The sequence below is a fragment of the Haliotis asinina genome, chromosome 15 (assembly GCF_037392515.1).
Source record: "Haliotis asinina isolate JCU_RB_2024 chromosome 15, JCU_Hal_asi_v2, whole genome shotgun sequence".
Taxonomy (NCBI): domain Eukaryota; kingdom Metazoa; phylum Mollusca; class Gastropoda; order Lepetellida; family Haliotidae; genus Haliotis; species Haliotis asinina.
In genome coordinates, this window is record NC_090294.1 from 24,939,777 (window position 1) to 25,083,955 (window position 144,179).

General features: G+C 39.7%; 3 protein-coding genes across 3 annotated transcripts; 1 reads left to right on the forward strand and 2 right to left on the reverse strand.

Moving 5' to 3' along the window:
- The first annotated feature begins 4,999 nt into the window (after positions 1-4,999).
- Positions 5,000-5,821, forward strand: LOC137265975 (uncharacterized). The gene has a single exon (XM_067801462.1). It carries the CDS (start codon positions 5,000-5,002, stop codon positions 5,819-5,821), a length of 822 nt encoding a protein of 273 aa, XP_067657563.1.
- Positions 5,822-9,164: 3,343 nt separating this feature from the next.
- On the reverse strand, positions 9,165-22,801 carry LOC137265648 (DDRGK domain-containing protein 1-like). The gene is made up of 8 exons (XM_067801081.1): positions 22,646-22,801; positions 20,579-20,704; positions 19,022-19,146; positions 17,881-17,982; positions 16,926-17,048; positions 16,673-16,711; positions 15,103-15,159; positions 9,165-11,745 (listed from the first exon to the last, which is right to left on the reverse strand). The coding sequence occupies exons 1-8, from the start codon at positions 22,740-22,742 to the stop codon at positions 11,509-11,511; spliced, it is 906 nt and encodes a 301-aa protein (XP_067657182.1). The 5' UTR covers positions 22,743-22,801; the 3' UTR covers positions 9,165-11,508.
- Positions 22,802-25,833: 3,032 nt separating this feature from the next.
- LOC137265966 (TWiK family of potassium channels protein 18-like) lies at positions 25,834-103,025 on the reverse strand. The gene is made up of 3 exons (XM_067801454.1): positions 102,718-103,025; positions 41,337-41,837; positions 25,834-31,948 (listed from the first exon to the last, which is right to left on the reverse strand). Exons 1-3 carry the CDS (start codon positions 102,806-102,808, stop codon positions 31,098-31,100), a joined length of 1,443 nt encoding a protein of 480 aa, XP_067657555.1. The 5' UTR covers positions 102,809-103,025; the 3' UTR covers positions 25,834-31,097.
- Positions 103,026-144,179: the final 41,154 nt, after the last annotated feature.

Genomic DNA, 144,179 nt, shown 5'->3' on the forward strand with positions numbered 1-144,179 from the left:
ATTTGAAAACTGTCAGCAGTTGGGACGGTATGTGTGCGACATGTTCCAACTCATACATCTGCATTGCCTCGTCTACCACCGAGTCAATACAACCCTTTCTCCATAGACACTGAGAGTGGACCACGCCACGGGAAATGTGACATGAATAACGGTACTCTCAAGGCGGTTCAACTGTAGAGCGGTTATTACGGCAGGATTGCGATATGGGATTTATACCATATAGACCATTACTACTATGCCATACCTAGGGAGAGTCGCCACTGTTAGAATGAATTCCGCCTTGTCACGGTGTCAGGTTAGTGTGGCGTTGATCAGGGTGGTGAAAACGTGAGAATGCGAGATCGCGAGGAACGCATTAGAGTCAGTGAGTGAGTTTAGTTTTACGCCGCTATTAAAAATGTTTATCACAGCGTGAAAATAAGATGTGGGTGAAAAAACACCTTGGACGTTTGACACCTTGTTGAAACCCAGGAACACAAGGATGGTGTTGTCAAAACAAGAATTATCATCAGCGCGAAATCGGGAGTCAAATAAGACGATAGGACACAGCTAATCAAGGGACCTAAATCAAACAAATATACACCACTGCTTTATCTTTCAGTTATTCACACCTTTTGTGAAGTACATGTCATCATCGAGTAATACTTTCTTTCTTGTTCAGGGGTGGTGGGATAGTCAAGTGGTTAAAGCGGTCGATCGTCATCCCGAAAACCCTGCGTTCGATTCGCCTGATGCCCGTTTCTGTCATTCCCCGTCATAATATTGGTGGGATATTGCTAAAAGCGGTGTAAAACTAACTCACTCACTCATTTTCATGTTTTCTGATTTTCATACGGGTATCATAGACCGTAAGTTTGCATTGTTTCTATGCTTATTTTCAGCACCAAAATATTTCAGTAAGTGTGTGTATTCTGTTGTTCAAATCCAGTTCTCAAGCGTCTGATTTCTTTTGCATGACCTGGTCGATAACAACTTTAAAGTACGGGGAGATCGAATCTACAGAGAAGTATGCAAAGCTGATTGTTTCAAGGTTACTCTCAGCAGTCTGATCCCTCGTAAGTATGCATGAATATGTTGTTCAAATGTTGTCTGGATACCTGTTGCATACAGTGTCACTGAGAAGTAGTTAATACTGCGTTTGAGCTGTCTATTCTCACTGAATTGAATGACGACTGAACCATACTAATTCATACCTTGCCTTACTTACGTTCCTGGTCTATATTCCAAGAAAATGAAGCCGAAATAAAAAGACATGTATTCAGATTTGCCTTGATATATGATTCTTATAAATGCTGGAGTAGGTGTCATATTTGAGCGCATCATATTATGTGTTGATGTATAAAGTGTATTTCCGATTTTGTTTGTTTGTTGTTCAACATCATTTTCAGCAATATTTCGGTTATATGGCGGCGGTGTGTAAATAATCGAGTCTGGGCAGTCAACCCAGTGATCAACAGCATGAGCACCGATCCAGCCGTTGTGATACGATTGCATGTGCCAACCAAGTCAGCGAACCTGACCACCCGATCCCGTTAGTCGTCCTAAACGACAAGCATGAGCAGCCGAAGACCAGTTCTAATCTGGGTCTTCGTGGGTACTTTCTGATTAAAAAGAAGAAACAAAACAATTTTAAAAAACCCACTACCCCCCAAAAAAACCCCCCAAAACAAACAAAACACAAACAAAAACAACAACAAACAAAAACAAACAAACAAACAAACAAACAAAAACAAAACAAAAATAAAAGAACCACCAAATGTTAGATGTATTGAGATCGATGAGAGCACAGAAAGTTCACTGTTGATCTTACCATTCTTACTGAGTTACGTCCACCTAGGGATCGTCTCCCTTTAACAAACAGATATAAAGCATTAAAAAATAAGTTATCTTTATTGGAAAATGGAATTTTCGAAATTACATGTAAGACAGGTTCGGGGTAACACGAGAAAACCAGTCGTTCTGGATAGATTTAATTAAAATAAAAGTCAAATCAATCTATCTTTATCACTCACTCCCGAAATATGAATAGTTTATCTACCGCCCGCAATAACCCGTTATTAGGACGTATGAGATAGACGTCTTAGCGTTGAATGAAAACCAAGTCTTATAAAGCCCTCATAACTAGGGCCTCAGCCTTATTGAAAGTGCCAACTCGAGTGGGTGAGACTGTACAGAAGACACCATTAGAAGACATTAGGGCGTTGTTGTGGATACCCGCATTATCCCGAGTATATCGTTACCCCCTTATCAAGATCGGGGGAGGGGGTCACCGAGAACACCCGGACTTTACCTGGATACTCAGGTGTGAGAGAAAGACCTTAATTACTGCCATGAGGCCTAGAATAAGGAACTTTCCATTGAGGTCGAGTGTACCTGTGTTGTGATGAATACACAGTAACAGTGTTGACGCCTGACTCGGGTTGAAGGTGAGTACTACGTAACCTGCCCATCAAGTACTTACCACAGGCCTAATACCCGCTACAGTATGATAATAATGATCATGACTAGTAAATCTGTAAACTACGGTTATACCAAACCCGCTATAACAACAGACATAACGAACAGTTTCTTGAGTCCCCGTAACGGTCCATCTTATAGTGGATACCAAACTACGGTTATGGCTAAGTAAATTGGGTCAATTTGAGTTCGTTATAACCATAGTTGACTGTTTATCTTAAGTGATAGTTACTTCGATTACTAATCAATCTATTTGTTTCACTGATCAAGTATGCCTTTTTCATCAACTAATGACTTAGTATTGGATATTGATTAACTTGATTTTATAGACTTCAGTGTCCGTCCCGCTCATAACGGTCTCCCTACCTACAGCACTAAATGCACGATGCTATTTAGAATTTGGTCAAGTGTTACATATGCTACCGTAGTCAGTAAAAGATCAGATTCTAGTCATATGTTGGAGGATATTTTGGAAGACGAGTTCCCTCCGGAATTTGAACCCATATTCTCACCTAACTTGTGGAAGGTGTCTGAGTGGGTTAGATTGTTGACTTTCTGTGCTTGCCTTATTCTAAGAATCAGTTGATCGACATAATTAGAAAATGGGTAAATAAGAGGTGGTAAACTCTTGAACACTAGATTGTATGTCACTGAGTATGGCTTGACGCCGATTTGGCAACACTCTAGCGATGTCACCAGGAATGGGCTTCACACATTGTACCCACGTGGGGAATCGAACCTTGATCTTCTGCTTTAACCACTATGTTACCCACCACCAAATCTATCAGTACTACTACTAATTACAATGACTGAAGGCGTTAAACGTTTTAGCATAGAAGGTGTTATAGCCCTGATAGGTTAGCTTCAGCCAAGACGTGTTATCAGTATAAATTTCATAATGTTCACCTTCAATTTCCAATAGCTATCAAAGATTTGGGAACGCTGACAGCATTACAACTAACACTGAGGCTATTAAGAAAAGCCCTTCACTAAATACTCAAGCTGAAGCAGTTACGGCTTTTCTGTGGGCCAGGGATCTAGTTCACCGTTAGCTGTAACCCCGTCATACTGAACCCATGCAGTGCAGGGTATTCAGGGTATATAGAAGTCGATATTGGCTGTCAATAAACGCCCGAACACTGCTGGATACCATTGTTGTGCACAGAGACAAGGAAATAAAATCTACACGTATTTGGGGATTGCATTCCTCTTTCATTGTCGCCCAGTCTTGTGGAGCAGAACCACTGAATAGCTGGTCTCTCCATTTGATTGATAGGTTTGAGGGACAATGACTATAGTCTGTTAGACACTATCGAAGATTAAAGTTACTGAATGTGATCTTAAACAATTTCAAAAGATATCCGTGGAAGACATTACATGATGATATCACACTGAGAGGGAACGGTCTTTATTAATGCATTGTAATAATGTGATGAGGTTAAGATGATTCGATCCAACTGATCGCATTTATGAACCACCAGCTCCTAAAACTGCCACTGTCCCTAATATTGTATAGGTGGTGGTGGTGGTGTGTGTGTATGTGCGTGTTTGTGTGTGTGCGTGCGTGCTTGCGTGCGTGCGTGCGTGCGAATATGTGGGGTGGATTACGTTAATGAGTTCAGGTGCTAGGTCTTGTCGACTGATTAGACCATGTGTAGCATACGTTTTGGATCATTCCGTATTACACGATAAGATTGGTTAAACGCTCATGAATACACGAGAACAGTTCTATGTCCATGGTTCGGTTTATACTGACGATGTGATGTTAAAGTTTTACCAACACACCTGTTTATATAGAAAAAGGTCATTAATATATTGTTGTACTGCAACAGTGAGTGAGTGAGTTAGGTTTTACCCCGCGAGGGAAACCAGAAATTGGTTTCACGCAATCCCTCTACGTGGGGAATCGAATCCGGGCCTTAAGTGTGACGAGCGAACGCTTTACCAACTAGGCTACCCCATCCCACTGTACTTCAGTAGACGGTAAACCATGTGATATTATGACCATAAGGAGCCTCTAACAATGAGCCTTTTGATGTGGCAAGAAAACAATTATTTGTGAACGTGGTGAAACATATGGGACCGGAGTTGCTCGGTAACCAATCTGAATCGATAATCTGGATGATTACGGTATCAATCACTAGCTTGTGAGGCATTGATTTTTAACAGACCGGCGTCATGTAGCTTGAACATGCTTGAGCATTCCAGGTTGACAAAAACACAGAATGCAATGTTTGGATTACTCTCAGGGGGTCTATAAAATCAAATAACATTTATTGTTGTTTTCATCCTGTTGCGTTTATTTCCAGGTACTCGCAAGACTCACAGCGGATCAAGTATTTCCTTTGTGGATGGTGTGTAACATAGCAGAATGTTTTGGGTTAAAATGAAACGTTTTCGATAATATCTTCGACAGAAATACGTGAAACTTGAATTCCTTGAATGTGACAAGGATTTTCAATTGCGACATACGAACTGAGTTACAAGTTATTGCGTAAACGATCCACAAAATACACATTCCACTTCCGGTTCCGGTTTGGCGATGGCGGATCCGGTTGTTAGTTCCCGGTTTGGACAACGCCCGATCTTAGAGGTTCCCGCTCTGGAAGTGTTCAACACAAACAAAATGGTAGGATCGTTACAAGACGACAACCCACGATCTCATCCGACGTTTGGGCGAACCGGGTACACGGCTCCGCAGCCCGACTACAGCCGTTACAACCACATACCCCCGTACCCGTACCCGAACATACCAAGCGGACATGCACCACCTATACCGTCTTACTACGGGATTAACCATCATGCACCGCGACATGTTCAAACGGTTCCGGCTTACAGCCAGTACCCGGATACCCGGTTTTACACGTATGGACCATACGGGGAAGTCAGGGGAGGGTCGGTTCAACCCACGTACTATAATCCCTACCCTGGGGTGCAAAGCCCGTACTATGTACCCCCGCCGCCACCTCCACCACCCGTACCCCCACCGCCAATGGCTCATCACGTGACAGACGAGAGTTTTTTCATGGAAGGCGTGTTGGAGTTTGGACGTCTTGTGACAGTCCATCTGAAAAGATCTTCAAGGGATTTCACAGGGTTGCCGGATTTCATGAAACGTGAGTTGAAAGCAACGTACGGGAAGTATCCCACAACTGACATTCGGATTACATCGGATAAAGGCGAGTACCACATCTACGCCAAGCCACGGGGGTATGCCGATGACGCTGACTACCCTCGAGCGTTCCGGACCCCGTCTAAATTCGAGCAGGAAGCGCACACCCGTAGCTATCGACCCCGGGATGTAGAGAGATGGTATGACTGGGATCCCCAGAACAGGCGGGATGATGATGATCATTTCGACTGAAGCAAAACTGAGAACTTCATCAATTTGCAGGTGTCTCCAGATATGGGTGTTTGGGTATCATGGTGTAGTTGGCTGGCGCATATGGAGCTTCTGTTACCATGGAAGCGGTGGGGAACCTTGTGATCAAAGCGTCCGCTCGTCACACCAAGCCCCGAGTTTGATTGCCCACATGAGTGCAATGTGTGAACCCCGTTTCTGGTGTTCCCGCCGTGATATTTCTGGAGTATTGCTAAATGCGGCGTAAAACTACGCTCACTCTCCCCTACAGTTGGTGTGTTTAGCAATGGCAGAGTTCCTCTGATCGTATCGTAAACTTTTGATAAAGGGGAATTACCTCCATGATTAATCTGATGCAGAAGAATATTTCTGACTTCGTTGACTCAGATACAAACATTCCAGACATTCTTGGCACACGTGAATCTGAACATGGATTAATGAGTAGGCATTTATTGGACATTATTGGTATTTACACAAGAGCATAAAAATATAGTAAGAAAGGTTTGGGATATGTTGGTGGTTAAAAGTTTCTTCGTCACGTCGAAGACGCAATTCCTGGGTTCCACTCCCATCTTGGACTGTCTCCAGGTAATACTAATGTCTGGCGTTTCCAGGACTCATATTCCTGGCATATTGCTAAAGTTGTCGCAGAACCACATTATCTCACCAAACATATAATTCCCAGAAACAGGCGAGGACGAGAGCCTGTTTGGTGAGATAATGTGGTTCTGCGACAACTTTATATATATATATATATTCCTTTACATTGTTGTGAATAATATTATAACTGTTTAGACGCAAACATTCTTTGGCTTGTATTATTGTATAACCTCATGGATTTTCACATATGCACACCAGGTTGTATGCTCTGTGTCAATTAAGTTTAAAAACTTCAGCATTATGAAACGAGTATAACATTGATGATGCTCTTTTACCTTAATATGGCACCTCAGACACTCCACTGTAGAAATGCTCTTAGTTTTGGTCTGAAGACCACATTAAGCAGCTTCTGTCCACGTGATCGTCATAATAGAATTTAGGTATATAAATGAGAGGATCTGACCAAAGACGCGTGATTGTTATATTCATGTATTAAATTTCCGTCCACTGCGTTTAAGTATTGTTTTGTTATTGATGTGTTTGCTAAGAATAAATGAGTGAGTATTTAGAATAACATGATAATCTTCGAGGAACCTTGGATGTCGTGAAATGCCACAGGATGGATCGGGTGGTCAGTTTCAGAGACGTCACTGAGTGAGTGAGAGAATGTGGGGACGATATTCGATAATATTCAGGCTGTTGCTGTTATGACGGGTCTCTCTCAAACACACTCTTACTCGCGAGCTCCCTGTAAAACACACACACACACACACACACACACACACACACACACACACACACACGGGCTCTCTCTTTCTACCATACACTCTCTCAGACACCTTCTCTAAAACGCACGCACGCGCGAGCGCACACTCACCCACTCGGTCACAAAAAGGTACTGCAGTTACTATAAAAGTTCCTTTTTCAACATTTTTAGTACAATTACCGTCGTTGTTAATAAAGGAGGGTAACTCATCATAGCAGTGTGTACGGACTAGAGTTGACTAAACCGGACAGCTTTATAATCCGGACAAATGAATCGGTCCCAAGTCAGTCCATAATAGGCAGATTCCACTGTAGTCTAAAATACATATCACCGAAAATACGTGTTCCTGTAAATATTTTATTATTGACTTGTGCTGTGTCCTTCACGATGACCTCATTTTCGGGTTACTTTGGAGGGATAACCCGTTGACTGAGTCTGTGGTTGACAACAGGAACAACATTCAGAATCACAATCTGTGGTATTATGACATACATGGCACTCACAGACCGTGATCACTGATGATTGGCTTGGGCGTGTTAAAAACAAGACCTGGCACAATCGACAGTCAAATGTTGAAAATCAAGAATGTTCACGGAGTTTGGGTGGTGTTGTAGTGGTATCGATCTGTAGCGTAACGTCAGCATGACAATGAACAAGTCCTGATTTGAGTATTTGGTTTGATTGGCAACACATGCAATAAACCAGTCCTAAGATTAATTCCTTTCTCCGCATAATCGACACATTCATATTTCTCCTCCGTTCGAGCGTTTCTTTCTCTAACTCATGTCCGACTAGTCTGCAAAAAATATGTGATAAAACGACGAACTCTACTTGAAGGTGAGTCAGACACGAGGTCTACGAGTGGTGTGATTTGTTTCTAATACTATAAGTTCATGCAAGGTCATGGCGTGGAGATGATCGGGTTTACTTTCACTGGAACATATTGCAGCGCACTTGTAGGCATTAGATTGTCATGATCTTACTATTAAAATGTCAGTGACAGACTAGGAGGTTTTGTTCAGTGGAAAGGGTTTAAAATATTTTTTTATACAAACTTAGAACATGTAAAACATAGGAAGGTTACGGGAGGAAGTCTTTCCCCAGATATGTTTAGTGGATTAATACCCACCACCAAGTTCTAAACACGACTGACGTCTTTCAGGTTCTTGGTAATTCAACCGGCGACATGCCTGAATGAGTCCAGTACTGCTTCTATTCAGTCGTGGTTGATTGGGCATGTTCAGGTTTTTGTCGACGGAAAATCTTTCGCATGATCAGTACTCTTACAAAGCAATCACTGACGTGGACTTACAACCACCATTTTCCTTAATCGGTTGCTTTATTAAACATGAAATTGGTTTCTTCATTAAACATGAAATATTGCTAAAGGGAGAATGGTGCTCTTGGTATTCTCCGACCGATAGGATTCTCATTTGAAAAAATCAAAAGTGTCGTTTAGTCTTTGTTGTTGGATGTCAAAAAATATAATTATTGATAATGAATACCATGTCCTTTTAGTTAGTTACCTCAAATGGAGCAAGACAAAAAAAAAATAAAATAAAAAATATATAAAAAATCCCACCCATCTCTGCATTTTGTCAGCCTTCGAAATTAAGGTCGGTCCTTAGGTTCCAGGCCGACGGAAAACTCGGACCCACAGCTTTTGTTTTCTGCCGGTCCTTATGTCTGACGGCTTTTTCATCCACAACTAAGAATATTATTTTCATACCAAAACAACGGGCCTACACTTTCTGATCAGGACCCACATTTTTCATCGCTCTGGGTCCTTAGGGCCTGCAGCTTTTCAGAGTTAAGGGCAAACACTGTCTTCAATAAATGTTGATATATTTGATATAAAAAAAACAACAGACACACACAAAAAAACCACACACACACATCCCCCCAAAAAAACAAAACAAAAAAACCCAAACAAAACACACACACACCCACCCAAAACAACAAAAAAAACCCAACAAAACAAAAAATCTCTGCCAGTTTAATGTAATACATTTACACATCTCTGTCTGTGTCTGTGTGGTGAGTGTGTGGTGGGAGTGATACTTATGATACTTAAAGGTGCAGTGATTATTGTAGGGAGAAGGGTTAATACCAGGGGCAGGTGGGTAAAATTTGAACCTGGGTACCCATCGGAATACCATCTAAATTCTGGACTCCAACCCACTATGGTGATGTAACTAATAGATAAAACAATGTAATGTGTTATTCTTTTATGATTAAAAGCTTGTATTTGAATATTTAGCCAGTATTTACAGTCAGCTGTTTTCACTATAAAACAAGATTAAAATACTGAAAATCTCAAAATTTTTGGCTCCTAGGTGAAGAATATATTGTCATTTCTTACACACTTGATGTCAGAAATTAACATACTGGGTACCGAGGAAGGTAGGGTAATAGAGTGTGGGGTACCCGGGTAGAAACTTCGGACCCGTCCCTGCCCTGATATGTATGTAAACACAGGTCCCTGATACAGAGTATACGCAATCTGTAATAGAAAAACATACAACTATTTATATATTATGTAATTTTATCCTTTGTATTTCGACAATAACATGATAGTTTCATCTGATTCAATACATCTGCAAGCAGTATAAGTTCAATTTTCAAGGAAATGCTCACAAATATCCCAAACACCCTTGTTTTCCTGTTATCTCAGTGTTTCATTATTCTGAGTTTTGTCAATAAAAATAACCTCAATTACCATCTGTGAACATAGTGAAATCAAAAACAAAGAAATTTCATTTTTAGGAAACCAGTCAAGTCGTTATCAGCGATGCATAACAAATGACAAGGCATTCATTATTTCAGAAATGAGATAAAACCTCTATGGTTGACTTAATTTTCATTTCATTTTGTCACAATGGTGGTATCATCCTGAAATACACTGTTCTAAAACTGTTCAAAATAAAGAGGTAAGAAAATAAGTTAAACATACTTTATTACTCGCTTGTTGAAGATACTGCAGTGTAATATTTTTACGGCAATATTACACTAGTGTAATACCGCTTGACGTATGACGTCAAAATGGTTCAAAGTTGTGACGTCACAATGCTAATGTTGCCGTCCCAATTTTACTAGACCTTGCTTGGCTCACGGAAAGCTGAGAGTCCTCACACTATAGGCAATTTCGCCACAGTTTCTTCCAATTTATGTTGGTGAGTAATAAACAGAATACTAAACTTGCCTCAGTGAAATACCATTTCTATTGAACTCATTAAAGATTTAGTTTCAAACTCGCTTTTGCTCGTTTGATACCAAATCATTAACTCGTTCAATAAAAATGGTATTACATAGAAAGTTGTTTAGTATCCTCTATTTAGTATCATGCCCTCCACCTTATGAACTACACCACCATTCTGAAATGGGACGAACATGCATGTCAAACTTTCAAACATCACATACAAGCATATAGGGTTGGCACTCACACTGCTTAAATCAACAGCAATGGTTCTAGGGAGGAATCTGCTTATATAGGTTTACAGGTTAAGCTGTGGGCATGCTAAATTCACATTAAGATAGACATAAACAAACTCAGATTAAGTTTTTCCAGTCTCCCCATTTCCGATGCTTATGACAAACATTAGAAACAAAATATTTACAAAACAAAAGCATCCATGAAACAGGGCTCCAATCCACAAAGCTTTCGTAGCGCTACGACATTCGTAGGCCTATGATAAGGTATAGGGCTATGACAGGTCATAATGTTATGAATGCTTTGTGGATCCGCACCCTAATCATCTAAACTATACATGTTCGTCAACAATCTTCCTATATAAGACATGAAGTGAACAAAATTAATCATTTACAGAATAGTCAATTACTTATTTAAATGATAACGACCAAAATGTTATACAAATTCTTTCATCCACAAAAATTTGCAACCTCTAAATGCTGTGAGGGACCATATCTCCCATTGAACATCCTACACAAGATCTGGTTGAGAACTGATCTTCAATAACCCATGTTTGAGCCGACTAACAGGATCTGGTGGTCAGGCTAGTAGCAGACTTGCATGACAACATGTCATTGTATCCTTATTGCGTAGATTGATGTTCATGCTGTCGATCACTGGAATGTCTGGTTTGTTTGACTCCATTGTTTACAGACTGCTGCCATATAGCTGGGACACTGCTGAGGGCGGCGTTGAACAATAAACAGAAAACCTCATTATGTCACACATCTCAGTACACATGGTCATGTCATACACTTTCATATGCTCAATGTCATACAGAAAATGCTCTGTCACATGTCATACACTCTGTCATCTTCCACATCATCCTCAATCACTCCTCTTCCTCTTCACTCATCATCCCGACACCTCTGACACCAGTTGTTTATGTATTTCTGCATTCTCGGGGTTAAGGTTGATGAGACGGTTACTGGACTCAGCCAGGTCAGAGATAGAGACGCGGCCATGTTGTCGGATGTATTTGGCCACATCCTCCAGCTCGTCCATGGTGATGTAGATAAACTTGCCCCGGTCGTCCACCACGCCGGTCAGCTGACCCTCGGCCTGGAGGTCCTGGACTCGCTGTATCACATCCTGGGGGGAAAAGACACATTGAGTAAGTGTATGGGTATGAATTTGAGCTTGCTTTCAGCAATATTCCAGCAATATCATGGCTGAGGGCACTAGAAATGAGATTCACACATTGTATCCATGTGGGGAATCAAACCCAGGTCTTTGGCACGACATGTGAATGCTAGCTGTAAGTCTAATTACTAAGCTACCCCACTGCCTCAAACACATTGAGATATGGAAGAACCCATACAGATACAGGTTGAAAAATACAATTAGTTACAGGTGTACCTGTGTAATATGTGCATGTTAATTTGAAAAGGCAGGCATGGGCCCAGGTAAATATGGGACAAATTAGGGGAAACTCATGTTCGTTCTTTAATACCTTATCAAACACTCCATTATCAACAAAGACCCATCTTGGAGTCCATGTTTTGGGCATACAACAACATATAGTTGGACAAAAATGAGTCAGTGGGTCTTGTTTTACCCCACTTTTAGCAATATTCCAGCAATATCACAGCGGGGGACAGCAGAAAATGGGCCTGACATATTGCACCCACGTGGGGAATCGAACCCATGTCTTCGGCGTGACGAACGAATACTTTAACCACTAGGCTACCCCACCGCCCCAGTTGGACAAAAAGGCTTCACTTTGTTAAAAGTAGGAATTATTACAGATTCAAATGTAACATTACATTCATTGCCATGACAAAATACTAATAATTAAAGGTTCTTTATCGTTATTGGTCTGTATAAGACATCAGTCATAATTATAATCATGATAATAACATATATATACTTGATGAGGTAGGCATGTCAAGGATAGCAGAAAAAATGGTCAGAACCGACAGGTACTTTGAGTTATGCATAATATTACAGATGTCAGCTTTCGACTCATTTGGCTTTAACTGTATGCCCAAGTGGCCAAGTCCGTAATCTTATTTATTCTTTTTTGCATTCATTATTGCAGGGCTCAAGTTAGGACATGTTAACCTACTTGCACCAGGTGCACCCTTAGATAAAAACCTTGTTGCACCAGCCAAATTCCAGTTGTACTCTTACTACTTCAATATGTAATGAAAGAGATATGCCACTGATTTAAGATGTTTCATTCTGAAGTTTGCCCACTTAAAAGTTTACCTGCACTTGGTGCACATTAGAGTAATAAGTGCTAGGTTGGAATTTTCAATACTGGGTTGCACCTGTGCAAGTAACAAAGCACTTAATCAAGCCCTGTAATGTCTCAAAATCATTACAGGAAGCAAAGAAACACTTTGAATAGCCATTCCCCTTACACACTTTTAACCTTGTATTCATCAAGAAATCCAAGTTTCAGAATTCATCTTTTCAGTTTCACTCAACCGTCATCCATAATGTGTTGAAAACTATCTGTACATATGAATATTGATCCAGGCTGATCCATTTCAATGTCTGATCACCAGGTATATTCAGTCACCTTGCACCATGTGCACAACAAGCATAGCAGCGGATGAATTCTAACCTGAATCACCAACAGAGTACATAAGTACGTCCCTAACAGTACATGACAATGTCTGTTACTTAGCTTATGTTATTGCATATTGCATTCATCTTGTCATTGATCAAATGATCAATTATAATACAAGATCAATTCCCTGATAATCAATCACCTGGGAGTGTACCTTGCTGGCTCTGTGTAATATACAAGCTGGTAGCTTCTGTTATCTCTTGTTTGATTTAGTTATTAAAGATAGACACCCTTCTATGCTGGGATTTAGACTTACTGTTACACTGATGGCATCGTGCATTGCGATTTTGGATAAAGAAGAAAAGAGTTATTAGCTCTATGGTGTGGGTCATGTCAAGTAAATGTACAGAAGTTGTGATAAGTGCCCGTGTGTCCATTTGTTTCTTGTTTGACACTATACTAATAAACAATACAGCTGTATAAAGGTGGTGTGTAAATAATAGAGCCTAGAACAGGCAGAGAGAAATCATCAGCACCTATCTGATATGATGACATGTCAACCAAGTCAGTAGGTGTGTGAGTTTACTTTTATGCCGCACTCAGATTTATTCCACTAATGGCAGCGACCTGTAAATAACTGACTAGACAATTGACAATCCAGGGATCAACAGCATGAGCATCAATCTGTGCATTTGGGAACTGATGATGTGTCAACCAAGTCAGCAAAGCCTGAACACCTGAACCCATTAGTTGCCTTTTATGACAATCGTGGATTACGGATGATCAATTCTAACCCAGAACTTCACAGGTTCAACAAATCAGTAAGCCTGACACTATTGGGATGTTCAAGATTAATTTATACCCAGATCATCATAGGTTTGCATGTTGTGGAACTAAGCCATTGTCTCTGTTACATTTAGATGATTCCTACATGAAATTTGCATATCAAAGAGGCCAGACATTCTTATTTTTGTATAGTTAGGCCAGACCAATTTATTTCTTGTTTTATGGATTTTTGTCCTCTGATAACCTAAAGGCAGGCAGAAAAAAAAAATAATAATAAAATTTCCATAGTGATATTCCTTCTAAATACTCAAAGTATTGTTTACTTTGGGCAATTTATGAAGTGAATATCGGTCAAAACAACCTCAAAAGCATTTCCTTGTGAGTTTACATTTTTAACCAATAAAAATCTTAGGAAAATATCAGTGGGAAAATTATTTTTTATTTTTTATTTTATTCTTGAAAAACATATGGCATGTAGATCTGTAAAACAAGAAATTCAATTGGTCTGGCCTTAATAGATTACAAAAATGAAATCTTTGACAGGCTGGACATGATTAACTATTAATAAATGCCTTGAAAAGCTTGTTTCTAATTTTCTTACAATTTTAAATTTGATTGTAAAGTGACTTAAAAAGAAAATAAATATATTAGATCCCAGATGAAAGCTATATTTGTCACCACTGGTCAATGACAATGTTACGGTTACAGTAATATTCAAAAGATTGGACAAAAAAAACCTTGTTTGGCCAAATTTTTATAATGATTCTGGAGATGAAAGATTAATAAGGCTTAACAGCTCACCTGAAAGCACAATCATTTTAACTTGATAAAATATACTCTTGTTGAATCTAGTCCTGTGCAACACCCATTCATTGGTGTGTCAGTCTGCATTATTAAACATACCAGTGTTAAACTACTAGCTCTGCATGTTAGGAGCTATTTCACTTTAACATAATGAGCGGTTCCCAAATAGGATAAATCTTTTCAGTCATTATATTGATGTTTTTGTGGCGACATATTTTCCTGACACTGAGAGCCAAGACATCCATTCTCATCTCATGTGTTGTGCATGACATCGATTCTGTTTGGGAAGATTATCTATAATTGTGCATAAAGCTGATTTTACATGTTGCCTAGCAACTCACCTGTGTTTTCAGTTTGAAGTGGGCTGCTAGGTCTTCTAGTATCACCACCTTCATTTCCTGCAAAACAATAATCACAGATGGCACAACTATTACCACACTGATGACAGTAAGACACAAAAATGCCATGACATAATGAGAATACTGTAACGACCACAATAATGATACAATAATGGCACAAGACAATACTCAGGGCACTAAGTCTTGCGATGACATAATGATGACAACTCACAGCACACTTAATAATGTGACACAATGATGACCATCATGATGGTGAAATGATGACCACATAAAGATGCATTTTGTGAATACCACACTTTTCTGCCTGCACCTAAATGAAACATGGCACAGGGGCCAAATGAACAAAATTTTGGTTTTTCTTGTAAACATCGTACCAAGAACTGCATCATTCACCAAACCAAATCATTAGTCAGTAATAGAAAACATGTACTCGTTCACTCATTAGGATACATATTCTACAGGCAAGTACTGACAAATACCACTAAAGATATTTACAATATCAGGAACCAGAATGCGGTTTCCTCTGATGAGTGTTCTCGAGAGGAATCATGCAAGAGTTACTTCCCTTTACTCATATCATTCAAGGAGTGTTTTAACCATTTGTACGCCATCAGTGCTACGATACTTGACTACTTTTTCCAATATTAGAGCAATATCAGCACACAGGGGCATAAGAAAAGGACATCTGACCTTTACCAATAGTGGGATCACTAAAAGACACATACTGGTGGTTACCAAAATGGAATAGTGCTTTGTTTATCAACTGCCACAAATGACAGGGAAAAGATACTTTTTCTTGAGTGGCCTTTGGCCCTGTATTGTGTTAAGTATTTCAGTGTTTCAATTAGCCTGCTGAATTAATTGCAACTGAAGTTCCAGCTCTGTTGGGATGTGTACTAAATTTTAGCTCTCTACTGCCACACATCTCATATTTGATATGCTATAACACTTGCTATTAGTAATACCTGAAATGTACCTAATTCCAAGCTGGGCTGACTATCTTGTGCTCTTGAATACATTCTTCTCCTACATTAAATACGTACACTTGTGTAACCTTGATTTGTGGATGTATGGGAAGTAGAGCGAGAATTGTATTTAAAATGCACGTCTTTGTTTCGCATGTTCACTGTTTTTTTTATTCACTGATTCAACAAGTTGATTAATATTCTGTTCAAATTTGTTTACCAAAGTTATTTGCAATCATCACCAACACAAAATTTTATGTCACCTTGTTCCATGGATTTAAATAGTTTTTAAATTTTCACAGAGGACATCAACATCATATAACAACAGTAAATGTGATCCCAGGCTATTTAACTCAGAGTTGAACAATTAGATTTAGTATATAATTATGTGTAATGCAGAGATTCAAAACATTTTGTCAGTGAGGCGTGGCAATGTGTTTACATCAAGAGTTATGCTTTATCTCGTCATACAAGTCTTGATTTAGCATGGTAATTACCTCAATCCATGAATTTAGGTATAAGTTCTGTACATGATTATCATAATTTGCCACTCCACCAGATGTACGTTCAGAGCAACACAATCATACCTTGATATAGTTGATGAATTCTTGCAGCAGAGATTCCGACTGAAAGAGAGAAAAGAGGAATGAAGTGCTATTTTCATAAAGACATAGGGTTGCATATTGGCAAAAAGATTGCATTGCAGTATATTGCGATTCATGACCATGGCATATGGGAGACAACTTTGGCATTTATTCCTCTTTGGTATCCCATGAGGAACAGGCAATCATTGAAAGGACTACTGTTATTATCTCTATCACAGACTACACCTGGTCTTACATTAAGATCCAGCACTGCATCGTCTTGTCCTTCTTCATCCACAGAGAACAACTCCTTCATCTTGAGATACTCTTCATGTTCTTGTCGTTCCTTCTCCTCACGTATCTTCCTCTCTTCTTCCTCCTAAGTATTTTACATGAGAAGTTACGACCCATGCATTCTGCATTCTTAACAAGTAAATGAGACATTAGGATGTATGTTACATGGCAGTAAGAAGTAAGAAAATCATGAAATAATTTTTAAGGTCCTTTACACTATGCTCGAGGAGAGGGTGGCTAAGCAGCCTAGTGTTGTCCAACCTCATCATATTTCTGGAATATTGCTGAGTGCAGGGTAAAACTAAACTAAGTATGCTTCATGATGCCCTCTATAGTCTCAACATAGCCTCAAACACACCTAAAGTCTCAACTTGGTCATTAAACCTTAACTGTCACAATGAGGCTCCAACCTCTTCTTTAATCTCAACATAGCCTCTAACCCCCTCTCACTAGTGATGGTCAGTTAATCGAAATAATCAAAGATTGGTCACAATGACAAAATGACCAATCAATCACTCATGTTTTCTCAAAATTGAACACAAACAATTTCAAGTCATGACTGAATTTATCTTATTCATTGTGCGTTAAGAAACATTCTTTATGTTTTGTGCATTAAGAAACATTACCAGGAAAATTTGATAAGTGATGCTAACCAATACTTTTCGATGATTTATCAGCCGTAACGAACCAATGATCAGTTACAAGATTTAACCAATTCCCACCACTACCTGTGAGGTCTCAATACACCATCCATCTCCATCATTAGAGCCATCATTGCCTCCAATGCCTTTTAAAACATCAACACAGCCTCTAATTCCAAATCAAGTCTCCACACTGCCTCCAACCCCTTCTAAAGTCTGCATATACCCTCCAGTCCCCGTGAACCAATGCTGACTACATTCCCCGCATCATCTCACCCTTGCAGCCTCCTCCACCTTCTCCCTCTCTTCATCCTTCTTCCTCTGTTCCTCCAGCAGAGCTTCTCTCTTCTTCCTCTCAGCTCTATCCTCCAGTTCTTGCTGAAATAACAAATTATACATCAGTTAATGTTTTAATAAAATGTCTGTTGTTTCAGATGTCAGGGAATGTAAGATCACTGTGCATACATATAAGCCATGGTAGTTATTGATAGCAGTCATGAATGACAACAATGGCCTTAGGTAAGTTTGTTCTTGGTCTCGACTTCCTAACTGGTTCTTCACTCGAGAAATGGGCTTCACACAATTAAGGTTAGTGATTTTTGTTTCTTTGTTCTTTAACAATGCACTAAGCAATATTCCTGCAGTGGTCTGTAAATATCTGAGGCAGAAAATCTAGTGATCAATAGTATGAGCATCAACTTGCGCAGTTGGGATATGAGCCTGACAGCTGACCACTTCAACCACTAGGCCATCCCTTAAAATCTAGTAAATACATAACTGATGCTACATGTCTAAATACAAACGAAATTATATCACTTTCAATTTCGAAGCACTTTATCAGTACAGGTATTGCCAGACTATTACTAACCCAAACAGCGTGTTTTTATCTGTGAGCTATTACATGTGTTTGTAAACAATCTTCTTTTCCAACACAAGCTATCCAAAGTCAGAGGTTGTATCAATGATTACTACTAGTGTGCTTAGACTCTTATCAGTCTTCTGCTGTATTTAAGGAAGAAAATAACCTAGGAACACAAACCTGTAATCAATGTTTTGAGCAACATTCCAGTGACCAGGGTGCCATTGTACACAGAGATCCTAGCACTAAGGTGACTGTAACTCACGTACCCTAACATAGACTTAATTCAGTTTTAGCGCTAAGGTGACCGTAACTCCCATACCTTAACATAGACATAAGGTAGTCTTAGTGCCGTAACTACCATACCTTAACATAGACATAAGGTAGTCTTAGTGCTAAGGTTGCTTTGTACAACAGTGCCCAGGGTGATAATACACAAGCAGTTCTCTTAATCTCACAAGATCCTCCCTGTTGCTGATTTTGATCAAAGAGAGTTGATACCAGAACCTTTTCCAGGGTGCTTAACTGTGTTAATTCTGTGTACCCCAAGAATCTTACCTCACGTGCTGCCCTTTTCTCAGCTTTCTCCTGTAGCTTCCTGAGTTTCTTGGCACCAATCTTTCCCTCACCCTGATTCAAAGTGTCTGCGATGTCATCATCATCCCCTTCGAACATCTCCTCATCTGAATACAACAGAGACAGATGTCATTATTATCAGAGATACCACTAACAAACTCGGTAAGGAAATGACCTTCAGTCTGATAATGAATTCAAGGTTTTTACAGTTTAAAAATGTGAATCATAAAGACTCACCATATCCATTCAATTCGCTCTTAGTATAGAGAAAATCATGAATCATGAAAACAATTACTTCCAACATATACAATACACATGCATATAAAATGTAATCTTTATCATGGTCCATGATGTTCCCCATTATTTTTTCATGACTTTCTCTGCACTCCAATCGAACCAAGAACCCTGCAGGATCTTAACTGGTCTGGCCATGATTGTGATAATTCTTTCAGTCAAATACAGAATACTGCAGTCAGTGGTAGATGGAAGTGATGATTCTGATTGGCAGGTGTGTGTTCATTTCAGTTACACTGACAGAAAGAAAGGAATTTGATAAATAGACTGCAGAAAGGTGCTATTTCATTAAAGTTATTTCGGTTTCATACAATTCTGAATGTCTAGACACATAGATTGTCCTAATCAAGTTAAAGAACTAATGGAAAATGGTCAGCATGCTAAAATGACATATTGTAAATACTCAGTCATGTCTCACTCATTCCATAGCAAACGTTTTTAAAGTGTTAGTTATTAAAGGTCACATGCAACGTAAAATACTACCTTGCAGATTCTGATACCTTTCGGTATGCACTTACCGGAACAAATCATCAAAAATGCCAGTTCAATCACTAAAGTTGAAAAAAAAAATATGTGATAAAATAAAAAGACAATGAAATCGGGGTTCCAACGATTCACTAAATGTGCCCCAGTGCTGGGAGAAAGAGTGGTTTCAACAGCTATGCTGTGCTGCGCCCAAAACGCATGCACAATGAATATGTTTGCGGAACTTGAAACAGCATGCATGCCTGGAGTATGAGGTCGTGAGCAGTAGTCTAATCTTGGTTGTGTACACAAGCAAGTAAAAAATCAACTTCTAAAAAAAGTTGTTATCCATAAAGAATCTTACATTCTTGTGACTTGCCATACTTCTAAACTGTTCATCAAACAGATCATCTTTCTGTATACACAATGAGTCCTCAGCGTATCAGCAAATGAACCAGCCAATAGGAAGCCATCGTTACACTTGAGCGCACATCCACCTGCTATGACTGGGTTCGGCCTCCCGAGGGCTTCGTTTCACTTTTGCAATTTTGAATCGCGATTGTAAGCTTATAATTTTGCTTATTTGTTTTTTTACAAGCAGCAAAGTATATTATATGTCATGAGTAAGTGACAATTGTGTTGTAATTATGCTTGATATTTTGGTTGCATGTGACCTTTAAGTTATTCCTCATACTAAAATGGTTTGTCAGTTTTCAGCACATTGTGGCACCAACTATGAGAATTGTGTGTCACATGAAACCTCGAATTTGAGTTTTTAACCTGAATCATCTCTATTAAGCCTCATCCTGCGGCGTGGTCCTCTTCTCCTAGCACCAGGGGGAGCTTCAGCAGCACGAGGTCGGTTGACCTGCCGAGCTTCATCTCTTTCATTAGGTTTCTTTGTTGCTGGAAGAACAATAAGACCATACATGACAGGAGCATGTAGTTGACTGAAACACTAACAGCAATGTCATTCATGTCAATACTGGTGATTTCACTGCACGTTAATGTTAACCACACAGTATACACATACTAAATGCAACAAGCTTCAACCAACAATGAGTTTGACTTAAGACAGAAAGGCCAAGAAGGCCTTGAAATTTGGGGAAGACTACCATGGGCTTAAGCAAATCAGGAATTATTCATTCACAGTGTACTGATAGACAAAATTACACACTGTTATTATAACCAACAAAGAATTTATGTTGGAAACTATAGATCTGCACAGAGACTATAGGTAACAGTAGAGACATCTGATTCTGTCACAAGCTACACCTACTTCCTTTATATTTTTTCAAAATCTTTATTTTTACATAAGGTACAAAGCAGATATTGATGACATAATTTAGCAACAAGTTTTCCATAATTGACGATAGTTAAATTTAGAAGTAGAAGGTTTTTGACAGGCCAATGAATTCCTGTATGGACATTTGGATTTTTGTGCCTGTACCCTTGTGAATAACGGTGAGGAAATCTACCATTCAGGCCATAACAGGCCAAACAGGATATTATTGGCTGTTCTGCCTATTTGCTGTGGCTGATCAGCCAATAATTATGATACTTATCAAACAAATTATATGATTCAAGTTTTTATGTCCTAAGGTTTACATTGAAACTGAAAATGTTTAACACATAATAAAGGAGTTTGGAAATTGCTAATTAAATATAAGTCCATAATATTTGACAATTTTGTCTGAAAATCAGTGACATAGATATTCAGTTTTAGTTGTGGCTAGAGTGCAGTTTACCGGGCGCGCGACCCGGGACTGCTGAGCGCTCGCTAATGAGCGCGCTATAGTGCTGTAGAGCTACTGAACTGTCTCACTTTACCGCGCTGATGTATCCTTAGGGTTAGGGACCCCCCTTCTAGAACCTTAGGGTTAGGGACTCCCGCTTCTAGATCCTTAGGGTTAGGGACACCCCCCTTCTAGATCCTTAGGGTTAGGGATCCCCCCTTCTAGGTCCTTAGGGTTAGGGACCCCTCTTCTAGATCTTTAGGGTTAGGGACCCCCCCTTCTAGATCCTTAGGGTTAGTGAGTAAAGGTTAGGGTTGGCAAACCTTAGATGCGATTATATCCATATATCCATCCACGAATCGAAAGTCAAACGATAAACGTCATCATATATCATAGCTTCGCTGGATTGGCTGCACAACATCTTGAAAACAATGCCTAGGTGTGGCTTCTCGCTTTGATGAATGGGTAAGCGTGGCCTAACTCTGCGCATGCGCAGTAAATGAAAACAAACCATAATAGTTTGTTTTCATTCACTGCGCATGCGCAGAGCTAGTGGGGTAATGACCCGTTAAACGAGCACTAACAAACTGTGATCGCACCGGTGGTTCCGAGGTAGCGTGTCCGCTAATTAGTCTAATTAGAATCCCACGACCCCTGCTGAGAGCGTTCGAGCCCCGCCAGCACAGCGAAAAAAATCGGAAAAAGCGCGCCCGGTAAAGTGCACTACTCCCTTAGTTGTTGACAGGAGAATCTATGAAAAGTTGTGTTCATAATGAAACATCTTTTTCTGAACATTATATGAATTTCAGTTTTGTCCAAGCTGAGCCTCAGCTGAGGACGTCCATTACTTTTCACCAACGTGATCAAATAAAACCATTTTGTGCGGAAATTGATAGTTTGTGAAATAATTAGAAGCAAGTCCAACTATAGTCCGATTGGCCAACAGCAAAGTAGGCAGAACGGCCTATAATAACACGTTCGGTCCATTTATAGGCAGATCGGTAGGTTTCCCCAACCTGTGATGAGTGTGAACAGCTGCTTACTCATTCGTGTGTGTGAGAGAGACTTAAAAATCGAGGAAAGATAAATTCTACACGTCTGTAATACTTACAGGAGCTGAACTTATTGATGAGGGTGACCACCACCAGAATCAGTGTCACAATACTGGCTGTTACAATGTAAATAGTGAACTGATCTACTACTGCCATGTTTTCAACTTGCACAACTAAACCGGAAGTGATTGCAAACAGGAAGTCGAATAAGTGGCGGGTGTATTGTTGCAAAACACACGCATTTTTTTAAAACGAAATAGGCATCGATAATGTTTTTTTGTAATTACTATTTCAGTGAGTACAGTTTACATTGTACTCATGCCACTTTAAGGCATCCATTTTCATGATCTTCATAGATGTAAGTTGCGAAGCATGCTTCCGATGATAGTTCGTGATGAACTTTCTTATCCAGGTAACACTAAAACAAGGTTTTCTTACTGTTTTAGATGTTTCTGATGAGGATTTCTATAAATATCAGAGAAATCTACTACAATGATATATACATTTATAAATAGTAAGCAATCGGCATACTGTGTACATATCATTTTACGGGTGCTTCGCTTTCGTGTCTCGACGTGGAGGGCATTGGCGGATCCAGAGGGGTTTGGGAGCGAGTGGGGGCGATGGGAAGCAGGGGTGCGCGCTCACACCCATAGACACCCACACCCGTTGTCATGAAAGTTTGTTAAATAACCATTGAAACTGTTGAAAATGAAGCTTGCAAACCACATCCCACCACCACTTTTCTCAGTAGTGTGCAAACCTCAAAACCCCACCCTCCAAATTATACGCACCCTTGTCAGTTAAATGCACTCTGTGAGAAAATCATTATTTCATGAGTCTGCAGTTTAGACTGAATATTGGCTGAATCATGATGTGTCGATAGATATAGACGCTGTCAAGCGACCACCTCTTTTCAAGTTCTAGGTCGGTATCACAGGCATACGCCAAAATATGCCTGTGAAGAAAGTAAACTCTCAATCATTGCTATTCCTCTAACTGTACATGCAAATGGTTGCTAACTGCATCTCATGCGTTATCCTAGCTTGGTACAGGTTATAACAGTTTTAGGCACTACGTGTATATTCGTTTCTTGTTGGTGTTACGAAAGTGGTAAGGGCATTCCGTGGTCGATTAGTTCATTTCATCGCGCAGAGTTGTGTCCCTTGATCGCGAAATGATCCCATAATCCTGTGTTCGAATCCCGTATTCTCTCTGCCAGAGGTAGTAATTAAAAAGTAAAATAAATGAATTCCTTTAAAGGTAGCGCCTTGCCCGACTCACTCACTCATTTAAATGACTGTACACCATAACAGACTGTATAATCCAGGACACCAGCGTTGGCAAATGACGGGGTAGTCATGAGGCACGACCAGTTTTAAGGGAGATGAAATGGGTTTTAATGTCGTGCTAAAGAATATTTCGTTGTGTCGACGTGCATGCATGTGTATGTGTGGCTGCTTGTACTAGTCAAGACTTAAGCTGCTTTCATAGTACTGACTCACTGAGATACCATGCCGCAGAATGGTATGCATGAATACCCCACTCGAACACATTTAATATACAGACTCCGAGCAGTATCAACAAGCACCATATGTTAACGTCTTTTGGTATGACGACCACTTCTCCACCGAGGCGTTTTCCAACTTAAGTGAGATACAACTAGGTTTACACTTTCGACTGCTTATCATTTCATTTCAGTGATTTATCCACTGTCTTATCGAGAATTCTCCCATTCATATTTTAAATGATATTAATTAACCTTCATCCAAACAATTATCTGCATGTTATGCTGAAAATAGTAAAAACAGTGTAGTGTAGTGTATTCATATGTATGTATGTATGTATGTATGTATTTATGTATGTATGTATGTATGTATGTATGTATGTATGTATGTATGTATGTATGTATGTATGTATGTATGTATGTATGTATGTATGTATGTATGTATGTATGTATGTATGTATGTATGTATGTATGAGTGTGTGTTTGTGTGTGTGTGTGTGTGTGTGTGTGTGTGTGTGTGTGTGTGTGTGTGTGTGTGTGTGTGTGTGTGTGTGTGTGTGTGTGTGTATGTATGTTACATACATAGAAATCATTAACATTCATGTACAGTATCGGTTTATGTATGTTTATTTTGCATCAATGGTATCGAACTTATATGTGGTATCAATGAGTGCATATACCTCTTGAAGACATTCCACTTCTTGTTAACTGTCAGCATACAAATGCGTGCTTTGAAAACACGACAGTTCCTTCTGGGAGTGTGTGAGTGTAGGCATCTTTACATTGAAAGCTAACTGTTCCTTCTTGTCCAGTATCAGTGTATGTATGTTTACATTAAAGACCAACTGTTGGTTCTTGTGCAGTATCAGTGTATGCATGTTTACAGTAAAGACCAACTGTTGCTTCTTGTGCACTATCGGTGTATGCTCGTTTACATTAAAGACCAACTGTTGATTCTTGTGCAGTGTCAGTGTATGCTCGTTTACATTAAAGACCAACTGTTGGTTCTTGTGCAGTATCAGTGTATGCTCGTTTACATTAAAGACCAACTGTTGGTTCTTGTGCAGTGTCAGTGTATGCTCGTTTACACTGAAGACCCAACTGTTCCGTCTTGTGCAGTATCAGTGTATGCACGTTTACATTAAAGACCAACTGTTGGTTCTTGTGCAGTATCAGTGTATGCTCGTTTACATTAAAGACCAACTGTTGGTTCTTGTGCAGTATCAGTGTATGCTCGTATACATTAAAGACCAACTGTTGGTTCTTGTGCAGTATCAGTGTATGCTCGTTTACATTAAAGACCAACTGTTGGTTCTTGTGCAGTATCAGTGTATGCTCGTTTACATTAAAGACCAACTGTTGGTTCTTGTGCAGTATCAGTGTATGCTCGTTTACATTAAAGACCAACTGTTGGTTCTTGTGCAGTATCAGTTTAGGCATGTTCAGGTTGAAGATCCGATCGTGCCTTTCTATACTGTTCTGTAGCATGTATCTTTACACTCAGCAAGACCCTCTCTCTCTTCTTGTCCAGTATTAGCTTATGCATGTGTACACAAACAACACAGCTGTTTCCGCCCAGTATCAGTTGTTTCAGGTTCACGTAGAAAACGTTACTGTCTATCGACAGTGTTGGTCTCTCTGTCGCTCTCTGTGTGTCTCTCTCTGTCTCTCTCTCTCTCTTTCTCTCTCTCATACACACTCTCCCTCTGTGCATGTAACAAAACTAAAACAACATTTATTCAAATATTTATCATTTATTTCGTGAAATACAACTGCATTTCAAAACACTGGTACGAAACAAGCCTTGTAATGATTAAAATAGGATGGCTGCCGAACTTAGCCGACAAATGACTTTGGAAAAGATGACAAGGTACGAAACAAATGATTTCTGAAAAGATGACAAGATACGACCAAGGGTACCATAAAATATGTACAATATTCAATTTTACACCAGTATGTTTGTAGAAATTTGTCAAATACGCAGTCAAACGAGTTTCACAGTTTATAAGATCAATAATGCACAGCCCGTCTGAGCTGTCCAGTGTGTGCGGTGCGCATACAGTACTGTACATTTGCATCTATCTACACGTATTACACTGCGACATTGAGATACTACCTTTCATCTGCTTTGACTACAGCTACACGCTAAAAATGTAAACAAAAAGAAAAATATATAATCAATATATTCCTTTCATACTGTGTTTGAATAATGGCACCATCGTGGCTTGACTCTGATTTTGCATTCCCCACCCGAACCAGGATCGAAGTTCGAATCCCATATTCATCCGATGGTGTTCGTGATATTTTGTCAATAACGTTCCCTTGCACCTGACTTTCAGCAACGATGAAAATGTCAACAACTCCGACCAGTTCGGATTTTTCTTTCTACATCGAGCCGAGACGCTCTGATGTAACTGAAGAAAATCTGTGAATCTGAAATTTGCTTTGAAATGAATTTAAGGCAAAATATATTTTCAGTTCATAAGATGCGAAATAATTTGTCAGTTATAAAACCTGACGTAATGGACTACGTTGTTCCTTAAGCTGAATATTCAGCAGCTTAATAAGAAATACTTTTAAGTGAACATTTAACTGTCATACGCGAGTGAGTTATTGAGCTAAGGTTTACGACGTACGCATGTAGTAGTGAGTGAGTGAGTGAGTTTAGTTTTACGCCGCTTTTAGCAATATTCCGGGGCGGGGGACACCAGAAAATGGGCTTCATATATTCCACCCATGTGGGGAATCGAACCCGGGTCTTTGGCGTGACGAACGAATGCTTTAACCACTAGGCTACCCCACCGCCCCACACATGTAGTATATTTATAGATATAGCATAGTAATATTACAAATGTAGGTAAGCCGTGACATTACAGGTGTATGTATACCGTGACATTACATGTGTATGTATACCGTACCATAACAAATGTATGTATACCGTAACACTACAGGTGTACTCATACCGTAACACTACACGTGCATGTATACCGTGACATTACAGGTGTATGTATTCCGTAACATTACAGGTGTACGTTTACCGTATCACTACAGGTGTCTGCATACCGTAACATAACAAGTGTATGTATATCGTAATATTACAGGTGTACGTTATCGTAACATTACAGGTGTATGCATACACTAACACAAGTGTATGTATACCATAACATTACAGATGTAAGTATACCGAAACATTACAGGTGTAAGTATACCATAACATATGCAATTCCAACAAAGTGTTGGCATGGACATACAACTATAGTATTATAAGCATACAAATGTAATCATAACTAGCGACTGGTCAACTCTCGTGTCAAACAGATCAATATTTTACATGTACATCATTTTACTGATAAGGATATCTGACAATCACTCATCTAAACATTCAACAATTTGGAAACTAAAGATACAAAATACCGATTTATGGAAATGAAACATGATCACGTATGTTGTAAAATAACGCAAAACCCCTAATGTCATTCTGGCAACACTGTCGGTGTAACAAACAGTACTTCCGTTATCGCTTCTGGAATATATCACCGGAAATGAGCTTCTGTTTGTTAAACGAATAATACATCATATTACGTCAAATGAGGGAGCGTGTATAGGCGCTTCGTTCAGTACTGGCGGCCCCTGTTTTGCCTCACCAATCAATCGTTTGGTCACCCATTACATCAGAACAGAACACATACTTCTGCCATTAAACTGTTTTTAACCACAAGTTCGTTAATAACCAACTGAAACCGCGCTACCTCCCCTACAACAAATTCCATAAACACTATATCCTTCAAACGAAGACCTTGCCCTGCCGATATAATCAGTAGCGGCATTATGTCCGATATCGGCAGCCCCATGTCTTGAACTAGTGATAAATCGTTTTTCGCCTTTCTTTCTTTCATGTGAAGTGACTTCATGCAGATATTGCATCGAAATGCCAACATCCTGACACAGGAATTATGGTCCCTTGGACTAACACAGTATATATATTCCATCGAAGTACCAATATCTCGATATAGGAGTTATGGTACTTTTCAACAAACAGCTAAGTGAGAGATTCATGTACCAGAATTTGATCGATTCCCGGTATATGAAAACACCACATATTCCATATTCATTGACGCATGATATCCATTATTAGTGTGACGGAACCATATGGAACTGCAAATACACAATTACTCATTTACAAACATACAAATGCGTCACAATCCATGTTGTGTACATGGCCGATGTACATTACGTTTTACAGACGTAGTTGTAGATTCGAGTAACTGGTATACAAAGAATACAATTGTACAAAGCATGAAAAGGCAATAATGAAAGTGGGAAACATATGTGCAGTGTGCGAAATTGTTCCAAATTTGCTAGCCAGTGGGGCCAGCTGTGGCAGAAAAATACTAGCCCACAAAATAATTCACTAGCCCAAAATGTGAATGTAGAAACTAAACAAAGGATTACAAAAATACATGAGAATAGACATTGTCAGCATGACACGCACTTCATCATTAAGCCTGTTCTATGATGAACATTTTTATCATGCCATAATCCTGCTTGGTTTAAAAGTGTGTTATAACTTAACAAGCCTGGTGGAGGGATACAGTTACAAAATGACGTCATGAAAATTCACCAGTCAGTCTGTGGAGATGTACTGACCCGATTGGATTGTTACTTGCCACGTGCTACCGGGGCAGTAGCTATTTCGCACACTGCATATGTGCTCAGGATACCCCATGTTGTCTCTGCATATTACAACAGAGAGCTAAAGCGACACTTTTCTAATACAGTTATAAAAATATTGCCATAATACCCCAATGAAATAATTCCACAACGGCCCTCAGCGTGAGTCTAATTCAATATGTGTGATCATGTCTTGATAAGATAATTCTTGAGGAATGTAACAAAACGCATGCCACTGCTATTTGAATAGAAGGCACTTTCACTTTCATTTCGAAGACATATACCACAGGAAGCTATAGCCACACAATATAGATGAGAATGAGAATTTTTTTATATGAAAGACGTTTGTGAGCATAATCATAGGGTATATTCATTCTATCGGTGGGAGAGCCGAATAGCAACAATCTCAGTGTGACACGCCAAGCTTTGTAAATACAGAAATGTTCAAGTCCGAATCACAGGTAAGTAGAATGTGTTCTACAGTTATAAGAACCAATAAGCAAATATACTTCCAAAGTGTTACTCGCCCGGATTTTCACGGTTAAGTTGAAATGGTATGCCTATCATAAATGTAAGTTCATTTGCTATCTGGAAGATCAACATGGTGATTGATTGCATAATATCAGTCTATGTTGGAAGGGTGAACAGTGGTTAATGTCTGAGGCTTGTATTACTTAGAGATTTCCTTCCAGACTAAGATGGCACATCGTGCTATCACTCAGGAATACGGTCTAAAGAGACGTTAAACCCCATCATCTCACCGCTCACAACAGAACCAACAGAACGCAATCATTGCTCTGTGACTCCGCCTAGGATCGTCTTAGGTACAGACAGAATATCTTTGATAATCAGGTTTATTCTTCATAAATGATAAATACGATAATTCGAAATATATTTTTGACCCGGGTTTAATTCACAAGTTTTGTTTCGGACAGCTTCTGAAGAAACCTAGAAAAACATAACGGAACACTTGTGCTTTCATGTGATCCCTTATTGTTTCCATCAGTATCTGTACAGGCTTGTGTAAATATGTTTATTTCTGAAGTGATATTTGTTTTAAATACTAAATTCTGAATGATGACAATGGAGCATTCAAAAGTAACAAGAGTCGAGCACTCATAGTGTTCATGATGCCGCTGTGTTATTTGCACAAAAGTAGTTTACAAGCACAGCGAAGATCCTGTAATTCCATAGCACAATCCTCCAGATGCTTGTCCGGGTAAGGTTACCTAGCTTTGCATATTCAACCAGAATAGAAACGATCTTGTCACAATCAGTTGTGATGGAACCACCCTTCTTGCACTTAAGCTATGCTGACGTAGCTGCAAGACATGTTTCCATTAAAACGGGAATTGAAATAATCTTATCAGGTCAGCTCTGACACAGAATCATCCTTCTTGTAAGGGATTTATGCAACCGTAATCGGTATGCCATGTTCCTCGTCAACCAGGAACACAAAAACATTTGTCGTATGTTCCACCCTTGACAACGAACCAACCTGTACGTCCTTGACACAGAAGCATCTTTCTTGTGATTAAGTTAAACTGACTTAACCAGAACGACATGTTCGTTATCAAACAGGAATATAAACAATCTTGTCGGTAGTCGTAACTGTGAACCATCCGTCTTGTGGGGTATTTATGAAGAAGTGGCCAACATTGACATCGGCCACAGACAAAAACATCTCTACAATTCGAATGTCAAACAGAATAATCCTTCTTGGGTGTAATTTATGTGAATTGAAAACGTTACCAGAAGGACATTTTCATCAATTACTACAAATAGAAACCATCTGTACCTTTCGACTGTCAAACAGAATAATCCATCTTGGGTGTAATTTATGTAAATTGTAAACGTAACCAGAAGGACATGTTCATCAATGACTACAAAAAGAAACAATTTGTACACGTCGGCTGTCACGCAAAATCATCCATCTTGTGGGTAATGTATGCAAATGTAATGAATACGAAATGTTCCTCATCAACCAGGAATAGCAACAATTTAGTCGTATGTTTCAACTGACACAGAGGAATCTTTCTTGTGTGTGATTTGTGCAGACGTAACCAACATTGACATGTTCCTCACCAACCAGGAATACATAAAGTATAGCCGTATGTTTCATCTTTGACGCAGAATCATTGTTCGTGTGTGCAATGTTCCTCATCGACCGGGAATAGAAACAATATTTAGTACATTTCGGCTGTCAAACAGAATCATCCCTTTTATGAGTAACTTACGTGAAATAACCAGCATGTGATGTTTCTCACCAACCATATTGGTATGTAGCAATTTTACGGACGAATGTTACGGATTAAAAACACGTTACCTACATACTATGTGGTTGTGTGTGTCTCCTCAGGGGTTTCGGTAATGGGACTACTTTTAGGGGTTGCCGTCTCAGATTTGACGTCATCCGAAGACGGGGAGCCTCTGTTTGATGAAGGTGAGTCTCGCGTTGACCTTCTTTTGACGTGCGCAAAATCTGTCACTCTGTCCCTAGCTTCTGTCACTCTCTCTTTGGCTCGATCTTTAGCTCGGTCTATAGTCTTGGACACCTCGTGCATCTTCTCCTTGGCTTCTTTAGCCTTCTCCTTGGCTTTGGTTTTAGCTCGGTCGATATTCACCTTAGCTTTATCAATGGTTTTGGAGAAAAATTCGATGGCCACATTGACGCACATGGATACAAGCGAGAGGCCAATGAAGACATAGACAGACGACAGAAGAAAAAACTTGGGATGCGCAGGAAGAACATCTCCGAATCCTATGGTACTGATGGATATAAACACAAAGTAGAACGATTCCAAGAAGGACCACCGTTCCCACAGAGCATACATGAATGCCCCGAGAAAGATGTACAGTACAAGAATTCCCACAGCCACAGAAATCGGAATATTGAATTCGTCATCAATCTTGTACCCATAGTACACCTTATCTCCGGGTTTGATGTCAATTGTCTTCGTGTCGCCTTCAACGTCATCAGTGGCGTATTTACCTCTCCTTGCGTTCCTCATTTTCTTGCAGCAGTTGCAGTAACGTCTACTGAAGGCCCACAAGAGCTTGAGACCCAACGTGAAGTGTTTCCCAAGGTCAGCCAGACAGACAAGGGCAAGGGGGATGCCAATGGCGGCGTATACCATCGTCATCATACGACCCAGGTCAGTGGAGGGAGCGATGTGGCCGTAACCTGAAACACACAAGGTATTGTTAACACAACTTCTTCATGGAAAAGTAGGGAGGCTGGGCGTAAGTTAGTGATTAAAGTGTGAGTTAGACACGCGACAGTTCATTCTGAGCATAGGTACAATGTTGATCCCACCCACCCGTGGCGTTGCTGAAATTTCGCTTAGTCTATGAATATATAATTTCGTTTGTAGTAAATAAACTCATTTAATTAAAAGGTGCCCAAGGAAAACCTGAGAGCCTGAAGAATTTTAGATTTGTTTGATATAGGGCTTTAGCATTGCTGGGAAGGCTAGGCTGTAGGGAAATAATATATGGTTCGGAGACTGTGAGAAGGACTGTAGTATTGCCAAAGAAGTGTTACACCTTACCCGTTATGATAAAATCCTTCTTATAACAAACGTACTATAAATAACTTAACGGTCATTTTATATCTTTATTTCCTTAATGAATACTCTTTCTCTTCTTTCATCTAACTCCACCATTGCTTTATTACTTTGAAAACCTCGTAGTTAACCTGTTTTCTTCGTGATGTGCTTCACTTTCATTTAACGTTTTAGTTAACGTGTTATCAATCAAAGCCCTTTTAGCGCTAAGATTGTCGTAAGTGCCACACATTAACATTAGCTTACAACTATTGACCCCGTGCCTCCGAATGAATCGCATTTAACCGTCAGTAGGTTTTTAAATGAATTTAATATTCATGAAGTATATAAATTTTGGTATGTCAAGATCACGCCCTCACGCATACTTTAGAAGAATGGAGTATTTAACGCGTTCGCTCGTCAAGCTGAAGGCACGGGTTCGGTTCTGTACATGCATACAATGCGTAAAGCCCATTTCTGATGTGCCCCGCCGTGATATTGGTGGGATATTGCTAAAACTAAACTCACTCACTAACATATCAAATGCAATGACACAACGGCAGAATAGGTCGCTGCTTGATATGGTAAATTCCATGTAAAATGATTGATCAAAGATGAGATTATTCCACGTTTATTCTTCCATTTCATTTCAGCGCTTCCATACTTTAACACCACGTATAACAGATGAAGCTTACGTTTTTCAGGAGGCACTGAAGTGTCCACATGTGTTCGTGAAACAGATTCTGCTTCATTTTCTAAGAAAGCTGTCTGCGGGTAATTTACAGACTAACGCAGGTCGGAACTGCCGATTATTTGTCTTCCGCGAGGTAACGCGACCATGCATCCATCATCAAGGCAGCTGACCCTTACTTTCCTGGAGCTCGTAGCTTATTCCTTAAACTGATAACCAGACGGTCGACTGCCATCACATTATCACAAAAATCTATTTCTAAAAGAAGATATTATGCGAAGAAACGTGGCAAGCGTTAAAGCAGAGTTAATTCACCCCCTAGGAGACATTTGCAATGCATTGGTGTGAAAGGAATTCCGCCAAGTGAAGTCTGCAGGGATTGTTTTTGCCAGCAATATTTGAGAAACAAACTACTAAAGTTGTATTTTTTTACCAAAATAACAGTGTCATTTCCATTGAGAATGGTTTGGATAATAAGGTTGTCCAGCTTGGATCATTTAGGGAGCATCAGAAATAGGATGCGAGTATGAAGGCGGCAAAGGCGATTTGAATAAAAAAGAAAGCGATTTAAGGCGTGCAGAAAAGGAATATTAGGGAAGACAAAGGAAGAGTAGACGAATAGAGAGATAAAGAGTGAGTGAGTTTAGGTTTACGCCGCACACAGCAATATTCCAGCTATATGGCGGCGGTCAGTAAAATAATTGAGTCTCGACAGTCAATCCAGTGATCAACAGCATGAGCATCGATCTGCGCAATTGGGAACCGATGACATGTGTCAACAAAGTCAGCGAGCCTGACCACCCGTTCCAGTTAGTCACCCCTTACGACAAACATTGCCGGGTTGCTGAAGGGCTATTCAACCCCGGACTTTCACGGGTCGAGAGACAAAGATAGAGGAAGACATTTAGACAGATAAAAGGAAAGTATGGAAGGAAAGAAAGGAGATAACGATGTGCAGGGGCATATTGATGAGTAGACGCGGGACTTAAACAAAGAGAAGAGGTAGATGAGGAAGAAGAAGACAAGCTGGATTGTAGTAAGACGGATGGATACGGGCGATACAGAAGAGTGCATGTATGAGATAAGAAAGAGAAGTACGTCGTTGAAGGATAAAGGAAGATAAAGAACTTGTTGATAACAAGCAGATCTGGAAGATAAAGTAAGCGACTGTAAGACAAAATATACTGAGGGACAAAAATATGGGATCACATGACGGTACAAGTGTTCCTGTATTTTTGTCTAGGTTTCTTCACAAGCTATACAATACAAAGCTTGTGGAAGAACCCCGAGAAACATATAGGACCACTTGTGATGTCATGTGTTATTTTTCCCTCAGTATAGATAAAGATGAGTCAACGTTGGAGATAAAGAAGAGAAAGACGAGATGAAAAGGGAGACGAAAATGTAGAGAACGTGAAACAAAGGTGTGGAATATCCATGAATGAATGAATTAGTTAATGCTGTTGGACAGTAAACACCCGATTCGAGGCTAGTTAAACTAGAACATGAGGGGTTAAGTCACCAGTCATCCTCGATGTATGCTCTGTCACATATTGTTGTCAATCAATAATATAATTGCAACTGTATCGTAATACGTGAAACCGATGAAAGTAAATAAGTAATCAGCATAGGAAATCAGACAATGAATTTAAAAAGATAGTTCAGATGGATTGTAGACAGATCAAGTCTCTGTGATGATGCACAAGCCCTGGGCATCACATCTGCTTGGAGATGAAGACAGGCATTGCATGGGTATTGGAATTCCTCTTCGTTCTCTTTAAATAAACTTCTGCGGTAGTTCGTGCAACCAAATTATAAGAGACATGTGCATTTTGACTTTCATGTACGTTTACGCAATCGTAAATGTTAACGAAAGTATATACATAGGAGGCCTGGATGAACAGTCTGTCTGTCTGTTGTCCCCTTGGCCCTAGTCTGTCTGAACATCATTACTCTCTCTTCCGCGCACTCCTCTTTGCAATGCTAAAGATATAAAAGAAGAAAGTCTACATTTCACCACGATCTGAATCCCACTGGGGCTCCTTTTCATTTTTTTTATCTCTTTACATCACAATTAAGTATCTTCAGAGACGAGGCGTTGGTCTATCACAGACCCATGTTGATCAGAAGCCAGTACGCAACCTGGCCTTATCCGTCCCCTTCAGGAGATACAGGCTAGTGTGTTATTAGAAACACACACTAAACGCCAACACAGAACTGGAGCTCAAAGATACTGCCTGAAGATTCCAGTCAGAGCAAATCTCGGGCAACCTGTGTGGTCGCACAAGACGATTTGGCGGGACACTGTAAACGATTTCTTTTCCCTGTTACAAGATATACCACAAACCAGATATCCAGGGTGCCGTAAACTTATATAACATATTGCTCCGTGCTGATGTATGAATATTTCATAACTGAAACACACGTGATAACATAGCTGATATGACATAATTATGTACATCAGTGTACGAGTGCCCTAATTACTTTAATGACGTGGAGTGTTCCAAGATCGTCCTACAAGATAGCTCTTGTTTGTGCTACAGTTAATATATTTCAATCGCGATATCAGGAACTCCTGGTTCCAATTGGAGACAATATAAATTGCCTGAAATTGTCATACATCAAGTATTTGTTTACATATATACTGATGCAAAAAGAAACGCATCCCCGGCTTTTGTCAATTTTTTTAAACAGAAGACATAAAGATGAAGGTTTGTTTTATGAGATTTCATTTTTTCAAAACTTCCGTTCTTTTGCTGTTTATTATATTTATTTTTTTAACGCCACTTCTCGTTTTATATATAAGTCTGAGGCAACGCAGTGATTGACGTCATGAGCATCGATCTATACAAAAAAGTGAAACACGATTACATGAAATCATTGAGCCTGACCGACCCACCCATTCAGTCGATTCCCATGACCAGCTCAATGTTTTAATTTAGACATTAACAAAGACGTACATGGAGGAGTTATCAGTGTTTGGATCTGGCTTGGTAATGCCAGAGATATTATACAGTTACACGCTTCATACACAAACAAAAAACGAAACAACACATTGTCGGGAAATGTCAATGTCAAATGTCAGTGTATAGAGTGTCGAAAAGCGAACGCAGCTGAAATCACCTTCGTTGGCGGGAGATGGGGGGTGGGGGTGGGGGCTGGGGTTGGGTGTTCCAGCGGAATAAGTGAGTGAGTTTAGTTTTAAGCCGCTTTTAGCAATATTCCAGCAATATTGCGACAGAAGACACCAGAAATGGACTTCCACATTGTACCTAACTCGGGTCTACGTCGTGACGAGAGAACGTTTTAATCACAATTCTGCCCCTATCTATAGATATCCAAGGAAAATGGCTTAAAAGGACGTTGAATATTGCTTTCTTACGTTGGAGGGGCCAAGAGAGGAACACTCCCCACCACCTTTTCACACACACATACCTCACCGCCCCCCCCCTCCCTCTATCTCTCTAAAATTTCCTGGATCAGCTCATAGACGGGATCAACTGTACGCGTGTAACATGTACTGTACTGTATTCTCATATGGTGCCGAAAAATATGTTATTTGTTACGACATTTATCACAACGCGTCTCTACAACTAAACATCCATCACCCGTCTCATAAAATCAGAAGAAACACTTTTTTAGAAACGGTGCCAGAAAATAGACACACATATGTATTTCCTGAATGGTCGTGTTCCACGTGTGTGTTGAGCGTACCAATCAATGTTTACAGTTTTCCTGCTGCATGATACAGGCACTCCAACAATTACCCTGTTTTTGTGTTCCCCACTCTCTTCCTTGTTCCAACCTGTTGAACACATGAGAAGTAGGTCAATGTGTCCTGTTTGTGTGGTGCATGACGACATCGCCATCTGTTGGAATCCGGTGTGGCGAAGCGCTCTGTTGGGGGTCCGTGGTTTTCATACTTTCACGGATAGTGTATTCCCATCATTTGCATATAATGGCTACCACAAATAATGATAGAAAAACGACCCAGATTATTTGTGTTGAAACTAGAACCATTCACGATGCTTTCAGCGAATTCCAGAGCCACATTTATAGATTCACATTTACCGTTACCTCTTCATGCATTATACCACGCCACTAACAGTAAAATGGTTCTCATGAAAGAATCGAGAAGGGCCGTGCTTCCCAATTCTAGGCAGCGTTTTTTGTAATCTTCCAACAAACGCAGGTTCCTCGTCAGAGCGGATTTCTTGGCAGAAGAAGGTGATTAGAGTGCAGACATTTGGCAAAATTAATCTTGCTCATAGTTTTCCTGTGAGCGGATGTTTACGTACTAAAGTCGAAATGCTCATTGTCAGCCATTAGAAATTTTAAATTGCAATTTTTCAACCAAACCATTTATTCATAACATTGTGCACGAGGGACCCGTGTTGTTGCTCCTAATTGCAGCTCACATCTACATTTCGTAACCTGCACATTCTATAATGACAACAAGTCAAAACATTGCTCTTGTATGAGGAAGTTACTTCTTGTCTACAGAAAGAAGTGAAGGCGTTATGTGGGTCCGACGTCTGTGTGAGAAAGTAATAAAACAAGCATTTGAAAATAACACTTGTGTGAACGAAGTGATTCCAAAATTCCCATGACATCAACCGTCACACGTGTTTTTTGCTCATTTTTTTTTTTGCAACAGCCTTCCTGGGATTGTTACTTGCCTCTCCTGTGGCATGGCCTAAAGTTGAATGTAACGATGGGCCTAAGGACGAGGCTTCATCATTCTGTAAATGAGTGAAGATGGTTTTAAGCCGCTTTTAGCAATATTCCAGCAATATCACGACGGGGAGATAAATCAGACATGTGCTTCACAGATTGCACCCGTTTTGGAAACAGAAATCCGGTCATCGGTGTGACGAGCGAACGCATTAACCACTTAACTACCTCAGCGTCCTCATCCTTCAGTGGTAGATATTTTTTAAACACATAAAGGGGTGTTGTCTTGAAGCGCTGTGGATCTTAAATATTTATGACTGACCTGCGATCAAAGGATTTGGACATGCTCAAGATACTCAAACATCCGTTTCAAATCTCTGTCACCTAAAGATTTATATTCCTGTTATCAATGACATCATCATGGGTTCGAATAATACAACAGTTTTACCAATTTATGTATTTCACCAAGCAACGTTGTAACTGGAGTACACTTCAAAGAGTGGCGTAAAAATACATTCACTCCCAATACACAAGGTCAACAGACACAGCGTTACCACGAATGTACGTGAAGATGAGGGTTAGAATTGGTATTCAGCAATCCATACTTGCGGGATGTGGCCAGGCTCACTGACTTGTTGACACGTCTTAACACTGAATACAACACATTTGCGTGCAACGGGAATAGGTTAAGTAAAGGAAACAAACATAAACAAGATTGGACCATCATCTACAATTTACCGTAATACAATTCTACCCTACACATAACAAAGTGCATTATTCCCTTAAATATTTTGTCACATTCAAAGCGCATGTAACATATGTCATATTTGGGATAACACTTTCCCAGGAAAGTATAGATTCTGGCACTTTTGTTGGGTTGAGTCTGCGGTGGAAGCCGCGGTGGGTGAACGGGTTAGGTGTCGATTGGGTGCCTGCCTCCGAAGCGTTTGTGTCCCGAATGGGACTCAACGCATCAAAAGTACTAGAATCTACTTCACTGAGAAATTGTAATCCCAAATATGACATTTGAATGGTTACATTTGACCATTCTAAATGGTATTGCGTAGTCAAAGCTGTATTCAGAGCTACTGTACTCATTCCACCGTGTTGAGACCTGGTACTTAATCCGAATGCTTCACCTCCTACGTCAAAGGACAGATTCCACAAATTAGGGCGTTGGTGCAACGTCTTTATTGGCTACAGTTTCAGTGCCAAATGGCAACTACTTCCGTGACATTACGTTGCCTGAACAAGTAGATTGGTTTGTTGACATTATTACTTAATTACATATGGCAGTTTTGCCACTCTAAGCATCCTAGTGAATATAACAGTTGTTCCATTAGTCAAAGGGCCATGTAGACACGTGTTGACATTTTGCGAGTGAGTGAGTATGGTTTTACGCCGCTTTGAGCAATATTCTAGCAGAAGACGATGGGGTCACCAGAAATGGGCTTTACACATTGTACCTGTGAGGAGAATCGAATCCAAGTAACATCTCAGCCATAAGGCCAGCCCACTGTCCCCTGCATGTGTGATTATCTAGCTTATCAAATTTATGGATCGAATGAGGGACATGAAAAAGTAATCAGAATCCCGAATCAGGGACATAGATGAAATAAATTAACACTATCGACGGTGTTTAGATTAAAGAGGTTTGTATGGTTTGTCTTGGGAGAAATCTTCTCTTGGACGAGAGCTCACCTTATCTCCTGCTGCTAGTGCTGATCGATACTCTATACATTGACATTTCTCAACTATGTATTGTGCCGTACAACGTGTTCTTTGTTTGTGTAAGAAGTGTATAACAGTATACCGTCTCTGACATTAAGATGCCAGATTCAAACACTGATAACTCCCTCATGTACATGTCATTGTCAGTGTTTGAAGTCCATCTTTGGCCCCCTTGTTGTGATATTGATGGAATATTACTAGAAGCGATGTAAAACTGAACTCACTCATTGACGTTGTGTCATTAAGTATAAATACGGCGGCAAAATTCTTCTTCATCTGTTTTGGTCAAAGACCATTGTTTATTAAGCATTAGAACAGCAATTGTTAACGCAGTTATTTGGATTAAGAACGTTCGGATCCCCACATGGGTACAAAGTGTGAAGCCCTTTTCTCGTGTCCCCGCCTTGATTTTGCTGGAATATTGCTACAACTAAAGACACTCACCCATGTGGAAAGAGTGAAAACAATTAGGTTAGCAGTCACGTCAGCAGTATTTAAACCACATCTCGCAAACCTGCATGAAAAACTACAGAGCGACGCCCAAGGCCATTATGTCAAGGAGGTAATTCTGTTGTAATCGAAGATTTCAGAATTGTAAGCTACCTTCATGTGTTAGTTAACTTGACTTGATATGCCATGTGAAGATCTTGTGTCTTAATAATTGCAATACTAAATATGGTATGGCTACATTGCAGATTGTCATTTCATATTGCTTATTATAGATACTTCTTTGCTCACGAGAGAATTCTAGTGGTTGTGAAAAGGGTATCGAGACTTTAGAAAATTATGCTAATGATCTCACATTTAGAGTTGACTTAGAGTTGACTTAGAGTTGACTTAGAGTTGACGAGGGGTCACAGCGTATGAACAGGTGTTCGAAGAGCTTAATACTGAAGTGATCTTGAGTGAGGAAACTAGGTTAAACAGCAATTGAAGAGTGTTCCGCCGGGTTGAACAGTGTTCTAGTGTTCCGCCAGATTGAACAGTGTTCTGGTGTTCCATCGGGTTGAACAGTGTTCTAGTGTTCCGCAGTGTTCTAGCTAAATCATGGCGTGTTGGTTTGGTCAGTATAAATTCAGGCAGGTCTAAGATATCACCAGTTTGGCGAAAGGCATGACAGCCAACTGACATAATTAGTAACATCATGCGGGCACAGGCAACTGCACAGTGACTTGTCTCCTGTGAATCAGTGCCAGACAGAGTGACACAACTGGGATTAGGGACTGGGCGAGCCTGGTTTTACGCCGCTTTTAGCAAATCACGGGGAAAACACCACAAATGGGCGTGAATCGAACCCGTGTCTTCGGCGTGACGAGCGGACGCTTTAACCACGAGGTTACCCCACCGCCTTTAACGGTTTGAATGTACATCAGACCATAATATGAGATAAATGGCTGGCTTAATACTGACAGTAAAACATTATCCGACAACATGAAATATAGACTCGCTGTTATCAGTCGTAGGTAAACAGCATACTGTCATTCAAATGCATTAGCAGGGAGAAGCTCTCGGGCAGATTCTACATCATCTGCCGACCTCCAAAGAAGGACTGTCTTGAATCCTGATTGGCACACGTGCACTCAAGCACACATATCACTTCCCCTCACCATAGCTAACATCACCAATGACCATTACGTCACAGTCTAAAATCACGAGCGTTGACCCCAGTAATCGAGTATACGATGAAACAGCTAGGACACCGAGTCTAACTACTAGATCAGATGTAGTCGAATCTTACGACAAACATTAATGGAGGAGGACAATTCAACGGTGGATACTCCAGTAAGACCCGATAACCGGGATTACAGACACTCTTCTTTTCCTCTATTCTTTTGAAAACAATGGGCTTGGTATTAAAGACAAACAGGACACATCTTACAAAAGCCACGTGCATATTTTAAGCTTCTTAAAATCAGAAAAGATCCACTTACCAATCGTGGTGTAGATGGTTCCACAGAAGAACATGGACTGCCAGAACGTCCACGTGGGAGTACTGGTCGAGTTGACCACGCCATTCTTTTGAGCAATGACCACCGTCTCCTCGTACCGCAGAAGCAATCCTTTAGCCATGAGGTTCCATTGCGTTTGGTTCACCAGCCCTCGACTTAAATTGGATGATAGTTCCTGGAGTACCTCTAGAGTCTCCTCTCTGTTGGACGTTATGTTGTCACGGTGTTCCTTTTCATGTGGAGCTTCTATAGCCCGGAATATCACAGCACCAATGACGGAGTACACGGCCAAGAGGATCAACAATCCCACAACGGAGGACACCGCTCGGTAAATAGTCCTCAGAATCTTCTTAATCTTCAAAAAACAAGCTTTGCTTGCTGTTTTGCCATCCTTGCCTTCCGCTAAACCGGAAGCGTCTTCTTCTTCCATTGTGAATGAGCCGTCATCTAAATCGTTTGCTAGCCGCGCACGTGCGCTGTCGTCTGCAACAATGATTGAAAGAAAAATGTAAGGAATATTTATATACTACACGTGATGGTAATTCGTTGTGTCTGTTTTCTGTGGGTAGAACCTCCACAGATGCTCGGTTGTCATATTGAGAAGTAGATCGTAAAAGCCATATTGGCTGAGTGCATTTCGCAGACGGCTTGTATACTAATGTAAGAACCGGTTCTAGTTGCTTCTGGGTAATTGCACTCAAAAGAACAACAGGTGTAGGGTTATCCTAGCGGGACACGTGATAATTGCTTATTAACAACCCTGACATTTGTTGTTGGAAAACACGACCATTGCGACAGAGACACGTACAGTTTGAATGGTTTTGTACATTCGTGTGAGCAGTGTTGAGACAAGACTTATGACGTCAGCGTGGTTTTGATGAAACACATTGTATATCTTCGCAGCATCATATCTTAGTTACAATCGTCTACATAATGTTAACATCGTGTTGACATTTATGTTAAAAGGCGTGTTAGCATTTATGCTACCTCACGGCGTGTGGGAACAAAGGCTTAAATGACGTAGGACGTTATAAAGTTTAACCTTAACGCTATGGTGAGTGAGTGAGTTTATGCTGCTTTTAGCAATATTCCAGCAATATCAGGAGGGGAACCCCAGAAATGGGCTTTACACAATGTACCCATATGGATAATCGAACTCGGATCTTTGGCGTGACGAACGAACTGTTTAACCACACCAAATGCTCATCATTTTTGTAAGTAAGGGAATCGAACCCATGGCGAGCGAAGCTTTAACCACTAGACTATATCTCCACCCCTTTATGCTATAGTAGAAACACACCATACGGTCACGATAAGAAAGTGAGTATGGTTTTACGCCGCTTTTAGCTTTGTGTCACCATCGCTTCGGGGGACACAGCCATTGCCCTATGCTCCGATTAAGTGTATGGACTGAGAGTATCATGATGTCCCAGACAAGATACTTTACTCAGCGATCTCTTTCAAACGTTCAGTTACTGAACCATGTTCACAATGGGTGAATTAAACAGGAAATATGACGTAAGAAACATAAGTACACACTTTACATGCATCCAGAAGTCTCTTCTTGTAGGCTTCAGAATAGAAGTTGACAGAATGAATTTAATTATTATTTAATATTCCAGCGATATGACGACGATCAGTAACTAATTGAGTCTGCACCAGACAATCCAGTGATCAACTGCATGAGCACCAGTCTACGTAGCTGGTGCACGATAACATGTATCAACCAAGTCAGCAAGCCTGACCACGGGATCTCGTTAGTCGCCTCTTACGACAAGCACAGGTTACTGGTTACAATTCTGACCAGAAGCTTGACGGGTCCCGTATCCTGTGAAATCTACCGGATAAACAACTTATACCCGTCAACCATAATGTCATATGTATCCTCAAAACCATGGTTTCCACATCAACGGGGTCCAAAAAATATGACGCTCACAGTGCATTGCGCATCTCAAAGAAATGATGGCCAGAAAACTGCGTACGTGACAAAACGGAGTCACGGTGCCCCTATAACTGAAGCAAGTCTGGCGGTATGTAATGACTTATAACCTTGTTCCAAGGATGTACTGATTACTAAATCCATGCAGAGGAAAGTCAAGGCAAAAGGACAGGACCCAAGTCTGTTATTTATATCTATATGTCATTTTAACTACTGAGTATTATCTTAGAGGCTTGAGCAGGTCTAAGTGATATAGTATGGTCCTCTTTATCACTAAATCTAAATTCCCGTATGATATTAATGCAGCGTGCAGTTTATTTAGTTATTTATTTTTTGCCAACTGTCTTCAGCCTTACATTGTTAGTAGGATTATTTCTCGGTCAGATCAATTTTTCAAGGGTACTCATTATTTTGCCAGCAGTGTATGTGCTCATCTAAATATGCTGGAGAACATATCAGGCGGATTCGTCTGAGGCTGACATGGCAACCTGATTGAAATGAGTCCCATCTGTCAGACGTTCTGTCTTATCTGGTAGAACTCACTGTAACAGGCGATTTGCCTGTCTGACAGTCCCTAAACTATGTTATACTCGCTCTCGCCCCGACCTTTCTGCGGTGCCTATATAAGAAGCAAAATTCTCATCTGCGGTCCTTTTGGGTTTGAATCAAGTTATCTGTTTATTAAAGACCTGGGTTCGATTCCCTACGTGAGTACAATATGTGAAGCAGATATCAGCAGTACTGTTGCTGGAATATTGCCAAGAGCGGCATAAAACTCACTCACTCACACACTCACTAGATGATATGCCCCCCAAACCTTCGTGTGCAGTGGGTGAGTGAATTTAGGTTTACGTCGCTTTTGGCACTATTCCAGCAATTTTATATCGGGGGACATGAGGAATGATCTTCACACATTGTATCCATCTGGAAACTCGGACTCGGGTATTTGGCGTGACCACTAGGTTACCTCGCCGCCCCTGGTGTACAGTGAAATAAAATTACAGCGATAAGTGTTACCACAAAAATAGAATATGCTTGTCAATGCAACTGAATGAATGTCATCGTTTCCCAATAGGACTGGGACGGGAAGGAAAGACAATTGAATCGTGTTCTGGCATGAATCGGAATCGAGTACCCGGAAATGTAATGAATACAGTGCTTTTGTCAACTTTCTGGAAATTCAATCGCGATTTGACAGAGATTATTATTGAAAACTTAAAACGGTGTCAAGAACTGATCTCAAGTTATTGAATGTATGTCTGTAATATAATTAGTTATGCCATTACTTCCATTCCTCATTAAAACACAGAACCTTTCGTTCCAACTATAACTGTAACTTGACTACTCACTGCTTAGATAAATTGCCGTCGTCAATAACCTCAGCACCAACGATGTAAATGCGTGTTACGTCAGAATAATGAAAAAGAAGTTACTATGTGCCCTTGTCATTGTTGACTTCTCTCCCTTTCCGAGTACTCGATCCCAACAAACAGAACTCGAATCCAGCTGTACCCGACCCGAATTTAAGTACCGGAGTACCCGTCCCAGTCCTGTATCCAAACACATAATCACTGGATGCTCTTGTCCAGACTCAGTTATCCACAGACCGTCGTCATTTACCGGACTGTTTTCAAATGCTTAACAACAAACAAACATACAAACAAACAAGCAAATAATAAAGGGCATGCCCCCCGGGGCTGTTATTCATCGACAACAGTGTATTGACTGTAACATGACATCGGGACAATACCTGGATACCAAATACTGGTAATACGACCCGCTGAACGGAAACCCATTAGTTATACGATACCTTTACATAGCCAATGCCGTTACAATTTTTTAAGTAATGATATGCCTCGCAGTATTGCGCTGTCAGAAAAATCGAGTGTGTATGTTTGAGTTTCGAGTGAGCGAGTGAGTTTGTCAGTGAATGGGAGAGTGAGAGGGTGAGTGGATGATTACGTGAGTGAGTGATTAAGAGAGTGAGTGAGTGGGTGGGTGCGTTGATGAGTGGGTTATTGGGTGAGTGTGGGCCAGGTTTTCCACTGTTTCAGCAATATTTCAGGGATAGCATTTGGATACTAGCTTTGGGCTAAGCACATTGTATTCATTTCGTTTCCACAATAAATGTAAATGTCGTCACAATACGCGACCTACCCAGCTGAGCGTTAAAATTGTCCCCAAATGTCAAGCGCTTGGTTAACACCATTACGCAATGCATTCCATGGAAGGGCCTGACCGGGAGGTGAACCCTCCCGCCTTGCAACCCCTACTCCCAGTCCCTTCATGGACATGTTTAACGTCCCATGTTGTACATGTTTAGCGTCATTTAAAGTCAACAGGTCACATTGATGTTGGGCATATTTAAGGTCATGTATAGTCAACGGAGAGGTCACACTCGTGTTGGACATGTTTAACGTCATGTAAAGTTAGCGGACAGATCACACTTACGTTGGATATGTTTAACGTCATGTAAAGTCAACGGACAGGTCACACTGATGTTGGACATGTTTAACGTCATGTTAGCGGATAGATCACACTGATGTTGAACATGTTTAACGTCAAGTATAGTCAACGGACAGGTCACACTCATGTTGGACATGTTTAACGTCACAGAGATCAATCATAGATTTGCCAACAAAGGCAGCAGGTGTGTCCGGATCGATATCGTCCCGAAGTTAAGTACAATGAGTCTTTTGTTTGTATTATGCTATATTTATTAGTCTCATACATATTTTCCTGCGCCATTGCAGTGGGATCTATGTATGTCATATATTTCGTATTACACAAGGCTGGACTACGTTGCTTCACATGGAAAAATTGAAATAAATTAAATTTTAAACAGGGAAATAAAACATTCCATGGGTTACAGGGTAGTCATGCAATTGTACGTGAATGATCTCGAATGTCAACATAGCTTTATAACACCTACTTTGAAAGTCTTAAGTGAGAAAACCGATGATTGATAATGTGAACACCTTTCAGGGCTTCGAACACAGATGATACAACTTGAATCATTGAGACTGCGAGTTCATATATCATGATTACATAACCAGTCACAATTTACATTCTGCAGATGTTTTGGCCACCGAATTTGGGTATCTCTTAGAAAAATATTACGTTATACTTTGCAAGGATCAAGTCTTAAGTGAGCTAATCGGTGGTCGATAATGTGAACAGCTTTCCGGGCTTCGGACACAGATGAAAATACTTAATTTTGATAGAAACAAACATTTGAAAAGAAGTGTGAAGGGAGATTCAGAACCTGAAGAATTCTATACCTGTCTCAGGTTGGGCTTTAACATTGCAAGGAGGGCTAGGCAGTAAGGAAAATAATGTGGTTCAGGGACTGTGAGACAGACTACATGGCGACCGGTAAATAGTCGAGTCGTTGTTATGTGGATAATGACGCCATATGTAACCAGCGAATAGCAAAAAACAACAACTGCAGTGTAATAAACAGAAGTAGGTCAATCCGCTGGTCCGTGTTCGTGATAAAATACATTACTGACATGTACTATTTGTAAATAACCTACCGCGCAGCAGAATTTCGTATTCGTCGTCCATGTGGATGCCAGGGGACATGAAGACAACTGCTACCACGGTCCCTGCTGGTTCCACCTTACCATTTGTCGTGCGTTATCAACACACTAGGTTCAATGTTACTGTAATGGCCAGGTTTTGGAGAGATCGCAACGATCGATAGCACTTGTATTAAAGACATGCTGTACATATGACCAAAACATGCCAGCCACATGCACCCATGTGTGAAACGGTGTTATTGCCTGTGGCGTAGAAAACATATGTTACGTTCATTTGGATTTACGTGTTGGTAAGTTGGACAAATGTTAGTGAGTGAATAATGTTTTTTAAGCCGCTTTTCGAAATATTCAATCAATATCGCGGAGGCGGACACCAGAAATGGACTTCATGCATTGTATGTGGGGAATCGAACCCAGGGCTTTGACATGGCGAATGCTGTAACTACTGGGCTACCCCTTGACAACGGTGCAGGTTTGACCATTTCGTATGATACAAATAATCAATGGGAAACGATACCGTGACGGTACGCTTTGCTATCGTTATGTAGTTAGTTAGTGAGTGAGTGAGTGAGTGAGTGAGTATGTATGGTCTACATAATGCTCATTTGGAACTACATGTTTCGTAAATTAGACAAAAGCTAGTGAGTGAGTATAGTTTAAGCCGCTTTTAGCTATATTTCATAACTGAGCGGAAACCCAAACGTCCGTAAGAGGTTCTGAATATTAGTGAGTGAGTGAGTGAGTTTAATTTTACGTCGCACTTCAATATAATATTCCAGCTATATGGCGACAGTCTGTAAATAATCGAGTCTGGACAAGACACTATAGTGATCAACATCGATGAAATGCTGTGACGTCATAAAACAACTAATGACGTAATCAAGTAGCTATCAGATGCACCTTATCTAACCCCAAGTCCCAAGAGGTTGATTTTAACCAGAAACACATGCCCTGAAAAACGGATGTTTTCGCAAGAAAATACCTGCTTTTCGAAGGAGACACTTAGGTTTCTTGACGTATCTGCCAGCATGTCTGTTTCTAAAATAGCTTGAATAGCCATGATAAATAAATCCCCTGCTGGTAAATCATGGGTTAGAAGATAAAAAAAACTTAAAGGAGCACTCATGGTCAAAACGCCAAGCACATATTTCAAACGCTTACTTGAAGTGCTATATGAATGTCAGTCTGATGAGTGAATGTGTTGAGACACCCCCCTTCCTTAATATTTTAAATTATAAATGCATAATACGCATAGCGACATTACTTTTACCTTGTTCATTTTATTGTTAAGGATTATGACATCAGAGCATTCAGTATGAAACCTAGAGTAACAGGTTTCAATAGTAAAAAATGACAGATATGACTCATCTGTGACCACTCGTAACGAACGAAGGGATGAACGAACGAACGAACGAATGAATGAAATGGCAATTGTATTATGTAAGGAAATGAATCTGCAGACATAACATGACGTACACATTTTCTCTGTGTCATTGCCAGACAGAAGTCAGTATATTGGTCATTCTCTTTTTCAAACTATCAAACTATCCAGAACTGAATTATCTTACTTCCAAACAGAAATACCAGATACATGCATCTGTCTATCTATCTATCTATGTATCTATCTATCTATCTATCTATCTATCTATCTATCTATCTATCTATGTATCTATCTATCTATCTGTGTATCTATCTATCTATCTATCTATCTATCTACTCCCTGCATACATACATACATACATACATACATACATACATACATACATACATACATACATACATACATACATACATGTACAGACATGGATGCAATGATACTGTCGACCAGTGTTCAGATTTCTTTCAGGTCCGGTTGATAAGTGAGACCATACATTTCCGTCGTTGTTATCTGTCGTTATACATCTTTATTTATCGTATGCTGCTATAGCATCCTGGAAAGAGCATTGTGACACACAGGAAAACAAGTAAACCGTGTCACGGTAAACTGAACCAAGGCACTAACAACGCCAGATTTTAGACATTTCTCGCAGTTTAAATATATTTTACTAACATACAGGGACTGCGAGACAGACTATTGGTGTCAAATCCAACCCAGAATCCCAAGGAGCTATTTGCAGTAGAGACTTGCACAAGTTATCAGGTAATAAATAGCAGCTTAATTTTCTAAAAATATGAATAAAAAGAACACAATGACCCTCAAACAGACTGACGTAGTGTACTGCTCGCTAAGATAGATTTGCCTTTTAAGAATAAAAAGCAAGAGAGAAAATCCTACTTGCAGGTCATCAGTAGGCCGAGGCGTTCATCCCATTTGTTTGAATAGATATTCTTTTTCTACCGTCAGTGCAATTGCATGCAATGGACTCAATTAAAAGTGAAAATGCCAATGGCAGCTGTAACGTCTTCAGTTCCTAATCTCCTGACAAGGTTGCAGACAGACTAGGTGTGAGGAGCTTCATGCATTATGCAGTTCCTTCAAATAGTGCCGACACAAATTGAGCATGACGATACAAGACAGTGGTAATTCAATTTTCATGTTCCTTTCTCGCACGATTCTTTGAAGTTGTCGAGCGACTTCTCAGTCATTCACAAAGGATCAGACCCCGACACAGTCGATTTGAAATAGACGCTTTATAGAATCTTTACAAAAGTGGAAATCCCAACGTCTACAGCTTGAAACCGACACGCACCATTAAGTTCATGGTTGTGTTAAGGTACCAGTGGCTCATTCATTCTTCATTGTAAATAAACACGTCTCTGCGATCTTTCTGAGATCAATACATAAGGTCACGCTGGAATGACATGACGTTATGACACGACGTATGACGTAATTCGCGTCATATGCAGTGGAAATGAGGTTCTACCAGACCAGCCTGACTGTTCTGCGACATCGCTGCCTTTCTGATAAAGATAAAAAACATGCATACATATCTGATGTTTTTGTGGCCATTGCCTTTCCATAACTTGGGGCATGGTGATTGTCAAAAGCTGTTCATCCGAATTTTACCAAGAAATTCGCACATAACGATCACTGTATACATGCATACGTTCTGGAATCGTCCCCAATGTGAGGTGGAATAAATGGGCTTTCACTATATAAAGATGAATGAGCTATACACCATTGTTCGTTTCTACAATCCACAGAAGGCCATTATTGGTTTCTACAATCCACAGACACCTAACACAATGCGCCTTGGCATACATGGTACTATCGGAAGATGAAGTTTCTGGTATATAGAGATTTCAAGATACACAGATGAATGACCACCACGCATTACCAAGTTTGTTTAACGCCACACGCAATGGTATTCCAGCAGTATGAAGGAGTATGGACCAGACAGGCTGGTGATCAACAGCATGAACGTCGATATACGCAGCTGGGATACCATGGACAGTGAGTTGCCCGCTCGATCCGGTTAGTCATCTCTTACGACAAGCATGGATTCATGTCCAAGTTTAACCCAGATCTTCCCGGGTTACCAATATGTATAATCTGCATGCACTAAGTAAACTATGGAAATAAATATGGTAAAAATACCCTGCAGTGAACATAAGGATATAAGAACAATATGCTAGATTGTGACAATGTTCTTCACTAGTCTGCAGTGTCGATATGACCATATAATACATGCGTCTTTTGCAGGATGTGTTTCAGTACCGGTGCATCAGCATCTGCTAAGAAGTCGCCGTTCCAAAGAAGGGCTTGACCTACGCGTGACTTGTTTAAATGGCAGATACCTGCCGTTCCTAAGAGCATTTCGGGACTCTTCTATGTTGAGAATGTCTGCCTTCCTGACAGCTGTAGAATGATAACAGTAAACATGGACGAAGAACCGTAAATGGTCTTCTGGATATTTGATATCTGTGATAAATGCATGAAGATATACATGGAAATAGAAAAAAATATAATAAGACATTTGACTTGATGCCAAGATCAGCAGGTCCGCTGCAGATGAATCATCGGTCGGAGTAATGACACCGGGTGGTCGAGACTGCCTGCATCTGAAGCTGTTCCGCTGTATCAAATACAAATATGTATAGCATGTAAATATTTCGTTCTCAAGGGAGGTTTGTTAACCTAGTAGTTATAGCGTTCAATCCTCACGCCGAAGGTCCGTGTTCGAATCCTCATGTCGCTACAATGAGTGCAATCCATTTCGGATATTTTTGGAATATTTCTAAAAGCTTAAGTCACGCACGTACCCATGCATGCCTGCAAGCACGCACGCACACTCAGATCTCCTGTTCCAGAACTGCTCTGTGACTGTGGGTTAATATCTGTTTTCAATTAATTCAAACCAGTCTACATCATGCAAATAGACAAACATAACAGTAAATAAGCCATTCCGTGTAAAATCTTATAGAGCATTTATTTGGAAAAGCCGGTGTTATTGGGTTATAATATCGTCACGTGAAATTTCCACTATGCACTGCTTTTCAATCAGACGAGAGGCCGATCAAATAATTGCGACATTTACGTTCATAGATGCAGTAGGTTGACGTTCATGCATATTTCATTCTTGGAAAGATGTAAACATTGATGGGATACTTTCTCAAAACTCCACAAAACCATCTAGCGTTTCATAGCCTCAATAGATAAAAAACGTGTTTTCCTGAACATTGAGACATTTTAATCTGAATATTTGGATTTTCTTACCTAAAAGAATGAATTATTGTATGCCCGCGATCGAACATCTGGCTGCGATCCATCACAGTGAACAAAACGATGAACACCAAAGAAATTGCCTCTATAGTGACAGTCTTCAGTATTCTACAGCAGTCTGTGAATATATTCGATGTTTTTTTATAGAAATATGTGAATAAGTACTAAGTGATCACCGAGGACACACCTCTAATCGTCCCTGATTCAAAATGACGTTGTCACGTGATAGTGTCGGCCATGTTGTCGTTGTTCACTTGTTGTTTAACGTCGCACTCGGCAACATTCGAGTTATATGGCAACGGTCTGTATATACTCGAATCTGGACCAGACAATCCAGTGGTCAACATCGTGAGCATAGATCTACACAATTGGCAAATGCCAACAATGTCAGCGAGCATGACTACCCGTCATCTCTTCCGACAAGCATGGGTTGCTGTAGACCAATTCTAACCTGGATCATCGACAGATGCGATTATATTGTCAAATCGCTTAAACTGTCTGATTTACCTCCTTTATTACACACTAACAAGTTAGTTAACATCTGTCATTCGTATCAGCTTTTGTTTAATAATGCTTTGCTCTTGAATAAACCATATTAGACCCTCACTTTACAGACATTAGCTTCTCTAGAGATCATGGACCGACATTTATACAACGTTCTTTATGCAGTCTGTCGCGGATTAGATCTTGTTTAGATTAAATGTATCTAGATGAACAGTCGTTTAAAATTAAATCATATTAATCAAAGAAGAAAATATGATTTCGGCATTCTGTTGTGCCCCACACCCTAGAGAATACATTAAAAATTACGTCTAAATAAATCCTTGTAAAATAAGTTAAGCTTCCCTCAGCTAACAATTGTTTTGGGTTCCCCGTATGTTTCTTTAAGACGAATCCTATTTCCTGGGAATTTTCTTCTTGGATTTCTGTTTAGTTTCTATAGCACATGCAACAGATGTAATATTTCTTTTCGCGGTTATTTGTTGGTTCAAAGATATTATTTCATTATTTATTCAAGCAATACATCAGTGAGTTCTTGCATATAATTAAAGCTGACAACAAAACCGCACATATGACCTGTGCCACATCAACTGACGCCGCGGTGGAACTGTTCAAGAAGCGTTGAACATCCTCAATCACTTGCCCACTTTCAAGTTCGTCTCAACACAAACAAAATCTGTTCGTACATTACTAATTCAAAAGTAATTATTGATTAATTCTACAAATTAGAAGACACTATCTTATGGGTGACGAATAAAAAGGAAACGTATCAGGTCTCCCTTGGTTAAAAAGACATTCAAGTGTTAAACAGGTGCCTGTTTCATCTTTAATTCAAAAGCCTTGACTTTGTAAAGGACAAAACCGTCTTGGTTGACAGCAACGTCGTGCATGAAAGAGTCTCATTGTTTTTTCAAAGCTATAGAAAGCACAGATCTCACATGTTTCGTTGGACAAAACAGAAAATACGAGCCCAAGGACTTTAAGGCTTAAGAATACAGTTGTAAATGTATCTTACTGATTGTTGTTTAACGCCACACTTCCGACAATCCAGTGATCAACACCAAGAGCATCGTTATACTGAGACATGTGTCAACCAAGTCAGCGGCCCTGACCACCAGATCCCGTTAGTCGCCTCTGACGACAAGCATGGGTTGCTGAAGATCAGTTATGACCCGGATCTTCACGGGTTGTAAATGTATCTATGTTTGTATCTATACTTAATAGTAAGTATAACTGTTTGATGCATTTATGATAACTGTTGTGGTTAAAAAATCATGGATTAAACACACCACACTTGTCGCAGCAATCGTTCCACTTGGGGAACTCCTGTACAGTGGTTGTTGCTCTAAGCAGCGTGATTTTCCCAGTTTTATGAAACTGCCTGATGTACAATTGATCAACAAATGTTTTAGTGTAATTAATACAATGTAGCAGTCGGGAGCTGCACGTCCGAACAATAAGCGCACATGTCCAAGGGCAGAGACACATTTTGAGCGGTACGGAGAATGTCGAGCACAACTGGGACTACTAGAGTGAGTGAGTAACCATGGTTTACGCCCCTATAATCAATATTACAGTACTATCACGGCGGTGAATACCATGGGTTTCACACACTGCACCAATCGAACCCGTGTCTTCAGGGTGACCACAATTACTGGACGTGGTCCAGTATAATTCAATAACTTATGCTGACATTTTGGCATCAAAACCAGACCAACACATACTCAAAATAATAACTTCCTTCAAGTTTACCTATAATTGACAATACATTATTGTATGTTAAGGAAGATTGGGTTTTTGTAATGGAGCGGTGTAAGGGCTGTATCACCTCTTTAAATCACCTATTTCTGTGGTTCATTGTACTTGTAGGTAAAGATTAGTGTGAGTGGGTTTAATTTTACGCCGTTTTCAGAAATATTCCAGCCACATCATGGCGCGTGACACCCATAGTGGGCCTCACACATTGTACTCATGTGGGGAATCGAACTAGGGTTTTCGGCGTGACGAGCGAATGCTTCAACCAACAGGCTAGCCCACAACCACGTAACAATTAGAGGAATCCGCCATGAGTGCATCACCTGAGTGCATCACCTGAGTGCCTACCTTGATGTAATCATGCATTATCTAATATCACTGTGTCAACAAGTCCCTTTGTGCACAGCACGGGAGTGCATGCAAGGTAAACCGTCATTTAGAGCTCATCAGTTAAGGGACACACTTGGTCTGTTTGGAGCTTTTGATGTAGTCGAACTGTAAATTAGATACCTCATATTTAATTTTGGATGGCTTTGGTGCGATGTTTTAAAAGTTTAAGTTATATATTTCGTCATTGGGAAACTGCACGATATCGAACGTACACTATTGTCATGGGTTAGCGGCAGCCAGTGTTATATGCATTCATGCGGAAACTGTCGATATAATGACAACAGTAGTTTTGATGCGTGACGAGCATCCTATTGTCGAAAATCAGAACAGAATCAGAAATCTGATTTTAATTATATTATAGTCTGGTAAATAAGGCATTCTTCAGTGCAAAGCTTTGGAGACAATTTCAGTATCAAACGTCGACGTCGAGAATAAAGAAAGTCGAAGATATTGACAAGTCAAATCATAGAGGTGCTATCTTTATTAAAATGATAGCAAGGAAAGCGAAACACGAAACAAGCGAAAGCGAGGGGTCTGTCTGGACCAGCTATTTCATCTGGGGAAACATACATGTTTGGGTCAGTGCCCCGAACGCCCTGTTACGATTATTACGAACGACCAGTTACGTCCAAAATTATTTGATAGAATGTAGTATAAATATAATTATAATATAATTATGAAGTCAGTATGTGCTATTAAGTCAGAGTTGGTTAAAAAGTGTTTTCCTTGCGGGTGTGTAATGTATCGAATATCCAACACGTGTTCACATCCGATGCCAAAAGTCGTAAACGAGTGCACTTTTATAGTATCTGACTTAGCTACACCATGTTCATACAGGGATCATGAGTTTGAAAAGTCAAAGTTGAAAAGTCAGTGAGTACCAAGTAATCTGTTCTTAACAGGATTCATCAAGCCACAAGAGTACGGTTCTACACTTAACGACCTTGGTCTTCAGCTAGTCTTGGATATAACTGTATCGCATCTCCATCATAACGGTATCAGCAGCGATAAGGTTTCATCACCAGGAGTGAAGTTTATAGTTATTAAACCTACACTTTTTTTGCTTCAGGTTTAAAGCCGCACTCTGCAATATTCCAGAAATCGCTTCTTGACGAGGTGATCACGTGATTGATATTGTGAACTGTTATCGAACGAATTAAGGCCCTTGACTGACACTGATTAACAAATCAAGTCAAACAGTTGCTGTGAATCTTGTTATGAGAACTAAATATAAAAAGTGTTGAGCCACATCAACTGATCAGACAAACTGAAAGAATCAAACATAGCCACAAGTTGTCTAGTTTTCTTCACCAGCTTTGAATAGTGCTCTGGGAGGCAATCTGAGGATATATTAAGGAACACTGCCATGAAGTGGTGTTCCCTTATTTGTGTCCCTCAGTATATGTCGCCTTTGCCTTAGTAGTGGACTTATATTTGTGTTTCAGACACACAATGAAGCGCGGTGGGCGAGCAGGCTAAGGCGCCAGGCCAGTGATCCAGTGAGGATGAGGTGTCGGGATCGAGCCCACCTGTGACCGGGTGTAAAAACCTTGGAGTCAACATTGTGTGCAGACGCTTTCAGTGTCGTAACAACCCCTAGTGTACAGTACACAACCCTATACGATGTGCTGTTGAGAGATTGACATCCAGTGATCGAAGGAAATGTACCAGCGCCTTGAGCATGTAGTACGTGGATATGTGCGCTATATAAATATCCTATATCTATCTACATATATCTAATGTTCGTGACATGCATGTGACAGGTCAACATCGGGTCGGCAGGAAGAAGAATATCAATACATTGTTATGCAGATTAAGGTAGTCACGTGGCGTTTGTTTGTTTTATCTTGTTTATTAAAAATATTTCACGCCACACTCAGCAAATTTCTGCGTTACCGAATTACACTGAATAAGCGCAAAAAAAACAAAACAAAACATAACAGGTGTAACCATCGAGCCAGATGCATTGTGAATCAGTTTACGACCTTATGAAACAGGGCCATTCCGTGATTTCTTATATACGAGTAAGATGTGCTGCCTTAACCTCGACATAAAATATAGAAATACGGTGTTATGAAAGTATCAAAATTACTAGTAAATACCATTTTCTTATGAAACGAGGAATTGGAGTTCAGTGTAACCAGAGTTGTTTGTTGCGTCTATTTTCACTTCCACAAGACAAAATTAAGGTCGGCTGAATAATTGGTCACTGTCTGAAGAGGTTAATGAGACTCATGTTCCGGAGTGTTTCATTTGATAGCGATTCAGTTATTTAGGACATAGTGAGAAGCGTACAGTGGACTCTTTTAGCAGAGATTTTATTTATTTATTTATTTATTTATTTATTTATTTATTTATTTATTTATTTATTTATTTATTTATTTATTTATTTATTTATTTATTTATTTATTTATTTAATTATTTATTTATTTATTTATTTATTTATTTATTTATTTATTTAAAAAATAATGGTTCTCAGTGACACGTGCTATCTTTAACTAAAATATGGCACTAGAAATGTACTAACAATCTGACTAACACTTTTCACATGAAGAAATCACAGAGCTCTTTGGTCGTGTAAAGGAAAACAAAACGTGAGCACGTCTTGTAGAAAGTTCATGCTGGTGATATAAGTAGATCTAATATAGATCAATACCCCTTGGGGATACAACCGTCTTGAGACTGGCGGCAGACTGCGTGAAAACCCCAGATTGATGGTGATGAAGATCGACTTGAAGTGTAGTTAGTATTGCTTCTGTCAGGACTGAGTGGAGTGTTGTGTCGGTGGAACGTCAACAGTAGGGTATTGTAAGGAGGTAGTTGGGAAAGAAGAATGTATAGCAAGGAGGTATTAGGGGTAAAAGAATGCATCGTAAGTAGGTTGTGGGGGTAGAAAAATGCATTGTAGGCAGGTGGGAGGATTAAGACATTCCGGAAGGCACCAAGATCAGGTAACACAGTTTATTTAATAAGCTATCACTAAGCGCCTCTGCCATGAAGACCAATGATGATTTTGTTATCTCTGTTTCGACCCTTCAACGAGAGGCAATACAAGAATATTAAATCATCGAATAGACAAATACGTTTTATTTAAGAACCTATCGTTCAGTTTTCGATATACAGTGACAATGCTTTTATCAATTATCATATATCTGCAAAATACTGAGATGCCGTTAAAGGCAAATTAGTCGAGAAAATTAAACTGATAACTAAAATGGTAACACCAGGTGGTGCATATCTGTCATGAAGATTTTGCGTGTTCATATTGAAACAAATTTAGTTAGCATCTTCTGTATTTGGTATTACGCTGTCTCTGAAACACGAGCAGTTTATTTTGGATGTGTCAAATCCGGGATTTGAACCCATTCCCTCAGAGTGGGGAAACTAGCCGCCAGTTTCTACCACATTTTGTGCTGGTGATTAGGTGTGCTGGTGCCTGACTCTGAGAGCCTGGGTTCGAATTCCGGGTAGGACTCCACCCCAAAGTACTAAAATCTGTACTTCACTGACAAAAGTGTAATTCGTAATATAACACGTTATATTCGACCACTTTTTGATTGACGTTGCGTCTTCATGACATTTAATTCGTGTGTTACACGTGGACCATAAGGACAGTCCATGCGGCAAATAACTCAACAGCATTCCATTCTCAAAGACATATAGCTTTTCAAATATATACAAATATCATCATTGCATCTTTGTCTCATTTGTTGTCTACGTTTAGGAAGAATATAAATACACCTACTCATACATATATCGATAATTATATAATATTATAATAAATGTGGGAAACCAATCTCTGGTATCCCCTGCGTGATATTGCTTGAATATTGCTAAAACAGCGTAAAACTAAACCCACCCTCCAACATTGACAAAAACGTGGCGTAAAACTAAACCAACCCTCCAACATTGACAGCTACCTCCAGTTAAAGTCATATAAGAGCATTGGGATAAGTGGCCATAATTAACGTTGTATAAAATACAGGCGAACGTTGCTATTGGCTACTTTTCTACCACACTATATTTTGCATATTTTCTATATTATATTTATACATAGTCAAACTTTATTTTTCATGTGCTGTTAATCATAATGTGGATATGGATGTTTTACTTTGAGTACGTGTCCAAGGGTAAAGAAAACATACGAGAAAATTAAGTGCAGCTGGCAGTTTATCTTAGTCTCATATCTCAACATGTGACCCAAACTTTGGCTGAGCTGAGAACGTTCACTTTAGATGATATAAAACATCGCTTTCTTGTTATTGCAGATAACTACACAGTTCTGTAAATCTGATCTGAAATCCATACACCATCCACACACACACACACACACACACACACACACACACACACACACACACACACACACACACACACACACACACACACACACACACACACACACACACACACACACACACACACACACACACACACACACACACACACTCTCTCTCTCTCTCTCTCTCTCTCACACACACACACGAAACTTTGAAACCCACACACCATCCACACACACACACGAAACTTTGAAAGAAGCCCACACACCATCCACACACACACACACTCACACACATTTCCGTGAGTATCTTAGTAACTGGCAAATCTAGTAACCCCAAAGCCGTATAAAAGAAAAAATGTCACGGAAATGCAGTTGAAGACATCTCATGGCGTGTAATAACACTATCCCACTAATTAGTCCATTAAGGCCGAAGCTGTACCGACGGACATTACCATGTCATTTCGGCGAATATCTTAGTAACCACAAAGACTAGAGAAGCCAAAAGCCGCCTAAAATGAAAATATATCAAGGCAGTTTAAAGGAATGTTCCGGTTATTGTATGATAGTAATTAGTAAGTCTAGAAACACTATACTGAAGAAAATCTTCTGAAGTAATCTACAAAGTCAGCCCGATCTACTGAAGGACATTTCCGATGACCGTGCCGTAGTAGCTTATAGGAAGAATGGGTGTAGGAAAATAGCACAATATCATTTCAGTTAGAAAGAACGCTTCACGTTTCTTACACCTTAGATAATTGGCAACGCTAGTTGTGAAGCATTTGTGAAGCAATGATAATATCAACCAAGATGGACGGAGTTGTATCTTAGTAAACAGCACAATCTCTTAATATTTAATCAAATAATGAATAAATTATGAAGTTTATGCTTACACTTTAAAAATGAATGACGAGAAACATTAAAATGGAGGTTGTACTATGAGATAAGTGTGTTTTACGCAAGAGGTCCCACAGCCTTGTCGACAACACTTGCATCAATAACTCTGTGAGTGATATAATCATTTTTCTCGTCGTTAGGAAGCATGCTCCATTAGCCGGTACATGTCATAGATTAACACGCTATACAGGAGACTAACTCTTAGTCTCTGCACGTATAACTTTGATAGCAACAAATAAACGTATTGCAATTGAAAAGGAGACCCAAGGAGACCAGGGATTCCTGAACATGAGGGAATCTAGACTTGCTTCATTTAAGGCTTTATCATGGAGTGGAAGTATGGCTGTAGTGAGTGAGTTTAGTTTTACGCCGCACTCAGCAATATTCCAGCTATATGACGGCGGTCTGTAAATAATCGAGTCTGGACCAGACAATCCAGTGATCAAAGCATGAGCATCGATCTGCACGATTGGGAACCGATGACATGCGTCAACCAAGTCAGCAAGTCTGACCACCCGATCCCGTTATAGTCGCCTCTTGCGACAAGCATAGTTACCTTTTATGGCAAGGGCTGTAGTGAAAATAACATGGTTCATAAACTGCGAGACAGACTAGGCGGAAGGGGAAAAGGTGTAGTTGTGGGACTGCGAGACTGATTACATGGAATCTGAGATCCGCGCGGATCTGAATGAGCGTGTGTACCAGAGTGTTTCTTGAACATAAGTGTCTTGTGAAGAAAGTGCAACTCAGGGCTGTTTCAATGGGCGCTATGTGTGCCTTCCCGATATGACACGCGGTGATAGCTCATGGTATATTCTGGTTCACATACCGTCTACAGTTTCGGCCAGATGTATCTATCTACCGCCCAGACATAACATGCTCGCTGATAGATGTTACAGTTTATATCTACTCTACCGTGACACATAAATCGGCGTTACATCTACCGCTTGCTTTATGCATAAAAATATCACAGGGTGTATTCATGTTTCGATGTATATTTACGTTCGATAAATTTTTTTTGCTTATCTCCTTCGTAAATACACCGCTAGAGTGCCTCGTCTTATATACTTTGCCGTCCCCTTTCATTAATAATTGTTTCTCACATCGACAAGCAATGTTTCGTCACATTGCAGTAAACATCGGTAATAACGAGCTCAAAACACTATTTGTTAGTTCGTTAAAGCTATATGTAGTTCAACTAAAATCGGAACGGGGCTGAAAACACCAATTCGTTGTATCTGTCAGTTTGTTTTAACTGCGATCATAACAACGTTAATTTATTGTAACGGGAAAAAGCTTGGGTACCATAAAGTAGCTCAAGATCTGGTAAATCCATCAGCGTAAATATTGAGTAAATTAGTCTAGTTTTACGCCGCTTTTAAGTAGTATTGCAGCAATATGATGGCAGGGGTCACCGGAAATGGGTTTCGCACATAACTCTCAACAGTGTAAATAACACATCACATTGAAATGGATTGGTTTGGTTTAAGAATCAATATTTGTTCCTCGGTGTAAAGGACGGGCAACACAAGATATGAATGACGCAAGACACAGCGAGGAAGACACAACGCTGGAATTTCCCCGCCCACATTTTCATGATCATATTTTAGGCATTGGTGTAGCTGGTAAACAAAGAGAATTATCACACGATAATTTGCACAAGCGACACCTGTTTTCGTTGTATACAATCAAGAAGAGGTGATATCTCGCGAAGCACCAAACAACCTGAACTGACCTCGTTTTCTTTTCTAAATAACCTATCCTTATCCAACAAAGACGTTAAACTACTATGATGCTGATACTGTATCTACACTATGTTGGCACAGGAGAAGATCGTTAGCAGGAATTCTTCAAATTCCAAGAATTTCCGTTCCATGGAGACCCTAGTTAATGGCACTTAGTGTAGTGGTAGTACACACATACAACGTCTATACCACTGTTACTGAATCTTGAGCTTTATGTTCGTGGAACCATAACGTGTAGTACATGGAGCAGTGTAATCAATACTTCCAGGCATTAAGGAACCAATTAAGTCAAAGACTCTGAACTCGGCATCTTTAACGGCGTCCCCACCAAAGTATCTGCCATGAACTTCGCATAAACACATCAACCTGTGTCATTTGCATGGCTAATCATCCTTAATGAATTCTATGTTAATGACTCATATTAATATTCATATCTACCTACCAGTGTCAATAATTATGTAATCCCTCATGGTGTCAGATCCTGTGGTATAATCCACACAGCGTACAGATCCAATGTGATTGCCCTTATTCGAGGAGTGATACAACAGTCTTGGTTCCACTAACACCAATCAATAGACTCCCTGTCCATTCCACGTTACGCAGCTAAACATCCTCAGCATCTGACATTGCCAAGCATCCTCATCTGGCACTGACGGCATCTGTAGCCTCAACCGACGCACGCACAGATCGTCTCGGATGAAGGCATTCTGTTTATGTTGACGTTCCATCCACAATGAATAATATATGTTTTTTTTCAAGATAGACAGCTGGCTAATTCGTATCTCTCCGTTGATACCTATCAACCTCGTCGTCAATCACTGCAGTTTGTAACGTTTGTACATCCGTGACGAAAGACACTATGTGCAGGTTAAGGCTATGGGTAATTCATGTAATAGAAATGTTTGGAGTTCAACCACGCAAAGAAAAGCAAATCTGACCTTTAAACTCAGGCTAAATGGTCAGGTTTAGGCGACTACAGTCAGAAACACTTCACTCAGAGGGATGAAGAACGATGGTCATATCGCCAGTGTGTGCATCCTTTATAGAGTTCCTTTCCCTTCAAACGCCGGCGTGGGTTGCTATTCTTGGCACCGTGATTAACCCTTCGTCACTAACAGAATATTCTGGGACCAGTCTACACACATATACGAGTTTCCCATACGCCTATTTCTGTTCACCACATCGCTAAACACGAGCAGCGATCGTCAAGGTGGACCCAGTGTGGGAATTGATTTTAATCGATATTTCAATTCTTGCAAAGGTGACTTTGAGATAACTGCAGATGGGTGAATGTTCCCAGACATGAGCGTGACTCGTCACAACTTATTTAACAAGTAATCATTCTAATGGTAACGTGAGAAGTTAATCGCAATGGTGTGTATGTTAGGAGGTTACATATTGAAAGCACGCATGGTTTATTCATCTGAGTGTTCCATTGATGCCGGTATTTCAAAAATACAAATAGTTGCACATGTGCTGTAAGCGCTTGAAGGGAACATGTGCTATCCGTTGAGATAGCATAATCTAGGAGCGTCTGTTTGTGTATGGAAATATGATACATTCGGAGTAGATATTCTACGAACAGTAAACTTATATTGTCCTGGTCCTAAATATTGTGCTAGGCAGTTCGGAAATAGCGAAGAAAGGCATTTACTTCGCTTTACGATGAGGTTTTACTTCGTCGTTCCTTTCTGGGCGAGAATGAGATGAAAACCTGTTTATCCAGAAAACAGACTTTGAGGGAATTGCCGGATTCACTCATATCTGGGTTATCGAGTTATGTCTTGAAGACGTTTAAAATGCAGTCACTTGAAAGACAGTCTGTCCTAGTCTACCCGTGAAGATCCGGGATAGAATTCTTCAGTAGCCCATGCTTGTCGTACAAGGCAACTAACATCATTGGGTGGTCAGGCTTGCTGACTTGGTTGACCATGTCATTATATCCCAATTGCATAGATGGCTCTGGTGTAGATCACTGAATTATTTGGTCCAGACTTGATTATTTATAGTCACACAACAAACCAACAATAGCATAATGCTGGTTGTGTGAACGTAATATGTTACATGGCTATTGCAGATCTTCACCACTTTAGTACCTGTTTGGATCTACAACATGTTTTACTCAGATTGTGACTCTGATTAAGGGTGTACAACCACAGACCAGTTCTAGCATTCCATGTGATGTGTGTGTGGGACATAGATATTACTGGGTCAATGCGTGCATGACAGAGAATGCACATATGACTGACAAGATGGGAAGGGGTAACTGTGGGGAAAATATCTTGTGGAATGCTCATATTTAGACTATAACCATGTGAGAGGGAGTGAGTGAATTTAGTTCCACGTCGCTTTTAGCAATATCTTGGCAGGGACACCAGAAATAGGTTGCACACAGTCTACCCCTGAGAGGAATTGAACCTGGGCCATCAACATGTCATTGATGCTATATTCACTAGGTCTCCCTACCACCCCAAACTAGCCATGAGATTCAAAGAGTCTTTGTCATCGTATCCCATTTGCAGTCATGTGGTCAAACTGTTGATCACTGGATTGTCTAGATTCAATTATTTATTGACTGTTGCTATATAGTTGGAATATTGCAGAGTGCGTCGTAAAAATAAACACACTCACATCTGTCCTGATCGACGGTGCAGGACTATAGTGTTTTCATTTTACAATCCAGGAGAGATTATTTCATGAACCGTTTCACAGGGTGATGTCGATTGTTTGCACGTTGAACTACGTTTAAAATGAAAACGCATGTAACGAAATGACGTATATGACGAAATGCATCTGGACTCGGTCACTTGCCGTATAGTTTAGGTGTACTTGGTATATCAAATTACGTTAATAACGTACTAAAATTAGTAGTCCCTTTGAGTACCTTATATATATGCCAGTTGTTTTATGTATCAAAATCATAATACATACATAAGCAATGCAACTCAATGCAGTGTACAGAACAATGGACCATTGCAGACACACCAATAAAAAATGACATGGTAATTTTTGGGCGTTTCAAAATTATCAGTAAGAATCTGACTTAATACAACTCAACATCACCCTACAATGAACGCATAATTACTTAGTTCAAAAACAGGGTAACGGAAACCAACATGAAACTACATTTTCTGCCTTTATGTTGGTTTCCATTTAATAAAATCTTCCAACTGCAAATTCCAGATATGGAAACCAACAAGAAACCCCTGATCTTAGTTTCTTTTTGGTTTCCATTTACAGAAATACCAAAATCACAGAATCCAAAATGGAATCTAGTTGGAAACTCAGTTATTGAGTTTCAGTGAATGGAAACCAACTGGATTCCCAAATTACCCAGAATACGGATTGTTTCCAGGTTTCTGGAAATCAAGTCGTTTCCGTAGTGCTTATTTCTTAGAGAGTAGCGTTATGTGCAGATTCCACAATTGACACCAACACATACTTCCAGTACACACATTAACAAGGTCAAACAATAAAACTCAAGACTTAGCAAACAACACTAGCGTGCTGTACCAGAGACCATATAATATTATATGGTCTCTGGCTGTACACACTTCGATAAGCAATGATATGACTCCAGGAACAACATTACATAATCCTGTTATACAACTTACCATATGTCGTAGCCTTATACTTGTTATTAAGAGATGATACACTGATAGACGTGTGCACCGCCTCTTCATATGTTCGTGAATCTGTGTATTACCTTCTGTCAAATATCATTATTTTGGGGCAAAGGAAGTGACGTAAAGGAACAAGTGATTCATTAGGGACTGTTTGGGCTTGTACATGTATCACTCGCAGACAATGCATGCATTACAACAGAACGTGGGATAGTCTATATCACACAGAACATTAGCAATGTATGTATCATACTTAGCTGCTGGGTAACCGTTAAGAAAGATATGGTCAGCTTTCTGTGTATTTAATATGTAATGCGTTAAAGACGAACACATGTATTATTTATTTGCTTTCAAATCTCATTTATCAATAGAGAAAAGACATTGATTCATTAACAGGAACACATCGGTTCATTAACAGGAACACATCGGTTCATTAACAGGAACACATCGGTTCATTAACAGGAACATCGATGTTAACCATGGACATGGCCGTCAAAAGTTGATCACGTTAAGTCATTTTAATAGAATGGATCAGTAATTCCTAGACCGTTGGTTGTTATGTACATGAATTAACTTTGAGTAGAGTATTATGCAGGGTATTATATAAATAAATCCGCCATATGCGCAGCGAGATTGGTGGATTTATGTCGGCTTATAGATATATTTAGACACCCTAACATTACAGAGACTGGCGGGATTGTGGTACCATGTTATTCTAGTGAGGTGTATGCACGCATGGAAATGTTGCCATCGTACCGAGGAAAACAAGCAAGGTTTTATTTAAACCCATCACTGACAGAGAACGAATTACTAATTCCTATTAAATTTACAATATGTCCAGATCTGTTTATATGTGTAAGTTCTGCAACTTACATCACTCTTGTACAGATGTTAAGTAACTGTTGTTAAAAGGAAAGAGCTCTCGTTTGCATTTTTCTGTAGTTTTGAAACAGATTAATTTAGTATACGTTTGGTATCCATGTGTACCATTAATTGTCAGTTGTTTTCAAGAATAGATCAGATCGGCTGTAAAAACGGTATTAACGGACATACTGTCCAAGACCAGCATCCTCACATTCGCGACCGTGACGACGTTTGTCAGCCGAGTCATGTCTGACATTCTCCATTTGGCTGCATATAATACAATCACACTGCAACAAGTATCACTGTAATTGTTAACATCTTTACCTCCTCAGCTTGCAAATGAGAGCCTTCATCTATTGCACGAATGTTCGCACACGTGTTGTTCACATGGCGCTCCGTGCTACCCAGACCGTTTACATTACAATCAGATGCAATAACGGAAGTAATAGGGGATGTACTTCGTATCCCCCCATAACCTCTTGTGTTCACACATTCACAACAGATGCCGTTACCAAAGAATAATAACATCGTAAATACCTTGACTCGGCTTCAATTACAGGTCGATTCCAGCGAGCATATTCGAGACGAGTAATTTCCTCATCGGCACTGACAGACGAACATGAATGTCTGGCACAGACAGTACAGCGAGACACGGCTCCAGAAAGTCCGTGCATCACAGTGTGTCATACAGAACTATGACACTTGAGGAGGCCAGTCTCAGCTTGGCTTATTATGTCATACAGCCCTAGTTACACTAGCACTGGAGATAGTTCTGTGTGGTTTGTTATACCCTTCAGATTTGCATTTAGTCATGCTGTAGACTGATTAATTGATTGTTTATTAATTACAACGTGGAGGATCAAAATCTTTGAGTTATAATTTTGTTTGAAAAAGGTTGATGTTCAATGAATGTGTATTCAGTCATTTAGAGTGCAGTGGAACATTGTGATGGCCGTTTCAGTTCTGATTCCTAGAAAATTTCAAAGTTATACACAGTAAAATGTATCTATCACTTTGTGAATATGTTTAAATACTCAGTAGTATTGGTTAAATTTTAAACAAACTTGTACCCGGATAAGGGATTTAGTGAAGGGGTGAGGGAGGATGGATTGTAGGAGGCAGGTGGGAGTATCGTTCCAGTTATGTCATGGCGGGATACACCTGAAATGAATTTCACCTATTTGAACTCATCTGAGGACCGACCCAGGGTAGTCCGGCGAGGTGGGCGATCAATTAAACCACAAACTAGGCTACCCAATCACCTCCACATATATGATGCATTATAATACAACCTGGGACATGCAAATGATATTAAATCACTGTTTCCATGTTTGAACCAAAACCAGAATAAAACAGGGATAACCTGCTCGGCTACTGCTGTCATCGTATGACACCCAACGATTGTCATACCTATCAACCTCAAGGACTTCCGGGGATTCGGGTCTAAATAATCAACAACGGCAAGACATAAAGCTGGAATAATTTTGATTTTGGCAAAAGGTTAACAAACAAAATTTACATACCAAGTATTACCCGTGAAAGGAATCCCGATATTTGTTCATGCAGACATTACCAGACTGAAAAAGCTTTCTTCTTTTCCTTCTTGCCTACGTGTGTTTGCTGAAGCACGTACAATATGTACGTCCAAACGACGATGGCTTTATACGATAACTGATTCCATATGGTCTCATGGTCTCAGAACCAACATGTAATCATGCATACATTCGTCATAATATACCCCACATCCATCACCGTTAACCAGCGTGCAAAACACGTTTAGTGAAATGAGGCATGATTTATATACCACGGAGAACAATCCACAAACTGCACAAAGCTAAATATTGAATTGCCCCCTTCCATGCCCTGCGTGTAATATAATAGAGTGCTATTCACTGGCAACTGACAAGACGGAGGTCGTTCGCGAAGGGTGATAGCATGGTATTGATTGCAACAAAAAAAACAACAAACAAACGACACAAAAATATAACGAAATTCCAAATTGCATGTTTAACAAATGAAACACCATTCTATTCACAGGGTATATTATCTACGCTGTGTAAATATATATATTCGACTCACCGTGTGTGAATACCAGCAAACCAATATATGTGTTCATGAAACCGTATTGTGTGACTTATATAACGATACGGTAATAAGAAAGATGACACAGTGATGGTATGGATTAATTTCATTCAGATCGAGTAGTTTCATAAAGATCGATATCACGATTTATTTATTGCTGATTTTTATTCGTGATGGATGATTGCGTCTATTATTGACAAACGAATATGACAGAAACATGGGCACCAAAATCACATAATAACCACTGCAATACTACCCTTCTGTCACTGTGATAAAGGTAGTTATTATTATCATGGGAATATTCTGTCTCTGTCTCAACAAACGTTGAATCTTACAATATACAAAAACACAAAACTGAAAATCATACACATGCATATACAGTTATTATTGTTTTATGCAAGATCGTACTACAAAAGGCAAAATGAATAAACGAATTTCCTTTGTCTTTATCAAACTGTTCGAGGTATACACGCCCATGAAGCTGTAATATGTACGTCTGTAGACCACGTCGTCAAGATATATATTCTACACAAATTCAATATTTAAACTTACGTTTGATGTTTAGAGGTTACATGATTACATTGTGACCAAACAAGCATTCAATCACACCTTTCGCACTTTGAAAAGTACAGGTAAAATAAATTTGAAAGATGTGTCAAGTATTTTGTTACTTCAGTACATGCGGGAGGATAGTCTAACGGATAAAGCGTTCGCTCATCACGCCAAAGATCAGGGTTCGATTCCCCACATGGGTACAATGTGTGAATCCCATGTCTGATGTCCCCTGTCGTGATATTGCTGGAATATTCTTATAAGGGCGTAAAACTGAATTCAGTCACTCACTCTTACTTCAGTAACACTATCAACGGCATAAATACATCATTTGTCTGTTACGATAGGTTGCACATTGCAGGAGTGCAGACAGAAACATGAACGGTCTGTTAAGCCATGCGTTTCAATTATCAAGCAAATTTTAAAACACTTTGCACTGATATAAGTAAAGTTACAAACGTACAAAGGAATAATGACCGCTCAATGAGCGTCAGTACCAACACAGAGAACAAGGTTATGCCATGAAACACTTGATAGAGGCGGAAGGGTGAATATACGTTCAAGCTCGTGTATATTACGACCGGTAACTGAAAAACGCCTTCAGCAGGAAGGGTTGGCTATTGTACTGCTATGATGCTAAGTGCTTATATCGTGCTTTGTGGTGCATTGCCTGACATTGTGTTGTACATTCATGCATGAGGACAAGGCACACACTGTCACTGTGTGTTTACAACCTATACACAAACGTACGCGGTTTTCCTTTCCTCTAATAAGCCGAAATATTAGTATCTCCAAATATTTATAATATGTTTCCTCTATATAATAATAATTGCGACTTCACAAATAATAATTGTAACTTCACTAATAATAAGTGTGACTTCACTAACAAAAATTGTACCTTCACTAATAATAATTGTGACTTCACAAATTATTGTAACTTAACTAATAATAAGTGTGACTTCACTAACAAATATAGAATTTTAACGTGCATATTTTGTGTTCCAACCACAGAATGTGATGTTTGGTCCTATTCTGATAACAAATGACAATTTGGAACTATCACAGATGTAATATAAAACGCATGAGAATATACGTGATTGTCTTTCCTCAGAAAAGGGTTAATATAGCTTGGAGGACAAAACCAACTGTTAAATGACATATATATGAATGAAAATTAGCGACGGCACGATGTGAAAGGATATGTATTACATACTGTTTCTAAACTTTGTTAGAATAATGCTAAGGTCTTTGAACATGCACTATATTTTAATTTGGTAATAAATACCGTGAGGTTTAGCATGTCACACACCGTCAGCACGACATTACAGCGTCTTTGTCATAAAGTGGTGACGTGGTATTATTATCCGATATTTTCCTAGAAGGAGAATGATAGTGACATACATTACAAAACAACATTGGTTTGACTGGTTTGGTGTTTAACGCCGCACTCAGCAATATTCCTGCTGTACGGCGGTTTGTAAATAATCGAGACCAGATAATCCAGTGATCAAGAACATACGCATCAGTTTACCCAACTGACATGTACCAACCAAATCAGCTAGCCCGATCTCCTAATCCCGTTAGTCGCCTCTTACGACAAAAATGGGTTATTGAAGATTAATTCTAACCTGGGGCTTCACGGGTTAGACGGAATGTCTTTTAAGTGACTGCATTTTCAAGACATCATTATGTCTTCAAGACAAATCGATAATCCAGATAGGAGTAAATCCGGGCAATTCCCTGGAAGTCTATTTTCTGGATAAACTGGTTTTCATCTGTGTGTCTATGTTCGCCCTGAAAGGATCTCCCGATCCCGTTAGTCGCCTCTCACGAAAGCATGCTGAAGACTAATTCTCACCTGGATGTTCAGGACTGACAAGGTTGGATCACTTAATAGGTACAACATCGTCACAACATTGCTACAACATTGATAAATACCTTTCGCCGTCACATCATGCTTGACTGGACGGAGACCGAACATTTTGAAACCAAAACCTCTTAATCAGACTTTCCAAGACAAAACTATAACGATAATTTTATACCGCCAACATTCTCCGAATGACTATGCGGCAATGTTTTGACTTTCCACGTCATGACATAGCATTGTCTGGCCCAAAATGTCACACAGCACGCGGAAAATGGCACGGATCGAACACTTGTCTACCAGCAAGTGATGATGGTAAATAATTAATATATCCAATCGCATTGTCTCTCCCAGGATTGGCGTTCCTGCCGGCGATATTGCAGCAGAATACGACATGCATTTAGCGTAATAAAATACTTACAAGTAAACGAAATTTTAATCATCAGCATTGGATAGCGAAATTGTTTCGAAAAAAGGAGTGCCATTTTGTAGCAAATCTAATGTCAGACATTATATTCCCGTGTCTGTAAACTCATGAATAACTAATACCTATATTGTCATACCGCACGTGTTGGCCATACTTTACGATACAAAATGTATCTAGTGGTGATGTGTGGGCGTTTCATATTAAATGATTGGTAACGGGACAAGCGAGAAAATAAAAACATTAAATGTCCTGAAAGCATAGTTTTTCAGTGTTAAAAGGCAAGTTCACTGAAACATTTTCAAAGGCTTGCGTATTTCTCAGCTGTTTACCTCATAGCTTTTGCAATACGTTTTAGTCGAAAAGGGCATGATATGTAAATAATACACGCACTTTATTTACTTTACCTTTGTGTTTAATATCGGAGCAGCTTTGTGGAGTTGTCTCCCTTGGGATCTGCTGATTGTTCGGTTCCATTTCTAACTCGTCAAATGTGCCTGTCGGCATTGAATCTATTCTGTGTCTATCGGCTTTGCCATAGTGGAACATATTTTAACCTAGTCTATTAACGGTTTTAACATTCCACCATTAAGAAGCCTGACGGAACTTGAATCAAAACGGATCTTCGACATGACTAGAGTAACCCTGACCACACAGTCTGTCTCACAGTCCCTGAAGCACACTGTTTTCACTACTGACTAGCCCTCCCTGTAATGCTAAGGACCTTGTGAAGCAGGCCTAGATTTCCTCAGGGAGAATCTCCCATCTCACTTGGGTTAATATTATATACATACATACATATATATGTACACACTGACACACACACACACACACACACACACACACACACACACACACACACACACACACACACACACATACATATATCTAGTAACTAAACATTAGTCTACTCTAAGCACAAGGCCACACAACTATCTTCATAATTAATCAAACATGCAACATGAAATAAGATTACTCTATCCCACTAGCATGCCGGAAGCATTTAAATAGGACAGGATAGAGAACACTCCCTTTCCTGATCCAGGTGGGAACGTGGCTGAAATGAAAGCTACAACTGATGAGCAAAATCTTACTCACACACTAACCAAGTGATACATCTCAAAAATGCGTCTCTTCTCCCACCATGTAATCAACAGCCACGTGGGAATCAGGTGCCAAAATCTCACGCACGCCCCAGACACCGTTCCCGTCACAGTGAATACCTACCACAGTCTTTGAATTACAGCGGTTGATACACGAATCCTGGCAACACAGGACCCCATGCAGATGTGGGGTTACGCGTCAGTTTTGCTTTCATTGGCTGGGGTCATCATGAGATCTCGGATTATGCAGGGATGACATTCAAGCCTGATCTACAAATACCATCACAGCTTAAATTACCAAACTGCCAGAACCTTGTCTAATGCCACGCTAAACCCAGGGGGTCCAACGTTTGTTTACGTCCCCTTGCCGTAGGCCGACGATGCTGACCAATAAATGGGTTCATGATGTTGTGGCTTCTCAGAGAGAAGAATATTTCGATGTTAGGGATGCTTGAAGGTTCTGTTGGCACGTAAGAGAACGTGGTTTGACGTTACTATTCAGTTACAAGACGGCGTGTCACACTGATGCTGTTTCTTTGCTTGTTGTTTAACGCCGCTCTCAGCAATATTCCTGCTATATGTGAATGATCGAGTTTGGAACAAACAATCCAGTCATCAACAGCATGAGCATCGGTCTGCGCAGCTAGGATACGGTGACATGTGTCAACCAAGTCACATGCCTGACCATCAGAACCGGTTATTCCTCTTCCACGAAATCGGTTGATGAAGTCCGGATGTTTAAAGGCAAGAGTGAAATGACCTGTCTTACGACTGAAACTTACGAAGTGCAGTAGGTTTCCAGACGATCAACACTTTGATGACAGTTACCAGCACTGGTGTGATACTTGACTATCTCTGAAATTCTTTTACAGTAAAATGGTTCCTGAAATATATTAACACAATATAATAAATAGAAGTCCAGGGACTCGCGTCATTTCCAGAAATGCTTAGTCTGTATCGGATATATTTGTCTGTATCAGGGTATGTGCGTGGTACTGGAAGAAGGACCAAACCAAGCAATAAAAAAAGAAAAAAACAACAACCAACCATACAAACCCGAAAACCCCCAAACATACGGCCAAACAAACAAACAAACAAACAAACAAACAAACAAACAAACAAAAACAACATCATCATCAACAATAACAACAACAACAACAAAGCAAAAACAAAACAAGCAAAACTATACAAGAAAAAAACCCTAGATATCTAAACACGGTCACAAGTAATTGGTTGAGCGAGTCACAGCGTTTGAAATTGTGGTGCCGATAACGACAGAGCATCCACCTCGAACATTCCTCCTCGTTAAGTAGTAAGTACTTGTCTTCAGTTAGCAAGCGAATACTTACACCGCTTTGAAAAGTATTTCCGTTTTCCGGGTGTGCATCAACTTTTATGGAGTGAAAACCCAAAGTGACGGCAGACGGCATTGTTGCTAATAAATACGACATACCCAGGATCCTAATGAGCGATACTATAGAAATCGAAACAACGATCAACAAATCCCGGCACAAGTAAGGGACGCAACTGTACATAGCGAATCATAGCGTCACTTTACATAGTACCACCCTCAAATACTTTGTACATTATGTATCTCACTTAAAATCAATTCTCAATATATGTTTCCTTCTATCAGTATATATTCAAATCATATGAATCATGTATGGGTCCTGTTTAACTGCTAGAACGTTATCTGCAGCAGGTGTTTATATCAAAACTGAGTAGTAATTTAAAGAAACCGAATCGTCCTGACCTCACGCTATCCGGCTTTTACGGTTTCATAATTAATCAAATACAACTGTGATAAAACGAAGCGATTTCGTCAGCAGATTTACGTGCCTATTCTTCAATAACAATAGCCACCATTTAGAGAGAAAATGCTTCGTGGGGATTCAAATGTGCAACAGTGCAACCTGTGTGCAACTGCTGATTTGTTTAATTAGAAATTAACGAACACACTGTTTTATTCTCCTGCAGTCCCACTCAGTTATATTGGTTTTTCGTTTTGACGTAATTATTCAGGCTGATTAGGAAGCACACGAAGTATATAATATGCATCCCGAAAGTTCTGTGTCCGTGATAAATGTCTTTAACCAGCATCGATGCACATAGAATCAACAGCTGATGTGCCTCTAGACTGTGCAGTGCACGCTGTGCATCTGTGTAAACTAGAATAAGCCGATTATCAATGCAGTGCAGCGAGTCTGAGTAATCAGATTATCTTACCTGCACATGTATGACATTATCCAGATTGAGTAATAGAATTACTTTACCTGTTCATGTATGACGCGGTCTTGACTTCAGGCTGTGATTTACGCTGGTGCACAGTTCCGTCAATGAAACGCGAAAATATAAAACGTCATGGCCACAGAACCACCAGTCTCGATTTTCTGTGACAGAATCCCCCGGCCGTGGAGTGCACAACAGTGATGAAACTTACGTGAATGGATCACAGCACATCAGTGGGGACATAGATGTTTAAGAAGGTACACATGTCCTGCTTAACCTGAAGAAACCAGATCTCAAGCAATCCGGACAGAGGAGTAAGCGTTTGCACCTCCCTTAAGCATCATCTCACTACTCCTGCAACAACCGCCAAGATCCGCATCATTTTCCGTTAAAGTGTCCAGTCTGTGTAAAGTGGACAATGTTTCAAATATTCTTCCTAATCCTCCATCACGTGGCTCTCAGCATCCCATGCTTCATCTGCATTCTCTGTCCTCAAAGCCAGATAAATGCATCTCATCGATCCACGTGAACATCCTTTCATGGGCTAAGTCGTCCAACAATGCCCCTTGAATATACAAAACGGCTGATTGTAGGCGTTATATAGCGTTCGGAGTGAAGAATCAATGTTTGGCATGGACTCGACATCTAAACCACTTTGAACTTGAATGTTTATGTCCGAAGACATTCAAACGTCACAGTCAGACTTCACTGATGTACGTCGTATAATAGTAGTTAATCAGATAAACAGGATGGGCATATACCACTGAACATGTGAGATTTTTCTTTGAAGTTTATTACCCATGAAATGTATTGATGTGTTCAACGTAGCATCTGCTGAGCTCAACATCCACCAGTAACGGATATCTCTGCCAGTGCAAGTTGAAGTTAAAGCCACATTTGATTCCCGCAGGGTACAGTGTTTCGTGCAGATGATAGCATTCGTGCTTGAATACACAGTGCCTTTTAGAAAATGTAGTGGCCAGTTGCAACACATGTTGTGTTTGGGATTACACTCTACCTGTAATTCCAGGACTTCTTGGGGGTTGAGTCACATCAGAGATTCGAACTCACACTCTCAGACCGAGACACCTCATAACCGATCTAACCCACCGCGGCTTCCACGAAAAAGAATCTGTACCAGAAATTTTACTTTTCCAAACTTTATCGCAAAATGATTTATTCTATAAGAGTTGGAGATGATGACGACGAGTGTAAATACCCGAGTCTGGCCCAGGCAATCCACATATTAAAACGTGAACAGCACCATCAGATCAACCATTGCAAGAATATATAATGAGCCGTCGTGTGAGACAACATGCTGGAGACCATTTCACCCTGTGGCCCTGTGACTGGTAAAGACTGAAGGAAGTGACGTCACCTTTGAGGACATGGTTCAGTTTCATCGAACCGTATCCAGTTATTGTGTAGCTCTTCTGGGGACTGGGAACAAAGACAATCATAGTGTACATCAACCAAAATACTCATCATTCCTCCTTTGCAGTAGGGTTATATTTTCCACTGGATTCCGAAACGCATTGCTCAAACGCATCCAGATTTGTCGATGGACTGAATGACATTGCCAGTGACGCAACAACTATTGTAAAGACAGACGGGCGGGGCGGACTTCAATTGGAGGCAATTACACCTGATGTAGAACTGGATGCAACGACCAGGACCATGCATGTGTGCTGCCCTCTACTCACGTCTCTACAGCACAGAAGAGCCATGTTTCATAGCGAATGTGGTCTGTTATTAAGCACAGCGGTTACTTCATCTCATTGAATCCATTCCATTTCAGGCCAGTTCAGAAATGTTACTGTTTCTGGTTATCCTTTCCTAAAATGACTTGGAGCTGAGACATGCTTTTGTTTGGATGTATTTATTTCGTAGGCTGCTCTGTTATTAATTAAATATTGATTGTAATGAAACAAATGGACTCCTTAAACAGACGGTCATACCGCGCTGGGTTTCCTTCCGACGAATACAAGTCAAACGTTTATGCCAAATGGAAATGTGAATTAACAAACTAATTTCCAACTACAATGTTTAATTCAAAAATAGGGTCTGAAAACCTTTATGATCGGGCAGGTATTGGCACACATGGGTTTAATTCTAACAAGAGATTTCATCATCTCAGCCCACAACGGGATACAAGCTTAATTATTCCTTTAATTTCATGAAATAATGACAATCCAAATACCCATATATCATGTCATCTAAACTAAGACATAAGCGATTAGCGCAGTCAAAAGAAAGTTAAAGTCATCAGTATTTACGAGACAGAGTATTATTATTGTTCAATGGCAATATCCTGATTGTCGAGCGAATAAGGGTTGAATGAAAGATTACAACATTTCCCCCTGTATTATAACTGAGTGCGTGAGTGAGTGCGTGAGTGAACTACTGCTCTGCAAGTATTAAATGAGCCATGACCTGACAAATGACCCCGATTTGCATATATGGGAACGCCCTCCAGAACATTCCGTTTGAGACAAGGTTGTCGTCTAAATGTTGAAAAGTCGCGATAGTGTTTTGCTGAAATAAATCGCTCGAGGCGTGTTTTTAAACAGTAGCGGTATTGATTTCACGCCACGGTCAACATTTATTGCACATGCCTAATCGCCAATCTACCTGTAGCAACCAAGTGTATTCGTCCAAATTACTTGCCCCGCCTGCTTGTCACAAATGCGTTCACTGCGTTGGCTCATCTAATACTTGTCAAGCAGTACCTGTACCATTTCGACCACACCGACTGCTACTATCATTATTATAAACCATTGCTCCGTCTATAAAACAAGATACGTAAACAGTGGTTGTAGGTTTGAATCCTGGTCTGGTCTGAACATTTCACAAAGTCAAACAGAATAAGTGCATATGGATGACAACTTCATTAATACTAGAACACGACGTTTCGATACAGGTTCTTGTATCGTTTTCAAGTGTGAACGATACAAGAACCTGTATCGAAACGTCGTGTTCTCGTATCACAGAAGTTGTCATCCATATACACTTATTCTACTTGACTCCCAACTTCTAAATATGTCACTCAAAAGAACCATTTCACAAAGTCGTGTGTGTACGTTTTGAAATAGGGTCAAAGTGTTTTCTGTTGCATAAACATATGCCGTCATCGTGTAGAGTGGTGACAATCATTCGATTGTCTGTAATGTGTAATGAAACAAGTATTAGCTCATGATATAGTCACAATTGTATTATCGACCTGCTCTCGGTAGAGAATTCTTATGAATGTGGAAAGGGTTTTGTCGCTTCTACTTCCTTCATCCCCATCACATGTAACCTGTGGTTCAGTTGCGAGGTGTCCATAAGATGTGACAACAGGGATGTGGTCACAGATTCCGCCCATTCTAAACAAGCAGTGCTAAGTTGTCTTCAATAACCCATACACCAGTAAAAGGGGACTTCACTCACTTGGTTTATACATGCCAGCAGATCAATGCTCATGCTGTCATCACCAACCAACCAACCAAACAAAGCCAGCCTTGCATTGCACTACTCCCAGTCCAGACTCTATTCATAACTGTCGTATGTGAAAATGAGTGGAAGAACGGTCTGAGCACAAGGCTACCCACCGTCCTGTGTGAAGCTGAGAACAGTCAATAACAGATTTGAATTCTAGTGCAGCTACTTTTGAGTCAACAAACTTATAAAGAAAATTTACGGGAGTTGATAAATCCCGTTTAAATTAGCATATTTGCTCGGACCTTGTCACCCCTTAAAAACTGACACCCATAACAACAAAATGGGATTCAAAACACATCCCTCAGCCTCAACTATCTCAAGAGAGTTTTATTTTTTTCTTTAATCCTGTGTTTGGAAACGTAACATTTATAACTTACTATAAACATTCTATTAAACAGTTTTATCATCTTAATGAAAATCACAAAGTTGTTGGACGAAACATTAGAAAAGGGATATGTCAATACCATCGGCAATGGCCATAAAATCAATGTTAATTTGTCTCATTTGGAACAAACTTTGACCCACGGAAAACATATTTCGTAACATTAAGTTAGTAAATGACAGATATGATTACGACTAATTGGCCAAATAACGATATACCACTTAACCGGCAGTTCAACCACTGCGGCCTCGCATGGGTTTGTGAACCAAGTCACAAAGAGAACGGCTCCATACTTCTGGTAAACCATACCATCTATTGTTATCTCATATAGAATCAATATTTGCAGGCACTGTAAAGGCCAACTATTGTGTTAGGCCACCGAGACGCTGTTTTGAGTTGTTCTGGAGTAATCTTAGGTTTAAATCATACTCGTGCTTTGTTTCGTGAGGGTCGGATTTGTTTAAGTCACCGTTATGGACGGATGTCAAGATTCTATTCACTGAGCTTCAACAATGTTGGGGTTATGTCCTTAAGTCATCCAGGCTTTAATAGACTCACTTCGTAAATATGGCACCCAGTTGTATGCTGTGTTGAGTTGCCCCCCTTCGAGCAGCCAGGAATCAGTCCTAAATGACACACGCTTTGTATGCTCATGGGTGTATAGCAATAGTGTTGTGGTTTCGAATTGGGTTGTAAATGTAGCACCGACAAGCTGTTTCCTGTGAATAATAATTTATTTTTTGCACTACACTGGCAAATATGGCACCTAAACGACACAGCTTGATATTAGATATCAGTCCAAACAAGTGATTGATATTATGAGCTAGGGAGTGATATTCTGAGCAACGTTAATTGTCGTTCGGATATTATGACGTGCACGATCTAAGGGATATGAAACCAGACCACACAAGCTCTCAGAGACAAGGGTAGCAATTCAGGCGCCTCCTCTAACACGGAATCTAAATGTGAGCTGTTCAAGGCGTCTTTGGGTACCAGTACAACGCGACATTGCCAGGGGATCGAACACGAACCCTCCGTGTAAACGTCCTGTTCCCTAGGCCTCGGAAATATGAACATGTATTAGATCATAATTAATTATGTCTTTCTAAAGAAGACGTGGTTCATCTGACAGCTATACTTCCAAAGTCAAGCAATGATACAAAGCCTATGAAAAGACCCGACGCAGCAGTGCAATGCAATTTACCAAAATATAATTGTATCAGATTAAAATGGGCGTTGACAAATGGGCTTTAAACGTGCATCAACAGGACATGAAATCTCTGAACCTCAAGAACACTATTATGGCTAATGGAATATTCATACAATCTTGCAAAAAAAATTTCATTAATATTGTTTTTTTTATATCATGCATAATACATACCATTAGAAAGAGATATAAGGTTCCTGAAAGGCACAGTTCTTTCTTCGTGAAAACGGAACCATCTAAGTGATGTCCACTGATCTTAAAGAAGGACATCGTTTTGCCCTTGTGACATTTGTCACATGTCACGGTCATTTGACTTGTGACCGTAATTTGGTCTCATTATATAGGAAGCGACCAATTATCTGATGGTAACCTCATCAACATACTTTTTATAAGAGTAACATTTAGTATGTACCAAAAATTGGCTATATATCGGATTAGGAACATGGATAAAATGCTTTTGCCGGATGTGGAGTCTACTTAAAGAGTTGATGGTATTGAAGGTGATTTGATTTTCTGGTGATACCATCGGGGTCCAAATAGAAATGGTTTTATAGAATGCCCGTTTCCTTATTTCAGAAAGAAATTATTCAAACAGCGTATGCAACAAACAAGCAAACAAAAAACACACAAAATAATTGGCACGATTCATACGTACTAAAGGTTAATTGAAAGTCTTCTCCAATGTTTGTCAAAAATGGAAATTGTTCAATCATGTAATTTTCCAGTAATAACAGGAACCGTTATTGTGCAGACCTGAGCTAAGACGGATTTAGCTACTGATGTTAATTGGATGACATAGGTTAGACAGAAAATTCCACATTGTAATTGCCAAGGAAACAATGTTTAACTTTACTGTCCAAGTACACTGACGGGGAAGCCTCGTTAGACAATAATTTTTCAGGATCTTCGGAACAATTCTGAAATGGAATGAACAATTCCTGAATACCATTTATCTCGTGCCAGCCTTTTACGAAATAGTGAGTGAGTTTAGTTTTGCCCCGCTTTTCGCAATGTTCAAGCAATATCAGAAGCCAGATATGGGTTTCACACATTGTACATTTGGTAAATCGGTCAGTGGTTTAGGCTACGTGAAGTGGATACTCAAACGCTCCATGCACCTACTAAGTGTATGGACTACCTAGTGTTCGCTGTTTCAGTCTAAATACGATCCTCAGTGGTTACTTTGAGACGATCCGTTACTGTACCAGTCCTGACTGTGGTTACATCATACAGAACGTGAAGCCCATTTTCTGGTGTCTCTCACCGTGATATTGCTGGAATATTGCTAAAAAAGCGGCGTAAAACTAAACTCACTCACTATATCATACAGAGAATGTTACATACTACACACAAATTGATATTCTAGAAACAACCGCATTTGGAAGTCGTTTCTTGTATATGTGGCTTCACACATTGTACCCTTGTAGGGATTTGAAGCCGGGTCTTCTCCGTGACGAGGGTATAGTTTACCCACTAGGCTACCCCACAGCCCGCGCTACATTATAATTACCCCTTTCAGCTGATAGCTGGGCTATAATCACCAACATCAAAGTCGCATCAAATATGGATTTGCTGATGTCTTGGGGCATTTCTAGGTGATGTAGAACATACGAAGATTCAGTTATTTTAGCTCAAATTATTAATAAATTTCAGTGAGTGAATGGTAACACATAAACCCAATAGGCACACCGCAATTGTTAACCCAATGCAGTATTACGTTTGTACTAACAAACCTCCTGTAGGAGGAAATGAGTCATGTTCTACATTTGCTTCAATGTTTTGGGAAACTTGCATGTGATTAAAACTCGATTCATGTTAGGCATGAGCGAATGCTTTCAGGCGAAGTGTAAGACATTGTGAGAAAGTGTCCATACTTGGGCGATATTTCTGTTCTGCCTTTATGCGTTACTGGTTCAAATGTGGTTGTTAACACAGTGTCTCCAGAGTCATGTAAATGTGCATTGATCTACAACTGACCCGATAAAGTACTGGACAAAGGATAGTATACATTCGCGTATTTACGTTTGATATTATGCATAAAACTGTTCTTTATTTGGCGTGCGTGTGCGTGTGCGTGTGCGTGTGCGTGTGCGTTTTATTGTGTGTATTGAACTATAGGCCTGTGGCCTTTGAGTATACAATAAACACTGATTGATAGTAGTTTCCGAGACATCTTTACAAGCAAATGGAGGATGTTGATCAGAAGCCATTCTGAGGAGGAGACATGGTGTTGTGCTCAGTGATTCAAGATAGCGTTTAACTTTCCCTAGATGACACTAATAAACATGCGCCGCTACTTGTAATGCACGAAAGAACCACAACAGACAGAAAAAAACCCCAAACAACTTTAAATAACCGGGACAATTAGACCAATCTAAACGACCAGGCATAAACAATATATACACACGCATTTAAGGTTGATAAAGAAATGAAACAGAGAAGTGATTTGTCCATGGTGTATATCTTACCTTGACAGAGTATCGGTGTCTGTTAACCTAGTCACGATCTGATATTGTTTGCATTATGCTGGAACCCATTTCTCATGTCCATAAGACCCGTCAAGGTCCCGGGGTAGAATAGGCCTTCAGCAACCCATGCTTGCCATAAAAGGCGACTCAGTTTGTCGTAAGAGGCGACTAACGGGATCGGGTGGTCAGGCTCACTGACTTGGTTGGCACATGTCATCGGTTCCCAATTGCGCAGATCGATGCTCATGTTGCTGATCACTGGATTGTCTGGTCCACACTCGATTATTTACAGATAGCCGGAATATTGCTGAGTGCGGCGTAAAACTAAACTCACTCACTCACTCATGTGCATAATTTCATTTCACGGCGGTTTTGTGAGAACGACGTAAAACACGATTCACTCATTCATTACCATAACATTCTTCCCAGTCACTGATTGCTCTCTCTCTCTCACTGATTGTATCATGTGCGCAACCTGGCCTGAAGTCGCTGACTCAGCAATATGTTACGTACATAACCTTAGCAGTATTGATCTTCTGCTATCGATCATTATCTTCTGTGGCTGTAATAACGACATCTGTTATACCAAAGACGATTCAACAGACAACACGTGACATACGTTTGGCTTCAAAGAACCCATAGACGATGACCTGTAAACAACATGGATAACTGGTATCAATATTTATATCACTGATTCCGCTTGATTAAAGTCTGGATAAATCTTTCCACCTGTCTTGGATATTGTGCTTTCATGTGTCAAATTAAACGGAGCTTCAGGTCTCATATCGCCTTATCGAAAGCGTCCAGTTTAACTTGCAACGATTTTTGAAAAAGGTGAATGAAAATGAAATTTATCATTATTCAGCTTGTATCCACATAAATCGACCTGTGTGCATTTCTCGGGGTTAGTAGTTATCTCTCTCTCTTTAATGTTGCTAAAACCGGCGTTAAAACATACTCGCTTACCCCTAGATATACAAACACGCTGCATTTCACCATGTCAAAGTTAAATGTAAAAAATTATGTGGACATTAAGATGATAGTTCTGTGGATGTACAACTATTCTGTGAAAGGCGACGTTTCTTCATCGATTCTAGTACCGTTGTAAAGCGAGTGATGCCATATGTTTGTGGACAGTGTATAACGAAGTGATAATTTTGATCAGTATTGCTTTTGGAGACTGAATGACAATAAAGTGAAATAAAAAAATACAACATGACAATGATAATAATCAGAATATGCAGTCAGAGAACACAAAATAGAAGCTAGTAACTTTGACCAAATATAGCGGATACAGAGATACCAGAATGTTCAGCATATAAAACTGTTCACAATAACAAAGACAATAATTAGAATAATCATCGTGCTAATGATACTCAGAACAATCAGCATACGAATAACATTAGTTAACAAAATTTGCACGCAAGCAGAGAATATGCCGTGTACCTTTAGACATTAGCGTCTGTCAGAATGAACCGCATATTAATCACAAGTTTTGTTGATGGGGCGGTTGATGTAGCCCAGTGATTCGCCTCCTAAAATGATAATTCGTTGTTTAAATGCTAGAAGCGGCGTAGGACCGCTCACCCATCGTATCACAAACGACCGAACATACACTGACGAACAAAAGAAACTACATACATGTGGTGCTTTGGGCTTATTTCCGAAATAACGTCTATATTGTGTAAGCCATAATGAAAACAGTTTTCAAATCACAGTCAAAAGGTTTTATTATTTTCCATTCATTTTTAAAGCGAACGTGTACTTTCCTTTGTACGTTAGTCTGTATGTGAGGCCTCGGTGCAGTCTCGGTGTTTCGTATTCAGCCTATTTTGATATGAAACTTGTCCTCGAAAATCTCACCAAACACACGGCACTGACGTTGACGCGCCATGTTCGCATGCATGTATCGCGTTATATTATATGTGTGCTTCTAACATTTCTGTGTTGTTTTTGGTATTTATATGGCCTGCTCGTCCGTTACCTAGCTGTATTTCTTTCTCTTCCGCCCAGTCTGTTATGAATACATCATAAACGAAGCGAGTTTAAATTTTCCTCAGGTTTTGAATTTCCTTTCTGTGTTGGCTTCTTTTTCAATCTAAACGGAGTGTTTCGTCTAACACTAAGAGTTAGTTTACGTTGCTACACACTGATATTGTAGATAACTGAATATGTATGCCTGGGTTTAGAGCATTTCTCAACCACATTACAATGGAGTGAAATTTTATTTGCTTTTTTATTAATAACGATGATAATTACACAGTCTTTGATATGACTTCAAGATGAACGATTTCGGGACTTGGTTGTGGAGAAAACACCATGAAAAGGGTCATGCTCCATGTCTCATAGTGCCATGTTAAATCGAGACGTTAAATCGACTCAAGTCCCTGTTCCTGTTGCCAGGTGTCACAGATGGCGCCCTCTGTTCACGAGATATTAAACAGGGGCAGGCCACTCTTCAAAGGACATCATTCTTCATGGTGTTGACGAGCAGCCAAATGGACAAAGAATTCAACTGCTCACCTGAAATTTCGACTTTAAAGCCGCCATAGAAGCAGTAAACTCCACATATTATTACAGTTCATCTTGGAACATGACTATAGCCAAATTACATATGGCCACCGATAAATGAACCATCAAAGAGTATTTCTATTTGCTGCAATAATTGTAAATGATTTTAACTGAGGCCTGCCAGTCAACCGTCTATAGTCTGGTCTTATGGCGTTCCGGATAATTTCCACCCAGTGTGTTTATGTTTACTGCATTTGTTCTAATAAACATCTGTCATGGCATTTGGGGTCGATGAGGATCAACGAGTTCACCTGCGATGGGAAATCAATTCTCATTTCCACGCCGTTATGGATATTCCTGGACTTCGACCGTGGCTCTCCGTTTGATAGTCTTTATCTATTCCGACACATTTGTCTCTGGTCAGCGGTAACATCTGTGACTGGCAACAGGATTCACTGAATTGTGTGTTATTAGTAACATTATTCTGCCGAGTTTGTGGGTGAATTTAATTTTATGCCGCATTAATCAATATTTCAGCAACATCACGGCGGGTCACACCAGGAATGGGATGAACACATTACACCCATGTGTTGAATCGAACCTGGGTCCTCGGCGTGATGAGCGAACGTTTTAACCACTAGCCTACCCCACCGCCCAGATATGCACATACTATTACTCCACAGCCTGCACATAACAAAGTTTGGACAAGGAGTGCATGTGTCCATGCTCACAAACTACGAGACTTACACTCATCAGAGGGGTACACAAAGGGGTACACAGAGGAGTACACAAAGTACGCAGTCTAGACTACCAGTTGTCTGACTTTCTTTTTGTGGAAGTCGCGGTGGTTGAGCGGGCTAGACGACTGACATCGTGTACTGCCGATTCGGTGCCTGTCTCTGAGGGTGCGGGTTCGAATCCCTAATGGGACTCAACCAAAACAGTACTAGAATTTGTACTTTAATAAGAAAGTGAAATCCCAAATATGACATATCTTGTACCTGAGACTTAAAATACCCACAAGCAAATACCTGATCTCCAGTGGCCATATTTTTTCGAATTTGGACTTCCTTCCTATTTTTCGAATATACAAATCAGTGGTCTGAATGATTCGCTCAATTCTTCAGTGAATCATAATGCCTCGACAAGGATTGACTGACTGGTTGGTTCACCAATCGCGACCTGCTATATCATACTGCTTTGATCTCTACACAGGGGCGTCCTATGGGAATAGAACATGTGATTTCAGTGAGAATGCAAATGAACTTCCTGAAACAAAACTTGGATGCCATACAGTTCACTAGAGACCACATATGATCATAATGACAATACAATCGTGTTATCTACTTAATTAACTATGATCCAGTCCACCAAGGAGTCCCTCTTTACGCTTTCCTAAGTGGTCGACAACCATGAATGTCCGAGTTAGAATACTGGCCTTCAGTCACTCAAGCTTAGTTCTTGCGGAGATCGTTGCTCATGCTGTTGATCACTGGGTTGTCTGGAGCAGACTCGATCTTTTACAGACCACCGTCATATAGCTGGAATATTGGTGGGTGTGGCGTAAAACTAAACTCACTCACTCATTCTAAGAAGTCGAAAACACATGCATAACACATGTCGTTAACCGTTTTCGTGTTGCAGAAACTATGCATGCCGCACTATACAGGAGGTAGCTAACATAGCACCAAATATTTATCTGCAGATATTTATTATTTATACACACAGTGCTGCGGTTTGGCGTTGTCTGGGACTTATCGGCGTTTATATCTGTTTATTACCTATACGCTGATCCTTGTGTCGTGAGTCAGTGAATCGATATGCTTTGTCTTCGTAATTTCTGTTGTTTCTTCTTGGAATACCGATAAGTAATTGATAAGATATTGGATTTTCCGCTCGAGTTTGGTGATGAAGTGACAGAGTCCATGCTAAAGGAAAAAATGGCTGTCGTCAACCAAAAATGTTATTGGGATACACTGAAAAAGGTATTCGATTATTACATTTCTTGATTACCAGATGATGGACAGAGATGGAGCAAAGCGTCTGTGATGTCGCTGGGCGAACTGCTCTGTGAGGCTTAGTGTCCTGTGTCACGTGATTAACTGAAAAAAATCTCGGAAGTTCTCGCGACTATTATTTCCCACTCATTTCATACATTTTATATACTTGATAAATACCAGCCTACTATATTACAGCACAACTACAAATATACAGTGGAAGCTGTCAAAACCGGCATCTGTCCAATCCAGAAAGTTGTCAACACCAACATAAAATCTCAGTCCTATCCGTGGTATGTACATTTATCATCAGCTCTACAATGTGGCATGTTGTCTAAACCGGATAACTTCTTCAGTCCCGATGAATGCCGGTTTAGACAACTTCCAATGTACATGTACTTCAAGAACTTTTGAACTCATGCAAGACCGGGTTCTACTGTAGGATCGCACTCCATGACTACTGGAGGTCTTTAGCCGAGGTCTCAAGCTTAAACAATCGTACGCGTTGCTCTAAATTTACCATCTGTGAGCAGAGAATAAAACTTATTTACATGATTAGTTGTCATTTACAGCATACTTTTAGTTTGTATTTAAAGCGTTGTGTGTTTGATTTGCCCATATCCCTAGTGACATGTCCATTTTCTGAGGAATATAACTTTGAATTAAATTACGACAAAACAACAGAACTGCCGTGTAATGACATTAAACAGTGCACGATTCTGTTTCAGAAAATTGGCAACGGACGTACGGTTGCTATTTCGAGAACAATATTTACCTGCAATAGATTAGACATATTTGTACATGTATTTGAAATGTCATATTACTTTCAACCGTCATCACTTACTCGATGTCACGTGTGACTCTGAAACTCGGAAGAGAAGGAACCTACAGTATGTTGTTATCCAGTATGCTGTTATCCAGTATGCTGTTATCCAGTATGCTGTTATCCAGCATGCTGTTATCAGTATGCTGTTATCCAGTATGCTGTTAACCAGTTGCTGTTATCCAGTATGCTGTTATCCAGTTGCTGTTATCCAGTATGCTGTTATCCAGTATGCTGTTATCCAGTTGCTGTTATCCAGTATGCTGTTATCCAGCATGCTGTTATCCAGTATGATGTTATCCAGTATGCTGTTAACCAGTTGCTGTTATCCAGTATGCTGTTATCCAGCATGCTGTTATCCAGTATGCTGTTATCCAGTATGCTGTTAACCAGTTGCTGTTATCCAGTATGCTGTTATCCAGTTAGAGGTTTCGCTTCAGACGACACGACATATGACGATAACAGAGATGTAGCTTTTGTCAAGATCCGGTTTATAATTGGTCTTCAGCAAACCATGCTTGTCGTAAGAGACGGGTGGGCAGGCTTGCTGACACATGTTATCGTATCCCCATTGCGTTGATCGGTGCTCATGGTGTTGACCACTAGATTGTCTGGTCCAGACTCGATTATAATCTTTCGACACCGAAGTAGTAGACTACTACAAGCTGGGCTAATAACATTTTTCCATTACGCTTTCACAGTGACGCCATTATATCACAGAATGCTATCAAAAGTGAGTGAGTGAGTTTAGTTCTACGCCTCTTCTAGCAATATTCCAGCAATATCACGGTGGGGGACACCAGAAAATGGACTTCGCACATTGTACCCATGTGGCTATCAAAAGCAGTGTTTTTCTTTTTCAACAACAACAAAATGTTGCAATTGTTAAATTTACGCACTTTACGCACAGTTAAGCACGTCGTTCTGATTCTCGCATTCCACTCAGTTCGTTGTCTGTAGAATTAGTACAGCAGTCTGTAAGTTAAAACGTTTAAGCACAGCTACCTGCATTGAGAGAATCGTTACATGGAATCAAGAATAGTATGCCTAACGGAATAAAGAAAAGTATGTCTAATGATTTCAGCGGCTAGTAGAATCGTTAGTGCTGACACTGTACTTATCGGCCCTGAAGCCTGAAGGAGGAAACAGTAGGCATCTTGGATAAACAGAGCAATCCACGAGCAAATATGAAATCAGTGTTTTCATTTTTTTTATAACATTATACATACAGTGTACAATCAAACAAATCAAAACTTGGAATAATGAGCAAGATGAAAGAGTTTCGTTATCAACATGTGTATTCTTCATGATTACACGATGCCATTTAGAAAGTGGTCAAATGCAACATATGTCATATTTGGGATTTCACTTTCTTAGTAAAGTACAAATTCTAGTACTTTTTTCGGTTGAGTCCCATCCGGGATTCGAACCCGCACCCTCAGAGTCAGGCACCTAATCGCCAGCACACAAAGTCAGCCGCCTAGCCCGCTCAGCTAGTGGAAGTCGCGGTGGCTGAGCGGGCTAGGCGGCTGACTTTGTGTGCTGGCGATTAGGTGCCTGACTCTGAGGGTGCGGGTTCGAATCCCGGATGGGACTCAACCGAAAAAAGTACTAGAATTTGTACTTTACTAAGAAAGTGAAATCCCAAATATGACATATGTTGTATTCTTCATGTTCGCCGCACGTGGTTTGTAGTATTTCAAAGGACGTAATGGCATATAATAGCCAGCTTTTGAATGGGACTTCAGTAGGATTTCTTGAAGAGAAATTCACATCACTGCGTCGGTATTACGTTGTCTGTTGCAAGTGTGCCACTATGCTTCGGTGACATTTTGTACCACGGCTATACGTGCCACATGAGAAGCACATACCGCACAAAACGAAGGCGCATTCTACACTGTCAAACTGGCGAAAGGTAGCCACACATGAGGTTCATACACTGCATATGACTCGCACTTTGTGCATGGCGAACACACATCCTACGTACATTGAACATGATCATCAAAGGTTGTACAACATACATTGTACATGATGATCACACGTTGTACAACATATATTGTGCATGAGGATCACATGTTGTACAGCGTACATTGTGCATGAGGATCACAGGTTGTACAAAATACATTGTGTATGAGGATCACAGGTTGTACAACATACATTGTACATGAGGATCACAGGTTGTACAATATACATTGTGTGTGAGGATCACATGTTGTATAGCATACATTGTGCATGAGGATCACACGTTGTACAATATACAGTGTGCATGAGGATCACATGTTGTACAGCATACATTGTGCATGAGGATCACACGTTGTACAACATACATTGTGCATGAGGATCCCACGTTGAACAACATACAGTGTGCATGAGGATCACAGGTTGTACAACATACATTGTACATGAGGATCACAGGTTGTACAACATACATTGTGCATGAGGATCACACGTTGTACAACATACATTGTGCATGATGATCACACGTTGAACAACATACATTGTACACGAGGATCACAGGTTGTACAACATACATTGTACACGAGGATCACAGGTTGTACAATATACATTGTGCATGAGGATCACACGTTGTACAACATACATTGTGCATGATGATCACACGTTGAACAACATACATTGTACACGAGGATCACAGGTTGAACAACATACACTGTACACGAGGATCACAGGTTGTACAACATACATTGTACACGAGGATCACAGGTTGTACAATATACATTGACCCACATTCTAAATGGCTAGCACACATTACATCTGCTTATACGCGGTCACTATTGGATTCCGTTTTTCACAAATAGGCAGACTGATGTCTATCACTCATGACAAAACGTCTAATGTTGTTCAAGTTGCGTAAATATGTTCTTATAAAATAATAAGATATCCTTGTAATGGAGAATTCAGGAGAAATATTGATTTCGAAAGCTGAATCAAAAGGAATTCTTCGACTTTGACGACCGCGTTTTTGTTGATAAACTTTGTTGCTGTAATTTTGAATAAAGGCTTTCTGTGCGTCAGTTGTGCTTGTTATTGTGCGCGTACACAATGACAATAAACCCCTGAGCAAGACTGACCTGCAGCAACAATGATGTGACGTCATTAATAATTGTTTAATTGATGGGGAAAGCTTACTGAAACACACAAAACAGACATTTCCTTGTGCAGGGGTGTATTTCTTCGCTTCACTCACGTCAGCGGGTACTCACAACGTACAAACTATTGATTAAATACTCACATTGGTCCCCATGAAATAGTAATCAAACTTTGAATCTTACATTGTACAGATCAACTCTGGACGGAGCGTGAAATTAACAACACATATCTCGTGCAGCACGTAAAAGGCTGGACTTAATAATGGATGACATGTGAGTGAAAAATGGTATGGGGTATTTAGACAACAGCCACACCTGTTCACTCAACCTCTGTTCCCCCCTAGTGCCCTGTCTTCGTAATTTCTCGGAGATACAAAATCTAAAAGTGAACTTGGCTGAGAATTTACCGAATCACAAAGAGTGTCTCAGAACACAAACAACACACGTGATCATTCACCATACACTACTCATTCATAACACACCAAGCTCTTCAACCCTTCTGAAACACACGACCCATGAGAGTAATCTAGGCCTGTGTACTCGAGAGTATAAGTACTTTAATAGACGCGATATAACCCTGCGCGCTATTTAACAAATCTCAACTAAAAGAAGGATCCAGCGCAATGTGTCTGTTGCATCATTCGTATCACGATCTAATTGTGATGATACAGGTATTCACGAATGTATGTATATCTATAGAAACACAGCAATCGTTGAAGTAGCGATTCCGTAGCACGTTCTGGTATCGTTAAGCGATCCAAGAGCATGAAGACTACTACAAGAGCATGTGTGCACATGTGCATATGTGCATATGTGATATATATTACACTGGACAATGTTAACATCATTAATGATACCAATTTCTGGCTGTCCATTTAACAACATTTTTTTTATCACACACATTTTTTATCAATCAGCTCTCAATATATTGAACACAAAATTAATAACGTTCTGAAAAACAAACAAATAAATTGGTTTCATGCAATTCAGAGCAACACATTAATTTGGAAGCTCTGTTAGTTTTGTGTCACAATAAATATTCCGGTAATCAATGCAGGTATTATGGTTCGACACGCCTGTATTTATTAGGTAACCCACGTGTTCTTTTGACCACACATTAACCATCTGTTGCCTGGATACAGTTTTCATTACATATAGATCTAGTCGGATAGAATACAAATAAAACACAATTAGCAATGAGACGTAGAATTTAACGTTAGCTGAGTGAGTGAGTGAGTGAGTGAGTGGGTGTGTCGGTGAGTGAGGTTTAGAGCCACCTTTACAATATTACAGCAATATCACTAAAAGGGACAAGAGAAATAGGCTTTACCCACTGTACCCATGTGGAGAATGGAACCCAGACCTTCAGTGTGTCCAGCGAACACCTTAACCCGCCGCTAGAAATGAACATTAACAACAGAACAAGAAATATTCCGCTATCGACCTTTCCACACCTACCCCCACAAACGCATCCACTTAAAGCACACTCTCAGTCGAACAAATAATCACAGTGAAATGCTAGCGTGTTTGATCAGATTATACGACTGACGAACTGGGCAGAATCAGCATGCATGGTTTAAACATGTGCACCTCGAGTCATCACCACAGACACGCACACCAATCACAGGCGCAGAAAACGCGCACGTAATGATTGCAATTCATCATCAATAAATGTATGCTTGCACGGTATTCAGTTATCGTATTATGAAGTACAAGAAATGCATGACACGGCTTCCTCAAACCGTAACACAAATGTGCGAAATTTATATTTCTACACAATTTTGTCATCTCGAGTGATCATGTGAAATTGCTTTGAAGATAACTGAATCCGAGTGTAGGCACATAGCAGGGACGCGTACTTCGCCAATGGTCTATAAGGACCATGTGGCGTGTGCTAAGGATCTGGGTTTGAATTCCATTCCGTTGTTTTGTTCTCCCCATGTCTCCGGGGATAGGATAAATGTTAGAGTTTTGCTATACAGATTAAACATCGCCCACAGCAGTTATACGGGTGTGATGCCTGGCAGTCGCCAGGGAAACAAAATGTCAGGTATTTGAAGAATGCTGATGTTGTACGGGAACTCCAGTCTGGGAAACTCTGCATCGCTAGCAGTCAGTCAGTTAGATGAGCTCATGGCCAGATCCATAACTGCATACTGTGTGCATGTAAAATGTTACGTAAATATTAAGCATCAATGCCAGAGATTAATCAGTTTCGGATATCTCATAGAATAGAAGAGGCAACAAAACACATTCCATATCTATTATGATTAGAAATCTCTGCTTAAAGCAGAGTTTATTGCACAACTCTCTGCTTATTGCACAACTGTGACTATATCATGAGTATGCATGTTTTGTTTCAGTAGTGTTACAGCTGTTCGTTGCTGCTTGTAAACAACAGGTCTGGACCAGACAATCCAGTGATTGTCACCGTGTGATGCAATGACACAGCATGTATTTATAAGTAACTATGAGATAGTGGTGATACCAGGACAAGCTTACACAAAGCGATCTTAGCGTTACAATGATTGTAACTCCCATTCTCCATCATAGGCATAAGATAGTCGCAGCGCTGAGACCGCTTTGTGCCTGTGGGCCCAGGTGCTCTCTAAAGGGGAAGCGTGTGCTGACGTCATAAGTGTATGCAAAGTTTATTTCACGACAGAGGCAAATTCACAATGAAAAAATATATGCATAAATATCAGTGGTTAGTGAAAAAGTTACACATATCTTGCTTTATTCGTAGCACCCGCTACGCTCACAATTTATATATTCAATACGTATTTCGGATTGAGAACACAGTTGTACTCCGACATGTCACGCAGGCATGTGAACAAACTAACAAATCCAGTTGTGGATTATAGAATGAAGGGACCAGTTGCCGTAATGGTATGTAGGTAATAAATGTGAACTATATTAAGTTTAAAGACTGAGGACCAGATACATGTTCGGAAGTCCTATTTGGCAATATGTTGCCTATGTGAGATCTCAGACAATGTCTTGGCAGGAATATTTATCACAGCCAAGGCTTCTAGACACTTGGTGTCAGGTGATGAAATGACACAATGATATCATATAGCACATCATTCCCGAATGAAGTGTGTGCGTGCGTGTGCGTGCGTGTGCGTGTGCGTGTGCGTGTGCGTGTGCGCGTGCGCGAGCGCGTGGATGAGTGCGTATATCTTTGTTTATGGGTGCAGGACTTTGTCGCCGGCATGTCACCATCTTGAATACGTGTTTTGAAATTCATGGACGAAACATAACAATAGCTGTGCATTTCATTTAATTTCCAGCTGCATATTATTAATGAATCATTGATATAACAGACCCATGGCGTACTATAGCTCTGTAGAATTCCGACGCATCTACCCATGACATATTAAACATTAAAGGACTGTCTCCACCACGGGTTACTCGAGAACTTGATCTGCTGATTTTATTGAACATCTTTGAATTGCATTTACATTGGAATCTTGGCATCTTCCTTGCTATTTATAGCTGAAAATATTTGTGATAAACTTGTATTGCGGTACTGAGTTACATAAATCATTATGTCTTCAAGACAAATCGATAATCCAGACAGGAGTAAATCCGGGCAATTCCTTGGAAGCCTATTTTCTGGATAAACTGGTTGTCATCTGTATGTCTATGTTCGCCCTGCATTAGTACATAAAAGGGTGTGAGCGCTGTCATGCCGCGATTAGCAATATACAGTATGGTTCAAAATTATTGAGAATAGCTAAAGCATTTCATATTATTAAACGAGAACAAATCAGATAAAATTGAATGTATTGTGAAAGTGAACTGACCTTTTCATGTTGTGTAGGTAACAATTTAATATTTTATCAAGTCTCCTTGAGCTTCACGGCACAGCCTAAGACGGGTAGGCATACTTCCTATCAGAGAGGTTAGTGTCTCGTGAGTTATGCTGTCCCAGTATCGGACCACTTCTCTCTTCATGTCTTCAATTTTTGTCAACCCCTTTTGATTCACACATTCCTTCATCATCCCCCAAATGTTCTCAATGGGATTTAAGTCAGGACTATATGCAGGAAATGGTAATGCAGTCACATTTTTCTCCTGAAACCACTGCTTGGCATGTTTTGCGGTGTGTTTAGGATCATTATCTTGCTGCAAAATCCAGTCATTTCCATAAAACACATGTGCACTTGGAAGGAGAAAATTATCTAATATGTGAGTGTAGCGTTGACTTGTCAGATTTCCCTCAAACACACACAGCGGGGTCGTTCCTAATAAGGATATCCATCCCCATACATGAAACTTTGGGCAGTATTTAGGTCGTCGATACAACGGTGCAGACGCAGACTTTGTCCGTATTTCCACATTATTGGGATATACCCATATTGAGCTTTCATCAGTGAAAATCACATTTTCCCAGTCAAAGTTTTCATGTGCCAAACACCACTCAACATGCCTGTCTTTATGTTCTTGTTTCATGAGAGGAGAAGGAATTCCAGTCTTTTTCTCCCATCCAAGATCAATCAAATTTCTTCTAACTGTAGATTTTGATACAACTGTTGATCCCCTTTCTATCATTTCATACCTGATGTTGGAGATGCTTGCCCTTTGCTTTTTAGACGCTAAAATTCCCAGCCGGACGCGATCTGAGAAGTCCAATTTTCTGGGTCTCCCTGCTCCTTTCTGGTGCCCAAAATCCTTTCCCTCTTTAAAATTCTTCCTAATCCTATACACAGTAGAAAGAGGAGTTCCTGTTCTCTCTGCCAATGTATTTACATCATCAATTCCTTGATTACACAACTCAAAAATCAACCTTCTTTTATCTTCAGCAGACATTGTTGACAGTGCTGAGGAAAATAACGTCTGCTACAAATTCAGGGGAGGTAACTCTAATTGTACTATACTCAGTAGGCCAAGATGAGTTACCTCCCTTATACCATTACTTAGTTTTAAGTATCCGTGAATCGGTTGAGGTGTTAGGATAGCTCAAAGTAAGAAGAAAAATTCTCAATAATTATGAACCAGACTATAAAAAACCCCGCTATTACGGCATGAGACACCAGAAATGAAATAACACATTGTATCCAACTAGGGATACGAACCGGGGTCTCGATCGTACTCGATTATTTACAGCCGACGCCATATAGCTAGAGTATTGGTGAGTGTGGAAACATATATCATACATGCTTGTTAACCCATTCATAGTTACCCAACCTATCTGAACCGAAAAGAAATCCAACCTAAGTCGATTTTCCTAAGGCAGATTTTCAGGTACAGGATGGCCCGTATCGTTTATTAACCATGAAGATATTCTAACAAGGCTCCGATTCCTATCCGTGGTCTTGTGAGATTCCTCCGCTAAATAGTCATGTCATTTCCGTCAGAGACAACAAACATCTGACAATTGTTGGCTGTACACAAATGATATTGCAGTTATTCAACAAGCCATACAGGTGTTGTATGATCAAAGTGTGTACGATAAACCTGCCTGCCCGACAGCTCGAGACAAGTTATTTTCAACACTGACTGCCAGATTCTAAAATCCAAATGCACGACGGTCAGGTTAAACTTTAGACATGTATATGAAGATATTCTTCATATTTCAGGATAATAAATCATTATAAATTCACTCGCAAAAATAAATGAATTCAGATTCAATGACAAACTACGTCGCTTGTCAAACCTAGAGTATTTGGATGTTTTACATCACACAAGCCCTTTTTTCTGGCTGAAATGTTTGGGAGTTTCATATCCTGCAATGTGTATATGTGTGACGACTAAGAATGATATTCGGAATATAGAGTCGAAGTACGGTTTGACGCCCATTTCTGGTATAACAAACTTACATGAAGGCACCAGAGGGCATGACAAGTATACCGTGGAAGCTGTCTAAACCGGCACTCATCGGGACTGAAGAAATAACCCGGTTTAGACAACATGCCAGATTGTATAGCTGATGATAAATGTACACCCCACGGGCGGGACAGAGATTTTATGTTGGTGTTGACAATGCCGGATTATACAGATGCCGGTTTTGACATCTTCTACTGCATGTGACACTAACGTGTGACGTACCTTTACAATATGAACAATATGAACCACAAGCCTTACAGCTTTATCTGAAACAGCAATACCCTTCCATCACATCATTCACCTTTCACCAGATAAAAAAGATCAAGGTCATTCTGATTTTAATGTATTAAACAAAAAAGGTTTACCAGGATGTAATTTGCATCACTGTTTTATACACTTCTAACAACTGTTTCAATGTTTTAAGCGTCCTTAACTTGCTATCACATGCATGAACTCGACTACGTACCTGTTTCCCTAATGTATTTAACTCAACCACATCGTCACAAATAGCTAGTGAATAAACATCTTCCTGCTGTGTCTCATTAATTCCTGGGCAGTAATGATGGCTTTTATTAAATTACTACTTAACGTCACAGGACGTGTCTGAAATGAATTGTTCCTAAAAGTCACGGCTTTTGATAGCGTTACATAAAGTCATAATTTCACAATCAACATTCATTACAGCTGATTTTCTTGTCTCTAGGTGAAGTTCATTATAAAATAAATAATGGCTAGGTTATATGGGCCGTAGCTATACGTTCAATTATGTTAGATATCTTGACTGACGTACATGTCATGCACTAACATTGTTGATGCTCGTCTTAGTAGCACTGTTGTGGTGACGAGGTAGGCCCGAGGGTAAAGCGTCCGTTCGTCTCAGCGAAGTCTCGGGTTCAGTTTCCCACATAGACATAATGTGTTAATCCGTTCCGTGGCTGACTTGAACGAAGCGATCCTAGCGCTACAATGATTGTAACTAACATTCTTTAACATACGCGTAAGATAGTCGTAGCGCTAAGATTGCTTTGTGCAAGTAGTCCCTGGTTTCCCCCGTCGTTACATGACTGGCCCCATTTCGCTAATACTTCAACATACGATATCCGTGGCACAACGACCACTTTGTGAAACGGGACCCGGTGTCTATTGCTAAAGATCCCACCTCTAAGCCCTACTCGCATTTTATGCCCCAGAACAAATCTAACTTACAAGCTACTCATATCATTCAACTATATCTCAAAGAGACATTTGGTATTTATGAAGGCAATACTGAGATGCTGAACATCAAATGGTACAGTTTTTGGTACAGATGCGGGCATTACATTGAACTTTGCATAGTGAACGTAACATCAAATGACGATAACATATACAGTGGAAGCTGTTCAATCCAGCAAGTTGTCAACACCGACATAAAATCTCAGCCCCGTCCGTGGCGTGTACATTTATCATCAGTTCTACAATCTGGCATGTTGTCTAAACCGGATTATTTCTTCAGTCCCGAAGAGTGCCGGTTTAGACAGCTTGCACTGTATTTGAAAGTCTGGAGTACATTCCATTTATGACTCACAAATAGAAGACATGGACATGCTGACTTAACAGATACCGTTCAGGTTTGTTCATTTGATCTATGGAATACTAATTTCTTCATCTTGAATAATCAGACATTATCTTTGGTGTATGTTTGGCGTCTTACGGGAATAATAATGATCAAATACAAAGGTATCACCCTAGGAATGAGCTGCTTTGCGTACCGATGTATAGATTTATTTCAATACGTTAACACTAAAAAAGTCATACAAACCCATTACTTGGAAACTGCTTGATTTTGGCTTTCCAAAGGTCCTAGCAAAGCGTTAAACTGATCTTCATTTTCGAACAGAACGTCTTATTTCACTGTCTTTGCTTCGTTAGGTCAATGTTGCTGTCGATGTTTGACGGTTTCATGTTCAAATTTTCAGGCATACGATGAATGGTTGCCATGGAGATTCTAATTGTGTTAACGTTTACATACATTTTACAGGTATTAACAGAGCAAGTTACATGTTCAAGATCTTTAGTAACACTGTACCGGCTAAAACAGCTCTTTATAGGGTCGTTAAGCAGTTCTATATACTTATTCGATAATTTACATTGAAGATAACATCCTCTCATAACGAGTGAAAAACTTTCATTAAGAACATGCATTTGTCTTTTTTGTCAGCATACAAAACGACAAGACAAGATCCGCTAAAGTTATACTTCTGAATAGTACAAAGACATGTAATGTAGCCTTAAGATATTTATTTCAAACCCAGATAATGACCCATAGGTAAGAAAATATCTTTCGAAGGAATAATGTCAGTAACTATTTAATGGAAGAAAACCAGTCCTAACGGCTTAGACTGATTGTTATTAATTATTGAGAACGCATGGAAACATATCTATATACTAAAGTGGTTTTATAATGGAAACACGGTACAGTTGGTGCTGATTTGGAAACACATAACCGATTCTAGGATCTAGGATCCAGGTACAGCCAAACACTTATACTAAGCGGCTGATATAGTTGTAAACGTGTACATAGTTATCTTTGAAACGCTAAGTTGTAATGAATAATGAATGTATTTGTCTAGACGTCCATTCAAAACATTTACCCGAAGCCAGACACTTTCTTGTTATTTTTATGAATGTATGGTCTTAAGCAGCCGTGGCACTATTCTCCGCAAAAAGAATGTAATGGGTGCTTCTAGAAGAACTTGTTTTCTTCTCTGTTGTAAAGAAGCAATCTGTGAATGTTGTGCCAAATCTTTCTTTGTAGAATGAATGAACAGTGAAAGAAGCCACAGCCAGTGAAATTTTAATAATAGTACATTTAACGTTGCTACTATTTTTCCGTGTTTGCTTCAGACTGGAATTGGTAGTTCTGTGTACAAATACTGTGTACAAATATTCCAAAACAGGATACTCATGAAGCGTTGCCAGAATCCCAAAAGAGTGGTAACCTTCTACCTTCCCTCAGTTTGATAAACAGAAGATTTATCAAGGGTTTAAATTCATGTGGTGTTGTGTGGTAAGCCATGGGTTACTTTTATGGTTGGTTTGTTGTTTAACGCTGTACTTAGAATATTCCAGCCATACGGCGGCGGTCTGGAAACAATCGAGTCTGAACCAGACAATCCAGTGATCTACAGCATGGGCACCAATCTACGCAAATGGGTGGGTGAGTTTAGTTTTACACCGCACTCAGCAATATTCCAGCAATATGGCGGTGGTCTGGAAATAATCGAGTTTGGAACAGACAATCCAGTGATCAACCAAGTCAGCGAGCCTGACAACCCGATCCCGTCTGTCATCTCTTACGACAAGCATGGGTTGCTGAAGATCAGTTCTCAAACCGATCTTCACAGGTACAGGTGGTGTTACGAGTATCCACAATATCGTGTCCATACATGACAAGGTGAGATCACACAACAATTTAAGAACAGTTCAATACTGTCAGACTAACTATGTTGTACACGAGGAACAAAAAAAGATATGCATGCTTCAGTAAAAAAAACAGTTCAAATGACGTACAGTCATATGATACAGTCATATTTCAAGTACGGATAAGTTCCACTGCAAATCAGCACATAAATTCTTCATAAGGAAATCTGAAGCACAAAGTACTTCGTTCACAAAGAGCCGACGTGGTATATTTGATTGACTTCTTTCATCGTTCCAACGTCTTACCAAAAGAGAGTAAAAACGACAGTTGCTGTTACTTAGCTTTGTGTTTGGCATTAACGGGACTGGACAAATACCAGTTGGTTTGAAACCCGTATAAAGTGTGTGGGTGAGGTATCATTGTTGAAGTAACATTGTCTGAAGAAGAAAGAACAACCACAAGCTTCGTTATGTACATGTAATACTCGTGATAGCAACGACACACTTTATCCACCAGTTTGTAGTTGAACATGCACTAAAATGTATCATTAATCACCATTCTTTGACACACTACAGACTACGGTATATGAACACGACAACCTACATACGCTGTATCTAGATACTCATTTGAGCGTTAGAGAAACCAGGAATAGATGTAACCACACAAATAGCATGGTAGTAGAACTTCAACGGAAGACTAACTTTAAGACCTCTGCGCCTAACTTTATTTTGGGACAGCCCTTGATGTAACCACCTCAAATAGCATGGTAGTTTAAACATCAACAGAGGTCAGGTGATCCGGACGTGATAGCGGAAGAACTTCAACGGAAGACTAACTTTAAGACCTCTGTGCCTAACTTTATTTTGGGACAGCCCTTGATGTAACCACCTCAAATAGCATGGTAGTTGAAACATCAACAAAGGTCAGGTGATCCGGACGTGATAGCGGAAGAACTTCAACGGAAGACTAACTTTAAGACCTCTGCGCCTAACTTTATTTTGGGACAGCCCTTGATGTAACCACCTCAAATAGCATGGTAGTTGAAACATCAACAAAGGTCAGGTGATCCGGACGTGATAGCGGAAGAACTTCAACGGAAGACTAACTTTAAGACCTCTGCGCTAACTTTATTTTGGGACAGCCCTTGATGTAATCACCCAAATGGCAGTTGAAACATCAACAGAGATCAGGTAGCCCTAACGTATTGCCAGTAGAACCTCAAAGGAAGACCCACTTCCACGCCTCTTTAACAAGCTGTATTTTAGAACAGTGCCATTTGCAGTCTCTAATCTAATAATATACTTAATCTGCATACCGATGTCACGTATATTTGAAGGTCTTCATAGCCGCTGAAATAACTAAACCAAAATTAATTGGTTGTGCTCATGTTCTCTGAATCTTTTTCAGCCCAGCGTACACAAACTCTTCACAATAAAAACACACATACTCTTAGTTATTCTATTTGTGTCTGTAAACGTATAAATTTCAAATTACTATGTTGTGAAAGATTTATGAGCTGGCGTTTGAGGTGTATCTATATACATGGACGTGTTTTGAACATATTTATTTCATACAATTGTACAAAGACAGGTCTCGACAAGAAACCCTTAACGTCTCATATTTAGACACCCACAAAAATAAGACATAAAATAGGATAATTAACCTATACACATGAAAAATAAGTGAGAATATAATCAAGACTTTTAGCCATTATAAAACAAAATTTATATTAAGGTGTCTAGACGTTATAATGCATATTGTTACGTAGTAATTCTAGTACCGACCTGATTGTATAAAGTATACAGTGAAAGCTGTCAAAACCGGCATCTGTCCAGTCCAGTCCAGTATAAAATGTCAGTCCCTTCCGCGGCGTGTACATTTATCGCCAGCCCTACAATCCGGCACATTGTCTAAACCGGACTATTTCTTCAGTCCCGATGAGTGACGGTTTAGACAGTTTCCACTGTATATGAACCTATTTCAAAATGAACTATTAGTGGGCAGGTTTGCAGTTTCCTTTCATACAAGGGCTATGGTGAAGTGGTATAACTTTTCGGTGTTACAAGTAGGAATCGAGGACTGTGGGGATGTCGTAGAACTTTTCTGTGTTAAAAGCAGGAACTGTGTCTCAACTCTCTCAACTCTCAGATTTCATGTTCTTGGCATCAGCGATCATGTTACGTTGCGTCAATCACCCTGAGCTGTTATAATTCTTACATGTAAGGTCAAGAAATGTATAAATTTTGAATGCGCTCCCACATACTTTCTCTTTCGCCATGTATTCCATGGGTGATTCTGAAATAATGGCCGTTAGTTGCGTGTATATGAAGAAATGGCATTCAAATCTCTCAAAGGTAGAAAATAGTTTAAGAAGTCAAATCCCCTGCAATTACAAACGATTTACTCACAGTACAGCGCACGAACGTCACCTCTGGGACGACTCATATTCACAATAATGTGTGGATATCGATATTATCTTGGTTTACATATGTTGCAACAGTAAAATTGTTTCCATATGTTTGCACTTCAAACACCGCTGAATGCTGTTTCGATAAGGTTACCACTGAAATTCTGCTTAAATGTTGTTTCATTTGGCTTTGCGTTTCAACATGATTGCAGTTTCAGTACTGTTTGAATATGAATTTATTACATTTTCAACACAAGTGCATTATGTCTGCGACGCTGTTTCAGCATGGTTGCGCCTGATACAGTGTTTCATTATAGCTGCATCAGCTCTATCGCTTTAGTATGTTTGTACTTGTTATTTTGTTTCAGCATGGTTGCACCTGACCAAGTGTTTTAGCATGACTGAACCTGATATACTGTTCCAGCACGGTTGCATCTGGTGTACTGTTTTAGCATGGTTGCTCACAGCATACTGTTTCAGCATAGTTGCACCTGATACTGTTTCAGTATGGTTGCATTATTCACGGTGTTTCAGTGTGGTTGCTACTGATGTACGGTTTCAGCATGGTCGCACATGATGCTGTTTCAGTATGGTTGAAATTATCATTCTGTTTCAGTTTGGTTGCACCTCGGAATTATATTTCAGTATGGTCGCACCGATATACTATTTCAGTATGGCTGCACCTTTTTATGCTGTTTGAGTATGGCTGCACCAAAAAAGTGCTGCGTTAAGTAAAATGTACAATGGTTCTACGTGATTAGACATTTGATATAGTTTCAGTTGTCTCAGTTCGTAGTTTCTTCTCAACTGTACGTTCAACGATCCTGTGACGATATTTCATTATTGTTGCACTTAATGTCAAAGTATGTCATCACTGACCTCCAGTGATCTATTTACATAACATTCCCTGCTGGTTTCTATATTAGGAACAGTGGAATACATTTCAACAGAAAATCTTAAAAGGATAGCTTTTGTCTTTGACGTTCCATGTTCCTATGTGCTAACAACCCTATCGTGTGTAACATTTCCACTTGGTTAAACCGAATATGTTGCACCAGTAACATGCTTCTATACTGATGCACCAGGCTTTTGTCAACTTAGCGAATGACACAGCATTCATTAATGAATACAACCTCGTGAACATATATTAACTTGTACCCCACCTCCATACTGACAAGTCAGTATCCTGAATGATGTGACTTCATCTTGTATGACAGTCACGGTAAAAGGGAGTACTTCTGTGATGCTGCACTTACAAACATTCAACCACCACCTTAAATGACTGTGTTACACTTACCTTCAGGTAATTCAACTTCAACGGAAGGTACAGGTTTCTTGGGAGAACTTCGTTTCTTCCTGTGGAACATAGCGCGCAGGAAGAACGCCATGGTGGTGGGAAGTCGCTGTGAAAACTGTAAATCCTTTTTAAAAGTCAGTCAGAAGTCTAAATCCTGTACAAGAACAGTCTGTCTTCAGCCAGCGCAGAAACTTGGCCAACGAACGTCGCTTGTCTACACAATGCGAGTCACCAGTACGCCCTATCACAGTCTAAATAATCAATCTCTAGCTAGATATGCATATAAATAGCCGGTGCACAACGGTCGTTTGAATTGTGCCTTCACACAGTAATCTATATACCGCGTACAGCGTTACTGCGCGTATATCATCGTCGCATACATACGTATTGCAGTAACTGAATTCCGAGCTTCTTCCTTCTCGCACTTGAGTTAATGTTGAGAATCCTTCACCTGAAACATGTTGCACTTGTAGACTTGTGACACACTGTATCCACTGCAGCGGACTGAGAGAGATGGTCTTTACGGCTGTTTGTACAATATCTCTGTTTGAGTCAGATGCAGCACCAACTGTCACCGACTGTAATAGGATAGAACAGTTTTAATTAATTCACAAAGCACCACTGTAGAGAAAAATACGAAAATCACTAAACAATGTGGGCTGCATGGGCAACATCCTGAATAGCACGAGGAATGACTTCAACTTTTCACTACTTGCGCTCCCTACTAAAGTATATTCCAGCAGGTCTGGTCCTTGGTTTCCACATTTCTTATCTTTTGAGGAGCGATTCAGTATGTTCTTTCAAGGGTGCTTTCAAGGAGAGGCAAGGCCTTTAAATATTTCATTTCTAAATTTGAGTTGTTTGTAACATTCCACCCCTATGTCGGCGGTCTGTACATAATCGAGTGCAGACCAGACTATCCAGAGGTCAATAGCATGAGCGTCGATCTTCGCAACTGGGATACGATGACATGTGTCAACCAAACCGGCGAGCATGACCACCCGATCCCGTTAATCGCCACTTAGGACAAGGGTAGGTTGCTGAATTCTAACCCGGAACTTCACGGGTTGTTTTCAATCTGGATGATCAACATAGACAACACAGAATCACTTTTGTTGGTGGTGGACATTACCATTACTGCTCATCAGCACTGCTTTTACATAATTCTGTGGTTGCATTTATTCTACAGTTGAATAAGTACTGTCGCTCTATTTATACTGCCACTGTGATTCATTTGAAGCAAAATACAGTTGTTGATTAGATCACATTTCCTTCTTGCTTTTTTGTTCCATACCAAGTTCTTTCTGAACATATAACAGTTAATCATCGCCACGAAACATGATCCATAGAAATATGTTCGTTGTGTACTCGGAACCTTTAAATGAATTTCGTGTGATGATCGAAATGCTTTTGTCGCATTATTCATGCAAGGACATAGTGTAACCATCATGACATACACCAGATGCATTTATGTACCTGGCTAGGATTTTGATGTCTGTATTACATGCACTTAGTAATTCACACATAACATTCAGTAATCCGTATTTGTATTGGACACACACTCGTGACTATCCGGGTTAGAACTGATTGTCAGTAACGGTGCTTGTCGCACAAGGCAACTAACGAGATCGGGTGGTCAGGCTCACTGACTAAATGGGCACCTGTGATCGTATCCCATTTGCGCAGGTCCCATTCCTGAAAGCGATCGTAGGGCCAAATTATTCGTAAGTCTATGTTAAAGTACGGGAGTTACGATCATCTTAAAGCTACGACAGTCGTAAGTCTATGTTAAAGTATGGGAGCTACGATCATCTTAAAGCTACGACAGTCGTAAGTCTATGTTAAAGTATGGGAGTTGCGATCGACTGATTGCTACGACAGTCGTAAGTCTATGTTAAAGTATGGGAGTTACGATCGACTGATTGCTACGACAGTCATAAGTCTATGTTAAAGTATGGGAGCTACGATCATCTGAAAGCTAGGACAGTCGTAAGTCTATGTTAAAGTATGGGAGTTGCGATCATCTTAAAGCTACGACAGTCGTAAGTCTATGTTAAAGTATGGGAGCTACGATCATCTGAAAGCTAGGACAGTCGTAAGTCTATGTTAAAGTATGGGAGTTGCGATCGACTGATTGCTACGACAGTCGTAAGTCTGTGTTAATGTATGGGAGTTACGATCGACTGATTGCTACGACAGTCGTAAGTCTGTGTTAAAGTATGGGAGTTACGATCGACTGATTGCTACGACAGTCGTAAGTCTATGTTAAAGTATGGGAGCTACGATCATCTTAAAGCTACGACAGTCGTAAGTCTATGTTAAAGTATGGGAGTTGCGATCGACTGATTGCTACGACAGTCGTAAGTCTATGTTAAAGTATGGGAGTTACGATCGACTGATTGCTACGACAGTCGTAAGTCTATGTTAAAGTATGGGAGTTACGATCGACTGATTGCTACGACAGTCATAAGTCTATGTTAAAGTATGGGAGTTACGATCATCTTAAAGCTAGGACAGTCGTAAGTCTATGTTAAAGTATGGGAGCTACGATCATCTTAAAGCTAGGACAGTCGTAAGTCTATGTTAATGTATGGGAGCTACGTCATCTGAAAGCTAGGACAGTCGTAAGTCTATGTTAAAGTATGGGAGCTGCGATCATCTTAAAGCTACGACAGTCGTAAGTCTATGTTAAAGTATGGGAGCTACGATCATCTGAAAGCTAGGACAGTCGTAAGTCTATGTTAAAGTATGGGAGTTGCGATCGACTGATTGCTACGACAGTCGTAAGTCTGTGTTAAAGTATGGGAGTTGCGACTGTCGTGGCGTTACGATTGCTTTCAGGAACGGGGTCCAGATCGATGTTCATCCTTTTGAGCACTGGATTGTCTGGTCCAGATTCGATTGTTACAGACCTCCGCTATATAGCTGGCATATTGCTGAGTGCAGCGTTAAGCAATAATACAATGAACCAATTTGTCTTTGACACTAAGCCACTATTTAGGTAATATACTACAAACGAAAAAAAGTATGGGAACACTCTACAAGCTGCTGGGAAAGTCTGTCTTCCACATGCACCAGTCTGTTCTGTTAGGCCTTAGAATATAACATGGTGCTGGTGTGTCTCACCTCCCTTTTTTCGCTGTTTTTCACAATGTTTCATTTTACTCAAGTTCGACCAATATTGAATCCGTTGCTTCACTTGAAGCCTTAAGATGCCTTTTAAAGTGCACATTAAGCACACAAAACGTCCCCCTTAGAGCATAAATGACCAAACCACGTGTACATGTGTAGATGTCTATACATGACTATGAGATTTTACGGTGTTCCCATACGTTTTACTTGTAGTATAAGTTTGGGCTGCGGCCATGTTTCCAAAATGCACAATGAAACACTTATAAGCAAAACAAACACGGAAACGATTTTTCTGTATAACCTTGACAGCATGGCATCGTCTGGAACTGTTCAGTTGATGAATAATAAACGTATTCTGAAGCTGAAATTTCAGTTCCAGTTCGTCAGCGTGATAAATTTCTTCGACGACAGGATATGTTGTGATATTTGTGGCCGTTCGTGGGAAAAAGGATTTTTTCTTTTGAGATATAGACGTGGCAAGGAGAGATGATGACGGACGCTCTGACTTCTCTCACACACTTCCTGTTTATATTGCATGGCCTTCATTTGGAGAGGCGTCATGGTTGTTATGCCGCCCTTATTTATAATTTAGAACACCATCACCTACACCAAGAGATGCCACATATTTTGTTTTAACTACGAAAAATGGAATTAAAGTGGAAGACATAGCAACACAAGAATGCATTTGTATTAATAAATTAGGGAGAAACGTGTCTGTTATTCCAAAGTAGGGGAGGTGGGTAGCCCAGTGGTTAGAGCGTTCGCTCGTCACTTTGAAAACCCGTGTTCGATTCCCCACATTTGTAGAATGAGTGAAGTCTATTTCTGGTGTCCCTAGCCGTAATATTGCTGGAATATTGTTTAACGGCGTAAAACTAAACTCACTCGTTTCTTTAAAGCAGGGCGTGAGAGTTTAAAAAGGAACGTCCAATCCGAAACTCCAGCAATTGTAACAAATATGAAATGAATAACAAAATGGCACAAAAATCCTCATGCTCTAAGTTTGATGTTTAATATATTTCTGTCTCTTGTATATTAGTTACGCATTATTCAAGACGGTGGGAATGGTGTAAACACCTTCAGGATGTCATTTTGGGTCCCTGTTCACAAAGCTGTCTTAGCGTTGTGACTTTCGTAAATACTATGATTTAACATAGACTTAACACAGTGTAAATAACAAACTGCGTGACAAAATGTATGTAAGAAATCACCTTTGAACCAGAATAATATATTGAGCAAACAACGAGCAAGGTTGTGAATCACAATACAGATTTCTAGTACAATGCAGTTGAGTCACAAGTGTAAGGTAATGGGTCGCAAATATCAAATATTTACTCACTAGAGTCTTGGCATTTGCAGTGAGACCTGATATGCTAAATGGGGCCTGTTTGCAATGAGAGCGGTCAGGCAAGAAGTCTCCATCTTGAATATTAATGATGTTTTGACAGACAGACGATGTCGGCAGGCAGACGTACACAACTCCGGCATAATTCTAAGTGTAAATCCGCGAGTGCTTGTCAACATACCAGCCTTTATATCTAATGACACGGTGTCGAGAACATTTATGCAAACGTGGCTATATCGATGTTCACTTACATCTTTCTCTATAGCCGGAAGTCAACAAGATAAACACGCAGTCAAGGGAGGTAACTCTGGAGCTGCTAAAATACTGTTGCCACTGAACATACATGACGTGAGACCCATAACTATCACCTTATCGATGATTGAACAAATTAAAAAACAAAAACACGCTCTCGTAACCACAGCCGTAAGATCGGTTTCTGAAACGGGATCCTGGTGGGCAGATTGGAGTTTTATTCCACATTTATCACGGTTAGAAAAACGGTTAGCATTTTGTGGTTTGTGGATCGTGGGTTGTGTCTGGCAGGTGTGAGTGTAAGTGGTGGATGCGCCAGTTGATACACAAATAATGGACATAAAATAACTCCTTGATGATAACTACCTTGATGTCTAATCTTCAGCGATATAGGTGAATGGACCGGATTTACGGAGCTTTAAGCAAGAGTTCTGGAATATCATGCTGGTCGCCACGATTGGGCGTCATACATTGTACCCATGAGGGAAAACTAACCCGTGTCTTCGGCGTGACGAGCCAATGCTTTAACCACTAGGCTAACCCGCCGCTTTTTTTGCGTGAGAAGTGAATGCTGTGACCACAGGGCTTCAGCAATATACCATGACCATGACTGGGCTTCACACATTTTAGGGGAATCAAACCCGTGCCTGCGACGTGAGGAGTGAACACTTAACCACTGAGCTATCCACCGTAAAACCTTAAGTAAAATTATTGGTAGATTCAACGTAATGACTAGCTAGGATGATCTTTAACAAATGGTACAGTATAGAATATGTTCCCATCAATAAAACCTAGTGTAGAAGCGGAATTTCCACATCTCGAAGAGACTTCTGCTAGAGACAGAATCGATTTAAGAATCCCGACTGAATCAAGAATACTGTTTATGATTCAATAACGAATATGGATGATACCAGGTGCTCGCGAAAACTGAGAGCATCCTGGAGATTACAGCTGTTCATATCTAAACAAGAGGTTTGTGGCGTGATCAATGCGGTTTGTAAACAATATAAACATCTCACCTTAGCATACTCAGCCGTGAGAATATAGACATCGAGCACGTTGATGAACATATCTATCCCCAGTAAGCACAATACACTCACTGCATGCCACGCCAGTAATCCTTCACGCTGTACCTTCACAGACAACGATGCATAGGAACAGCACTACGTGGGTCACAGACCCACAGGCAACAGCAGGCTGTAACACCGCGGGCAACTCCCAGAGAGCCATTTTTCAGTATCTGCAGCATATTACTGTTCCATGTAGCCCCTGGTTGAGAAAAGTCTCCCCAAGTCAATATTTTGAGGATAAAGTTAAGTGGAATCAACACTCCGATGTTATGAACTGTTGCTGTGGTAATAACAAGATGCTCTCCATGTTGAAGATATTATGCGCCACATTCCAGTCTAAGCAATAAGCTTAAGTAAGTAGCTGTTGTTTAAAATAGTGCCTTCGACGAGAAATGTACGTTCGGTCGTTCATTTTTTGTTAGTACATTGTTTAAGGTTGGAGTCTGTATTATCGCAAGTATATGGCTGCTGTCTGTAAATAATCGTGTCTCGACTAAGCAAACTGGAGATCAACATCATGAAGATCGATTTACGCAAATGGGATACAATGGCGTGAGTGAATCAACACAGCGAGACTGACCACTTAATTAAGTCCCTTCTTACGACAACTACGCAAGGCTAAATATTCTTACCCGGATATTCGTGGGTGTCCGCTATTGCATGACAGCACTTTAATAGTTATCTCTTGAGTTTAACTGAGCATTTATCAAGTTACATTCTGGTTACCGAGATAGTCGTCTTCATTAAACCATTATATGGATGGATACTACAAACGGGTCGGCATACTGTATGTATGTATGTATGTATGTATGTATGTATGTATGTATGTATGTATGTATGTATGTATGTATGTATGTATGTATGTATGTATGTATGTATGCTGCATGTATGCATGCTGCATGCATGCATGTGTGTGTGTGCGTGGTGTGCATGTGCGCGTGTGCGTCTGTACTGTATTAGGATGGAGGTCTGGATGCCCCCCGTCTTCAACGTTTACTCAAACCATCTCCATTACAACCCGCTTAAATAAATACCGCTTGCATATTTTTCAACAGTAAAATCTCAACATGCTGTACTATTTGTTGTGGACACAATGCAGTCAAGTTGGACATAATATGCACCGCCCCATTAAGTTAACTAGAAGCGTTCCCGACATAATTACTGAATCAGATATATGTGTGCACAATGTCTGCCCTGTACGTGTTTGATTACCGTCAAACTGTTGTACATGAACATTTGACCTTATCAATATTATTAATCACAGTTTGGTCAGTGTGCATTTCTCAAGTGCTCAGTATACATGCCCTATAGCACTAATGCCGATCATTTACATTTTAAACAGCCTAAATTGCAGTTTATTGAAAATAAGCCAACGGATGATAGGATTATCAACGTAGGTTGTGAAATTAATGAAAGCAGCTCTCCATCGTTTAAGGTAATGGTGAGAGAAGGTTGATGAGCGCTGTCGCGATGTCACAAATGTTCCTTCCGTTTTGCATAATTTACTTATTATTTTATGTGTTTATATTTATCCTGATGATATTCGTTGCCTAGCAACAGATCGTGATAGGTCGTTTCCTTCCCACGGTATAATTTGTTATTTTGTTAATTTGAAGGAGAAAAGAAGAAGTAGCACTCAAGCAACCCAGTCCAGAAGGTGAGAGTGAGTGAGTTTAGTTTTACGCCGTACGCGCTTAGTAAACAACCAAGTTTGAACCAGACAATCAAGTGATCAACAGCATGAACTTCGATCTGCGCAATGGGGAACCGATGATGACATATGTCAACCAAGTCAGCGAGCCTGACCATCCGATCCCGTTAGTCGCCTCTTACGACATGCGTACTCCCCTTTTATGGTCGGCATGGGTTGCTGAAGGCCTATTCTTCCCCGGACATTAACGGGTCTAGTCCAGAGGGCTACAAAGCTATTAAAATTGACAACGATCCCTTTAAATTCCTTAAAAAGGTGTGACAGCATTATTTGTTAAATGTCAACTGAAGCTGTCGCGCCTTAAAGAAATCCTAATATTAAATATCAAAATACAACTGAAAGAGTTGAATACATCGGGTGAGTAATTATATTCTATCAGCTAAAATCAATATATATATCTATAAAATTAATATATCAAACATTTAACTTCAGCATTTTTATCTCAAATTTATCTCATTCCTCGGTTATTTCTTTCCCACTCTGCCAATAAGTCAGAGTGACCAAATCATTCAACAGGTTCAAGGGTCTTCTATGATACAATGCTAGCTGAAAATCTTAAACCCCACAGGTGCCAAAAATGGGAAAACATTATTTAATTGTATTGATTTTGATTGGTGTTTGATTTTTGATACTTGCAGAAAGAATTTAAAAGATGCAAAATTGTCAGATTTCCATTATAGATTTCTGCATTGAATTTTATCTACCAAAAAGAACTTTTAATGACATTTCTACGTTTGAAGCATTTTGAACAAAGATGTCCTGTGTCACATGAACACTTGACTTGCCTTTTAACGTGCTTGTCATGAGTGCCACCGATGCGGACGAAACAAACCCACCTGTTCAAACATCTAATACTCCCTCAGTACATGATTCATACACATATTCTCATTGTATATAGTCGGACTTTTACAAATGACGCTGCTTAAAGCAGATATTCCTTCTAATAATGGATAGACATAAACTTTTTCGTCTTCTTTTTCCCCTCCATTGCCACCTTCTCCTTCGCCCCCTCCTCCTACTTCGCGATCTTCTCGTCTTCCTTTTTCTGCCTCGTCTTTCTATCCACTACTGTTGTCTTCTTTTCCTCCTTCTCTTTCTCTACCCTTTTTTTCTTCTTCGTCCCGTTCTTCTTCGTATTCTCCGTCCCCTTTGTCTTCCTCTGTTCCCAAACCTGTGAAGATCTGGGTTGAATTGGTCTTCAGCAACCCATGCTTTCGTAATAGGCGACTAACGAGATTGGGTGGTCAGGTTCCCTGACTTTGTTGACACATGCCACTGTATCCCAGTTGTATAGATCAGTGCTCACTGGATTGTCTACTCCAGGCTTTACAGACCGCTACCATATGCCTGCAATATTGCTGAATGCTGTGTAAAACTAAACTCAATAAATCACTCAGTTATTCTCTCTCGTCTTCTAACCTTCCTTAATCGTCGTCTTCTACGTTCCTTTTCTCCCCTTCTTCGCCTTCTCCTCTTACTGGTTCCTCGCCTTCTGTCTTTTCCTCTCCCCCCTCCTTCTCATATTAAAATCAATATAGGGGATACACCGCAGCAGAGAGCGTTAGGGAGGTCCTGGCACAGTCAGGCACGTTAAGTTCATCATGAGGTCAGGGCCTTTGGACTATACATACGCAGCCCAGACAGCGAATGACACTTCTCCCACGGTGGGTGCACGGCCTAGTCGGGCCCACCAAGAACTTTTCGGAGTGAGTGAGTGAGTTGGGTTTTACGCCGCACACAGCAATATTCCAGCCATATGGCGTCTGTCTGTAAATAATCGAGTCTGGACCAGACAATCCAGTGATCGACAACATGAGCATCGATCTGAGCAATTGGGATGTGTTAACCAAGTCAGCGATCCTGACCACCCGATCCCATTAGTCGCCTCTCACGACAAGCATAGTCGCCTTGTACGACAAGCATGGGTTGCTGAAGGCCTATTCTAACCTGGACCTTCGCGGGTCGCTTTTCGGAAAATACACAACCTTTAGCATCAACAAGAAGTGTTGTGTCGACGGCAGCAAGCCGCGTAGACTCCCGTCATCAGTAGAGAGATTCATCGTGCTATCATCATCATAGTAATCGGCCATCAAGGTATGAGTCAATGATACTTCTTTCACTGGAGATGGTTACATGATTTTCTGTGGGTTAATTTGCTGTACATAATCTTGCACCTTGAGCCATCGTCAGATGATTAAATTACATAGTTGTTCTTAAATATTCTATTCCATCAGACACTCGAAGAGTTTCAACATAGGCATATCCGACTTCCCTAATTCACTCATAAACGTACATTGTGAAAATTTAATGAATGGACTAATCCTGTACAGCTGGAAATATTTGCTCTAAACAACACGAACATTAAATAAACAGTTTAGACATAAAATAACAACAGTGCAACGCTAAACAACAACCAACAAAATAAAAACATCAGTATCAGAGACTGAGCGTTATCGATCAGCGACCGGTGACAACAATTACCGATCAGTTTAGCATCACAATGCACAGTGGAAGTCCTCGTTAATGCAACGGCGTAGAGTAAGCTCATTATATGGTCGAGAGAGATGTCACATCGACATTTGATGCGTACAAAGCACTCTGGTGTCATGTCAACCCGGATGATTATATGAATATGAGCCATAATGAGCTCCAGTACCTATTGTTCATTTTTTATTCGATACATTGTTATTAATATACGGCAATTTCCACCGAGCTGGTAAAAGCCTTGTACCACGTGTTCATGCATAATACATGCATAATACATGCATAAGTACCATAATACATCATCAGAGAATAATCAGAGGCCATTATCTCTAGAAACAGATTCACTAGGCCAAAAAGGCACACTGCTTGAACGTATTCGGCCGCCAAAAATCAGGGATGTTAGCAGGTGTCCAAAGTGTTAGCAGTCCTCCTGCTGTTAGCATAGGCCACCGCTATGAAACTGATATTTCGGTTTTCCGAAGAATCGAAAGTAAATTCCTCCACTTCTGTTTTCTTAGTTAAATGGACCATGCTTCAGTTTTGCAGTAATCTGCGTTATCATGTAAGCATTATTCCGTTTTATACCTTTTATACGTTTTTTAAATCTTGTAATTAGACTAATTAGTAAGCTCATAATTGAACAAAGGGGATAGTCCTAAGGATATAGAATTTCGTTATCACAATATGTTGCTGTAACAAAGAAGTTGTATATCCACAGTACCCTACCCATTGTCCACCACTTTGACCTCTAAATGCCAATAAAGAAGAAACTCATACACATGTATTTAGTTGTTTCGATGCTTAAATGACCAAAGTACATGCATTTTTACTCAGGGATTCTAGCGAATTCGAGTCCCATAACACACAAAAACAGAAAGGTTGAGAATTAACTATTAAAGTGAACTGCCTAAAACATTCTCACGCTTGGAGTGCACATGTGGCCCTTATCGCGGACATAAAGTTCCAGATTCATTCATCACTTGGAGTGTACCGTGAGAACGCCAAGGGTAATAATTTTGTTTTCTGAACAAAATAACACGCCTTAACGGAAAGACATATTTTTCAATTATATTGTGAAACATCAAATTCATGTATGCACAGTGTCGTGACTTATAAGCAATTCGGTTATCTTAATTATTCATCGAATTTCTTTGACATTCGTTGTTTTGCTCTGCTACCTTCATTGAATGTTAAATATGTTCATGGCCCACAAGGCCTGTGAGGCTCTTAAAATGTGCTGGTTGGTTTAAAATATTGATAAACACTGTTGCATGTTAGAAGGTGTTTGTCCGACTCATTCTCTGAACAATGATGGTGGTCAAAGTGTGTACATAACTGTTAAGATCCGAGTTAGCATTGGTCTTTAGAAACCCATGCTTGTCGTATGAGGATCGGGTGGCTAGGCTCACTTAGCTGATTGACACGATGCCGTGCATTAACTGCGTAGATCGATGCTCATGCTGTTGATCACTGGATTGCCTGGTCTAGACTTGATTATTTACATACCGCCACCACATCGCTGAACATTGCTGAGTGCGGCGTTAAACAGCAAACATGTGTAGAGTGTATACATATTGTGTTCCAGTGAGTGAGTATAATTTTACGCCGCTCTCAGTATTCCAGCAACATCTCGACTGGAAACGCCAGAAATGGGCTTCACACATTGTATATATGTGGGATATCAAACCTGGGTTTTCAGCGTGACGAGAGGACGCTTGAACTAGTAGGCTACCTCACCGCCCCGAATAACGTATTATTGGGTCCAGTTGTTTCTTGTTTTGAAATATGGTCGTTTTCCGAAAAGAAAACGCTATCGCAAAAAGTCAACAAAAGTACATTGCCTTGAATTAATTTCCTTAAAATACTAATGACATTCGAGCCACTTGAGTAAACATCGGATAAATTCCATTCCCGAAGCAAACCGGACTGTCCGAACGCTTAGTGATTCCAGCGTTCGATCCCAAGCATGGTTACAGTGCATGAAAGCCATGAACATCCGGGTTAGAATTGGTCTTCAGCAACAATGCCTGTCGTGAGAGGCGACCAACGTGCTCGGGTGGACAGGCTCGTCGACTTATTTGCGTAAATCGATGCTCATGCTATTGATCACTAGATTATTCGGTTGATTTACTTTACAGACCTTCGCCAAACTGCTGTAATATTGCTGACAACAACAAAAAAACAACAGCAAACAAACATAAAGACTGTGTTCGTGCGTTGTTAAAGGCGGCATAAAACCATACTTACTTTACGATGGTTGTGTGTGGCGATTTAGAGGATCCCTTAGTCTTGACGCTGACAACAAATAACAGAATGAAACACATTGATTACATTGATGATAACATAGTCTGAGATACCACAACAATCTCATTAAAGTAGTGCCCCTTAGTTAAAAGGAAACTCTGATTTTAAGATTAAGTCATAGATTCATATGGTCCTTATCCAAGGTAAATCTGCTATCTGCATATCATAACTGTATGTTTTGGTTTTATCTCGACCGATATGAACACTGAGAAGTAAATTTATAAAAAATAACACAGCTATAAACCTGCCAATAAAAAATATGAAAAATAATATGAAAATTAAAGCAAAAGGAGTCTAGCACTATTCCCAAATTCACTATTCCCACATGTCCATTCATTCTTGACTTGAGTTCGACATTATTTTCTTGCGTTTTGTGTCACGGAGTAAGTGAATCTGGTTTAACGCCATTTGTAGCAATATTCCACCAATACCACAGCGGGTGACACCAGGTATGGGCTCCATACGTTGTACGAAACAGGGAATCGATGTCGGTCTTTGCGAACACATTAATAACTATGCTACCACACCGCCTCTTTGCGGAAATGAAGTTCACCTCATTCTGCTGAAAACTGAATAAAGACTAAAATCCACCGAGACATGCTAGGCGAGAAATGAAATCACTGGTAGAATTTTACAACAAGAGTTCAGGATTTGCTGTTACAGTTGCAGCCTGTCCCTAAGTTCATCATAAGAGCCCTTACCTCTGGGACGTTGTGCCGAGTTTACTCACAGTCAGTTATTGATTGCTGTTTTACTTCCATTGTCGACAGCTGGTCACCTTGTGTCAGGAACAGGTCATATAATTCATACATAGACAAAATCACAATCCATCAGGCCGTTAGATTTGCCTGACATGTTGCAACCATGGAAGAACTGAGTCAAGATTTCAGCTAAACGATTAAACTCCTTAACCACTAAGTTGCTCCACTGTCATTTAGGATATTAATATAGCCAATCTGAATTGGAGTATTAAAACTGTTTTAAGGTGATCAGAAAACACGCTCCCGATAGTTTTTCACGTCACGAGTAGAGAAATGAAATGTGGTTTTTTTGTCGACTAAGTGATTAAATGTAATGTGATACAATCAAACATTTTACAGAAGAACGACCAGTGAAGATTCAGGTTTGTTCCCATGCTTGTGGTGACAGGCGACCAACGGGTTAGGGTGGTCAGGCTGGCAGATTTGGGTAGCATATGTCATCTTATCCCAGTTTCGTAGATGTACTATGATTGTGAGTGATTGTCTGCCCCAGATTCCATCATTTACAGATTGCCGCCAGTACTGCAATACTGGGTACGGCCTTAAACAAGCATCCTGCACTTTTGTGAGGTCTCGTGTCACCTCGAATGTCGTCATCCATATCAGAATAATACTCCGACAGGCTGAATTCTCTCCAAATCCATCTAGTTTAGGAGCTACAAAAGACATAGTTAGGAAGTAGAGTGTATTGAAAAGTGAACATTATGATGATTTAGACATTTTACGTGCGCTTTCCGAAATCTGTGCATGTTGATGGACATGTCCACTGTGGATCCATAAAATCCCTGATGTGTTCTGATAGAATGTCTGGAAGGCTTGAAGCCACGACAACACGTTGACGTTGTTAATTGGAAGGTATTATTGTACATTTAGGGCTGTATGGATCCTGTCAGAATGATACTGGACGTCATGTACAAAAGGACTGTTGAACAAAGGGCCTCATAAATGTGACACGAAGCTTCCATCTTTCCGTTAAAGATGACCGATAGTGTTTTGTACTGCCCACAATTTTCTCTCCTTACCATAACAGTGAGGATCTACCTCAGCGAACGCCCCCCCCCCCCCCTTGTTGTAATCATCATGGTGCTGAGCACACAGAACCGAATTCCTTCAGCCTAGAATCGACAGTCCACAGACTAACCAAAATGACCTAAGGCACTGATAATATCACACCCAGTGACACTAATACCATTTCACGGATTTATATACCAACGTGAGAGTCACACAAATTTATATATCTTCAGCCTAGAATCGACAGTCCACAGACTAACCAAAATGACCTAAGGCACTGATAATATCACACCCAGTGACACTAATACCATTTCAAGGATTTATTTACCAACGTGAGAGTCACACAAATTTATATATCTTTAGCCTAGAATCGACTGTCCACAGACTAACCAAAATGACCCAAGGCATTCGTCACTGATAAGATCACACCCAATGACAGTAATACCATTTCAAGGATTTAGTTACCAGTGTGAGAGTCTCACATATTTATATCCTATTTTCACGTGTAATTTTGTCTCTTTTTCGTATTCACCGTGAAAGAGAAACCCGTGCTGTATGTATCACCTTCGGCATAGGGCACTGTTATCTTTGGGCGATGTCTTCTACACTCATTTATTTCAGGTTTTTGTGTTTGTGTTTCTTCGAAATTTCTTCTTGAAAATTGGAAAGGTTTCTCTTGGCCGTCGGTTTAAAATGCTCTTAGGAGTGATAAAAAGACAAATTATCTCCAGAATGACATCCATCCAATCGAATGAACTATGCATACTTTTTAGATCATTCTGTCATGGACCTTATGTGGCAGATATTTGCTCAATGAAACTTATGTACATGTATAAACCGTTCCTTTTGGCATTCAAGGACCAAAGCCACAAAATGTAATAACACAGATTTCGCATTATAACATCCGACTTTCATTTCCCAGAATGACATTTTAAACGATGAAATGCTTGAGTTCCTCCAACACCTCGTTATTTTTATGAGAATAGTTTATTGGTAAGGAGGATTATGTTCGGTGAGTGAGGTGGCTTTCATGTCGCTGTAAACGGTTATAACACTGTCTAAAGAGTGAAGGGAAGCTTGAGGTCATTCATGGACCTCTACATTCAGATTCATTTCATTCAGTATTCTGACACTATAGTAGAAATACAATTGCTACAATTAAATGCACGTGGTGATGACATTTCTTGCATTGAAAACATAAATTTCAGTATATTTTATAACATACGTATTTTTAGAATTGATGAGACTGGACAATATTTGTTTATCTCTTACTGATGCTGATATAAATGAGTAATGTTTACTTCGTAAATCAGAATATTTGGTACACACATATTACATAAAATGCACTTTCAATATTACCTTTATTACAATTTTTACATATGGATTCATTGTCATTACACGAAGTTCTATTGGATTTGCGTAAATAGTAATTTCTTAAATCGTGATGGTCAATTCTAAATTTAGACAAAGCCCGTATTAAGGATTTATCTTGAAGAATCATAATGCAAAAGTTCCGGTTCAAGCAAAGATTTATTAGAAGAAGAGTGTTCTAAATACTTGAATTATGTATAGAAATAGACCAATCTTGGGAGAAAATGGCTTGAAGACGTTACTTCAAACATGTATAAATACATGAACAATGTCATTCATTTAGAACCTCTTGTGAAATCCACACATGAGAAAATCCAATCATGTGGGTGATGCTGATGGCCACGCCTATGGTGATAACAAACCTAGTAACACAACCAGGACGACTGGATTCGAACCCACAATCTGTGTCAGGCTCCACCTATGTCCCCTTCTAGGACAGAAAAGGTACAAAGTAACGACAAAATTAATTTGTTTCATAAGCATCAGGATTATGATCGATTGTATGACATCATAGGGATTCTGATGTTACTCATTCGGTTTACTGCTCAAGGTCACGTCATTGACCGACTATAGATTTGTATAGCTAGCATATTGTTGATGGACCGATGAAGGTACGGGTTAGAAAAGAAAATTAGACTTTAGTAACCATAGTTGTCGTAAGAGGCGACAATTGCGAGGATCGATGCCAGGTCTAGACTCCACTGTAATGTATACAGCCATCATATATCTGGAATTATTTACTGACAACCGCCATATAGCTGGAATATTGCTGAGTACGACTTAAAACTAAACTCATTCACTATTGTTGGTGGAAACAGAAAATACCGAATTTTAGTGCACCATATCTAAAAATGAAATATCACTAAAAGTGAGTATCAGTTTTTAAAATCAACATTGTCCGTGTTAAAAGACAAAGGGAATGACTGGATGTTTTATTTAAATGTATCTTTGTGATTTTTTAAAGGTTGAAACTTAGTAATACTCTTGTGTTCATTAATTCACATATCATGGAAATCACGCTAATCGTTATCTGAAAGTCGAAACTTTCGACAAAAGTTACCAGAGTGAAACAAAAAAATATCTTTTACCACGACTGCACTGCGTGATGACCCCAAGTATACCGAAGACAATTTTGACCCCTGAACATGTTTTTAACTCATTTAATTAAACAATAACGATGTGATGTAGTGTTTTTACAAGTGTGAATATCAGTAACACACAACTGCTGTACGATCACACTCCTCAGCATAGTGTTTAGGAAAAAGAATACGTCAGTTTTATGTTTTGATTTTTGCTCCTAACTTGAGACCAACCGAAGCCCAAAATTTGTCAAGAGTAAAGTGATTTGGCAGGATCCCAATGTTATATCTTGATGAAAATCAGCTTGCTTCTCCAGTTACATTTGTTTACAGACCTACAAATATTTCGCAAACTCAATTACACGCATTGTAAAGTTGATAGAACATGTAGGGTGTGGGGTACCGTCCTTGTGATGAAATAGTTATGTGGCGTAATATCATATAACCGTTCCCCCTAGTGTCCTTTAAGAGATACCCACAGGCAGATTGTCATAAACTGAGTGAGTATGGCTCTACGCTGCTTTTACCGGTCCTCACATTGGCACAATGTGTGAAGAGCATTTCTGGTGTCCGCAACTGTGATAGTGTTGGAAGTTTGCTAACAGCGACGTATACCTACACTGACTCATTCATTTTTAGCAGACATCGGACATATGCACATAGACACATTGCGGTTCGAGCTATTTGAAATTACAAAAGAACAGATGCTTAACTTATTTACAACTGTATAACGAACTGATCGGCACATCAGATATGGCGCGTTTGGAGAAGTCATGACATCCCGTTAGTCGCATCCTACGACAAGACTGAGTTGCTGGCGATCAGATCTAACCGTTAACGGGTCTTTAACATAAAAGGTTCATAAATTAATTAGAAATCGTTCACATCCATAACGTTTAAACTTTCAGACCTGCCAACATTTGAGGTGCAACCCAGCATGCTCGTTTCACCAAGGCTTCAAAGATCGTCATGCCACTCCTGCTCTGAGGTTGTTTGATCAAGGTTCCAACATTCAAGGCTTCAGTAAAGACTTCAAGAAGTTTTAAGGTTGCCATATGGTGGTAACGTCCAAATTTGATGCATCGGTGGCAAAGATGATGCAATTCCCTGTTTTGACTTATACCATTCGTTCCCGAATTATTTCAGATAAACAACTGACTAGACTCAGTAAATGTTTATGACGAGTACCATCTATGATTCATAAACACATGCTCCGCCATCGTATCTGCATGGTGACAATCACTGGATTGTCCGGTCCAGGCTCTGTGTGTTTACAAACAACATCGTACAGCTGTAATACTGATGAAACAATATATACTAATGATATAGTCGCGACTGTCCAGTCGACTCAGGAGAGATTTCTTACAGATGTGGAAAGAGGTTTGTCGCCTCTATCTACTGAGTACCAAGGACGATAGGAAACGTTAGCTTAATGATACGGGGTGGTGTTTGTGGGTCTCTTGGGGTCACCGTTAGATGCATTTGACCAACAGTGTATGTGAAAGAGTTCTTATGCAACACGAGGTAATATCTCAACAAGCTGCGCGTTGTCTAGACTGACATACAGACCCAAACAAATATATCCAAGGACGCGGATCTGAGTCTAGAGTAAATGGCAATTCCACAGATACAGATTTTCAGAAAGTCTTCCATTTCATGATTTTGTGTGTTCATTTCAGAGCCTAGTTGTTAGTCTACGTGGTGTCCATTGTATTACATTTGATATAACCGGAAGTCAGTTGATCTTGATCTGAACCTGATACTGTCGTAACTCGCGTTTCAGTAACCCTACCACAGTCACTTACATTTTATGACCGTTTCACGGTCAGGTGAGATCTAAGCTCGAGCTCTCCACTTGTTTCGTCCATGAAGAATGTTAAGTCAAGAAGTGAATGGTCGGATGACTCCTCACTGACCACATTACGCTCATGTACTGGCACACATACGTACAAAGATAAACGCAACACCAGGTTCTATACTCACTTACGTTTAATCTGTCTCAGTTGATCTCTCCAAGGACAACTTCAATACAAGACTAGGCACTCATGTACCACGGGGGGGGGGGCGCTAGGGGGGGGGGGGGGGACTGAGTGGCGTACATTAGCTTCCTCATTCCAGAGCTCGGACTACCCTCACACCTGCTTCCTTGTGCCAAACATTCTTTTACAAATGGTTGGAACTTACTCTGGGGTTTGGTGATATGTTTCAACTCATCATTTAGATTCGTTAATCCTTTATATTTCCCGACCTTTCACCCATGTGTGTCGTGATTAGATGGACATCGTGTGTAATGATTTGATGAATATCATGTGTTGTGATTGGGTGAATATCGTGGGTCGTGATTGGATGGATATCGTGTGTCGTGATTGGATGGATATCGTGTGTCGTGATTGGATGGATGTCGTCTGTCGTGATTGGATGGATATCGTGTCGCGATTGGATGAATATCGTGTGACGTGATTGGATGAATATTGTGTGTCGTGATTGGACGGATATCGGACAGGACCGTTCGGTAACTCACCCCTTTTCTTTGATTTGTTTATCGTTTTGATGTACGCTTAGTCTGTTCTGTCTTTCGCGACAAATGTACTCTGTCTGTACTTTCCATAGTCTATGGCTACGCTCTTCTCTCGAGACTTTCCGTCTCCATTCCGTGCCCAACCGTTATCACTCATGAGCAAAACTGCAAATCTAAAATCGGTTTCTGATGTGATTTTCTAATGGTTTAAAATTTAGGAATGCATTTTTTACCTCATACCAAAGCTAAGTTACATATCGACTTCACGTTTCCGAAGTGTGTCATAAAACAATGAAAAACAAGAATAAAATAGTGATTTCTGAGTGTCATTTCTCTGAGTTAATTGCTTGAAGAAACATTAAAAACGTCCGATTAACCTTGACAAAGATCGCCGATGAAACAAATTAAGACGAATGTACACGTTATGTATCCATTGTGTATCAGTAATAAAGATTGATTGCTAAAACAACACTTTGAAATGTAACAACAAAAAAGCGAAGATTGCCGATTTACCCGGATGTCACGAAGTAACACCTGAGAATAGCTAAACTGTGTTAGACGTGAAACCGTTCTCCAACACCGAAATATCTATCTCGCCTCACATATATATATATGGTTTCCAAACTCATTCAGTGTTGAAGAAATTATTATGTAATAAAACCACTAAACATCTAAAGAACATAAAGTCATTTCTGAATGCATTTTTTAAATTGTTTAAGCAATATTCTTTAATCATGTCCAGTAACTTGCCTGAAAGGGGATGCCATGTTGTTAGACGCTAGTTCATTCGTTCATACCTACTCAATATCATGTTAAAAAGTTTATACAAGAAAGTAAAATTTGACTAAATGGTACTAATCATGTTCTTAAAGGCTCAGATGTGAATATGGCACTTGGTTTGATATGACTTTGTTCTAGAGCGGTGTTTGACTGTAATTCATATTTATGAATACAGCAATAGTGCTAAAAGCATAGAGGTGGGTTGCTGACGTCAACGCAAAAGGGTAGTCATATTTTGTCCAATGCTAGTTTATTACTTCACAAAAACATAATACAACTTTAAAACATCTGACAAAGTTTATGCAAGAAAGAAAATATGGACATCTTCTCTACTCTATATGGTAGCGATTATCGTCTTGAAGACTCAGGTGTGACGATGGTCCATGGTTTGATAAGACATTATTATAAAATGGTAACATTATGCACTGGGTGGTTCTACATGGTTCACATGTACTGGGTGAGTCGTCTTGAAGGGCCTGTCAGGTTCATGTAATGAAGCAATTTAAAATTAAGTCAAACCACGTTTGTTGCTGAAGTATTGTTTCTTGTTTAACTTCACTCTCGACGATTTTACGTACCTAGTGTGGTGATCTACCTCCAGTTGTTTCCGATCTTCATGCTGCTTTGTCCGCATTTAAAATCACATTTTAGAGATAGGATCTAGTTTCACCTCAAACATACTGTGATATTCTAGTTGGTGTTACTGTCCTTCCTTGATAGGTTTTAGTGTAATGTATTTACGGTGAATTTACAGATTGCTTTTGGTCACGACATGGCTGAAATATTCATCCAATTTTAACCCACTCACTCAGCGATATTACACCGGTATGACACTTGCATGTAAAGGGTCGAATCTAAACCAGACAATCCAGTGGATGATACTATGAGCAACGATCCACGTCATCAGGAAACGATGATAAGTGTTCTTCAAACCCGATCCCCCTCTTTGTTGAGGATCTCTAGTACCCGGAATAAGAAAACAAAAACACTGTTACATGTGAGGAACCCGATTAGATGTGATCTTCAGTAACCCGTTGTTGTCGATAGAAGCGATTAAAAACGTAGGGTGGTAAAGCTCGCTTACTTGGTTGACACAAGTAATCGTATCTCGATTGAGTAGATCGATGTTTATTTTGTCGATACCTGGAGTGTTGGTCCAGACTCGATCATTTACAGACTGCCGCCATCCCACAAACTGGAATTTCACTAAGTGCGGCGTAAAAGTAAGCTCATTCACTCCTACACTAAATTGGACCATTCGCGGTAAGCGATAATGACCTGCTTGCATAATCAAATCACAGAAGGTTCTCATAACAGCTAAAGACCCGTGAAGGCCCAAGGTAGAATAGGCCTTCAGCAACCCATGCTTGACATAAAGGGCGACTATGCTTGTAGTAAGAGGCGACTATACGGGAAGTATAGTGACATGTGGCTACGTACTGTGGTTCTCTGATTTCTGACGACGACTTCCTTTTGGTTATCTAAAGTACATTGCTTATGTACTAGTCTAATGAATTGGAATGTAGAGTGCAAGTCATCTTGGAGTAATTCAATTATGCAAAGTCTATCTGCACCTTTGTTCTGTGTTGTAATCATAATTGTTTCCAACAAAGTGTTTCGAAACTTTTTGTTGACAAGGTTTATTATAAGATATTGGATGTGCCACTTCATCTTTGAAATGGCTGCGGTACATATCGCTGGTGAACCTCCTTGGGTCTCTTTACCCGTGAAAGTCAGGATTAGAATTGGTGTTCAACAATGTATGGTTATTGTAATAGTCGAGTAAAAGCACAGAATGGTCAGACTCGATGACGTGGTATCACAGTTAAGAAGATCGATGCTCATGCTGTTGATCACTGGATGGTCTGGACCAGATTGGATTATTCACAGACCGCCGCCATAGAGCCGCTCCTGGATGCCGCGTTAAACAGCAAACACACAAAGCGAATCCTGTCTGTGCTTAAGTTGAGAAGTTGTAGTCATAGGTTACCCTAAAATAAACGTATGTATGTACTGTGTCAACTATTTAATCCCATAATTATGGTTATAGCCACAAGGACATGCTTTAAACACCTGAGCGTGACAAATGACCAGCTAGTTCACCATTCTACGGACAAATGACCAAAACAATTGTACCAGGACTTAAAACATAGCTAGATTGTGTCCTGTGTCCTTTTCTTCGTAATGTATTTGGGGGCGGTGGGGTATCCTACTGGTTAAAGCGTTAGCTCGTTATTCCGAAGACCCGGTCTCGATTCCCCAACCTACGAGTAATCAACAATTTTGGTACGATCCGTTAAATTGTCAGAAATGATGAACTTTGAATTACTGGGTCTCGGCAAATCCTTGTCAGTTTATTACGGTAGTTCCGGGTGTAACATAACCCATTTCGACAGTTTTAGTACGAGCAACAAAGCACAGAAAGTGTGCCCAGTGTTGACGTGAAATAAACCTTTCCTTTTTTTGCTCTGCCTTTTTTAAGGTATTGTTGATCCTTGCACAGCTGGAGGTTCCATCAGCGCTAACCAAATGGTGTCTGACTGTCTGACAGTTATGATTACAAGTACTAGAACGGTTATGGAAAATGTTATTGGTGAACAACTTGTTTATTCAGTGCGATACTTCGATACAGATTCTAACATCGTTGTCAAAACGGTATACAAGAACCTGTGTCAAAACGTGGCACCAATGAATAAAGAAGTTGTACATCAATGAGGTGTGTCCATATCTGACTCTCCAACTTGTCAAAGACGCGACTAGAACGGATAATTGGTCATAGTGCTGCAACAGTAGGGCTGGGTGGTTGACATAAACACAAAGAAGACGAAACTATGTCAGTTTATTGCTTCCCTTACACACCAAACAACTTAAGATGGCTCCATTTGGAACATTTTTGAAACTTTATGCCAAGAAGTAAAGTATGGTCCTCATCTGTACTAAATGGTACCGATCATCCTCATGAAGACTGATTAAAGATGATCCAAGGTCTAAGTCGGAAACATCACTCACTTGATGATTGATATCGTATCAGTCGTTAAGGACCTATCGCGGAAAGAAACCAGATTAAGTCAAGCTGAACACATTTATTGCCGGAAACATGTTTAATATGACGTAATACTGTTTTGTTATTCAACGTCATATTCAGCAGTGTTTCATCTGTATGACAGCAGTCTGTAAAGAATCAAATCTAGACCAGACAATCCCTTGTATGATATCACAAGCAACGATCCACGACAATAGGGTACGAGGAAACGCAATTTACGAATCCCATTTTCGTCGTTGTTGAGGATCTTTATTACACAGCATCCCAAAACAAGTGAGTGAATTTAGTTTTACACCGCACTCAGCAACATTCCAGGTATATGGCGGCGGTCTGTAAATAACCGAGTCTGGACCAGACACTCCGGTGATCAACAACATGAGCATCGATCTGTGCAATTGAGAACCGATGACATGTGTCAACCAAGTCAGCGAGCCTGATCACTCGATCCCGTTAGTCGCCTCTTACGACAATCATGGCAAGCATGGGTTGCTGAAGGCCTATTCTACCCCGGGCCTTCAAGGGTCCCCAAAACAATGTTAATTTGGACGTTCCGCTGTAAGCGACAATGCCTTGCTCAGATCCCAGAAGCTTCTAAGAAAAGCTATGAGAATGGAGTTGCTTTGCAACATGGGAAGAGGACTAGCAGAAACGTTGCAGGCAGCCAACGAACAGGCGATCGATATTTCGTGACAAAATTGCACTACCTCACCTGAATGTTGTACGGGTGTTTAGAGTATGAACCCTTTGTGATGGCGACTGAGTACTGTTTCGTGTTCAAGGGAACGTTTTTCTTCAAGGACACAAATTCCAGCACTCTGAAAAAATTAAATCAACAACAAAGGTTGAAAGAGTACAATCACTGTCAAATGACAATTACAAGGGTTCGGCCATGGTACAGACATTGGTAAATCACTCTCAAACTTTAAGTTCATGAGCGCCCAGGCTTTCAACAGCGGGCAAGCAAGTCGAATATTGGCTTAGAGCATGTTATCAATTTACCCGCAGGTAAATTAACCAAGATTGATGAAATAAGAATGGCATTACAAACTACAGTTGGTTCCAGACTAAACTCACCCAAGTGTTCCAGTAACGTGAGTATGATTATAAGTGAGTCAATTTGGTATACATCACGTGGAAGTATAATAGATCTTATGAATAGTATATCTAATCAGTTCACAAATGGAAATAGAAAGATTCACATGAGGAGAAATTGCAGTGTTTCACAGTCTTCACAGTGGGAACAAGCATTAGGCTGCATAAAAATAGTGAAATGTTTCTCGGGCTTCGGCACTTTTATTTATTTTTCCATTTTAAAAAATAATTTTGACTTTGCCGCGTCCCGATGTGACAGATAAACCATTGGTCGATAGAATGAGTACATACTAAGGGGTTGACATGACACGCAGTTGGCACTAATAACAGAGCATAGAGCAGATCACCATGAGAATCTCTCCATCAAAATGTATCAGAGCATTAATAGTTCGCGTGGGCTAAAGAACAAAAAGTGTAATGTTTTGCTTGTGCGTCCCGATCATCCATTTGTCCACTATAACAATGCGTGTCGGTAAGAACAAGAGTGACTGAATCTGCAACTCATCGACACGTGCTAAACTTTCCCAGGTCCATTTCTGAGAGACACCAATAAAGATGTTTTCATCCCTCGTCACATTTTTCTATCAAAATTTTTTTAAAAGTCCTACAGCCCTCGTCATTTTTGCCCGAGAGACATTTTTTATGCAGCCTTAGATATGTACCATTACGTACCCTTCGTTATTGACCATTAAGAGGTATCCCCTCCATCCCGTCATTGACACACATTCCTGCCATTGCATTCGACCTCCAATAACTATAGTTGATGTGCATGCATTTCTTATACCGACACGAAGATTGCACGTAAATAAGTTACCAACTGTGCCTGGGTAAGACAATTGCCACATTTTAGAACATACTAGAAGTATCTTCGCATTATAGTAATGATCTAACTGCATCTCACCGTCTTCAAAACTCTCACATTGTGTTAAGTCTCACAAGATACTGACAGTAATATACATCCTAAAAGATATAGATTTCTTCTACGCTGTCTGTGTTCGCGAGAGAACGTACGTGTACACCTAATTGAGACACGCTATTAATTCATTTGCAGGTTTGTTATGAAAGGTATGAGTCGACAATACTTCAGTGTATTCACATGTTTTCCGGAATGGTAAAATATTACTGATGTAATTGCTCTTATTTTTGGGACACTACTCGATTATTCTCAATTTAACTCAAGATAATGCGCCTTCGTGATAATAGATAGCTTTACATAATTCATAATTTTGTTTTCAGGATTACCAGTTTTGATAATGGACTGCTTAAACAATCTCTGAAAAACACCAACATGAATGAGTGGATGAGCACGCGTACATGAACACAACACGGGCATCGAACCCGATCCAGTACAGGACCCCGGCTCTAGCCCACACAGTGAGAAAGTTCATATATCAATATTAGATTTGAGAATTGAATGTGTGATGGTAAAAGCTTGTGGCAATTAGTTGACAGTTTACCTCTTCGTTCAACAGCAAGTCCCATCATGTCTCTTGCTTCACACACTGGAGTCGGAGGGGATCCTTGGTAAGTGGAAAACATCATCTTTTCATTGTGTTTACCCTCTATCCAGTAGATAAACCTAGAAAACAATGCTAACGACTGCGTCACTGAATGGTTGATTTAATTAGCTTCATTCTATTATATACTATAAATAAAAGTGTGGGAACACCCTAAAACGTAATCTTAATTAAATGCAACGTGTGTGCTTAATGGGCACTTGAAACGACATGTTAGAAGATGCAGTGAAGCATCTGATTCAATATTCGCTGAATTTGAGTGAAGTGAAACATTCTCAAAAAAACAGCGAAAAACACCAATAGCCTAGTGCATGTGGAAGACAGACTTCCAATACAGCTCATGGCAACGTTTCCTTTAAAAGAAGCTATAGACAGGAGCGTAGCCTTACAACTTCTTTACCATGTCCTGAAGATCCCGCTTACAATTGATCTTCAGCAAAACATTTGGGTGGCGACAAACGGGGTCGGGTGGTCTGGCTCTTTCTAGTATTTACAGGCCACTGCCATGTACCTGCATTATTACTGAGTACTTCTTTAAACAACAACAAATAATAATAAAACGTAGTCTGAAGCTAAAGCGCGGGATGGATGGATGGGTGGACATGTTATCCTGAACCTCCGTGTCGCAATGCTAATCCGTCAGTTTCTTCACTAATACATTCGGAAGATCCGCCATGGTATTATACTACACATCAAAAGTTTAGGTTCCCTTGCAAGAGTCACTATATGTGTTAGTGCTATATATATGAATTTTCCAGTTTTTACAGATGTTTATCGCATATTGAACTCATGACAATGATCTTTTCAACGTTGCGAACTTGTTTCAAAATACATGTACATCACTTCATATCAATATTTTGCAAAACATAATTTAGAACAGTTGCCGGAAGGTTAAGTGGCAATATTTACACTAGTGAGTCTAAACCTTTAAAGGGAAGTTTATACATGTATGTGATTATTTCAAAACAACAGGCCCGTCTGACAGTGATCTATATGACGGCGATCTGTATATAATCAAGTGATCAACAGCAACTGAGAACCGATGACATATGTCAACCATGTCAGCGAGCCTGAACAGATGTAGATAACCGTGGAATATCGTTTTCATGAGGTGTAGTCAGTATTTTCAATTGTTCCTGTGGGCTGTGAAATTTAGTTTGGTCAAAACGATCGACTTCTCACTCAGACTAAATTTAATTTCATTAATCATTGTGGTTTTTCATTTCATTAATCAGTGTAGTTTGGCAAGTTTACTATTGAGCGGAAAAATATCTTTATGAAGGGATCGACCGGTTTCTTGAGCCTCTTGCTTAAACCTGTTTGATCAATGATCAAAGTTCATCAAAACATTCAAATTCATTCAATCTGTAACATTTAAGATGGTTGAATTGTACAATGGAATTTAGGCAAACACGACACAGAACTACAGAGAGAATGACTATATGCAGTGTAAGCAACCAAACCTAAATTTATATCACAACTTACATTTTGTGAGTATTCAGGTGCATCCGCCATGGCTTTTTGCGCTCTAATATAAGTCTCTGTGGAAATGTGTGTTTCCAGAAACAGATACCTTTATCTGTTAAGAAGAAGAATTCCTGTCTGCGATGGTCAATGTGCAGACGTTTAACTTTTCCTGAAATAGTGCATAAAAATACCTATTTCACAAGAAACCACCATCTTAAGTGTATGGACCATACAATCAAGTGATCAACAAACTGACTATCGATCTACGCAACTCAAATACGATGACATGTACAAGTCCACCCCACCACCTGATCCCGTTGTTCGCCTCTTATGACAAGCATGGGTTACCGGAAGTCTCTTCTAACCCGGATCTCCACAGATCGTCAGACGTATGTATTCTTGATGCAAAAGCTTGGTCCGTCTGTATTTCTTCCTCGTTTGTCACTGTTCGTTTTTTTTTTTCAGACTGGGATAACCCGAAGCAATTACGTAGGACTGTTCAACTTCAACACATTCATGTTGACTGTATAAGATTAGTATTTATCAAGGCAACAAAGTTGCAGCATGGGGCGGTGGGGATAACCCAGTAGTTTAAGGGTTCTTTCGGGTCCGAGTTCGATTTCTGGCGTCCCCTGTCGTGATACTCTTGCAATATTGCTAAAAGCGGCGTAAAACGATACTCACTCATTCTTTATAACAAGTATTGACAGTATATACCACACGTCAACCTGAACAATGTTCATAACAACTAAGATTGCTTTCTAGTACTTTTTATGGAATCAGCACTTTTGCAAAAACCTTATTCATTCCGACTCTCCTAGAAGGCAAATGGTCAGTCTACAATAGCATGATTCTGACAGCTGATAAAATACCACAGTACCACATATGGTCCTATTCATTCTTTTTTCCAGAACATCAGTGCCTTGTATACCATTCCTTGAAAACAGCTCTTGAGTACTTGGACGATTATAGATGATGAACAGCTTGTTGTTGCCCTTGTTGTAACACACTGACTCCCCATCAGGTATCAAAACTGATGTACTGGACGTTGCTTTTGCCGAAGGTGTGTCTCCGTTAACCATTGCAATATGTTGCCAAAATACCACCAGTGTCCCATTCTCAGCAATAACATGATACAGCACATCAGCTTTGTCTTCCTTGACACCTGGATGTCGTTCTTTTACTGAAACAGATCATTCACGTCTTGATTGATTGATTGATTGATTGATTGATTGATTGATTGATTGATTGATTGATTGATTGATTGATTGATTGATTGATTGATTGAGTGAGTGAGTGAGTGAGTGAGTGAGCGAGCGAGCTTGGTTTTATCACGGGTCGGTGACACCAAAAAGAAGCTCCACACATTGAACCCAGCGTGCCGAGAAAAGGCTTTGATGACAAAGCTACAACGCCGTCCTCTTCAGGGTTCAGAAGACGAATCTATAATACCTTAATGTCAGTTAATGTAGGTACTTTGCTTTAAAGCAAATATTTACTCGCGTGGGCAAACGTTTCTCTTTCTCAACAACTCTTTCCTCCTTTGAGCTGCTGAAGATGTATTCTGGACCTTCTGGTTCTTTATGGTAACACACAGATACGTAGTATTCCACAATGTTACATCGTAGAGTGAGTGAGTGAGTTTAGTTTTACGCCGCACTCAGCAATATTACAGCTATGTGGCGGCCGTCTGTAAATAATGGAGTCTGGACCAGACAATCCAGTGATCAACAACATGAGCATCGGTCTGCGCAATTGGGAACCGATGACACGTGTCAACCAAGTCAGCGAGCCTGACCACCCGATCCCGTTAGTACGACAAGCTGAGTCGCCTTTTACGGCAAGCATGGGTTGCTGAAGGCTTATTCTACCCCGGGACCTTCACGGGTCATTTCGCAGAGATTGCTAAGATAGCGTAAAACTAAACACAATTACTTCTGAAAACTACTTATTTGTTCACAGGTGACGAAAACTTGACGAAGAACTTGATAACTAGACAATACAGTAAACATACAAAGAAACACTGAAGGCATATAGACGTAAAATGCGGCCATGAAGGACAAGACGATGAATTGAATCAAGGCACAACATGACTGTTATGACATATGCCAATTCATGAACACCCACACAACATGTGTTTATCCATTATGGAGTGTCAAGTTACCTGAGTTTCATAATAGAACAAATCAAATTTGCCAAATCTGCCATATACAGGTTTGTCAATATGGGAAAAGTGTCAGTTAAAACTACAGTCTTGTGATTGTCTCTTTTATCAGGGTATGATCACCGTACCGATAAAACACATATTGGGCCACAAGTAGTACGATGAAACATTAAAACCACAGGGTTGAACAATACGTATATGGATTTTATGCATATAAATGGAAAATGCCTTGAAAAATGAAGAGAGATCTGGATCGTATATATTTACCGTGTTTCACAGACGCTTTTGGTTGTTTAAAATATAAAAGCCACCTCTTTTCTGCATCGGTTATTACACTGTTTGAGAGCGACCCTGAGCCATGTGCCCCAATTACGCATAGACGTAAGTGAGGGTTATAACTGAAGAGCATCTCTGTTTCAACTGAGCTGCTGGCAGCACATTCCAGCATACTTTGCACTGCCACTTTTGTGTCTTTTTCAATTCTTTGTTGGCTGTAAAATCGAAATTGTGTACATGTTAATGAACCACAGCTGATACAGCATGGTATCAAGTTTAACATGTATATGACGACAGTTGAGCTGTGCAGCGTCATCATTCTCCTATCTGAACGACTCTCAATCCATGTAAGACTGAATGACGTTATGTCTTCAAGATTACTATAATAGACAAAATGAAATCTAATCCCGTGAAAGAGATAACACTGCACGAAATAGCTGATCTCCTGAAATTCGGAATAGTATTGATTTTTCTGACAACGCAGTTTCCAAGTATTCCAAACTATTTCGTTACATTTCCATGTATGCCCAGTATTGAAATGTATACATGAAAATCAGACAGGATTTACACCTGGCAGAAATATAAGTGAAACACAAGATTACTGTATGACATTATGTCTGAAACAAAAAGAAGAGACATCCCAGGTTTATTTATTCCGATGGATTTTGCAATGGCATTTGATACTGCCTCTAAAGATTTTATCAATTTGGTATTGGAAAAGTTTGGTTTCGGTCCTCAAATTATTAGATGGATAAATATCCTAACCTATGTCTTGTGTCATTCAAAATGGACATCTCTCAGAATTCTTTTCAAATGAACGGGGCTGTAGACAAGGGGACCCGTTATCACCATATCTTTTTCGTTTTGTAGCTGAAATCCTTGAATGCATGATAAGGCAAAATGAAAAAGTCAAAGGTATAGTAATTGATGATAAGGAGTATAAATTAGGACAATATGCAGATGATACTGAGTTGTTTTTAGATGGTACTGAAAAATGTCTTTATTCTGCTGTTGCTGCAATTACTACATTCTATAAGATGTCAGGACTCAAAATAAATATTGATAAGACTAAAGCAATCTGGATAGGATCAAAAGCAGGCTGTAGAGATAAACTATGTTAGTATTTGAATATTGAATGGCGAGTAAATGAATTTAATGTCCTGGGAATTATATTTAATGCTGAATTGAAAGATCTATGGATCATCAATACAAAGAAAAAAACTAGAGGAAATAAATAGATTAGTAGCAGTCTGGAGAAAAACACATCTAACACTTATTGGCAAAATCACTGTTATCAAGACAGTAGCCATTTCAAAACTAGTTCATATCTTCAATACATTACCAAATCCACCCCAAGATGTTGTTACCTCCCTTGATAAAATATTTTTCAAATTCATATGGAATGACAAAACTGACAAAATCAAGAGAGGTAAAGGGATTATGAGCATGGGGGTTTGAGAATGGTTGACATAACAACCTTCATCAATGCATTGAAACTATCTACTTTGAGACTTTATTTCAGAAAATCATCAATATGTCATCCATGCAGTGTTCGTTTACATGATATCATGAAATTTGGTGCCATTTTTTGTAATATTGTTCATATTGATAATCCATATTGGAAAGATGTATTAAAAGCATGGAATATGTATTGTAAAAAGCCAGTGTAGAGGAAAGCAACCTTGATGAAATTTTAGCACAGCCACTGTGGTTTAATCATGAATTTAAAAACCAAAATCATTATATCAAACACTGGGCAAATAAAGGACTATTAACCATCAAGGACTTGTGTGATGAAGATGGTTTGATGTCTTTTGAATGTTTGAAAAGTAAATATTTAATAAAAGGGACAGAGTTAGATCATAGATATCTCCTAAATATTTTACCTGAGGCATGGAGAAACATAATAACAAATCACAGGTATATACATATCTATGACATGAATCTAAATTCTTATCAAAAGAATTTTATGAAATCAATACATGGCTCAAGATTATTTTCTGATATACTGTCATTTAACAATAATAATGCTCATATGTGTCATAAATGGGAAAATATGTTCAATGATACAAATTTTGATTGGCCAATGACTTTTAAGTCTTACAGACAAAACATAAATGATGTAAAACTCTTAGATTTCCAATTTAAATTTTACATGGTATCATCTATACCAAAAAGGAACTTTTAAAAATGAACCTTATTCAAAGTGCCTTATGCAGCTTTTATAAGGATGAGGATGAGAACTTGTGCCATGTTTATTGGGAATGCCGTGAAACTAAGAAGTTTTTGAATGATCTTCAAATTTTGATTAACACTTACTTGATACAAACATGTCATCTGACAAAATATTTAGTGTATTTTGGTGCCTTAAGTAAAATCCCATTACTTAATCATATCACCATTTCAGCAAAAAGACATATCTATGTCTCTTCTTTGAAAGGAATCATTCCAAAATCTAATAACTTTATAAATACTGTAAAAGATATGTTCACTGTTGCAAGCTTCGTTGCCAAAAGAAAGAATGAAATGATAAAATTTGCAAAGAAATGGCATCCTTTGCTCCCACTATTCAAACCTGACCTGTGATGCAGGAACTGCTTCTGTGAAGTTTTGATCTGTCTCCTCTATAGAAACAAACAAACAAACAAAAAATAAGTAAATATCATTGTTCTAGTTAAATATTGATTAACTGGTTAACCAATTTATAATAACTGGTCTGATGTATCACTGGGAACATATATTATAGGGCGGCTATATGATGAAATATAAAACACAATAAGTTAAATGTTGGCGAAACAATACAATACGCATTCAATCTGATGTTAGACTCTGCGTGATATATCAGCTGTGATACTAGATGTAACATATGTTTGATAAGACCTATATGTAATATCTGTCAGATATACACGATGTATAACACGGTTGGTTGGACCTGACTGTATATACTGTGTCGGGTGTGCTATATACAATATGGTATGTCAGATGTGATACTAGATGTAACATATGTTTGATAAGACCTATATGTAATATCTGTCAGATAATACACGATGTATAACACGGTTGGTTGGACCTTGCTGTATATACTGTGTCGGGTGTGCTATATACAATATGATATATCAGATGTGATACTAGATGTAACATATGTTTGATAAGACCTATATGTAATATCCGTCAGATAATACACGATGTATAACACGGTTGGTTGGACCTGACTGTATATACTGCGTCGGGTGTGCTATATACAATATGATATGTCAGATGTGATACTAGATGTAACATATGTTTGATAAGACCTATATGTAATATCTGTCAGATAATACACGATGTATAACACGGTTGGTTGGACCTTGCTGTATATACTGTGTCGGGTGTGCTATATACAATATGATATGTCAGATGTCATACTAAGTGCACATGGTATGTTGGGTGTACTGCTGTATAACGAAGCAATATATCGGATGTTTTTTAGCAATATACAACATGACATATTACAGGAGGCGATATTAACAATATAAGATGTCAGATGTATTTCCAATATATAAAATATGCTGCCTGTAATGCACTATTATTTATAGAACATGATAGATTATATGTAATGCAACATACAATAAGATGTGTTTGGACATGATGCAATATACAGCATAATAGGCCAGATATAGGGATAGAGACGATATGATATGTCATACATGACTCATTCATCTGATGTTTATGCCAAGTTGTTAAGACGCGTACTTTATGACATATTAAATATAATACTGCATATCGCAGGATAGTATGGATACTCGTGAGTATGTATAACATATGTTGAATCTAACCCCATATACCATTGCAAACATTGTATACAACATGTACAACACTGCGGTGTCAATAAAAAAATAGTATTGAAATGTAAACATTTACATCGATGGCCAGGTCCACCCTTTACCCTGCCAAATGTTTTTTGATGTATATGCATTGACGTCACTGAGAAAATAACGACATTTGCTTGTGTTCACATACAACACTGAAAAAATTCTAAAGTTTGCTATTTCAGATTTTATTTTAACTTTTGACAGAATGCATTTCCATTAGGTTTTCAGACATGTGTAGAAGGGATGCAAAGTATACAGAGGAGGGAGATGTCACTGCTAGCGGCCACAGGGAACATTTGATCTAAGCGTATTTGAAACATTGTTATAGCGGACTACGTGAAAAACTATTTTTATCAGAAACATGTTGGTTTAATGTAAAGCAAAATAAGCAGATACCATTATGAACAAATCTAATATGAAGTCTTTGCAGGGCATTTAGAAGTGAAATACATAAGGATGAAGATTTTTATGGATATCAACTTCTTCATCAGGTTTCACCTGATGAAGGAGTAAGCATTAACTTCTCACAATAAAGAAGCTGATATCCATAAAAATCTTCATCCCTAAATCTAATATGGTACTCCTTATAAACAAAATGCTGGTACCCGCCAACAAAAACGTCTCGTCTAACGTTTTGAATAGAGATAAGGTCTATTTGTTGGAAAATGCTGATCAGTGCCCAAGATTATCAAAGATACATACTCAAAACTTTGATGCGAAAACACGTATTCTGCCTATGGAAATTATGCAAGGCTCTGCTACAGTGAGTGGAATCGCTTTCCTCATTACTGAGTAAACAGCATATCAATTCAACTATTAATTATACTAGTCTATTAATACTAAACCCTTCGTTAATGTCAGCTTTACAATTTTAAGTTTATGTCATCGCAAGGGTATCGGCATCTGGGCGATCGCAGATTTTTTTACGTTCGTGACTTCCGCATTCTTTTAATATATATTCATCCAAGACGGGAGTGAGTGAGTTTAGTTTTATGCCGCACTCAACAATATTCCAGCTATGTGGCGGCGGTTTGTAAATGATCGAGTCTGGTGGTCAGTCTGGACAATTCAGTGGTCAGCAGCATGATCGTCGATCTGCTCAATTGGGATTTGATGAAATGTCAACCGAGTCAGCGAACCTGACCATCCGATCCACTTAGTCGCCTCCTACGACAAGCATGGGTTACTGAAGGGCAATATTTGCAATATATATTATGACTGACTGTTTTATTTTTACATCGCTTTTAGCAATATTCCAGCAATATCACGGCAGGAGAAAAGAAATATGGGCTCCACACATTGTACCCAATTGTGGGGAATTGAACCCGGGTCTTCGGCGTGAGGAGCGAACGCTTTAACCACTGGGCTAACCCATAACCCCGTATGTTTCCGACTATATGTAAATACACATAATAAATATCATACATATTTGATGTCACTACGCAATACAAATAGAAATGCTAAACTACACAGTACTTAACATACCCTTCATAATTAATGAAATATTTTACTCCGTCAAAAGAATTCATGTCTATAGTCAGTTTCAGTTTTTAGGTCAAATATCTCTGGACAGAGGACAATGAATAAAAAACAGTTAAAATGGTGTGAAGTATGAAGTATTGAAACTGGGGATGAAATTAATGTCCTTATAGTCATTGTACCCCTCTTTTAAGATCTGTTCTACCCTAGTGGATGCAGTCTGTCATCTGTCTTCCTCCACCTATCGTCCTAAAGTCATTGCTGAGTATGTTATTCATTATTGGCAAGGAATGTGCACAAACCTAGGTTGAAATCATTTTGTTGGTCCTGATCATAGTCTCCCATTGTCAGATAACAGCATAGCGCCTCTAGAAGTCTACAGCCGTTGTCATGTCAATATCAGTAGAAAGGAGTCTCCTTTTTTATACGATCATAATCGATAACTGACTCACAGATGCAGGCATGTTAATAAATTAACAGATTAAGTAGAATGTAACTTTCGTTACTCAGAAGGCATTTGATCAAAGTTACAAATTTCAAAGTCTCAGTAAAAACATTTGATGCATTAATGACATTGACGTCCGATGCAGTTCCTATTTTGACTTTTACCATAACTTTCCGAATTATTTCTGGTGTACAATTAATGAGATGGTGCGTTGGGCGACCTGGCTAGTGATCCAGCGAGGTTGAGGAACCGGAATCGAGCCCAACGGGCGTAAACATCTTGCAGTCAACTTTGTGCAGACTCTTTTCGTGTAGTCACAACCCCTAGTGTGTGCAGTACACAGCCCTCTACACTTAAAGGAACCCACGAATCTGTTGGTATATGACCAGATGGTGGCCACATGAATACGTGCATACACCCAGTTGCTGGTACAGCATCGTGCGACAACTTGGACAATGTACTGTGACTATGTGTCCCAACCCACCCAGTTGTGAACTGGGTACCTCGTTAGGATGAGAGAGCTGCAATAAAGTCGGTGCGTCTAGTGGTAGCAAGAGTTGTGTACCCCAGAGGAAGTTGAGATCGATAATACGATCTGACGCTGAAACGGACATCCAATGATCCATACATACATACATACATACATACACACATATATATAAGTATGTATGTATGTATATGTATGTATGTGTGTGTGTGTACACACACACACACACACACACACACACACACACACACACACACATATATATATATATATATATATATATATATATATATATAAGCTTATTCCATCCCGTCATGGCACATCTATGGTTCTAGGATACATACACACACATGTCAACTTATCGCATCGTGATAGACACTGGGTTGCCTGTACCACTTTTAATTACACAGTGTTTTCATGCGTACGGGTCTTTAAGTCCTTTCTAAATTACGTATTTCCGTATTCCGTATTTATCTTACCGTATGAAACTTCTTGTAATGCTGTATAGCTGTAAAACTGCTGTTTATTTAAAATTATGAACTGTCCTCAAGTGCAACAATTGCACCATTGTCAGACTGCACTGTGTTGAAATCTTTATCATAATATTATAGTTTTTACTTTCCCTTCACATTTTTCTCTTGAAGGGCTTGGCATGATATGACATGACTCTTAACCGGAGACAGTCTGGATGAAAGAAACGCCCCCTATATTGTAAGCCCAGAACAACATTTGTTACTTTCTGACCAACATTTGAGACAACCAAGCGTGAAAAAATACATAAAAGCCCTTTACGTTTGACTTCATTTGTTTTCTTGTGTGTTGTCTTTTGAACATCCCTAAAACTAGACATATACTGTGAATTCACTGAAACATTATTTGCGAGAAATAAAATCACTGACAGAAATAAAAACCAACAATGTTAACACAGTTCAGGAATTGCTGTTATGTCCAGAGCCCGTCAGTTCATTGCCATTTTTTTCAAGAGTCGATAACTGATCACCTTGTGTCATTAACAGGCCTTATCAGAATTAATATATCTAAAAAATCACAATGAACCAGGCGTTCTAGTATATTTTGTTCTGACGATTCATATGGCTATCAGAATCTGTTATGCGAGTGTGGTCACACACTTTCAAGGCTATTTCCATTACATCACCATAGAGAACTCTCGATACCAGCATCACATGCTGCAGCCACGAAAGAAATGAATCATGGGCCCGTTTCGCAAAACTCTCGTAAGCCTCTCCTATACTGTCACATAGGAGCCACAGATGCTACGAGAAAAGTTACGAGATCTCAGGCTTACGAGAGCTTTGTGAAACGGGGCCCAGGATTTCAACTGAACATGCGTACATGTCAAACATTAACCTGATCCAGTGGACTCATATATAGTCGCCGATATGAACAAAAGTATCAAAACCTTTTTGATTAGTAAACATTCGCGACAGTGTGCCACGTCTCATGGTACACATGTGAAGTAGTGAAATGCGTGACTTGTGTTTTGTTTGTTTTAGAAAGTGACTAACTGGAATATTATTCGGTCGAACTCGATCCAGAAGAGAGCACTTGTATAAGACTGTCTCCAATGTCATATCTATATGACATAAAATATACTATAAAGTATCTTTAACACAGTTTAAAATCTGTTAAGTTCAAAAGGGAGAAGCCGTGAAAGATCACAAATACTTTAATGGTGATTTGGAGATTTTACGGGTGCTTTCCGATGATGTGTATTTCAGACAGGGCATCATAAATCTCACAAAACCAACATTATAGTGACAGTCATTCCGTCGACTGACAGACTGACAGCTGTGCTAGCTGAGGTCGTGTATCAAAAATGAAGCATTCAACGAAATGGATAGTGAACACGAACATCTAAGATTACGAAACGTTACAAAAATACCGTGTGTAACAACCAGTTGTCGCCATTCGTATTGGCTGAAAGATACAGTACACGAAGATGCATGAAACCCAGAGGTGTTCAGTTCGGTCTACATGATGTCTGGCACTGATTCGCTTGTAACAGACACCAAATAGCAGTTCTTGCAGAAACAGCAAAGCAGCTTGAGTGTCATCTGTGTGACGCTGAGCTGTGTCATTTCCAGCCGACGTAGTTATCGTGTGTATCAGAATTATCAAAAATAATATTTGTTTTGCATTTACAGCGAAACAAAAACTGTGTGTATCACCTTTTCATAAATCATTACTGTCTTTGGGCGATGTTGTTTGCGTTGATTTATTGCAACTTTGTGTTGTCGTGTTCTTGGAATTTCCTTCTGGAAAGTGGTAGAGGTCCCTTTACTGTCAGTTTAAAATACTCTGAAAGGTTGATAAGAGGGAACATAATCTTCATGATTACATCCATACAATCGAATGAATTCATTTACACCAGATCATGGTATCATGGGTACATATGTGCTTAGGTGGCAAGCTGTCCTAACTGACGCTTATAAAACATGTGCCAAAGCGTTCTTTTTAATGGGGACCCACTGCAATTTGGACAACTGATGCTCGGGTCATTTACATGGTTAAAAGTACTATTTATTGACATGTGCTCTCGGTTAAGGGGAACACGCGGGCGTGTGAGTTGGCTTTAAGTTAACTTTAAACTGTATTCCAGCTGGAACATAGCGTGACAGTCTGAGGAAGGCATGTCATGGACATTTGTCACTTTGAGATACCGGCGAGCGCGCGTATGGTGCTGACAAACCCAGTAACGGAATATGAACCCGAACGTTTCAGCCGCCCCCTGCACCCACCGCTAAGTCCGAACAGGTCCCCAGTAACGACACCATGCATGTTTATGTCTAATCAGGAGTGTGTGAGCGAGTGAGTTTAGTTTTACGCCGCAATGAGCAATATTCCAGCTATATGGCGGCCGTCTGTCAATAATTGAGTCTGGACCAGACAATCCAGTGATCAACAACATGAGCATCGATCTGCGCAATTGGGAACCGATGACACGTGTCAACCAAGTCAGCGAACCTGACCACCCGATCCCGTTAGTCGCCTCTCACGACAAGCTGAGTCGCCTTTTATGACAAACATGGGTTGCTGAAGGCCTATTCTACCCCGGGACCTTCACTGATCTCAACTGCTAACGGCTAAAGGGATGACGTAAATCCAGCTAGGATCCATGCAGGTAGCAAATCTACTGTTAGTCCCCAAGGACCCTACTAAGGTGATCGACCATGAGTTGTAGGCGATATATAGCATCTTTTTACCTTGTCGTGTCTTCTATAGTTAAGCTGTTTCGGGTCTAATTACTAGTGTTAAATTCGAATGAGTGATAATATACTTTTATTAGTCATTTTACTGTCCTTCATTTACAGGTTTTTAAGTTTACCATTAATTACTATGTATAAAATTAATTGTTCGTGTCACGGTATGGTTGAAATATTGCCGATGTGACGATACATATTAACTCACTCACTCACTCTGATCAGAAGCAGCACTATGGTCATTTGTATGTCATTGCAGGGACTCGAATGTTGTTCATCCGGGTTTGTTAAGTACGACACAATTATATACAGACTCTATTGTATTGCTGATACATTGTTGATGGAAGTAACCGTTGTCATGCGTGCTATCACTTTTCTATCTAAAAAGGAGATGTGACTAAAACTGAAAATCAATTATAAAAATCAACGTTATTGTCTTAGTTCAGCGTCCTGAGATGATTAATTGGGCATGTTACTTAAAGTTATCGTCTAAATGTTTTGAAGTTGGAAATCTATTCTTGCCCTAAAAATTCTATGCCATGGAAATTACTCTAAGCTTTATCTAAAACTTTCCTCAAAGGTTATCAGCGTAAAAAATATTTTCCATGACTGACCTTCACGACGACCCTAAGTATACCAGAGGAGATGTTGACAAAGAAATTGTTTTTAACAACTTTAACGAACCTTGACGATGTGGTGTAACTGAGGCAAGAATTAATAATCAATAACACACCACCTGCTGACTATGTTTACCCTCAAGCGCTTCAACATGGATATATAATAATTCTAATAAAGTGCGCAGGCTTTTTCTAGAACAATAATAAAATACAGCAGATTTGTGCTTTGATTTTTAGTATGATATATTGCGCACAACAGCTAAAGCAAAATATATTCGTAAAGAGTGAAAATATATAAATAGCACATTTGACAGAATCCCACTACATCTTAATGAAAATCAGTTGGCGATTTGAGTGGGATTTCTTTTAAAATGTATACAAATTTCACAAGGCAGAGTTGGGAATCATATATACATATATGTGCTACTTTCGCGGATGAAAGTAGCACATAGTCTAGTGACAGCACGTTTCTCTTGCTTAATCGTCGGACGCCGTTCGGCGAACTTAGACGTTAGACTGACCTCTCTGATTATTTGACATGACAAAGATTTAGTGTCTCAAGCTCTTGCGGTAGTGAGGTGAGGATTGATCAAATGGACGGCAACGACGTACCCCTTGTTGAGGCATTCGCTCTTGTTGAGGTTTTACTAACTTGACAAAAACACTTTCTCATACACTGTTTGGTACCATGCTTCCTACAGAATCAGAGAAACATCCTGTATCGTAAAACCGTCATTTTCTGTTGATTTATATGTTCAAACTGCATTAAACTCTTTACTGTGATCATGAATCATAGAATCTTAGGTACCGTCCTTCCAACGAACTGATTCATGTATCAAAATTGACACGTGCTTTTAAGACCAATTAGCCCTCTGTTTATTCAGAATATTTTAGTTTCAGGTCTGAACATTTAACAGTGATGGATGGGAACGATTTATAATTCATATTTCAGTACGGTAATGACTCATGAAGGTCAAGGTTAGATTTATCCAGTGTCTCATAGACCAACTGGCCGGGTGCTGTTTTTAATATATGGTAATATGTATATATATTTTATACCATAACACGTGACACTTAAATAAAATAACTTTCTTCTCTTCTCTTCTTTATCTTACCCATGACTGTCTTAAGAGGCGACAAATGGGATTGGGTCAGTATTTCCTGCCATCCTCAAACTATATAAAATCTTGACGTCATTGGCGTCGTCGAGTCTGATGTGCCAGTCAGTTTGTAATGCGCTCTAGCGGTTGGAATGTTGGAATCCTTTGGTCTTAAATTCGAACCGGCGTGTAAGAGGAAGAGCTCAGTACAGGACTGATTTCCTCATTTCAGCGAAGGTCTATTTAACAACTGTCAGATATGTGGAATGATTCCCAACTCTGTCTTGTGAAATATCTATACCTTTTAAAACAAATCCCACTCAAATCGCCAGCTGGTATCTCGATGAGGTTACCAAGCAATTCATGAGGACGTGACGTCATAACATTCTGTTTTACTGTTATCACTGGAGATGAACCGCATCGTGTGTTTAATTCAGAAACTTTTCCCAACACACACACACACGCGCGCGCGCGCGCGTGCATACGTACATACATACGCACTTTTAGATAATCGGTTGTGTCGAACTTTGCATAACTCGAATTCAACTTCAACACAGCGGTGTTTGACTGTAATTCCTATTGATGATTACAACAAAAAGTCTGCACATGTAGTGCTGTGTGGCTGACTTAAACATAAAAAGGGTACGGTAATCATATATGGTCAGACGCCAGTTTATTGCTTCACTAAAAAACATAATACAATTTTGACATGTGACAAAGTTTATTGTGGAAAGTTAAAAAAAACATGGACCTCCTCTGTACCAAATGGTACCGATTCATCTTCTTGAAGACTGTGATGTGAAGATGGCCCTTGGTTTGAGAGGACATTGTCCTAGAACGGAAACTTACACACTGGGTGGTTCTTTATGCTTCACATATACCGAA

Coding starts and splice junctions, on each gene's coding strand:
- LOC137265975 (XM_067801462.1), top strand. CDS start 5,000: ATGGCGGATCCGGTTGTTAGTTCCCGGTTTGGACAACGCCCGATCTTA.
- LOC137265648 (XM_067801081.1), bottom strand. CDS start 22,742: ATGGCAGTAGTAGATCAGTTCACTATTTACATTGTAACAGCCAGTATT. Junction 16,712..16,925: donor ATGCAGTGCTGGATCTTAAT/GTAAGACCAGGT, acceptor TCTCTCTTTCAG/TCGGAATCTCTGCTGCAAGA. Junction 15,160..16,672: donor AATTCATCAACTATATCAAG/GTATGATTGTGT, acceptor ATTGTTTTGCAG/GAAATGAAGGTGGTGATACT.
- LOC137265966 (XM_067801454.1), bottom strand. CDS start 102,808: ATGGCGTTCTTCCTGCGCGCTATGTTCCACAGGAAGAAACGAAGTTCT. Junction 41,838..102,717: donor TGAAGTTGAATTACCTGAAG/GTAAGTGTAACA, acceptor TCATTGTTGCAG/ACGACAGCGCACGTGCGCGG. Junction 31,949..41,336: donor AACCATCTACACCACGATTG/GTAAGTGGATCT, acceptor TGTGTGTTTCAG/GTTACGGCCACATCGCTCCC.